The sequence below is a fragment of the Myodes glareolus genome, chromosome 1 (assembly GCF_982192425.1).
Source record: "Myodes glareolus chromosome 1, mMyoGla1.1, whole genome shotgun sequence".
NCBI lineage: Eukaryota > Metazoa > Chordata > Mammalia > Rodentia > Cricetidae > Myodes > Myodes glareolus.
In genome coordinates this window covers 50,297,643-50,439,671 of record NC_142026.1, presented here as the reverse complement: position 1 = coordinate 50,439,671, position 142,029 = coordinate 50,297,643, and the positions used below count along the sequence as shown (strand labels likewise).

The following is a 142,029-nucleotide window of genomic DNA, read 5'->3' as shown; positions in this document are numbered from 1 at the left end:
TGCTCAGTGTCCCCGCGGTCCCAGACTCCAGCACGGTAAAGGTGCGCGCGGGGAAGCCAGGGTCTGCGGAGCCGGTCGGGGACCGCATGGGGCACACTGCTGTTCATCTTCACTCAAAGGAACCGAGGCATGGACAGGCCTAAACTGCAGCGCCGAGGTTGGAGTCGGGGCCAGCTCCGAGCGCAGCCTGCATCAGCCCGGGTGTGCGGGAGTGCGCGTGCGTGCTGCGGCGGCTCCCACAGCCTACCCCAGGCTCCTTGCGGGAGGGGACATGGCACTGGCTTAGAGATGGTCAGGAAAGATGTCAGGGGCGCAGAAAGCCAGATTAGTTGGAGTTGTGGTTGAGAAGCGTTCTATGACTAAGTAAGTAGATAAGGTGCCCGTAGGCAGGGGTGAAGGCCCGGGAAGAGGGCATTGAGCCACGGAGTGCAAGAGTGCCGGATGTCAGCCCCTGGCCAGCCCAGTCTGCGAGCTGTGTAGTGAACCTACCACGGACACCTTCTGGTCTTTCAAGAGAAGTCAGGAAAATCTAAATTGTAAGATATTATTATTGCCCTTATTTTGAGACAGGATCTCACTATATAATCCAACCTGGTCTTGAACTGTCGGTCCTCCTACCATAGCCTCCCCAGGTCTGGGGTTACAGAGCTGTGCCAGCACGTCCTCGACATCCTCTTGTTTTTAAATACCAACAGCCAAGTAATTAAAAACCAACTTTGTGTGGTGGAAGAATGGGATGATGAACTTTATAGAGGCCAGATTTCAGCTTGGAGTTTGTAAATTCCGAAAAAGGGAGCAAGGGCCTGTTCTCCACACTCTTTCTGTTTTATTTCTCCACCAACACACACTTCCTCCTTCCACACTGGGGATTGGAATCCCAGCTTTGCCTAATATTGCTATAAAGGACATGGAGGTCCCGTTAGCTCTAAAGCCTCCTCCGTTGTCTCTCATAACTTGACTGAACTCAGTTGAGGCTGCTGTGCAAAGGCTTGACTTTTCCCCTGCTCTGTGTATGTTCCAGAATCCGGCCATCATCTTCCGACTAGTCTGGGTGACTGTAAACCATCAGGGCTCAGTTAGCATCTGCCTTCCCTGTGGCCCGCAGGTAGATTGATCAGGACCTGTTTTGAGGACAGCATTATTGAAATAGTTGTACTATTGTGGGAAAGCCCTGTCTGCTGTGACCTAAACTCTCACGGTCACTGACAGACACAGTGGCCCTGGGCTGGGAGGAGGAGAGACAGGGGATGTTTCTTTTAAATCTCATGAGCCTGAAGAAGGCAGGAAATGAAAGGCTTTCCAGGGACTCAGGAGCCGAGGTGCAAACCTTTACTTCCACAACAAAAGCCTGTTGCTGATGTAACTTCTGAAATTATTCTTCGAGAAATTTAAACCTGCCTTGCCTTGCCTTGCAGACTGCAGACGCCCGGCTGGAGTGGAGCTGCCCTTGCTCCCCTGCTCCCTGGCACCTGCTAAGGAGCCTGGCTTGTCCTCTTGCACTGACTTAGGTGGAGATTTAGGAATGGCATGGGCATGTTGGTGCCTTATCTGCTCCACTTAAAATTATCCAGAGCAGGTTTGGGGATAATCGAGGGTGAAGTGGGTAGGAACATTAGCCCGTTCCCTATTGTCCACAGTTTTACCTTCTGTAGTTTCAGCTAACTGCAGCCAAATAGTAAGTGAAATTTTTTTTTTTTAGAAATAAACAATTCATGAGTTTTAAAGACTTAGTAAGTTTTAAATCACGGGTTTTCTGAGTGTGATGCAGTCTCATGCCATCCCGCTCCATTCTGCTGGAGATCTGAATCTTCTCTTTGTCCAGTGTATCCACAGGGTTTACCCTACCCGCCTGCTAGTCACTCGGTAGCCCTTAGCTGTGGTGGGTGCCCAGTGCTTGTGCTAGTAACCTCGTTTTACACACTAAAGACTCCAAGGCTCGAGAGTTACAATGCAAAGGATCCAGGACATAAAAGCTGTCAGGACAGATTAATCAAGCTTTACAGGCATCTACTGGAGTCTCAGAATGCATTCTTTATGGATAGGGGGCAGCTACTGTATGCATCTCTGTCCTGCCTCTTCCATGTGCACTGTCTTGCTATGCAAAACCCATTCTGAGAATGCAGATCCATTATTCTGCAGAGATTTGATATGTGGAGTGGTATCTGTGTGCTGGTGCTTCAGGACCAGAAGGGCACAGGCCTCGTGCTTCTGAGTATTGGGGGGTATCCTGCCGTCTTCTGAGACCTGGGCTGAACCTGATTTTTTCCAGTGTAACCGACAGATGAAACAAAAAGCTGGATCTGCCCCAAAGCTAATCAGGATGGGAGTGGTGGGTATTCAAATGCCTTTTGAAAGGAAGGCATTCATCTAAAGTTTATCAAAATTGATGAAGAAAACAGAGACAATGGATAGTACAGACCAATAATACCGGGGCTTCGGAGCCAATGCAGAAGGCCGTCATGGAGTTTCAGACTAGCCTGGGCTACACAGCAAGTAAAGAAGTCTCAAAAGGATAAGGGTGCGCAGAAGGACCATTTCAAGGGGTTGGAACATAGCATACTTCCTCCTCCTGGGAGTGTCCAGAGTTTTTGAAAAAAGCCTTTGTGTCAATGTGGTGACTCCATGGGTTCCTTACAGAACTCAGAACTCCCAGAGCCAAGAGGAGATTTACATTGAGGGATTCTGATTCTACACAATCCTTGGGCACGGAGAGAAACCAGCTAACCAACCAAAGCCTGGTATAACCCAAGCTGTAGCCCTGGAACTCCCTCAGCAAAGTCCCTTAGCTTACTGACATGTCTGTCCCTCAGCCTCACAGGAGCAGGAAGTGTGGGAGTCATCAGGAAGTGTCAATCCTGCGGCGCTTTCTCCCCAGCCTTATGAAGTGGTCTGTCAGTGTGTGGGCTCTCCTTACCCACCAGTCCCTCTGTGGGGCACAGTGCATCTCATCTATGGCTCTGCCTCTGCCTGTCACTTCCCAGCAGCATGGCATTGTGCCCTGATCTCACAGATTGCCTACGGTCATTATTCTTAAGGGCTCTCTGTCTGTCATTTCATGTATCTTACAAGCCCCTGGAAGTCTCGTGTTTTGAGTGCAGGCAAGCCTCGATCTCACTGTGTAGCCCAGACTGGCCTCAGACTCGTCCTGATCTTTCTTTGACTTCCCAAGTGCTGGAATTGTAGCTATGAGCCACCATGCCTATCCATCACCAAGCCCCCAGAAATCGGATTTATTTTGTTTTGTGATGGTTTCATCTTGCTAATTCACCTTGTTCCTGGTTTTTTCTTTATCAATAATTAATTATAATATGATTATAATAATATTTAATGTATAATATAGATTTTAATAATAGTTAATTATTAATTAATCATTATTTTCTTTTTGGTAGAGAATCTAGCTATCTAATCCAGGCTGACCATGGGTTCGCAAACCCCTGCTTTAGCTTCCCAAGGTCCGAGAGGACAGTCTGTGCTGCCCTACCCAGGTCTTGTCTTGGCGCATGGTGTCCCAACAGGGTCGACAGTGCCCTTGGCTCTTCTCAGTCACTTTGCATCCCTTCTTTCTACCCCTTGAAAGGGTCCATCCTTGTTTTTGCACTGGGGCTCAGACTCAGTGCATTTTTTGTGTCTGCCGTAAAGATCTGCATTTTTAGCCCCATTTGCGCTCCATCTTAAAAGCCGAGTATCTGACTCCTGGCTCTGGGTTACGTAGCAGGCAAATGCCAGCACGGCCTCCGAGTCTTGTCCTTTTCCCCGTTTCTGACTTGGCTCAGATACCTTGTCACGCGCGAGGGGCCATATGGCTGGGAATTCTCTGTCCCTGCCAGACTTTCTATGTTGAAGGTTGCGGGAGCCACTTGATGAAAGGCTGCTGGTGTGAGAGAGGTCAGGCTTAGCTTGCTAGGGGACTGGTAAAGCCTGTGGTTGAGGCTGCTTCCTCATTTGTCAGGAGTCTAAAGCTAACCAGAGGGCACAACAGACCTTTCATCCACTTCGCTGCTCCCATTTGCTTGTTAGTGGATGCCCAGTTTCTTGGCGACAGAACCACACAGGGCTGTGTGCCCGTCTGACATGCACACGGCCAAGCAACTCTTCCTTCCGGAAGGTGGGCGCTCTTCCTGAGACGCTAGAAACTGATACATTTGAGTCAAAATACTCATAAGCTCATTAGAACTCTCCCTTTCCACCACAGGGTCCTGGGGTACTCTCCTGTTATTCCCCGAGCAAAAGAATTATGGCGAGGCCTGTGTAGCAAGACCTTATCTCAGAATAAATAATTAAACAAAACAGATTAGTCCAGAGTAAGTAGCTAGGAAGGCCTTATCTCAAAAATAAACAGAAGTAAAACGACGAACTGGAGAGAAGACTCAGAGGTTAAGAGCACTGGCTGTTCTTTCAGAGGACCCCGGTTGATTACCAGCACCCATATGGTATCTCACAGATGTCTGTCGCTTCAGTTCCAGGGGATCACTGGCCTCCAAGGGCACTGCACGCATGTGGTACACAGACATACATGCAGCAGAACACCTACATACTCTTTCTTTCTTTCTTTCTTTCCTTCCTTCCTTCCTTCCTTCCTTCCTTCTTTCTTTCTTTCTTTCTTTCTTTCGATTTTCGAGACAGGGTTTCTCAGTAATTTTGGAGCCTGTCCTGGAACTAGCTCTTGTAGACCAGGCTGGCCTCGAACTCACGGAGATCCACCTGCCTCTGCCTCCTGAGTGCTGGGATTAAAGGCGTGCGCCACCACTGCCCAGCTACACTTTCTTTTTAAGTACACATTTGGGCAAACATTGAAACCACCTATCTCCTTGAATCTTCCTTTAAGGTCTGCCGAGATGCCCATTGAGGTAGATGACGTCATGAAGCTTCTGTGTTCCATTTCCCGCGAGAGAAAAATGAAGGCAGCCGTCAAGCACTCTGGGAGGGGTGCCTTGGTTGCGGGGACAGTGGCCTTCGTCGGTGGTTTGGTTGGTGGCCCGCCAGGAATTGCTCTTGGTGAGTGTGTCTTCACAGGTACAACCAGCCTTGATTCAGGCCTGTCCCTGGGAAGGCAGGAACATGGAGAGTTCAAGGATAGCCTGGGCTACATAGTACATTCCAGACTTCTGGCATGCTTGAGGGTTTTGGAACTACATGGAAGAACGATCTGATCAGTAAGAATGGTACCTACCACATACACTGTGCAGGGATTCCATAAGGCCCAGGGGCTTCTGTGTGTAGTGTGTCCTCACAGCTTCCATGTGATACAGAATTCTCTTGGCCTTGGTGTTTGCATCTGTCAGGCCTGGGAGGCACCTCCAGGAACCCACTGGCTCTGCCCTTTCCCTAGAGATGTGTCCTTGAGTCTAAAGGTACTGAAGTGCCTGGGACCTCCAGATGTCCCCTGCATACATCATTGCTACTATGTTACTGTAAAAGGGAACCAAAGAAACTACATCTGCCACGTTCCTTCCATGATCAGTTGCTCATAGCCTGGCTGTGTCTTAGTTTGCTTTCTGTTGCTGTGAGAAAACACCATGACTGAAAGCAACTTGGTGAGGGGCAGGCTTATTACAGCTTCCAGTCCATTATGAAGAAAAGTCAGGGTGAAAACTCGAGGCGGAAACCGAAGCAAAAGCCATGGAACGCTGCTCGCTCTGCTTGCTTCCCCCTGAGATGGCCACCACGGACCGTTCAATACAGTTTAGGTGGCATCCCCACCGCAGGCTGGACGCCTGCCGTGTGCAGCTGGGTGGTTCTTTACTGGCTGCTGTTGTATGTACCGTGGTGGGGTCAGACACAGTCCTTCCTTGACCCCAGTCTTCTAGAAGCTATTGCTAGGTGATTTTCAGTCCTTACATCGTGACAGGCTATGCAGACGGAAGCTCTTTAGCGCTGGGGCTGGTTTCTAGTTTCTGTTTCCCAGCTTGCTGACAAGTGTGTCCATCTGTCTGTCTGTCGTCCCCACCCCTCCGTACAGGACATTGCATTGGATGAAAGCTACGTTTCATAGAAACAGATGGCTCAGACCTTTATCTTTTGTGATTTTAAATTCTGTGAATTCAGGAGTCCCAACTTCTGCTTCTTCCCACGTTTCTTGTTTCCCCAGTGACACCCTCACATTCCCACTCCTGTCTCAGTGCCGGGGAAGCCTGACTGGGGCTGTTTTATTGTAGAGCCGTGGGCTGTCTCTGTTGTGGGAGCCCATATTTTATTCCTGTTGAGTAAGGCTGGCAGAGAGTAGTGTCTCTAGGGACTCGCTGCTTCTGGTCCCTGGTCACGGGTGGGTGCTTCATTCCCCCTGAAAAACACAGGAATTGTCCTTTCTCCAGAGGCCTGCTAGTACTGTGTGCATGGATATCCTGATAACCGTCCGCATTAAGTGCTGCTGTAAATCAGATATTGATGTTCTGTGAAGAGTTAATGCTGTTGCATGTGGTACTGTCAGTTCTAGATGCTCACGGGTGTCAGGAGGAAGAGTTCAGACAAACTTGTGAATGAACTGGTTTTCCTTTCCTGGAATGCCTCTTTCCCTTAGAGACTGGCTGCCCCAGTATTGGGCACCAGAGGAGCTGTCTGCCTCCAGGACCACGCTGCTTGGATTCAGAAAATGTGGCTGTCACTCTCTGTCTTCTGAGCCCAGCCTACAAGTGGGTTCTCACCAAGCTGTGCTGTTTGTTTACTTAATTAGATATTTACAAAGTGTTTTATATAGTTTCATTTTATGTGTATGGATGTTTTGCTGGCCTGTTATGGCCATGAACTGTATGCATGCAATACCCATAGAGACCAGAAGAGGGCATCAGCATCTTTGAAACTGGAGTTAAGGATGGTTGTGAGCCACCCTGTGGATGTTGGAAATCAAACATCAGTCCTCAGCAACAGCAGCCAGTGCTCTGCTCTTAACCACTGAGCCAACTCTCCAGTCCCAAGCACTTTTTTTTAAAATTTTTTTTTAGCTATGATCTCTCTATGTACATCAGGCTGGTTTGAAATGATCAATGTATTCCAGATTTGACCTCAAACATGAGATCCTCATGCCTCAGCCTTCAGAGTGCTGGAATTGCAATCATGGTGTCCCCAGTATTAAACAAACGTCTCGTTTTGGAATAATATTATAAACGTGTAGAAGTTGCAAAGATTGTACAGAAAATTCCCGTGTGAGCGATCCCACTGAAATCAGGAACAAGACAAGGTTGTCCACTCTCTCCATATCTACTCAATATAGTTCTTGAGGTTCTAGCTAGGGCAGTGAGACACCAAAAGGAGATCAAGGGGATAAAAATCAGAAAAGAAGTCAAACGCTTACTCTTTGCTGATGATATGATAGTTTACATAAGCGACCCCAAAAATTCTACCAAGAAACTTCTACAACTCATAAACACTTTCAGTAATTAGCAGGATACAATATTAACTCAAAAAATAAGTACCCCTCCTATACACAGATGGTAAATTGGCTGAGAGAGAAATTAGAGAAACATCACCCTCCACAATAGCCATAAATAGCATAAAATATCTAAGTAACTCTAACCAAACAAGTGAAAGACTTGTATGACAAGAATTTTAAGTCTTTGAAGAAGACACGAGAAAGTGGAAAGATCTCCCATGCTCTTGGGTAGGTAGAATTAATATAGTAAAAATGACAATCTTACCAAAAGCAATCTACAGATTCAATGCAAGGCCCATCAAAATCCCAGCAAAATTCTTCATAGACCTCGAAAGAACAGCTTCTCTTCAGGTTCCTGCCTTAGGTTAATTCCTGCCCTGACTTCCCTCGGTGATGGAGTGTGATCTGAAGTTGTAAGATGAAATGAACCCTTTCCTTCCCAGTTGCGTATTGTCCTGGTGTTTTATCACAGCCACACTGTGGAAACCACGCAACCTCCCAGCCTCTCCAGGCAAGCGGTTTCCCAGAAGGTGCAGTTCCTTCTCAGCCCCTCCTTTATGGACACAGATTGTTCTGAAAGTCACAGGAGTGGGAAAGTTCATCCAGGAAGGGGATCTGACTTAGTTGGCACAGGTCAGAGGCGGGGAGGGTGCAAGTGGGGGACATTGGGAGGGCCTTCCTTCGATGCCAATTACCGGGGCCACAGGGACCGGAGACCGCATAAACCTTTGCCCTGCTGACTACCTGGCAGAAGCTGAGCTTGCTGTGACCCTGCTCATGAATGTGCCCACTTGTCATGACAGTGGCTACATTCTCGGCAAGCAATCAAGGCCATTGTTGGAGGATGAGACAAACTAATTGAGCCCTTTGTTGTTTTCCAGGGGGGACTGTTGGGGGCCTGTTGGGGGCCTGGATGACGAGTGGACAGTATAAGCCGGTTCCTCAGATCTTAATGGAGCTGCCCCCTGCCGAGCAGCAGAAACTCGTTAACGAAGCCACGGCCATCATCAGGAACTTGGACTGGACAGATGCTATCCAGCTCACTGCTCTGGTCATGAGCAACCAGGCCATGCAGCAGAAGCTCTTGGCCATGCTAGCCACCTATGTCACCAAGGAGCTGCAGGCCGAGATCCGCTATGATGATTAGGTCACTCCCCGTGGGGGATGGGCTTGCATTTGGATGATTCTATGACTCCCAGAAGGTGACCTGGGAATGGGGGGTGCCTGGCAGGTACCTTGAGAAACCTGCACGCCATCAGCATTGACTGTAAGCTGGAGTACATCCTGTTGGACTGTCCCCTGCTGGGAGTACATCCCGTTGGGCTGTCCTTCGCTGGAGAGGCTTCAGCCGTGCATTGTGGGCTCTGTGTACTATGGAAAGGTCTGGGCTGTTGACATCCACAGACAGCTTAGGAGTCCTCCTGATCCTGTGGGTCTAAAAGAAGTTCTCAGGTTGGCTGGCCAACTGTGCCGGGTGCTCCTCTTCCTGTGAAAGCACCTCTAGGTACCTGTGACAGGATCGGAGGGTCTTGCGGGGTTCAGAGCCAGCTCTTGCCAGGTTTGTGCTTACCTGCTGAGTGTTCCTCTTCTTTGCCCAGGGACTTCCCAGTGGTCTCACGATGACAGTGGTCCCTACTTTGAGTGAAGCCACAAATCCTAGACAGTCCCCACACTATGCACCAGGCTCTCTTGAGTAACTTTGGTTAAACTTCTAAAGTCTTTTGCCTTATTATGGAAAATCATGGCAGTTATTTATCTTTTATTTTATTTTATTTTGGTTTTTTGAGACAGGGTTTCTCTGTAGCTTTGGAGCCTGTCCTGGAACTAGCTCTTGTAGACCAGGCTGGCCTTGAACTCACAGAGATCCGCCTGCCTCTGCCTCCCGACTGCTGGGATTAAAGGTGTGCGCCATCCCTGTCTAGATCTTATTTATCTTTTTCTTTTATTGTCAATTCTGGACCCTCTTTACTGTCTATACTTGTAGTCTAAATTAATTTCACTCTCTTTCTTTTTCTTACTATGTTGCCTGGACTGGCCTTGAATTCCTGAGCTCAAGTGAGCTTGCTATATAGCTGGGACTGTAGGCTTGTGCCTCCGTACCCAGCTTTACCTCAAAGACTGTTCCTCATGCCACTGTGTCTAAGTTTCCTCTTCCATGTTCTCTATCCCAGCTCAGTTTCCTCCCCGCACTGGCTGCAGTTTACAATTCACTTGTGTGGAAAGACAAAATTAACAATGAGTCACGTTCAAAGATCCTAACTGAGCTGGGTGCTGTGATGCACACCCACAGTCCCAAATAAGGGAAGGGTCAAAGTGGGAGCATCCTTGAGCCCTGGAGTTCAAGACCAACCTGGACAACATAGAGGAGCTGGGAGATAGAAGGTGGGGACCTAGCTCCTTACTTAGCTTTTATTTACAGTCACAGAATCAAGACGCAGTGAGTGTTCTGATGTGCTGGAGAGAGGAGCTCAACAGGAGACCAAGGGCGAACAGAAACACCAGCACCGAGGTTAGCCCCTGGGCAGGCACCTTATCACCCTGGATGACACCAGGGATTTGGCCATCCTCTCCTTGATTTCCCTAAGTGACAGTGGCTCAAACCTGACAAGCAGCTTGTTTGGTGTCTGTTTTTCTTGTGATGCTGTGGATGGAGCACAGGGTCCTGCATAAGCTGGGTAAATACCACCCCTGAGCCCTGCTCCCAGCTCTCCCTTAGTAGATCCAAGGCGAGTGCTGTATGGCTAAGCCTACTCCCAGCCCTTGAGTGGCTTAGTTTTGGTTTGGCCCCAGTTGGTCCAAGTGCTGGAGCTCAACCGATGACATCATATACATTTGATTAAACATTTGATACTTCTCTTCATCCCGTTGGAGATGTGCACTCAGGGAGTGCAGGAGCTGTGTGCCTTGGTCACCCTACCTATCTCCAGCTTGCTCCTGCTTGGCACCATGGCTTTTATGTGGTGGACACTCAATAAATATTTATCTTTCAAGCTATGTGCTTTATGTCTTTCTGGGTTTTTGTGTGTTTGTTTATGTTTTGTCTGCATTTATGTAAGCACAGTATGTATGTGTGTGATTCCCACAGAGGCCAGGAGGGAGCACTGGACCTCCTAGAACTGGAGTTACCGACAGTGTAAACTGTCATGTGGGAGCTGGGAACCGAACCCAAGCCCTCTGCAAGATCATTAATGGCTAAACCGCCTCCCTACCTCTAGGTGTTATTTTTTCAAAACAGGGTTTCTCTGTGTGGTTCTGCTTGGTTTCAAACTTATGATTCTCCTGCCCCAGCCTTTTGAGCCATGAGATTACAAGCTAAGGTCTATAATATTTTGTTGTTGTTGAAGTCTTTAAATTCTCATTGTTTCTGTTTTATTATTTTTGGGGCAGGGTCCCATGTAGCCCAGGCTGGTCCCCAGTTCTCTGTAAAGCCAAAGATGACCTTGAACTCTTGACCCTCCTGCCTCCACCACCCACCAAGTGTTGGGATCACAGAGGTATGTGTTGCTATGCCAGGCTTCAGCAAATAGTTTTGGGAGTTGTTGTTTGGAAATCATTTCCTATGGAACCCCTCCGGGAAAAATACAAGCGACAGAGGAAACCTAGGATCAGATTTCAAGCTTCTTGAAGCAAGTGGGGTTACCAGCCATGGAAGCCAGACTTTGACCTGGTGACTCTAGAACCCAGAGCCCTCACTCAGACACCAGGTGGGAACTCCCCAGTTTTCACGAACAAGTTTGGGGAATGTTTTCCACATGAACTATTTTTTAGTAAGATGTATGCTGTCTCTGAAGTGATGGTGGTGGGGCCCAACCATGGACAACCAGGAAGACCTATCCCCAGGTCTTCCCTGATGCTATCTTCTCTTTGCTTTCAAGACTACACCCCGAATGGCATCAAATTACTAATAAATTACTTTCCTCTGAAAAAGTCATTTTCCGTATATTTTGTGTAAGCCACTTCTGAGATTTGAAGCCTTAAAAGAGGTTTTGACTAGTGCTTTTACAGGATGGGTAAAAAGCTGCCCAGCCCAGCTCCTGATGTCTGTCTCAAGCCAGTTTCGACTGTGTTGCTGTACGGCATGCTTAGCCTCCTTCAGCTGTCTATGGCCAAGTCCCGTGCGGGTAGTGCTGGGACCGAGATTCTTTTCATGGCTGCAGTCTGGGATTTCAACAGCCAGAGGTGGGTGCTGGATTGAGGACCAACTGGGAGAGCACAGCCTCTGAGTGGCAGAGAGCTCGTGTGTTCAGGAAGCCTTCTGTGGACTTCACCCCATGGACATGGGAGTGGGGATGGAGGGGGCGGAGCCTTCGCATCAGAGTACCTCAGCTGGCATTGGTCAGATGCTCTGTGACACCTGGAGCTCGTGAAGTCAGAGAAAGGGGATAGGGCAGGGCTGGGAGCAGGTGCCGTCTTTGGAGACTATGGTTCTTCTGGTTGAGCCGACACTTCCTATTCCTCCTGCTAATCAGTAAGTGACCCTGTAGGCCTCTTGAACTAGAAGTCTAAAGTCAAGACCACACCCCTGGTTGCTATAGCTTTGCTGGGCTCTAGAGTTGTCCTCTTAGTGGAGCGGTGAAGATATCGGTCTGCAAATGCTGGGCAATGAAACCACAGTTAGGATTTTTGTTCAGTGCGTCAGGTTAGGGGATACTTTCCTTTCTTACTTTGTTTTGTTAGTTTGAGTCAGGGTCTCACTGTCTTGCTACATGGTCCAGGCTGTGGGACTCAACAATCCTCCCGCCTCAGCCTCCCAAGTGCGTGTGCCCCATTTTGAATGGTATGTCCAGTTCTGCAACCGCTTACACTCACACATTTAGAAACGTCAGGGTTGTAATAGAATTCCATCAGTTAGGCAGTCGGACCCATCCTTCCATGCTGCTGCATGAGGTCCCACTGTGTGCCAGGCTTGGGGAACCAGGAGGCCCGGGGATTCGTGTCTGATGGAGCAGCACTCACGTGAGGACACCTGGACAGCCAGTCCTGCTGTGACTCAGTGACATTGGGCCCAGCAGGGCACCCACCTTCCACCGTCCTTTCTCTCAGGGGTGGAAAGTGTTTTCCTGGATTTCCTTGGTGGTGGCTTCTCTGTCCCTGGTGATGACTTCTCCATCCCTGGTTCTCCATCCCTCCATTCCTGTTCCGTAGCCCTGTATCTTTTTTGTTAAACTTTATTTTGAATAGCTAATAGCTGACCGGCACAAAACTACTGGAGAGCCAGAGGACACAAACTGTGACAGAAAGCTGCCTGGACTGACTCAGAAAGGCAGCCACTGTTAGCAGTTTTGGCTGTGCACAGCTCTGCTGGGTTTGCCTTGATTTGGTTTACTTTGGGGTTATTTTTGAGACAGGGCCTCATCGTGTAGTTCGGGGCTGTCCTCAAACTCATGATCCTCCTGCCTCAGCCACCTAAATACTAAGATCACAGGCATGTCCCGCCATGCCCATCTTTAACTCTGTATTTTGAAACAGTTCTTAGAAACCACTCATTTCCTTTTATTTGTCAATGATTTTTGCTGAAAACTTAGAAAAATCTAGAAAAGTGTATTACTTCTGCCTCAGTGGCATGCCTCACCTACTTCATATTCCTTTCAAAAATGTATATATTCATTTGTACGTGTATGGGTTTTTTCCCTACATGTATGACTGCATGCTACAGGCGTGCCCAATGTTGGCATATGCCAGAAGAGGGCATCAGATTTCCTGGTACCTGAATTATGGGCAGCTGTGAGCCACCATATGGGTGCCGGAAACTGAAGCTGGGTCCTTTGGAAGAGCACCGAGGGCTCTCACTATTGAGCCATTTCTCCCCAATTTCATATTTTTAAGGTAATTTCAGACTGCTTGGACACACTGGCAATGGTTATACGGTACCCTTTATATCATAGCATGGGGGGAGGCAGGCACGTTCTTATCTTCTTACATCAGAGCGCTGCAGTGAATATGCTTATATTACTATCTCTGTAATTTGCATTTTGATAGTCTTTGGATTATGACAGATTCCTCCAGAGCGAAATGACTGGATTTCAACGTATGTGTTGTTCAATCAAAATTTCTCATTAATTTATCCTCCCAGGGTTTGGCTTGCAGGTCTTGTTGCATCCTCTCCGGCAAACCGACTATCTGTTTAATCTGGGTCCAGGCCTCCCCGGGGAGAAGGGGCTCCCTGCAAGGCTGTGTCGCCACTGGTAGCTGGTGGCAGCAGGTGGCAGGGCACACGTGGGGGTGTGACACCCACCTGCTCCCGCTGGGGAGGAGGCAAAGGGGAGCAAGCCGAGGCAGGGACCCGGTAATTATAAAAAGCGGCCATCTGCTCGGAGGCTGGTTATTAACCTGCGTCGGGTGCTGACGTGACAGCGCCAGAGAGATTTTATTCACAGGCAGATGGTGTGTTTTCAGCTAGACTTGACTTTGATTCTGTGTTTGGAGATGCAGCCAGAGTCTGGAAGGAAGCGCGCGGGGAGCGATGCAGGGCGAAGGCACTATGGCTAAGGATGCAAGACAACGGTCCTATGGCCAGGGATGAAGGGCCAAGACCCCATGGTCAGGAAAGGAGGCAGGCAGGGAGGCTTGGAGCTGGCTGCTATTACACAGCCGAGATTATGAGGCACCATCTAGCGGTGAACCGCGCAGCTTGTGCAGTTCAGGTCGCGGCGCCCTCTCGTGGTCATCGTTCAAAACCCAGGATGCTACCACAGTGGAGTCTGGTTTATGAGCTGGGATGCAGAGGACTTGAGGACTTTCTGAGGTTTTAATAAACCTAGAGCAGAACACTCTCTGGGTCTCCTGCAGGCATTTTTTCCCCCTGCATAGAAAACCGGATGTTTCTCTATTCTAAGCAATCAACATATGGCGATTTAAAAAAAAAAGTCAGGATTCATCTTATCCTGGGTCTGTCTGGTGTCTCCAGTTTGCTGGGAGGAGGTAAGTGGCTTCATTAGCCAGGAGAGACTTCTGAGGCCGGCCTGATAAATGGTGGCTCAGAAGGCTGGGTTCTGGCTTGGCTAGGTGAATCACAGCCTGGAGGTTAGCCCTGGCTCCCCCACCCACCCCCACCCCCAGTCTTGGCAGATGACGTGGGGAAAAGGTGTTTTTCTCCTGTTGATGTGATACCATTCATCTTATTATTTTGGATTTAAAATTTTTTTTTTTTACTATTTTCTAAGACCTCACTTTTTATGTACATGAGTGTTTTCCTCCCATGTGTGTCTGTGCCTTGTGCATTCTGGAACTGGAGTTTTGGGTGTTGTGTTACGTGTGGACTGGTCATTGAACTTAGGTCCTCTGCAAAAACAAGTGCTTTTAACTTCTGAGCCATCTCTTCAGACCCCTTAATTTTTACTTAAAAAAGATAAAAGGTTTAGTTTTGTTGGGTGTGGTGGCACATGTCTTGAATCTCACTCAGCACTCTGGAAGCAGAGGCAGGCAGATCTCTGAATGAGGCCAGCTTAGTGTTCTTAGCAAGTTCCAGGCAAACCAGGGATATGTGATACGATGTTGTTTGAGCTGCCATTGGCGTGCTGAGAATTGAACCTGGGTCTTCTGGAAGATCAGCCAGTGCTCTTTAACCTCAGCACCATTTCTCCAGCCCTATGATTGACTGGTTGGTTGATTGACTGAGACAGGGTCTCATATAACCCTGTGCTGTGGGACAATGGTCTTATACCCTGTAAAGTTTTGTAAGTTGTATTGGTTTAATAAAACGCTGGTTGACCAGCAGCCAGGCAGGAAGTATAGGTGGGGTGATCAGAATAGGAAAATTCTGGGATGAGGAAAGACTCAGTCTGCAGTCGGCACAGAGGAAGCAAGATGAAAATACTTCGCTGATAAAAGGGACCAAGCCACGTGACTAACATAGGCAAGAATTATAGGCTAGTTTAAGATGTAAGAATTAGTTAATAAGAAGCCTGAGCTAGCCAGGCAGTGGTGATGCATACCCTTAATCCCAGGACTTGGGAGGCAGAGGCAGGAGCATCTCTATGAGTTCGAGGCCAGCCTGGCCTACCAGAGCTAGTTCCAGGACAGGCACCAAAGCTACACAGAGAAACCTTGTCTCGAAAAACAAAATAAAAAACAAAAAGAAAAACAAAAGTCTGAGCTAATAGGCCAACCAGTTTATAATTAATATAGGCCTCTGTGTGTTTCTTTGGGACATAATGGCTGTGGGACTGGGCGGGACAGAAACCTCTGTCAACAACCGTGGTTGGCTTGGAACTTACTTTGTAATCCAAGATGGCCTTGAACTCACAGAAATCCTCCTGCCTCTGTCTCCTATATGCTGGGATTAACAGTGTGGACCACCGTACCCAGCATAGCTGCACTTTTTTTTTTTAAGTAAGAATAGTGAGCCACTGAGATGCTCAGTGCCTAAAGGTGCTTGCTAAGCCTGGGGACCTGAGTTTTATCCCTAGAACTCACATGGTAGAAGAACTGGCTCCTGCAAATTGTCCTCTGACCTCTCCACACACTGTGATACATGAGTGCATGCACACCACACCACACCACACACACACACACACACACACACACACAATTATAAAAACATAAAAAACATCAAAATCAGGGACTCTGACCTCAGCAGGGGAGACAGATACTCACAACATGGTGTGGGTATCAGAGTCCATGTGGTAGCAGAGGGAGAAGTAGCTCTGAGGACGGGATTTCACAATAAAAGCCTACCACAAGCTCTGCGATTTCCAGGCAGGAGGTAGGAAAGAGTGCAGAGAGCAGTATATATTGCTTTGATATAAATTTTCTGCTCAGGTGAGAGATCCTGACCCTGGGGAGTCTGTTAGCTAGGAACTCACAGACCTTGTCTCTGCCTGTGGAAGGGGGGTAGGGAGGCTGCTGCAGACACAATGGCCTGAGACTGAGCAGAGACTGGGTTCTAGCACCACATTCTTTTTTAAAAAAAATATTTATTTATTTATTTATTTATTTGTTTGTTTGTTTGTTTATTTATTTATTATGTATACAGTGTTCTGCCTGCATGTACACCTTCAGGTCCAGTTGAGGGCACCAGATCTCATTACAGATGGTTTTGAGCCACCATGTGGTTGTTGGGAATTGAACTCTGGACCTTTGGAAGAGCAGCCAGTGCTCTTAACCACTGAGCCACCTCTCCATTCTAAATAAGTGAGCATCAAAATTGAAAACTTGCTGGGTGGTGGTGCACACCTTTAATTCCAGCACTTGGGAGGCAGAGGCAGATCTCCGAGTTAAAGGCCAGCCTGGTCTACAGAGTAGTTCCAGGGCAGCTAGGGCTACACAGAGAAACCCTGTCTCAAAACAACAACAACATCAACAACAACAACAAACCAAAATAAAAACAACTTTTGTGTTTCAAAGACCACCAATAAAGTGAATAAGTAAACCACAGGATTGGAAAGTGGATAGGGGGTGGGGTGAGGAGAAGGTTGGGGGAGCGGGAGGACAGGAGAGAGGGGGAACTGGAATTTGTATGTAAAATAAGAAAAAAAGCCATTTTTTAAGAGTGTTTGTTGCTTTCACAGAGGACATTCTGGCGGCTCACAACCTACTGTAACTCCAATTTCAGGAGAGCTAACGCCCTCCTCTGGCCTCTGTAGGCACTGCACTCACATGTACACACTACACACGTGCATACATGCAATTACAAAAATCTTCAAAACCATGAGAAGATTCGATTTCTGCCATACAAGAATGGGAAAAATAAAAATCGAACGAAACATCAATGAGATTGGAAAGAATTAGAACCTTCCTTCAGTGCTGGAGGGAATGCCAAATGGTTCAGCCCTTTGGAAAAGCAGTTTGACAGTTCCAAAACCTTAAACGCAGACTTGCCAAGTCATTCCACTTTTAGGCCTGTCCCCAAGATCATTGGAAACACATGTCCACACAGAAGTGTGCACAGAAATATTCATTAGCCCCCTCACTCATGCAGCCAAACAGACAGAGACAAAACAAAAACCCCTACAAGTTCAAAAGATGGATAGAAACAAAATGTTTTTTTCTTAAAACATTTTTACGATTACTATTTTTAAGTGTGTGCATGTGTGTGTGGTGGGGGGTGGTATGTGCGCATGAGCGATCCTAAGGACTAGGAGTCCCCAGAACTGGATTTACAGGCAGTTGTGAGCTGCTGTGTTGCTGCTGGGAATCGAAGGTTCCGACCTCCACGGGGACCACGTGATGAACAAACAGAAAAGTGACTAATACAAGGGGCCTGGAGAGCACTTTTTGGGCAAACTTCCATGGAGGGGAGGGTTGCTCGTGAGGCAGAGGACAGGGGGAATTCCAGTAAATGACTGTGGCCAGCGAGCTCACAACCTTGCAACCACAAGATAACCTGATGCTTTTACCTGCCTCCTTTAGCACATAGGCTAGGCCAGGCCAAGTCACACGATAGGGAAGTCCCCATCCTCCCTGAAAAACTGTAAGGGTAAGAACCGCTTTCATTTGGGGGACTTGACAAGGCCTTCAGCCTCCCTGTCTTGTTATATACGGAGGCTGGCTCTTTCCTGATGCATCTCCTCTTAGGCCCCATCATGAGGTCTCCGATGTGAAGCTGCATCTCTCCTGATGCCTTCCTCCTTCAGGACCCAGTCACGGTCCCTCAGGGGTAGGGGCTTTCTCCTACAGCGCCCTCTGAAGGAGTGGTCCAGGACAATTCCTTTTCTGGGACCCTGCCTATTTACCTCTGACAGCTCCTCCACCTGAAACCAACGATAGCTTCAGTATCTCCCTCCCTGTCTGGCAGCTTTCTCGTAGGAGTTAGCATCTGTCTACGTGGTACTGTGGTACTGTGCCTGCTGGCCCCAGTTAGCTTCCGATTGCCATGATAAACACCATGACCAGAGGCAACCTGAGAAAGATTATTGCTGTATAGAATTTATAGTCCATCGTGAAGAGAAGCTAGGTAGGAACTCACATAGCTGATGCAGGGGCTGTGCATGGATGATGCTTATGGGCTTGCCCCTCATGGCTCACTCAGCTTGTTTTCTCATCCAATCCAGAAACATCTGCCTAGGGATGATACTACCCACAGTGGGCTGGGTCCTCCCACATCAATCATAAATTAAGAGAATGTCCCCGCAGAGGTGCCCATAGGCCAATCTGATGGAGGCTGTTCCTCAGTCAAGCTTGGGTCAAGTCGACAAACACTAACTGCCCCTCCCCCAGATGAAAGGGTTTGTGTCCAGGGGAAGAATATTAAGATAATCTCTTTAAGGTAACAAACTATGAAGCACAGCAGCAGGGCTGAATTCATATGTTCGGGCATGCGCTTTACAGACGTCTCGGCCCCTCTTTGCAGGAATCTTCCTAACACTGGAGAAGATGCAGGAGATACGGGACTGTAGGGAAGGCGAGAGCAGATCACTTCTGCCCCTGACACGGGGCTTGCTGGAATGAACTGGAAAGAGATTGACACAATGAGGGGGGGGCAGTCACTGAAGTGTGGTTGGGTGACTAAAGTCAGTGTGGTGCAGATTCCTCTGTGTCTTTCTTCATGGAGGTTGGGAGATGGGAGTGAACTTGGGAAAAGAGAAATGAGAGCAAGCAACAGTTAGTGATCAACTCTCTGGAAACTGAACCTTGGGAGAAGAACCATAGCTGACAATTGGTCCAGGCTGTCTCTTCTTCTTATCTGTGCGCATGTGTGCGTGCGTGCGTGTGTGCGTGTGTGTGTGTGTGGTGTTTATTCATTGGAGCTCTGGGGGTGACCTAAAGTCCTTTATCCAGCTGAGGGAGCATCCTGGGGAGCCTCCCACAGTATCTCCTGCTCGCCAGGGGCCTTTACTTTATACTGATCCCCAGGGTACACACTAGTTTGGGGGTGAAATCCCCTGGATTCCTCAGGTAACAGGCTTCTAACTTGTTTGCTGTCTATCTGCCTGCACCAGCGAGCTCCAGGAGAGAGGTCTGTCTGTTTCATTCATAGCTGTACTTGAATTCTCAGAGGCACTCAGCACGTATTGAACGAATAAACAAAAGATGAAAAAGACAGAGGCGTCCTGCTCCCTTTTCCTGTGGCTTCAGTGCCTCCCGAACATTCACTGTCCCTTTGGAGGCAGGCCTCTGGCCCCAGCATGATCTTGGACTCGGATACCCATGGGGGAGTCAGTTCCTTCTAGGGAAGGAAGGAAGGCAGACCATCACAGCCCAAGGTCCGAGGCTAGAGTTCCAAATACAGCCAGAATGGTCACTGGGCAAAGGACTCCGATCCTGTGGTTGAATGATAAATGCCCACCATAGACTCAGCATCTTTACATGTCCCCAGGCGGTGGTGCTGTCTGGGGAGGTTTAGGAGGTGTGCAACCTTGCTGGAGGCAGTATGTCACTGGGGGGCAGTTTTGAGAGTAAGAAGCTTCACCCTGCTTCCGGTTTGCTCCCTCTGCTGCATGCTTGTGGTTAAGATGTGACCTCTCGGCTTCCTGTCCCTTGCTCCATGCCTGCTGCTTGCTACCTTGCCTCCCTCGCATGATAGACGCTCATATTTCCAGGTACATGGTATGCATGCTTTTAATTCTAGCATTCAGGAGGGGGAGGCAGGTGGATTTCTGTGAATTTGAGGCCAGCCTGGTCTACATAGTAAGTTCCAGACCAGCCAAGGCTATAGGATGAGACCCTGTCTCAAGAAACAAAGACAAAACAAAAAATTGTGTTTAGGGCTAGAAAGATGGCTCTGTAGCTAAGAGTGTATATTATAGCTAGGTGTGGTGTTTCATGCATTTAATCTCAACACTTGGGAGGTAGAGGCAAGAGGTTGTTTGTAAGTTCAAGGCTAGCCTAGTTTATATAGTGAGTTCCAGGTCAGCCAGACCCTTTTTCAGAAAGAGAGAGAAAGAGAGAAAGAGAGAGAGAGAGAGAGAGAGAGAGAGAGAGAGAGAGAGAGAGAGAAGGAGGAAGAGAGAGAGAGAGAGAGAGAGAGAGAGAGAGAGAGAGAGAGAGACATACTGCTCTAGAGGACCTGGGTTCAGTTCCCAGCACCCATGCCACGCAGCTCAGAACTGCCTATAACTCCAACTCAGGGGATCTGATGTCCTCATCTGGCTTCTGAAGCAACTTCACTCATGTGTATATGCTCCTTACCTCATAATTAAAAATAATACAAAACATTAAGACAATGTATGTGCCTCACTAGACAGAAGTTATACAGCAGTTACAAGAGAAAATGAGGGAGGGGGGGAAATTAAACGGAGTGGTTCAGACTTGGAATCTCAGTTCCTCGGGAGGCCAAGACAAGAGGACCACAAGTTTGAAGCTTGCCTGGACTACAGAGTGAGTTCATTCTATCCTGAGGACTTACTGAGTGCTGTCTTAAAATCAGGTAGAAAGAAGGCTGTGGTGTAGCTGAGTGGTACAGTGTTCACCTACCTTACACGTGTAAGATGCTGGGTTCTGTCTCCAGCACTGCAAATAGAATAGAAACAAAAAACAATTCCAAGCCCACCGAGGACTCTGAGGCAGGAAGATGAAAAATTCAGGACCTATACAGTGAGTCCCAGGCCAGCCTGGGCTGTTTAGTGTGACCCAGTCTCTCTCTCTCTCTCTCTCTCTCTCTCTCTCTCTCTCTCTCTCTCTCTCTCACACACACACACACACACACACAAATGAAGGAGGCTGGAGGCATGGCTCAGTGGTAATGAGCTGCTCTAGCATAGCCACAGGCCTAGGCTCAATGCCCAGAAACAGAAAAAATAAAGAAACAAACGTTTAGGGAAGAAGAAAAGGAAAGATGGGGGGTGGGAAAAGGGGAACAGCGGGATGGACTGACCATCTTCTGTCCTGTATCAGGCTCCCTGCTAGTTCTTCCCAGAACTTCTTTGGAGACACAGATTTCCCCCTCCTGCTCCACCTCTGTGGAATCAGTGTACACAAGTACAGGTGTGCCCAGACTGGCTGACAGGAGGCCTCAGACTGACTGACAGGAGGGCTCAGGCTCTGACTGACAGGAGGCCTCAGGCTCTGACTGACAGGAGGCCTCAGGCTCTGACTGACAGGAGGCCTCAGGCTCTGACTGACAGGAGGGCTCAGGCTCTGACTGACAGGAGGCCTCAGGCTCTGACTGACAGGAGGGCTCAGGCTCTGACTGACAGGAGGCCTCAGGCTCTGACTGACAGGAGGCCTCAGGCCCTGACTGACAGGAGGCCTCAGACTGACTGACAGGAGGGCTCAGGCTCTGACTGACAGGAGGCCTCAGGCTCTGACTGACAGGAGGGCTCAGGTTCTGACTGACAGGAGGCCTCAGGCTCTGACTGACAGGAGGGCTCAGGCTCTGACTGACAGGAGGCCTCAGGCTCTGACTGACAGGAGGCCTCAGACTGACTGACAGGAGGGCTCAGGCTCTGACTGACAGGAGGCCTCAGGCTCTGACTGACAGGAGGGCTCAGGCTCTGACTGACAGGAGGGCTCAGGCTCTGACTGACAGGAGGGCTCAGGCTCTGACTGACAGGAGGCCTCAGGCTCTGACTGACAGGAGGCCTCAGGCTCTGACTGACAGGAGGCCTCAGGCTCTGACTGACAGGAGGGCTCAGGCTCTGACTGACAGGAGGGCCCAGGCTGCTGGGGTCTGCCCAAAGGTCTTCCTGTATCAATATTTTTCTATGTTGAAGAGAGCTAGAAGGCCTTTGTACCCCCAAGTCAGTTTGTATCTGAATTGTGTTTCTTCCTGGGTTGTGACTCAATGGAAATTGGCTCAGGAGGCAAAAAGCCTGGCTTGTTTGTGACTAGTATAAAGGGCTCTCTGTGTCCATTGCGGTTTGGACACCCTGTTACCCGTCTTTCTGCCTTGAGCTGTTCATTGTTGATGATTTCTTTCTCAACGGTCTGCACAGGGCTGAAGAGATGGCTCAATGGTTAAGAGCACTAGATGATCTTCCAGAGGTCTCAGGTTCAAATCCCAGAAACCACATGGTAGCTCACAGTCAGCTGTCAATCCAGTGTCCAGGGATTCAGTGCCTGTTTCTGACTTCCATGGGAGCCAGGCAGGCAAATGGTACAAACACCCATAAGCAGGAGAAAGAGAGACAGAGAGACAGACAGAGACAGGGAGGTAAATCTAAACCCTGAGACCCCAACTCACTTGCTTTCCAAGACTCCCAAGAGTCACGGTGACACCTGCTGACATGATCTCAGGATCACAGCTCCCTGACGTAGGTAGGAGAGGTAAGGTTGGCTCTTGCAGAACAGACTTGAGGACTGTTCTGGTTGTCAAGACTTAAGTTAGAAGGCTATCTCTAGAGCCAGGATATGGGTGAGGTCATCCATGGCAAACCGAAAGGCGCACAGAAGAAGGAGTGATCTTCTGAAGAGGACTGATGTTCACGGGGGCCTCCACCCTGCTGCACACGCTCACTCCCAGCAGCTGGGCAGGGGCTGTGGGCAGGGAATGTTTCTAGTTAAGAGTGTAGAAATGAGGCTGCCTCCCCTGAGATCGCTCCTGCCATGAGGCTCTATTTCTCATTCTTTCACTGGACTGACTCCAGGAGACATCCAGGAGCTCCCTCAGGCCACCAAGAGGATGATTGGCTCAGAGTTGAGAAAGGTCAAAGGCTTTGCTCCTTGGGGGTTAGGAGTGGGACCCCCCCCCCCCAGAAGGCTTTGCCGCTATTTAGAACCCAGAAGCAGCCACTTGGGTGTGTTCAGGATTTTGATGATTTGCAAACTTCATGAAGTTTCCATGATATTACTGTGGGCAGCTGGGAGCTACGGTAAGCACGGCCATCCAGAGGGAATGTCACCCTTGGCAGACTCCTGCACGGTGGATGCCTGGTTCAGATGCCAGGTTCACTCCCTGCCAGCTTGAAGCCACTTTGTGCATGAAGGGCAGGCACTCTGGAAGACCTGCTCACTGGAATCAGACATCTTCCAGAATCTCCACGGAGCTCCAATGACTGAAATTTCCAGTTGTTTTTGCCCAGAACTGTCTGTCTCTGTGGCCTGCCCCTGCCATCCCCACCTCCATCCCCATGCTGCCTTTATGTTGGCCTGGGAGGCTGAACTGGGAGACAGCAGGAGAAAAGAGGGTCTTGGGAAGTCAGAAGGCAGCCCTGGTCTCAGTCTATCCTGTCTTGATCCTAAGTGTCAGGTGAGGGTTGAGCATCTGCTCCCTAGGCCTTGGTTTCCTAACCCTGAAGATGAAGAAGGGTGAGAGGAAGTCTGGAGGTCACAGGTGGTTTAATTCTTTTCCTGGGCAAGAGCCGCCTGGAGAGGTTTTGTGTGTGTGTATGTGTGTGTGTGTATGCATGCATGTGTGTGTGTATTGGTGGGGGCTCTGACAGAGGTCCTGCCTAGAATCTACCAGTGAGTGACTGAGGGTGTCATTCGGTGGAAGAACCTTACTGAGAGTTCAGCAGTGAAGCATTAGGCAGCATGACTCAGCAGTACAGCTTGCATTCAATCCACTCTCAAGGGACTGGAGACATGACTTGGTGACAGACCTTGCCTAGACTCTAACAGCGAGGAGCTGGGGGCATGGCTTAGCCATAGACCACTTGTCTAGAGTCCACTATTGATGGGTAGGGTCCATGTGTCTGTCAGTGGTAGAACACCGGCCTAGAATCCTCCAGCGAGGGCCCAGAGCTCAGTGAGAGAACACTTGACTAGCATGCCCGACACCCTAAGTTCAGCCTCCACAACTGAAGATCTCCTTGCACCCATCCATCCGGTCTTTATGCCCAAGATGAACCAAGGGAGTCATATGTTCTGAGACAGTTTGAGAGCAGGAGGGAAACAGACTGGTGAGTCCGGAGGGCAGAGCTGGAGGAGAGAGAGAATGTGAGAAGTGTCTGTGTACAGAATTTCCCTCCTCTAGGATCTGAACTGCACCTACACAGCCTGGGCCACGTTCACCCCTGTGTTCTTGCTGGAAGGACTCCCACTCAGCCCAAATGGAGCTCCTTGGGTACAGCACTGTACAACCCCACTCCTATGCATATTTCCTCACGCACTGGGGTAGCCACAGGGTCCTGGGCCCCCAGGGCATCCGCAGATAGGGTGTTGCTGGAAGGGGGAAGGAAGAGGCAGAAACAAGGGTGGAGCTGGGAGATTCAAGAGTGTCTGACTAGATTGCCCACTGCAGGTGCTGACAGAAGTAGGACAAGCAGGTGGGAATGAGGTCAGAGTTTGAGAGCTGTCTTGATTACTCTTCTGTTGCTGTGAGGAGACACCATGACGAAGGCAACTTATAAGAGAAAAACATTTAATTTTGGGGGCTTCCTTATAGTTTCAGAGTTCGGTGGTAGGAGGGTTGGGGTGAGAAAGGGTGAGAAAGGCTGGGTCTGGTGGCACACACGGGCTTTTGAAACCTCAAAGCCCACCCCCAGTGACACACCTTCTTTAACAAGGCCACACTTCCTAATCTTTCCCATACAAGTTCCATTCCCTGGTGACTAAGCATTCAGAATATATGAGCCCTGTGCTGTGAAGCGGTGGTGGCGCATGACACCTTCAATCCCAGCACTCCAGAGGCAGAGGTAGACAGGTCTCTGAGTTTAAGGCCAGCCTGGTCTACAGAGCGAGTTCCAGGACAGCCAAGGCTACACAGAGAAACCCTGTCTTTAAAAATAAAACAAAACAAATCAAATCAAATATGGGGACCATTCTCATTCAAAGCACCATATTTTCCCATAATGCCCCAGAAGCTAGGGGAGGTGCTGATGCCTTCAAAGGAATCATCTGTGATTGCTCAGCACTTCACGGGGTACCAAATGGGATACTCTGTGGAAAGGTGGGGAAGCCAGGGCAGGGGAACATAGACAGACATGCCCATCATTCAGGCTGCAGAGTGGAGGTGGTGTCTATGCTGGAAGGCTGAACATCCTGGCTTGAGCAGGGGAGTGATTGGCAGCCAGAAAGCAGCTCTGGGAAGCTGAGGCAGACTGGCAGTCTGGCACTGCTCTAACCCCCTTCTTTTGCCCTCTGAACACAGTTCCGAGCGAGACTGCCTGGATTGAGGCAGAGCATATACAAGGAGGATGTGGGCTTTCACAAGTGGGAGCCTCTGCAGACAGTGGCAAGGGCTGAGGCTTAAGCTTGGGGGTGACCAGAACTCGATGATCTACCTTGTGAACCGTTCCCCACACCCAGCGACAGTCCTGCCCCTCCCCACAGCCCCTGTCTGGGTAGGTCACATCCTGGAGGCCTCAGGAACAAGCAGGCCAAGAGGAAGTGGTTGGCCTTGTTTTGTACCTGTCCCAAGACTTCAGGTTCTGACCTGAGAACTGGGTCAGCCTTTGAATCACGCTTATAAGGTCCCAGTCCCAGCAGGTGATCCAAATTGCTCCAGCAGGGCTGAGAGCAAGGGAGAGGCCAGAGTGGCAGTCGGGTGTCCACTTAGATAGCAGAGCCTCAGCCAATCAGCGGGACAGATGCAATCTTTCCAGAAACTTCTACAGTATGGTGGGCACTTCTGCCCCAGCCTTGAGGGCACCTCACAGTGGGTGTCAGGAAGAACTTGCCCTGCATCTGGGACCCTGTGCATCAATTAGCTATTGGAACCTTGGGGTCAAGCCCATCCATGGTGTGTGGGCATCTTTCTGGTATCATTTTCTTCAAATGAGACCCTGAGGTGGGAGAGCTGGCTCAAGTGTTGGATCTTCCATTCAGCGGAGGACCTGATCACACTGTTATAGAATGGCTGGTCTTCTCCACTTGCCCTTCAGCAATGCGGGTGGGTCCTTTTACCCAGAGCTTTACAGCAGGGTTTTTTACTTTTTAAATAGTAAACATTCTAACTGGAGTGAAATGACAGGTCAGTGAAGTTTTGATTTATATATCTCTGATGGTTAATCATACTAAGTATTAATATATATTAATTATATATTATCAATATATGATTATACATAGTATTAATATATGAAAAATATATAATGTATATTTTTTCATTACTTCTTTTGAAAAGTGCCTATTTGCCCAATTTTACAACATAGCTTGAATTTTCTTGTTGTTTGTTTGTCTGAGGCAGAATCTCATTATGCAGCCCAGACTGGTCTTAAACTCACAAACTGGCAGTGCCACCCCATGACTCAGGGGGCAAAGGCAGGCGGGTCTCTGTGAGTTCGATGCCAGCCTGGTCTACGTAGTAAATCTCAAGCCAGCTAAGGCTAAAGTGAGATCCTGTCTCAACACACCTTTCTGTTTGTTTTTCCTTCCTGCTGCCAGTCTGTCCACTCGTTTGAGTTTTTTCAGTTGACTGTAGCCCTCCTGTCTACTTTTGCTTTTGGCGTCATGTGGAAAATCATCATCTATATAAGTCTCATGAAAGTCTGCTGGTGCCTACAAGGCAGAGAGAGAGAACTGACTCCTGCCAGCTGTCCTCTGACCTCCACATAGCACATGCCAACCCACGCCTACACAAATAAGTGTAATACTTCTTATCTTTTAAAATTCTCTTTGAGACAGGGTGCCTTATTTCGGGTTTCTATTGCTGCAATGGAACACCATGACCAAAAAAGCAAGTTGGGGAGGAAAGGGTTAATTTGGTTTACACTTCCACACTTTGCTGTTCTTCACTGAAGGAAGTCAGGACAGGAACTCAAACAGGGCAGGAGCCTGATGCAGAGGCCATGGAGGGGAGCTGCTTACTGGCTTGCTTCCCGTGGGTCACTCAGCCTGCTTTCTTATAGAACCCAGGACCAGTAGCCCAGGGATGGTACCACTCGCCATGGGCTGGGCCTACTGCACTGAGCACTAATTGAGAAAATGCCTTAGAGCAGGACCTCATGGAGGCATTTCCTCAGCTGAGGCTCCTTCCTCTCTGATGACTCTCACTTGTGTCAAGGTGACACACAAAACCACCCAGTACACAGGGTTTCTCAGAGTAGCCCTGGCTGACTGTCTTAGAACTTGTTCTATGGACCAGGCAAGCCTTGCACTCAGAGATCCACCTACCTCTGCTTTCCAAGTGCTGGGATTAAAGGTATGTACCACTATGCCCAACCACAAAAGAAAATTTAACAAAATAGCTAAGAATCGGTATCCCAGTCCTCAGGGATACCAAGGGAAAGCCTGTGGAGGCCCCTTATTCTGAGGTGCCAACAAATGCCTCCTTTCCCAGGAAGTCTTTTAGGCCATCCTTTTTGAGCCTCAAGAAGACTTTGTGTGACCTCTCTTTGTCTCGACATGGAGCACAGATAGACTTTAGTAAGTGGGCACCAGCATTCACCCTCATTATCACAGGGACAACATTCCTGGGGCCCCAGGATCCCCTGCCTTCCTCCCCACCTGGGCAGATTACATTTGGATGTCATTAGTTTTCTGTAAGTGGCAAAGTTCTCCTTTGAGAAAATGTGGCACCGAGAAGTCCCACGGCCAAGGCATAGGCTAGGACCCCTAACCATGTCCCTTGCACGGCCTCTCCTGGTATCTGAATCCTGTGCAAAGACTGGACCCCATTGACCTGCAAGAGCCACCTGTCCTGATGCACTGGGCCCCAGCTGCAACCTTACGCCTGCCTCAGACAGTCCTCAGCCTGGACTCTGCACAGCTGCCTCAGACAACGCTGAGGCGCAAGTTCCCACGCTGCACTGCAGGGTCCTGGCCTCAGAGCACCTCTCTCTCTCTCTCTCTCTCTCTCTCTCTCTCTCTCTCTCTCTCTCTCTCTCTTTCCAGGACAAGCAAGGCAGACCCCCTCCCAAGGACTAAATGCTGCCAGAGAATCACATGTTCCTGGCAGGGACAGTATTCACGCAGCTGGGAGGACGCATTCCAGGGAGACTCAGCTGGCAGGACAGTGGGTTCCTGAGCCCTTGCCAGGCCTTGTGAACAGAGCCACGGGCAAGAGTGTGAAGCCTGGCCCCCACCCATCAGACATAGCTCTCAGATCCTGTTGGCCTTCAGTTCATTACTGGGTAAATAAGTCACTGGCAAGGAGCTGAGATGCTTAAGTCCATTCTGAGAACCCCTAAGTTCCTGGGTAGGCTGGTGGCCAGGGGCAAAGGTCAGCAGTATAGCCTTGACGTAGCCCTCAGCACCTTAGCTGGAAGTCCCAAGTGTGACCGGCACATGTCTGGGTGGCTGGGCAACGGCATGAGGCTGCACCTACTCCCCAGGCAGGCCCGTCTCTGAGAACAGCTTCAATACCATGTTTGCAAGCCTGGATCCCAGCCTGGCTGACCACAGTACCTCAGTAAGGGACTGAGGATGATCTCCTCCGTGGTTCCTTCACTCCCCAGGCTCCGTTCTATGGGCACATGCTAGCTTTTTACTTTGTTTTGTTTTGTCTATACATCCTCATCAAACACTTTGATTATATTCACCCCATTTCTCTCTCTTGCCCCCTCCCTGGCTCCCTCTCTCTTCTTAAATAGTACCTTCTACATTCATATCTTTTCCTTAAAAAATTAAGACACTGCCTGTGAGAGAAAACATGCGATCTTTGAGTCTGGCTTGTTTGGTGTCACATGGCAATCTCCAGTTCTATCCATTTCTCCGCAAATGACACGATGTCCTTCTCCTTGGTGTCTGGATACATCTCCAGTGTACGGGACATTATCTTTATCTGTTCACGTGCTGACGGACACCCAGGCTAGCTCCATATCGGCTGTTGTGACTATCGCTAGGATAATCATGCCCAAGTGTATGCTGACCACCAGATTGAACAGGGTCACCCCCAGATGTTTTGTTTGCTGAGGAGCCTGTACAATGGCGGCTACAGTGACCAGGGCACAGGTCTCCTCTTCCACAAAGGCTCAGCATTTTGTTTTCTTACACATCTTATTTCAAGGCCTTCATCCCTGTAGTTTGTTCCCCTCTATGCTTCAGCAGTGGGGGATACTCTGAGAGTTTCCAGGAAAAGAAGGTTCCAAGGGAATGAGTGAGGTTTGTGAGTCACCAGCCATGGGTGGAAGCGATGTGGCTGCCCAGTCTGGACTTCTGAGAAGACACCAGACCTAGCTTCAGGAAGCTGCTCTTCACCTAGGAACCTGTCTGGCCCTGTGCCCAAACAGGAGAAGCAGCCTGAACCAGTCTGTGTGGCCGACAGAGGCCACAAAGGGAAAGGGCTGCAAACAAACACATCCCCAGTCCTTCCCAGCCTGTCAGTGCCAGGACAGGAGAGGTCATAGGCAGCTCCTGGGCGCTCCATAGTCTACCCCTCCAGCACTCTTTGAAGAGTGGCCACATGTCTGTCAACTGCAGACTTTGGAATCTGAACCTAACCTACAGAATCAGAACATGGACAAAGACAATATTGTATTGGGGGAATGGAGCCCACCAATAATAGGGATTCACTGTATGAGAGTCGGAGGAAGCTTTCTTAGCTCCAAAGTCCCACATACAGCTGACAGTGACCACACTCTATACACAGGGACTCCATTCAAGGATAGCCAGGTACCGAGTCGTAAATAGCTGGGGAAAGCATGGTTTCTCAAGACAGGGATTTTAGGTAGCTAGGGCTGGCCTCAGACTCACAATCCAGGCTCTTTGAGCCCTGGAATCACAGGCATGAATTGCCATGCAGAGCTTTAAAGATGGCTTCCGAAGGGCCCTGTGAAGCTCTCTAGTCTACACACAAAGCTAGCGGCTCGCTCTCCAAATCATAGGCACCGTCTGCCGGGGCTGAGCCAGAGACTACATAGGCAAGTCTTTTCATTCCAGAAGGATCAGGCTGAGACAGACAAATACCTTGTTTCCTTTACCACCCATTTAGATAGCTCACACCAATAAACCAGGTGTAGTGGTACACGCTGGTAAGCCCAGCACCAGGGAGGCTGAGGCCAGAGGATCTCAAGTTTAAATCAGCCCTATGTAGCAAGTCTCTGTCTCAAAAGAAAAGGCAGGCAGGCAGGAAGGCAGGCTGGCTATCAGAATAACAGAATGGGGCTTTGTTCTTGGGCAGCCAGACACAGTGTGGCATGAATGTCTTACTGGGTGGGAGGCATTTCCAGGGATGCCCAGTGTGGCAGTATCAGTGATGGTTGTCCCTAGTCCCTCGGTTGAGCAGTGTCTGAAGCTAGGGTACTCTTAGAATTAGCAATCAAGATTTGTTTTTTTTTTTTTATTGGTAAGTCAGTCTGGATAGGGTTTCTGTCCTTGAAACCAGAGTCCTAAGGGAAAACATCACTTCTACTGACTGCAGATAGAGATAGGGGCAGGACAAACAGGCACCAGATGAGACCTTGATGGGTGGCCCTGGGTTGGGGGAAGCTCAGGGTAAAGCTCACCTGGGCCCAGAGGGCACACACAGTGCATCTGGGGTCCAGCTTGGCAGGACCCGGTGGCCAGGTGGTGCTATTTGCATGGTGGAAAGTGTCCAGGCCTGGCATGGCTATGCCTGTTAAGGGGCAGAGGTGGGAACGGGGTCTGAAGCTCAAGCTTCAGAGTGGAGTGGACCCCAACTCTGGTTTGGTCTTCCCTTTGCTCTCTTCAACCTTGGTCTTTTAATGCTTGGGATACCTGGCCTGGTCTAACCCCAAGGGCTAGATCTGTAGCCTGGTCACCAAGGGCTACATGTTCTGGGCCTTGTGAAATGGAAAGACAATTCTCTGACCAGAAGTAGAAGACGGCAGGAGGTTGTTGTCTAGCAGAAAGGCACTGGTAATGGCTCTGGAACAGCCACTGTCACATGCCCACTACTACCATGGGCAGGGCAGCAAAAATCGGAGTTCAGGACCTGTACTCTTGGGGCCCTGGGCAATGGACTGGCTTGATGCAGACACTCTGAAGGTGAGGGTCAACTGTGGAAGGCTGACCAGGAGACACCAGAAGCGTAGAACTCCACCTGGCTGGGCCAGTCGCCATCCCCATTGCCTTCTCTGTCCTCATCGGAGTCATCGTCATCGCCACTGGACGCACCGCAGACGGCGCCGCCTAGGTGGGTTGGCTGCCCGAGAGAGTCCCCGCACCTCTCCTTGGCCTCCTCGCTCCGCTTCTGGGCAGCTAGCTCTCGGTAACAGAGGCTGCAGACACGGAGAGGTTTCGGGGAGAGACGCGGCAGCAGGAAACGCTCCTTGGAACACTCAGCACAGACCACAAAACCACATTTGCGGCAGTGGTGACGCCGGGTGAGCGCCGAGAAGCGTGTCTGTGTGCAGCGCATGCAGATGTCCGTGGCCTTGTCAGGGATCCAGGGCGCTGCGTGCTCAGTGGTGGGCTGGCGGCCCGTGGCCAACAGCTGCCTCCGTACACACTCTTCAATGTGGCTGATCCACTCCTGGCGCTCCGTGGTGGAGGCTGCCGACACCACAAAGGACTTTTTGGCTGTCTTGATCATCCAGCGGTTCTTGGCCTGCAGGGTCTCTGGCAGCGTCTCCAATGTTACCTCTTCCAGGGGGATAATATGTTGGCTGCGGTACTTGCGTTTGCTAAGCACAATACTGCCGTACACCAGGATGTCATTGAAGAGGAAGAAGATGCGTGGCTTGGCCTTCTTGCGGCACTCCTTGGTCAGCACCCCCTCACCCAGGAGCACACGGCCCGGCAGGGCCAGCGGCTGCCCTGATGCCCCGAAACAGCTCTCCACTGCTGCAATCCGCTGGCTGTTGATCTCTGTGTTTGCCAAGTGGTCCACCATCTTCTCAGTAGTTAGGCTGTAGGAGGCAGACAGGAAGCCATCAGCTTGTCCATGAAGTCAGAACTACACTGCTCACTGTCATCCCACGCCAGCTCACTCACCCACCAAACCAGACAAACCTATTATCCCACTGTGCCTCACAAGCTTACCCAGCCTCCTGAGCATGGAAGCTGAATGCTCCAGAGGCTGACCTGATACAAGGAGTGGAAGAAATGATTGGGGGTGGGGTGGGTGAAGGGGACTCTCCTGCAGGAGGCATGTGGAAGGTAGACGGTGGTGGGAAGACAGCCATGAGGAGTTGACTAACTGCAAGAAGTAAGAGACTCAGTGGTCCGAGGAGCCTTGGAAGTAGAGCACACCTCAGGCAAGCATCAGAAGCACGGAAGCTGGAATAGTGAGCCTCCAACTCCCATCTGCCGATCTGGGACAGTCGTATCAGAAGAATGGAGGTCCACGCGCTAAACACTGTGTGTTGGACAATATGAATGTCTGGAATACAAACCGTTCACAGACTCTGTGATCTCTCATTTGCCCCCAAAGTATCTAACTGTTCTGGGTGGCCTACGGTTGCCATGGTCATCTTAGGGGCCACATGGTGAGTACCTCTAAACCAAGGGCAACTTTATCTCTGCCTCTGCCTCCTAAGTGCTGGGATTAAAGCACCACCGCCACCAGGTGGCATTTTCTTAGTGACTGATGTGGGAGGGTCCAGCTCACTGTGGGTGGTGTCACCCCTGGGCTGGTGGTCCTGGGTTCTATAAGAAAGCAGACTGTGCAAGCCAGTCAAGCAAGCCAGTAAGCAGCTCCCCTCCATGGCCTCTGCATCAGCTCCTGCCTCCAGGTCCCTGCCCTGTTTGAGTTCCTGCCTTGGCTTCCCTCAATGATGAACAGCGCATTGGAAGTGAAAGGCAAATAAACCCTTTCCTCCTCAACTTTCTTTTTGGTCACAGTGTTTTGTCACAGCAATAGACACCCTAACTAAGATACCCACACCTATAAGTAAAGGTAAAATAAATCTTTAGAAGACCAAGGAGGACAGCACTTGAGGAGACACCAGTCAAAGACATCAATCTTCCTCCTTAAGACAGACACACACACACACATCCTCAAACCATCAAAAGCCCCGTTTTTTTCCTTTCTAGTTACTGCACACGACCTTCTGCTGTCTCTACTTCCTCCTTAGCTCCAGCAGAATGGTAGCCTTTTCTTGATAATGGCTCCATCAACAATTCTTACAACTGCCACATGTATGAACCTCCCTGGGAGACCCAGGTCTTACTTGTTGGGAGGAAGCAGGAGTGATTTGACCTCTTACCATAGGCAAACGTCTGTTGAGACATATACACAGCCAGTCACTGAGCTGCATGTCTCTTTCTCTCTCTCTCACACCCACATACACACACACCCACCCCCACCCCCACCCCCACAGCTGCCCACACCACCTGATGCAATAACTACTTTTAGTTTGATGATCTTGTCAACAAACGTTGCAACCCCAAGCCATTCTGCCACATGATCATCAGCTCCTGGCTGAGGGACAATCTGACAAACCTACACTGTGTCCCTTAATGTGCCTGCGTGCTACCTCCATGGCCACCAGGCACTGTGCTGAGGATCACCGCGGAGAGGCCAGAACGGCCCAGGGGCAGTAGATGCAACAGTGCAGTGGCTTCCGGGTAGCAGAGACAACTGGAACACTTCGGAGCAAAGGGAATAATAAGAAACAGGGTTTTGGGCTGGTTAAGAGCAGTTACTGCTCTTCTGCTCTTCCTGAGGACAGAATTTGGATCCTAGTAATCACAGTGGGTGCTTGGTTCACAACTGCCTGTAATGGCAGCTCCAGGGATCTGACACACGCTTCTGGCCTCCGAGGCATTCACATGCATTCAGTCACACACACACACGGATAAAAATAAAAATAAATCAAACTGTTCAAGAAACCCACCTGCAAGTAAAAACAGGAGACCTCATACCCATTGGAAGGCTCCCAGCGTGGGAGAAGAAGAGGTGTACACCCTGCTGCTGGAAATGGAAACGCTATAGCTATGGGCTGGGTGCTTCCCGATACTCCTGCAGGGACCCAGGTTCAGCTTTCAACACCTACATTAGGTGGCTCACAGCCACCTGGAACTTTAGTTCCAAGGGATCTGCATGCGTGTGGTGCACAAACATAGACACACACATAAAATACACAAATACATCTTGAGAAAAAATGACACAGCTACAATGGAAAGCAACCTGAAGTCCCCCCCCCCAATTAAAAACAGAATTATTATTCACCCACATTTCCCACTATGGTTCTATCTCCAAAGGGACTGGAAGAAATATCTACATTCTTGTGTGTGTTCATGAAAGCCAAGAGGCAGAAGCCAAGAGGCAGAAGCAACTCAGATGCCCATTACTGAGAAACAGCATTTCCAAGGAGGAAATGTGATCTATAACCAGGAGCTGAAAATTCAGATCCAATCTGGCCCACTGCCAGCCTTCCTAAATGCAACCTTAGTGAAATACATTCAAGCTAACACGATCTAAAATATATTTACACTCTGGCCCCTTGTAGAAAAGTTTTTTTGACCCTTGACCCGTGCATGATGCACAAGACACCTTACTCATGGATACTGACAACCACATCTGTCCCGACCATAGCCATCATGTCCTGTTGCTAAGAGAGGTCTGGGTCCTGGAAGGAGGGAGGCACAGGGAGGGGTAAGAGGTCAGGTAGGGTCACCTTGCAGGCCCACAAGCCAGTGTTATTGCAAGGGTAGTGAGTCACTGAGATTTTCTGGACTCCTCCCCCAGGAGAACAGAATAAGTAAAATGAACCCTTAGGTGCCACTTTCTCAGCACCTGCTGGGACAACGTTAATCACAGAGCATGGCTGATCTAACTCAGTCCCCACAAACACTCACCTGGAGGAAGCACCAAGCCCCTTCACAGCCACCTCTCACAGTCACCTCCCTAGTACCTCGGCTAGTGGCCAAGTTTCCAAATAAGCTCTGAGGCAAAGAAGAAAAACTTTGGCCTAGGGTGAACACCTGTAATTCAACACTTGAGAAGATGAGGCAGGAGGATAGCGTTCTAAGCCATTCTGGGCTATATAGAGAGATCTTATCTCAAAAAACAAAACGAAACCTAGCTGGACAAAACGGCTCAGAGGGTAAGGGTGTTTGTAGCCAAGACAGACTGAATTCCATCCCAGGACTCACATGGTGAAAAGGAGAGAATGGCTTCTGAATGAGAATGAGAGAATGCCCTCTTCCATATTAAACAAAATAAACAACCCCCTCCCAGCACACCCAGAATCAGAAGTTCTTAAACTCCAGAGGGTGCAGTCTTTTCTACTGCCCAACCTTCGTGTCTTCTCTCACTACAGACACACAGGGTGGCCTGTCCTACCCCGCAGGCCACCAAGTCAAACCCCTCCTCCCTTGGCGCGGCTGGGTTGGCCAGGTTCCAGCGCTCAGGCAACTGGCCTGGTCACTGTAGGCAGTTCTGAGGGCTGACGTGGGCAGGACGCACAGTAAGTGAGGCGCTTCAGCTTCCATAAACCACTGGGCTCTTGACCCCAGCACTGATCGTCCTTCCTCCGCGGGCTCTAGCCCTGTGGAATTTTCTATCAACTTTGTTCAAATTCCAAGGCCTGCGTCCTCTAGGCGTGCGCACCCGTTCCAGAGTGACTCGGAACTGCCTTTTTTTCCCTCCTACCTTGAGGCCTGGCGACGGGGCTTCTGCACTTCAGGGGTTCCCTAAGAAAGTCCTGGCCCTGTCCCACCGCAGTAACTTCCTGTATGAAGAGTCGCCAACTCAAACTCTTCAGGATGCCAAATCAGAGGCCAGTGAGAACCGTCCTTCCCACCCCAAGGCGTCTCGGGCCAAGTAATGACTCCGGTAGGACAAGGTGCGGGCAGAGATTCTGTGGACGACCCTCCCCCGGCTCAGGGCTCGCGCACAGCTCGGGGACTCCGTGGCCCTCGAGTCCCCGTTGTCAACCGCTTTCCAAGGAGCCCCCACAAGTCAGCAGGCAGCGAGCACCCTCTGCTCCAGTGGAGTCCCGGGACGTCGATCCCTGCGGCCACCTCGACCCGCCCCCCTGCGGGCGGGCGGGAGCGCTTCCCGGTGCTGTAGCACGCTTACCTCCCGCGGAGATCCGCGCACCCCGCACAACCGGCTCGTTTACGGTCACCGTTCCGGCCGGCCAATCTCTGCGCCGCCCACGTCTCGGGTTCCAACTCCTTGGTCACGCCCTCCCGAGGGCCGCCTGGCCAATCGGAGCCCTGGAACGCAGGCGGGGGCGGAGCCGGAGCGAGGTCGAGTTCCTCAGAAATGTGAGCGGGTGGGGTTGAACCGCTGGATGGCAAACTGGTCAGCTCGGGTTCGGGATGCGTGGGGTGGCGGGACTGGTCCCTGGTTGGAGTCCGGTTCCCAGCTTCTCTAGCCACCATGCTGAAGACTGAATCGGCGCAGGTTCGAGGCACGGTCCACGACTGTGGCACGCGCAACGGGATGGTGGGACCGTGGGCCCTCAGATGCTATCATGATGGCTATTTATTTTCGGCAATGGTGACACACCGTTTATTGAAGACCAGCAGAACTTTATAGAAATTTCCTAGTGGGAAATGTCAAAAATATAAGGGAAGAAACAGATGAGTTTAGTGGACCTCACGTTCTCGTCACGTAGCTACGCCGTAAGCAAGTTTAAGTACTTCTTGCTTGACCCCACCCAGGCTGGTGGTGACATTCGAAACTCAATTCCAAGCCTGCCTTCCTGTCTCACCTGCCCCCACGCACATCCTCTTCCACTGTCTTCTGGTTCCTCAAAACCACTGGACTGGTTCCACTCCCACCTTTGCACTCCCCTCCCTTTGTCACTTCAATGTCACCTCCTCGGAGAGATCTCCTTGGCCCCGTGGCAGCAATTCTCTACTTCGTCCGTTTTTGTTGTTGTTGGATTTTGTTTTTGTAAAGACAGGGTTTTACTATGTATCCCTGGCTGGCCAGAAACTCTACGTCGACCAGGTTGAACTCCCAGAGGCTTTGCCTCTGTCTCTGGAGTGCTGTAGTATAGTGTCAGTTGGTGTTGCCAAACCTGTTACATTGAAGAGGTCCGAGCTCTGCTTCTACCCTGGTGCCTGCTGGGCCAGAGTAAAGGCAAGAGGGAACTGGAGGGTTTTGAAAGAGCTAATGGAGCCCTCAGTGTTGATGTTAGGCGCAGACCCTTACCCAAGCTGGGTCTCCAGCCTTCCATCCTTTAATCCCCACCAAATTCCTCCTGTCACCCGTACCCTTACCCCTGTCAGCATTTATTGAGCCGCCATACTTTTAAGAACATTTCATTTTGGTTGAAATTGGTTTAAACATTTACAAAATGCACTGTGGTGAACATTTCAGATTGAAAGAATTCACATAAAATTGGAGACGTTTAGTCCCCTCTTATCCCTTCCTCACACAACCCGTATTGGGATTTGAACTCGGGGCCTCACAAACCAGATATACGCTACATCAATGAGCTGTATCACCATACCTGATTTTTAGCTTGACTTTAATCGGAGGATTTGGGGGCCTGGTGGCACGTGCCCATAAAGGTTGAGACTTTAAGTCCCATTCCTCTCTCCTCAACTTTGTTCTCTCTACCCCACCAGTACTGGGATTTGAACCCAGGGCCTCACATACTACACAAGTGCCAAATCAATGAGCTATATCCCCAGCCCAGATTTTTAGCTTATCTAAAATTTGGGGGCCTGGGTGGCACATGCCTGTGATCTCAGCACTCAGAAGGCTGAGGCAGGAGGATTGAGTTAGAGGTCAGCCTGAGCTACCGAATGAGACCTTGTCTCAGTCAGGCAGTCGTGGAAACACTGGTCTACTTCTCCACAGCACACTGTCCCCTTTAGTTGGGGTTCATGTTCTTTCATCCACCATGGTGCGCACCATTCTATGGTTTCATTCCGGGTCTCCACGACCCATGGATGTATCCCAGCTGGATCTTTGGTTGGTGGTGTAGCCAAACTCTTCACTGGCTAGAGGGCAAAGACAGGGTCTGAAGTCCCACAAGCTAGAAGCCTAACTGAGTCTCCCCCCATCTCCATTCTCCAGAGAGAATTCTCCAGTGATGGGTCAAAGGCAGAGAGGAGCCTGGAAGAACAGATTGTTAGATCTCAAAGCCCGGAGGAATGGTTACCTGAGGCACCTCTTTGACATAGCAAAGAAGACGCTGGCTGCCAGGTTCTCCAGCATCTCTTAGGATCCTTACAGAACCATCCTGGCTTACATACCTCACCTGCTACCTTAAGTTCTCCAGCTTAGTCACCGGGCTGGGCTTCCCTGCTGTCTCTCTTGGGCACTGCTCTTGGCCCCTGCTCTCCTGACGTTTTGACTTCTGGCTGTGGGATCCTCACCCCTTATTCTCAAAGTGGCAAGAAGAAATTTCCTAGCAGAATGTTTTCCCAGGAAGATAGTGGCCTTCCCTTCTCCCACCCAGGATATTCCGAGCACAAGGTCACTTAGCTCAGCCCAGCCAGCCACCTGGTACAGGCTGATAAAGATGGCCTAACTCAGGAACAGTGGCCTTGCTCTAAGAACAAGGAAAAAGCTGACTTCACAGAATGTGAGGGATCAAAAGTCCTTGTACCCATGCCAAAGCATCTTCAAGATTCTCTTTGTAGTTATGCCTTTAAAAGCTTACCCCACAGAGGAACTACAACTCCTCTCTACCTTGTTGTAACGGGGATGGAGATGAGTTCCAAACATGTTTGTAATATGCTGATCAAACCTTGCTTATTACAGTCTGGGCCTCTCTAGTGGTCTCTCTCTGGGGGTCGTGATCTGGGCACAACACTGGCTCTTATCTCTCCCCTGATCCTTCTTCCCACATGGCCCGGTTCAGTGTGCCAGCCATTTCACTGTGGACTTTCCAGATGACTCTGCCTTTGCTCTTCCTCGTAGCCACAGTAAACCTTCTCCTCCCTCATACCTAGGAGGATCATGCCCTCATTTCATTTCTTCATTCACAGATAAAAGGGTTCTATGACGTCCCAAGTCTATCTTCGGAGCATTGACACAAACTTCAGATTTAAATAGATGATGAGTTTGGGTAGTGTAATGGATTAAGTAAAATGCTGTGGCTAGATGGGCATGCCATGAGACCAGGCCGCAGGCCTCTGTGGTCCCGAGCAGGGAGCCATGAGGCGGGCGAGAGACAGAGATATGTATAGGCATGCTATGCAGAGGGAGGTTGGATATTTATTTAGTGGGTTATGGAAGGGAAGGGGAGAAGGGAGGAGAGAGAGAGAGAGAGAGAGAGAGAGAGAGAGAGAGAGAGAGAGAGAGAAAGGGGGAAGGTGGGAAGTGGGGAGAGACAGAAGCTGCCTCTTTGAGAGGGTCTAGAGGAAAAGGAAGAAACTCAGGCTGGAAGCTGAAGAGCAGCTTGCCTCTGCAGAGGGAGGGAGTAGGCGTGGTTTGTCTCTTAAAGGGACAGAGAAGACCATTACAGGTAAGGGGTGAGAGGATGGGCAGAGACCATTGTCTGAAGGTGACTGGGGTTGGGGTGGGGTGATCCTCCAGGAGGCTTTGCTAGTCCCAAAAGTCACGAATTTGGGACAGTGACTACAGAGCTCCCGTGTGTTTGGGGTTTTTGGAACAGGACGTTGTAAAAGCTGAAGGTAAGATGCTTCTTGTGTGAATGCCATGAAAGCGGTTAGATCCCCCTTGTCTTCAGACCTGCAGGCCTTTAGCGGGTGACATGCCTACTCATGGGGTAAGCAGGTGAACTGATGGCGCCATGCAGGCAGCCATGGTGGGCTCTCATCCTTTCTCATGTCCCCTGTGGGCGCAAGTGAGGAGTCTGCTTTACAAAGAGGCAGTATTCCAGTCCCCTCAAGCTCAGGAAGGGTACTGAGAATGTCATCCCAAGGGCACATACTGCTGTGTGGAGGGTTTTTTAAGCGGAGTCTTCAGGGTCATATTTCATGGCTGCCTCAATCCTCTGATCTCCCTCCCTCACCTCCTTAGCAAGGGTGGAGGGAGATATGGAGGTAGCTAGGATGAGAATCGTCCCCTCTGAGGGCTGAGCAGTCTTGTTGATTTATGATGGCATCTTGGCATCCAACAAAATATCTGGTGGAGAATGGCTGCCCAAAGAGGGGAGTCTAAAAGACCGGAGGAAGGAATGAATACCTGTTGATTCTGGAGACAGGCAATGCCTCCAGCTTCTTTCCACTGGTGATTCAGAGCCCACTGAGAACTCGGTCTCAGCTGTCTCCTTCTGTCCCAGCATCCCCTGCAGCTGAAGGGTGGGAAATCCCCTACAGCTACATAAACTGATCTTCCAGCCACCCACCCTTTCCCAGAGGGGCCTGGCTGTGGGTGGGGAGGCCTGAGGGCTCCTTCCCTCCTCCAAGGAAGAGGACAAACTCGTGACTCAAGGAAAGGCAGACGTTGAGTCAACCAAGCCACAAGCTATGGAAAAAATGAAGTTTCCTGGAGGCCTTTTCTGCTTCCTTGGCTAACAGTCCTTTCTGGGAAAAACTGGTTTCCAGACTCCAGGAACCAGGGAGTGAGGGAAGCCTTAGGGGTTTAAGCAGGCCCGAGCTAGTTTGTTTGATTGTTTGTTTGTTTTTTTCCCCCCAACCCTGTGTGGAAAAAATGCCTGGAATTTTCATTGCATGTTTGTTGAGTTCTGTTTACCCAACAAGCACAGCGCATCTAACACTTCATTATCTCGGCCCTCCCCTCTCTAAGCCTACTCATTTCCTGTGACTGGCTCAAGAAGCTGAGGGCTTGGGATGTTGCCCAGTGACAGAGGACCTGCCCTAAATGGTCCTGGGTTCCATCCCAGAAAAAAAAAGTTGTAAAGAAACCACTAACATACTTAGGGGTGGAAACAGCAGAAAATCTTAACCCTCGAAGAGCTGGAGAAAGTCTTGGCTCTGTAACGTTTCTCTGTAAGTCCCTGGGTCCCATCCGAGAACCACACAAAAGAGATTTAATAATCTGCAATTCTAAGTCAGGGGCTAGCAAACTTTTTGCAAAAAAGGTTCAAAGAATAAGTATTTGGGGCTTAGCGAAGGGGTCTCCGGGACCACCACTGCAGAGTGAAAGCAGCCGTGGGGAACATGGAAGCAAGTGGTAAGTGATACGGAGGCTAATATTTGAATTTGCCATCATTTTAAAGTGTTATGAAACATTCTTCCTTCTTTTGTATTTTCGTCCTAACCCTTTAAAAATGTGGAAACTAGAGGGTGGAGAAATGGCTCAGAGGTTGAGCGCACTTGCTTCTTTCAGAGGATCCTGTTTGGTTCCCAGGCCACAAGGTGACTCACACTAGCCTGTAACTTCAGCTAGACACTATTACACAGAAAATTAAAAATCTTTAAGGTGGGGTAGTGGTGCACACCTTTAATATCAGCACTGCAGAGTCTGTACCAAATCTTGGAACCCAATGCCTATCACAATGTGTCCACCATGATAAGACTCTTGAGTTAAAAACAGAGGGGCATGAGAAATGCATGGGCAGATTGTTATTCCTTTGGATCTGGTCCCTTTAAGGACTAACCACGCCCACTCCCCAGCCACTTCTGACCTCCCTCGTTGCCATCTTCCCTTCTCTCTCGTTTTTTTTTGTCTCTTGGTGTGTGTACATGTGTCTCTGTCTCTCTCTCTATGTCTGTCTCCATGTCTCTCTGTCTCCCTCTTTTTAAGTAATAAATGTCTCCCTCTTCTTTAAGTAATAAATGTTTAGCTTTATGTATAGCCTTATGTCCATTTATTCTGCCGTCCACCGCATCCAGCCGCCTGACTCTGCCGCTTGCCTGGGGAACCTGCACTGCTCTGGCAGCCTCTGCCTGGCTCACAGGCCGCTCGGGGCATCCCAACCTATTATCTTTTTAAAGAACAATACAGATGTCTCTACCCATGCAATCCCACCTCAGCGAGGACTACCTTGTCACTTGTGGGGTGAGGCATCTGGCATGGACCGTGACTTCCACAGACTCCCCCATAAACGACAAACATAAACATATGGTCTCGGGCCCTAGCAGCATGTACTTGAGAAAGGGGAACTCACCCAGACAAAGCTAGTCTTAGCATGGCAAAGAGCGTGGGTGAGAAGGGCGTTTTCCAACACGTAGCCCTGGGCCAGTGGGAAAAATAGTCCCCTCCCCCATGGGGTCTCCAAACGTTAAGTATTTTTCGACCGACAAACCTCTCCGCTGACGCAATAATGCCAACCAGACCAAATTAAAAGATGCCCAGGATTAATGGCTGCCAGCACTCTCAGGTGGCCCCCGGGAAAACACAGAGGCAGGGAAAGGAGGACCTGAATGACTACCGAAGAGGGAAAAGGGGAGACCACGTGTTTGTTCTCTGGCCAGCAGTTTAAACAGCCTGTGAGAGTGCTCTTGACCCTCCCTGGGGAGGGGTCACCGTTTGGTGGGCTTTCTCAGAGGTGGAGTTTGGACTGAGGCAACTTCCAGGGGAGGGAGCTTTGAAATGGAACTTTCCACCCAACATTTCAAGATGATTGTCAGGGGGCTGGGGTGAAGCTCCCCAACTAAACAATCCAAACTCTTTGTCTAAAGGGGTGCCAGGGAGCTGAGGTGACGCTTCCAGCCGAACAATACTGACTCTCAAAGCTGTGAGAATGTGGAACATTTTGGAAAGATTTCAGTTGCAGTGGTTGAGAGGACAGATTTTAGGATGTGAGTGTGGGACCCGGCCATGACAATCGAGGCCTGAGTCTCAGTAGTTTATCCTGGTTCCAAGAAAGACCACAAACTGAGACTAACCAGGCACCACCCCGGAGCAGACCACCCCAAGGAAATTCTTAACATTCCAACCATTGTAGATAGGATCACCCATCAGCTCACACACACTGCTTTTCATGGGGACATGACAAACATCAGACAATCAGGGGTCCTGAACCTTAGAAATTCTTAGGATACCAACCCACTGGTACTACTGATTTCTGCAAGATGTAGGACTCTCACCTACTTCTCCATCGTGTCTGCCTGCACGCCGCCATGTCCCACCTTGATGATAATTGACTGAACCTCTGAACTGTAAGTGCTCCACCCCGATGAAATGGTTTCCTTTATAAGAGTTGCTGTGGTCCTGGTGTCTCTTCACAGCAATAGAAATCCTAACAAAGACAGGGTCACATCATTAGGAAGGTTAAGAACCACCGGTATAGAAGAGGGAGGGCTGAGGGAAGAATGTACCAGGAGGGCTGGAGAGATGGCTCAGTGCTTCAAGAGCACTTGCTGTTTTTCCAGAGGACTAGAGTTCAGTTCCCAGCACACATACCAGGCAGCTCACAATCACATATAATTCCAGTTCCAGGACTTCCTGTACTCTCTTGGGCACCTGTGCGCACGTGCACACACACACACACACACACACACACACACACCCCTTTTTTTTCTTTTTTTAAAAAGTGGCTGGAGTAGCCTACAAAAACAACCAGACCATAAAGATAAATGATATTCCATTTTAAATTACTTAATGGCTTCCCAGACTGCCTAGCACATTACCTACTCTTTGCTGGGAGGGAGCATCAGTTGTTACAAGCAACATTTATGAAGGGCAACATGGCAACATGGATCACAGGGTAAAAAAAACCAAGCAGGTCCTCCTGCTAGCTGGTCCACTTCTTGGAATTTGTCTTTGATATTCTTATGCTTGTGTAAAAGGTTATAAACACTAGTTAATCCAGACAGCTAGACAGCTGGAAGCATTCCAGTCACCCCATGGGGAGGGTGAATTGACTTATGGCATGTGGACACAAATAGGAAGGGCCCTCTGCAGCAAAAGAAGGGTTCATTACTGCGATCTGAACTTGTTACTGAACAGTTACTTGGAAGACTTCCAAAACACGGAGTGCAAAGTTGTACTTATGGGTGAATGCAGTTGTGCGTGCGTGTCTAAGACATACTATTGGGAGCTTGCCAGATGACTCAGTGTGTAAAGGTGCTTGCGCCAAGCCTGAGGACCTTAGTCTGATCCTTGGAACTCACATGGTGGAAGGAGAGAATCAACTCTTGAAAGTTGTCCTCTGACCCCTACATGCATGCTGCAGCACGTTCACAACCCTGAAAAATAAAATCTATAAGTAAATGTTTTAAAAATTACTGCTGCTTTGTGATTGCCTCTGAAAGGGCAAATGGGTGTGGCTTGAACCTGTAAGAACAATTCCCACATTTTATTGTGTGCCCTATGGCCACCATCATATTGGATAGTCCCTTTTCACACTGAATGAGAGTCGCTCATTAATTTTTTTTTAATGTGTATGGCTGCTTTTGCTTGGATGTATGTCTGTCTATGCATCATGTGTATTCCTGGTGCCCTTAGAGTCCAGGAGAAGGTATCAGGTCTTCTGGAACTGGTTTACAGACAGTTTGGAGCAGCCCTGTAGTTTCCTGGCCTGGAAGACAGGAACTCTGCTGACACAAAAGACAAAAGGGTGTGGCTTTTAAGGTGAGGTCACAAAAGTCCCCTTGGCTCTCACCTTGCTCTCATGGCTCTGGGGTGAGATAATTTCTTTGCTGTGACAATTCCAAGGAGTTTTATAGAGAGGCCCATTTGGGAGAAAGAGGGGCCTCCTGCTAACAGCCAGCATCCCTTGCCAGCAATGTGAACTGACCACAGTTCTGTTAGCTTTCGTTATCCATTTGATACAACCTAGTTACCTGGGAAAGGGGAACTTCAGTTGAAAGATTGCCTCTGTCACACTGGTCTGTGACCGTGTCTGTGAGAAACTGTCATGACTGATGATTGATAAAGGAGAATCCAGCCCACTATGGGCAGCACCATCAACAGGCAGGTGGCCTTGAGTTACAAAAAAAGCTATCTGAGGGGGCTGGAGAGATGGCTCAGAGGTTAAGAGCACTGACTGCTCTTCCGGAGGTCCTGAGTTCAATTCCCAGCAACCACATGGTGGCTCACAACCATCTGTAACGAGATCAGGTGCCCTTTTCTGGCCTGCAGGCATACATACAAACAGAACACTGTATAGATAATAAATAAATAAAAATCTAAAAAAAAAGCTGGCTGAGTATGAGTCAGTGGGTATGCCAGAAAGCAGCACTTCCCTGTGGGCGTATGTTCCTGGCCTGACTTCCCTCAGTGGTAGGCTATAACCTGTGACTGTGAGCTGTAGCTTTTGGTCATGGTGCTCATCTCCGCAACAGAAAATCAAACTAGAACAGGCAGGCACTTTGGAGGAAGATGCTCCAACTCCAGAAAGTTTCGGATGACTGCAGCCCAAATCAACATCATAAAAGGGATCTTGTGAAAGAGATTTGTGACAAAACTAAGTCACTAAGTCCAGCTAAGCCTCTCCCCGTTTCCTGACACACAGAAACTGAGTGCTGCCGTAAACGCTCAGTGGTCCCTGCCACTCACTTGTATGGCAATTTGTTTTGTAGCAAATGTTAACTCCTATCCAGTCTATTCTTCGGATGTTGTACTATTTGCATTTGTCCATGCTCAAGTGCATCTGAGATTAATCCAACCTTAACCCAGTACATGCAGTGACTGTGTGAGACTGAAACTTAAGGCTACTACAGCTGAGGAGATGTGACATGCAGATGCGACTCATAGGAGCTCTGAGTTCTGTCTGAAGGAGAAGCTGTGCTCCTTAGACTCGGTGCTGACTCACACTTGTATGTGTGTGTTAGGTGAACATGTGCAGTGGAGAGATGCAAGTCTAAGATTATAACTAACTGCCTGAAGACCTCACATACTTTTTTTTCTTTTTCTTTTTTTGCTAGTGCATTAGATTTTAAAATTCTGAACTTGGCACTCACCAGAATCATTGCAATTATAATGTTGATGATTCCAAGCATCAAAGGCATATAGAGGAGGCGTGCCTGGAGATATTCCTTGAGGAAGTGTATGGGGCACAAATACATTGGAAAAGCCTTTTGGTAGCATCTACTTAAACTTGACTCAGAAACTCTGCTGCTTAGAGAAAAATTCGAAAGAAAGGAAAAATGCAACTGGAGAGAGAGTGCTCAGTGGTGAAGAGTATGGCTGCTTTTCTAGAGGACCAGGGTTCGGTTCCCAGCACCCACAAAGTGACTCACAACTGTTGGTAAATCCAGCTCCAGGGGCCATATGTCCTCTTCTGGCCTCCACAGGCACCACGTAAACAAGACATACTTGCATACAAAACACTTATACAAATCATGTAAAAATAAATCATATTCTATATGTCAGTAACAAAAGCTTGAGAATCAAAAATTCTAAAATAGTGCCATTTACAATACTACCATATGAAATAGTTAATAAGTCTAAATATGTATCTTAAAAACTATAAAATATTGATCAAAGAAATCAAAGAAGGACCAATTAGAATGAAGAACTGTCATACAGTATGGACTGAAAGACACGTCTTTGTTAAAATTTTTGTTCTTCTCTACTTGAATGGCACATCTGTCAAACATCAACTTTAGTCAAGTCCTCAGCAGAGCTTTTCTTTCATGGGAACACCAGTTGATTATAAAATATCTCAAAACAGAATCACCAAAAACAGTTCAAAACAAAAGAGGGGCCAGAGAGAGAGTTCAGCTAGTAAGAACACTTTCTGTTCTTACAGAAGATCCAGTTTCAATTTCCAACATTCACATGGAAGCTGCCTGTTACTTTAGTTCTAGGGGATCCAACACATGCAAATCATACATATACAACTTAAAAAAAACAATTTTTTAGTTGATTTTTTATTGAGACTACATTTTTCTCTGCTCTCCTCTCTGCCTCTCCCCTCCCATTCAACCCTCTTCCAAGGTCCCCATGCTCCCAATTTATGCAGGAGATCTTGTCTTAAAAAAAAAATTGTTTTAAAGAAAGAAAAAGGCTGAGTGGAAGATTCATATTGACTTTTCTTAAAAGCTGTAGTTATTAAGATAATGTGATCATTCTTCTCTCTCTCTCTCTCTCTCTCTCTCTCTTTCTCTCTCTCTTCTTCCTTCCTTCCTACCTTCCTTCCTTCCTTTCCTTTTTTCTTCCTTCTCTCATTTCTTCCTCCTCATTCTTCTTTTTTTGAGATAGTTTCCCTGGAACTATCTATGTGGGCCAGACTGAGTTCAAACTCACAGAGACCCACCTTTCTCTGCCTCCTGAGTGCTGAAATTGAAGACATAAACCATTACACCCAGCTGGTGTAGGAGGTCCTTCTGTCTATGAATTGCTTTTATTGGTTAATGAATAAAGAAACTGGTTTGGTCTGATAGGGCAGAGTAGAGCTATAAGGGGAAAACTAAACTGAATGCCGGGAGAAGGAAGGCGGAGTCAGAGAGAAGCCATGTAGCCCCACCAGAGACAGATGCCAGAATTTTGCCTGGTATGCCACAGCCACATAATGATATACATATTAATAGAAATGGATTAAATTGATATGTAAGAGTTAGCCAATAAGAAGCTAGAGCTAATAGGCCAAACAGTATTGCAAATAATATGGTTTCTGTGTGATTATTTTGGGGCTGAGCAGCTGGGAACAAAAAAGCAGCCTCCTACAACACCCAGCCTTGCTGTGATGCTTTGACAATATTGTCAACAGGCATGAACATGATCAATTATCTTCAACAAAACCATGACATATGTGTCATACTTTATATAAAAATTGTCTCTAAATGGATCAATGAGGTATCACTTGTAATTTGGTTTTTAAAATGTATTTTATTACTAGTTGATCTGAGTGTATGGCTGGATTTCTTAAAGGACGATGGTTGCAGGTTTATGATGTGGATAAAGATAGAAAACATGGCAGGTCCAGAAACTGATGTTTAACTCCTGTTCACTGGTATTAAAAACATTTCAGTCCTCATGAGCAGAATGAATTATGTACTAGCAGCTATGGAGGCATTGCCACAATTGGTCTTAGGCTTCAAGTTAAGGACAAAAATTCTTCAGCTCTGAAAACAACATGGATTCTGAAATGACTAACCACATCTGTCGAGGACGGTGTCTAGAGAAGCTGATGTCAACTCATCATGTAATACTTGGTTTGTACAATAAATTATGAACTTGAGAAAACATTTATTTATTTGTGTGTATGTCTGTGTGAATGCATGCGTGCATTTTCTTGGCTAGACTAGAAACCAGAAAGCCTCAGCTATTCCATCTCTTTTCTCAACTACCCTGCTGAGGTTGTAGACAAGAGAAGCATTCCAGGTGGTAGTTTGAATCGAATGCCCCCACCAACCATAGGCTCATATATATAAATACTTGATCACAGTTGGTGGAACTGTTTGGGAAGGACTAGGAGGTATAGCATTGTTGGAGAAGGTGTGACACTGTGGGTAGACTTTGAGGTTCACTCCATACCACTCCTGTTTACTTCTCTCTGCCTTGTCCTTGTAGATCAAGATGTAAGCTCTCAGTTATGCCTGCTGCCATGCTCCCTGCTATGATGATCATGGACTTTAACCTCTGATACTGTAGTTAAATACTTTCTTTTATAAGTTTCCTGGGTCGTGGTGTTTCACCACAGCAATAGAAAAGTAACTAAGGCATTGTTAGATGGGTGCAGGGATCCAAACTTTGTATCTCATGATGGTATGGCAAAGGCTTATAATTGCTGAGACATCTTTCCAGCTTCTTCTTGTCATCTATAACGTCTCAAATAGTCATTGATGTGAAGCAGTGAAGCACAGCTCTTGCTCAAAAGGGAAAGTGGCAGTTTGTCCTGGGCCAAATACTAGTGATCTTGGCCCCAAAACATAGATTCAAGTTGCCCGGGATGACATGCTCCCTTGTGGAAGTGTTGGTCTAACAAACCCATTTCATTCTGACTCAAAGGTAAAGATTCAGAGATAATTCAGCGTATTAAACCTGAGGTCTCTCTGAATTCTAGGGCCAGCAAGCCTCCACAAACCTGGACAACTATCCACAGTAGGGAGGCTGTACCCTGGAGCAGAAGTGATCACCTCCCAGGATCTAGAAGGATCCCCTGGAGGTCTGACAAGATGGTAGCGATCAGGAGATAAGGATTTCTTTGACTCTAGTAGAACCAGAACTGAGGCAAGGATCGACCAGACCAGACCTTCACTGGACCGATTAAGGTACAGATCTCTCATCCTCTGCCCCAGTTTTTCCTGTGTTTAAGCCTAAAGCTCACATCCATTCCTTAAAGAAATGCTGCATTACTGTACCCCTTTATCTGCTCTTCCCAGTGTAGCCATGCTGAATAAATCTCTTCTCTCTATTTTACAAAATTTTTTGTCTTTAACATTTTTCACATTTATATATTTGTTGTATGTGTGTTTTCACGTGTGTATGCGTGCGTGTGTGAGCCTGTGGAGATTAGCCGACAACTTGCAAGAGTCAATTTTCTCCTCCCACCACATGGGTTCCAAGGATTGGGTCCTTAGAGTTGGTGGTAAGTGCTTTGACTTGCTGTGGTGGTTTAAATGGTACCCCTGCCCCAGGCTCATGCATTTGAGCACTTGGTTCCCAGTTGGTCTCAGAGCCCTTGCTGCTCTAAACTAGCTGTAGCAAAACAGTGGCTAAATATGCATTTATTTTGCACTAAACGGTGTGTGTTCAGTGCTTTGTAGACAGCTCATGAGAGCCTAGCAATATTCTTATTAATTCAGGTCAATGATTCATCTCCTTTTGCCTGAGACAAGAGAGATGCAGGCTGAGTACATCTCCCTCACCCAGCTGTAGTGGATGCTCGGGGATACCCACGCAGGTCTGTGCTTTACTGCACTTGCCTTGCAGTCTGGTGTCTCTGTGGGTCCTGCTTCTCCTGGGCCCACTTCTGCTCCCTGGTGTTTAGTAGGAGACTGCTTGTTCATTTCCCCGCTGCCCAGACTCCCGAAGTTATCATAGAAACCATATTATTTGCAATACTGTTTGGCCAACTCATAGAGATTTGTTTGCCTTTGCCTCTTCCTCCTGAGTGTTGGGATTAAAGGTGTGCACCAACACCACTCGGCTTGGAGACAGTGTCTTGATGTGCAGTTCAGGCTGGCCTTGAACTGAAGATCTTCCTTTCTTCAGCTGCCAAAGTGCTAGGATCGACAAGTTTGCCACCATACCCAGCTCATCTCAGCTGTTCTGTGTGGTAGCACACACACACACACACACACACACACACACACACACACTTGATCTATTACCCAGATTCAGCATGATCAAGGATAGGAGAGCAACAGATCTAGAAAGCAAAGCTCTTTCCCCTGGAAAGCTAAAAGGAGAGGGTTCTTCTGAGAGACAATGGTGCAGGCCTGTAAACTCAGCTATCTAGGAAGTTGAGGCAGGAGGCTCAAAGTTCAAGGCCCAAGCAACAGAGCAGTTTAAGGGCAACTGGAGAATTTGACAAGCACTTGTCTCAAAATAAAGCATGCATGAAACTTTGAGTTTCATTCCCAACACTGTAAACAATCCCCAGGGAGGGAAGCCTCAGTCTCTGCAGCATTAATGAAATGGAGCTTCCCAGGGAGTAGGGACGACTTCAGGGCAGAAGAGGAGGAGAAAGCACGTTTAAGGGATTCCTACCTCTGTCTCCTTACTCTCACCTGTAATGTCTCATTTCTTTGTACATGGCCCTCTTCATTTGATGATATCAACCTCTGTTCATCTAGATGGCCGCCCGTGGGCTCCCATAGAGCAGGCATCTGAGGACAGGTGTATAGAGGACAGATCAGGCCTGGCATCACCCACTGGCATTTGTCACTTCTCTAGGCAGTGAGCGGCAGGCCCTTGGTGCCTGAGGATTTTCACTCCTGTGGTAGGACCATTCTGGGAATGCTCATCTTGCATTAGCTCCAGGGAGTAATCATCTAATTACATTCTGGACTGATTTGAGGCACTCGTGTGGACCAAATTCATTCCTACACCCCAGGAGTGGCTTTATGAGGCAGCAGCCAGGCCCTATCAAGTCTTACTGCTTAACTAAAAACAGATTCCCAAGTAATTAATTATTTATATATTTTTACTTTGCCACAAAACCAGTTACTCTCATATGAAGAGTCTAGGTTCAAAAGATAACAACAATAAGAAACGGATGTAGAAGAGGGACTCTATGAACAGGAAGGGGAATAGAGGGATGGATGTGAGGGACAAGTAGGAATAATGGGTTATATATAATCAAGAGACATGATATACATTTATGAAAATACTGTAATGGGACCCACTCTTTGTTGGGAGAGTCTCTTGATGAAATCTCACAACATACCTTTGTCCCCAGTAGGTCATAAAGCCCTCTCATTCCACAGCATCCTGTACCACCCCAAGGAGAGAGATGCTGCAGAGAGGCCAAGCAAGATGCTGAACTCCACAAAGCTTTCCATTCCTTTTTCCGGAGGAGTTCTGTGCAAGATTTCTGTCTGCTTCAATTTTCTTTTCTAGGCCTGGCATTGTTTCTATTTTTCATTTTAGCTATTTCTGTGGGTCCTAAGTAGTCTCTTGCTAATAAGGGTTTCCTCAGTGATTAATGCCATTGGTCTATCTATTTGGACCTTTTGTCCATTTTTCTATTGTCTGTTTTTTTCCTTATTGTGAAAATTTCAAAAGTACACCTGGATAAGAATTATCGATGCACATGTTACTAATATACATCCAATATCCATCTTATTATGTGAGGTCTTTTCTCTAATTCAGGGCAGTAAGAGTCTTTCCTGATTTTTGTTTTAATTAATATACACGTTTATAAAAATATACACGTTAAAAGATTTATTTATTTTATGTGTTTGAGTGTTTTGCCTGCATGCATGCACCACGTGTGTACTTGGCACACACAGAGACCAGGAAAGGGTATTGGGACCTCTGGAGTCACAGTTGACTGTGAGCTTCCCTGTGTGTACTGTTAACTGTGAACCATCTCTCCAGCCTTATGCTTTATTTTTATAAGAGGCAAAGGGCTCAATAAGTAACCCAGGCTGACCCTGAACCCATAATCCTCCTGCCACTGCCTTCCAGTGGATGGGGTTGCAGACCTGTACTACTGAGCCTAGCAAAGAAGTTTTTGTTGTTGTTTACCTACTCCTGTTTCTTATTTGGCCACCATTTAGCCCAGGCTCGCCTTGAACCTACGGTCCTCCTGTTTCAGTCTCCTGAGTGCTGGGGTTACAGAACTGTGTTACCATACCTGGATAACAAGGCAGTACTGGCTGAACAAAAGTTCTTAGTCTTAATGCTGGGGTCTGCATTTTTAAAGTCAAACTAAAAGCATACACACAAAGACTATTGGCTGCAATGGTACTTTTCTTTTATTTTTGTAAATTTCTGTTATGCCCAGTCTGTGGGGACCCCAGAAGACCACCAGGGAGACCAACTCATTGAAATGGAAAAGCAAGGTTTATTGTGTACATATTACAAGCTGGCAGGGATCTTGTCGGCACAGCATCATCATCATCATCATCATCATCATTAGCAGCAGCAGCACTCAAAGGGGGTACCCCACCCTTTTAGAGGGCATTATTTAAAGGAAAAGCCCAGAAAAGTTACATCAGCAGAGTGTGGGGTGACAGGTTCAATACTGCTTAGCTTGTGTCTAGGAACTTTTCAGAAATTTTATTTTTGAACCTTGCCTGTTGCTTGTCAAGTTTTCTTATCGGCTGACCTTTGGGTGAGGACATTCTGTGGTTATGTGTACTTTCCAGATGGCTACCCTGTTACTTTTGCCCCTATCCAAAAACTGGGATGTTTTATGGGAAATAGCTTACACAAGACACAAGATGGAGGCCGAGGACAAAATGAAGGAATTTTGGTTCTTCGATTTCCAAATTGTCTCATTCCTTGAAGACTCCTTAAAAATGACACACAAGGGACTGGAGAAATGGCTCAGTGTTAAGAGAACTGGCTGTTTTTGCAGAGCACTGGGGTTAAATTCACAGCATCCATATCATGGTAGCTTACAACCATCATTAAACTCTAGGGAATCTGATGCTTCCTTCTGGCATCTGCAAGCATCAGACATACACACAACTAAGGACAGACATGCAGACTGAGTGAAAAATGAAGTAAAAGGAGGAGAACATGACTACTAAAATCTAGAGCTTCTTTTTCTTCTTCTTCTTCTTCTTCTTCTTCTTCTTCTTCTTCTTCTTCTTCTTCCTCCTCCTCCTCCTCCTCCTCCTCTTCTTCTTCTTCTTCTTCTTCTTCTTCTTTTCAAGACAGGGGTTCTCTGTAGCTTTGGAGCCTGTCCTGGAACTGGCTCTTGTAGACCAGGCTGGCCTCGAACTCACAAAGATCCGCCTGCCTCTACCTCCCGAGTGCTGGGATTAAAGGCGTGTGCCACCACCGTCTGGCTGAGAAGCTTTTTAATTGTTGATATAAGGGAGAAAGCAGGCAGAGGGAAGAATCTAGGCTGAATACGGCTGGCAGACTAACCCGGACCAAGAGAGGAGAGAGGTTAAGTGAGGAGCGGTTGACCTGTTCAGAGTGCCTGCTCAGGAGGAAGCTTCACCCAGCCCCTGGCATCCATATACTCAAAGAGTCTGGGATGTTCTGGTGGAAGACTCACCCCAGTCCCTGGCATTCACATACCCAATGAGTCGAATGTTTGGGAGGAAGCTCCACCCCATGCCCCCTCCTTCATCTTTCTCTAAACCCTGCTGCATCTCAGAAAGCCTGACAAATGATGACCCCTCTCCCACAGAGATGCTCAAGACCACTCCCACAGGGTATTTAAACTGTCCCCCAGAAAACAGACATGGGGGGTTTTGTGGTCTTCCATGCCTGCCTCTTCTCTGGGGTGCTAGAAAATCATCCGGGAGTATTTTATCCATTAAATGTGGGTTTTTTCTAATTTGGTTTGATTTGGATCATTGCATCAGTGGAGAGGCTTATCGGAGTTCAGAAACTTTTCATCTGGAGGTTCCACCGAGGGATTGTTTTTTCCCCTCACTGGCTCAGGGTCACATGCTAGGGAAACACCGTTCTCCCCCGCACCTACTCTCCACCAGGCTAAGATTGGCTTTCAACTGGGTAAGTTGTCCTTTCTAAGTCACTGCCTTAGAGGCCCAAGACCTCCTGTGAATTTTGAAGTGTCCTGCTAAAGATGCAGCTTTGCAAGCTCCCTCCCCCCGACCTGTTACCGGGACAAGGACTTGCATTGTCCAGTGGGATCTTTTTTATCAGAAGACATTCCGTTCCGTTCAAGGGAATATCCCATATACCCTGTGTTTTTTTTTTTCTTTTTTTTTTTTTTTTTTGACCTAAAGCCTATCACAATGGATGCATTGTGCGAGGCTTCAGATCCCGGCATAGGCTTGCGAAATGGGTACCAGGAATTCAAAGCCAGATTCCTAAATGCTCTTGGACTGCCTTTTACAAAAATCTTTTTTACATTGGGGTTGTCTGACACAATATGTCCTGAACGCCTGGTTTCTCTGTGCACTAAGGCCTGGCCTCAGTATGCCCTTGACAAGGGGACCCGATTGTTATTCTTTTGCAGTCACTTTAAGAACTAATCACGCCCACCCCAGCTACTTCTGACCTCCCCCGCCGCCATCTTCTCTCTTTCTTGTGTGTTTGTCTCGTGTTGTATGTACGTGTGTCTTTGTTCTCTCTATGTTTCTCTTATGACTCTCTGTTTTTTTCTTCTTTAAGCAATAAATGTCTCCCTCTTCTTTAAATAATACTATGTCCTGTGAGCCTTTTATCCACCGTAACCGACCCCCTGACTCCCCCGGCCGCATGGCGCTGCCACCCTGGAGATCTTGCAGGGACCCACAGCCTTCCTTGTCAGACTAGAAGATGCTCCGCAAGCTGCCCGGGACATCCCATCATCATCATTATATTCTTTTTAAAGAACAATACCGATGACCACCAGAGGGAACTTTTGAATTTTTCATCATCTGTGACCTTAAAATTTTTGTTGGCATGGGGACAAGAGGACAGAACTCCCATATGCCCACAGTTTCTGGGTACTGTGCTCCTTCCCTTCCCTCAGTAGCCAGTGTCTCACAGCACAGGTCTTGTTGTCTAGGGTCACGGCGCCTCCAGATTCCTAACTGTGAACTGGGACCCTAAAAATTCTGCCCTGACCATTCTGCCAAAGATACTGGCCCCTCCCCCAGCCCCAACACTGCCTACCCAACTCCCTCCTATTGGGCCACAAGTTCCATTCAGTGGGCAACATTCCTCTCATTCCTTCCCCTATCTACCCCCCTACCCTCCATCCTGGGTCAAAGGTGGAGGGCCAACTTCCTCCTCCTTACCCACCTTTCATTCCTCACCTTCCTACTGCCCCTTCCTATCCGTCCAGTAGCAACCCACTTCCTTGTCATCCTCTACAACTTTGTATTCATGCCCCTCCCCCACCTTGTTTCGCTGTTAGTTGTTTGTCTGCATCTCTGTACTCCTGTCTCTCTCATTCCTGGCTTGTGATCTGGTCACACGGGGATTCTTCCTGCAATGGATCCATTCCCCCTGCCCTCCCACTCTGAGCTGCATAGGTGTTCCGTCCTTGTGTTTTCTGTTCTCCCTTACAGCATCTGCTGACGCGGCCCTCAGTGGGACACCTGTGTGCTCACCTGGCTCCGGCAGGATTTTTAAGTTGGTCAGCTGACATAGCTTCCTGGGAAAAGTTTTGTTCATCTGTCTGTTAAAATATCTGTGTGGCTAACGTGGCCACAGTATGCTTGTTTATGCCTGGGTTTCTGTGTGTGCTTGTTTTAAAATCTGTGAACCTTGTAATTAGAGCTGCTCTGGAAAAAATCACATGGTCTGCCAATCCCTTACAGCAGGTGGGCAGACACCGTTTTGGTTGAGGTCAGAGACAGAGAACATATAATCCCTGCCCTGTCCTAAAAACAAGGTTTATAAAGAATACGGTTTATGACAGTGCTGCACGTCTACACTCATGTACAGAATACATCTGCAGCAGCCAGATTTTGTAATTTAAGAGTAAACCCCTTGATACTGATTTAAAACACTGAATTGCTTACAATGTTAAAACATGGTTTTGCCTTGTACAGATTAATGTTACACTCTAGGTCTCAGGGCCACAGCTAAAAACTTGAGACTAAAATATTCCTTCCAATCTTCTTGCTTCTACTAATATTGGTAAGCTGTAACCGATTGGGTAAACTATATGTCCAAATTTAGCTTTATATGTTTCATTTAGATATATCTGATAGGTAATGGTACCCTGATTTCCAAATGCCTTTACAGATCTGAGAGTATGGCATTTAATATAAAAAAAAGTTTCCTATGATAGAGACATGCCAGCTTCTGCAGCATCCTGTATCTCCCACAAGACAGATGGCTGCAGAACTTCCTCCTGGAGGCTTGCTTTGGATGTGGCAAAGCCAGCCACACAGCAAAATACTGCCTTTCACCGTATCGGCTGCCGAGACCCTGCCTGGGCTGGCCAACAGGACACTGGAGGATTGACCATCTCTTTCTGCCAAGATAGGTAGACCAAAACCTACCCCCACAGGAAAATCTGGGAGGCCTCCTGGGCTTAGCAGCTAAAGGCAAGTACTACTTTGACACATATGCTTGCCAACGATCACGGAGAGACTTAGGATTGTCTGGGTAGCTGGACAAGCTGTCTCGCTTCTGCTCATTTACTTATCCTCTCAGATCTGTCTGATGGCGTTTGGTGACTATGGTACTAGAAGCTCATTACTTATATTAGGTAAGTTTCCTGCTAGAAATACAGACAGGTGTGCCTCTTTCACAGGTTTCATTGTCCAGGATTAACAGGTTTCAGATGTAATTTAAGGAGCTCCAAAGTTTTCAATTTCCTCCAACAGCCTTCTAAAATGTCCATGCCTTTAACCTAAAGCCTTATCCTTTTGCTATGATACCAAGATATAAATCTGTTTCAGTTGTTCTACAAATACCTGCAGGTTCCTACACAGGCCCACTCCTGCTAGACTTGTGCTGAGGACAATCTACAAAGGGTTCTCCAGATAATACCAGCGCCTGCACCAGCTCCTGGGGCTTCACCATTGGTACTGACTCTCTAGGATCATGTGGGCATCTATCCAGTAACTGAAATCTGGTTTTAAAGGGCATATCTGCTCTCATGTCTCGCTCATTCACCCCGCCTCTGGTGTGAGAGAATTGTCTGTATTCTGTCAATCATATTTTAATAAAACACTGATTGGCCAGGCGGGCAGGATAGGTGGGAAAGCCAGACAGGAAGTAGAGGTGGAGCAAAGAGACTGGGAGCATTCTGGGAAGCAGGAAGCTCCCTCCGCAGTTCTGCCCAGACCATCGGAGAGGAAAGATGTAAGCTGTTACTCTGAGAAAGGTACTGAGCCGTGTGGCTAACATAGATAACGATAATGGATTAATATAAGTTACAAGGACTAATAAGAAACCTGACCTAATGGGCCAATCAGCTTTATAACTTATAGAGTTCTCTGTGTGGTTGATTCTCTCTGGGACTTGCCGGTTGTGGGGTACGGGGGGGGGGGGAATCAGATACTGGTGCGGGAGAATTATCTGTATTCTGTCAATCATGTATTTTAATAAAACGCTGATTGGCCAGGCAGGAAGTATAGGCGGGTCAACCAGACAGGAAGTAGAGGCGGAGTAATGAGAATAGGATAAGGCTAGGGAGGAGAAAGGTTCCTCAGCCACTCCTGCGCAGACCACTGAAGAGGCAGCATGTAACTTGCCCAGCTGAGAAAGGTACGGAGCCATGTGCTAATGTAGATAAGGATAATGGGGTAACATAAGTTATAAGAGTTAACAAGAAGCCTGACCTAATGCACCAATCAGTTTATAACCTTATGGAGTCCTGTGTGTAATTTCTCTTTGGGATTTGCCAGCTGTTGGGGTACCGGGCGGGACGGAAACCCCAACAAGCCGGCCCCTCATGTTACAAGATACCCCAACAAGCCGGCCCTCATGCTACACGCCTCTTCTGTACAACCAGGGCACTTCTCTGGTCCTTCCATCCTGGCAGTTGTCACCCTTCCCATGGCTAGCCCCCTTCATAGGGCTGATGATAACAATCTATTTTTTTTTCTCCTAGCGACCTGCCTTCTCAGCTCTCTCAAGGAACAGATGTCTGAGGTCTCCAGGATGACACCCACACCTCCTACTGAGCCTGAGCCCACCAATTCCCAACTCCTCCCCTCCTTGCATCATCCCAAACCTGCAGGAAGCAGCCAGACATAAACTCAGAGTTCATATACTCACAGTCTGGGATGTTCGGGTAGAAGTTTCACCCCAGTCCCTGGCATCCATATACCCAAAGAGTCTGGGATGTTCTAGTGAAAGCTTCACTCCAGCCCCTGGCATGCATATCCCCAAAGAATATGAAATGTTTGGAGGGAAGCTCCATCCCAAGCCCCTATCGCTTTCCAAACCCTGTTGCATCTTAGCCTGCCAAATGATGACCCTTACCCCAGAGAAGCTCAAGACCATTTCCACAGGGTATTTATACTGCCCCCCCAGAAAACAGGCATGTGTTTTTCCAGTGTTTCTTTCCCATCTCCTCTCTGGGGAGCTAGGAAATCATCTGGGAGTATTTTATCCATTAAACGTGGGCTTTTTCTAATTTGGTTTAATTTGGTCTGATTTGGATTGTTGCATTGGTGGAGAGGGTTATCAGGGTGAAGAAATGTTTCACTGCCCAGGCCAAGAGACCAAGAGACTGATATAACCCAAACGACTGAGCTCTTCAGAGGAAGGGAAGCAGAAGCCCAGCCCTGGGGAGCGAGAGGTTTAGGGTCGGAATGGGGTGAGAAGTGCTGGCAGGAGTCACAGGTACTGAGTAAGGCTTGTCCTGGCTTTGTGACCTAACATTTTAGCCTTCTGTTGATGATAAGGGCTGATCTCTTTTATAACAATTTCCTGCTGGAAATTGGAGTATTGTTGCTAGGGCCCAGGAAGGCAGAATAATGGACAAAGGATGGGAAGAGAGAGGAGCACAAGCTACTTGGCTTTGCTGCCTGGGATCTGTGGGACCACCTGGGGCTAAGGATGCTTTGGAGCAGTCAGTGATGCAGAGGCTCAGGCTGGTCAGGAATTCAGCCAGAAGCACCTAGGGCTGGCACATTTGGAACAGTCTTAGTCTTCCGTTCACTGGAAATCTGTTGGGACAGATAAAGAGCAGGGACAACAAGTAAAATTAAGGTGTTTAGGGGAAATGTTTAATCTCGGGTGTACATTTGAAATTTCCAGGCCCGTGGTCTGGCAGTTGGGGGAAGGGAGTCACAAGACCAGGGAAGAATAAAATATATCTTAAAAAAAATCACACATAGTGTAACTTCTCCCACTCAAGTCACACTTTCCCAGTTTAAGAACTGGAGATGAGTGTTCTGGGAATTATTTCATTCAAATGAACTAAGGTCATGGGGAATATGTCATATCTTTATAGGACAAGACCCTGTTGCATGGGAGGGAGGGTGGCCTATGTGGGAGTTACCAGGGATAACTTGTTCATAGCACTGAAAAGAAAAGAGTTCTCTCCTCTCTTGTCCCAAGTCTTACCTCCTGGGATTGAAGTTTCTGTAGCAGGGTTGAGCCCAAATGCTTCCCTGCTTCACTGTGTTCTCTTCCCATTCTTATGAGCACAGCAGAAATAAGAGCCAAGTGGCCCAAATCAGCTCCTTAAGGAGTGCAATCAAGAAGGAGATCTGAAACTACTTCAGAGACTGAGCCCAGCTCAGGAAGTTGGAGGGTCATTCATTAGCATCTTAAGAAGACTCTGGGGAAGAGACTGCAGACCACTGTGATCAAACAAGTGAAGGCCTTGACTGCTGGCTGCTTTGGACACCCATGGGGCAGCAGGACAAGGTCCCAGAGTGTGGCCATCAGCATCAATGGCAGCTGATATAAAGTGACCACTTGTTTTTTTAAAATTTATTTTTATTATTTATTTATTTTTGGCCTAAAATCCCCTGCTAATATGTGACTTGTGGGGTTGTGGGGAAAGCAAGGGCTTCAGCACTAGAAACCTGAGTTCAAATCCCTGTGTTTCCATCTTGCCTGTGAAGGCAAGTCCCCGAGGCTCCTAGGCACACTCGGATGTTGGTAACTAATTAGGTTCAAAGGGGTCCTTGGTAAGTACCCAGTGCTAGTCCACTCCCTACAAATTGGAGTTCAACAACCATCTCTGCATCTGTTTATGTGGGAGCATCCTCCTGGACTCCAGGACATCTGTATCCACTTTTGTGGTGATCAAGGGATCCAGCAGGTTCTGGGACAACCACCAGCTGTCCATGGCAGATATACTGCCTGCTCCCTTCTGGTGAGATGTTCTGAGATATTTGTACACTGTGTGAAGGTCTATTGCTGTGATTGGTGTAATAAAAAGCAAACAGTCAATAGCTTCAGGAGGTTTAGGTAGGACTTCCTGAGACAAAGAGGACTCTGGGAAGAAGAAAGGCAGAGTGGCCAGCCAGACACAGAAAGGAGACCGATGGAAGAGAGGTCATACCACATAATAGGACATAGATTAATATAAAGGGGTTAATTTAAGTTATAAGAGCTAATTGAAACAAACCTATGCTATAGGCTGAGCTTTCATAATTAATAAGAAGTCTCTATGTCATTATTTGGGAGGTGACTGGCAGGCAGAGAAAGACTTGCTACAGTGAGATCACTGTAGAGGGGTCAGTTGGAGTGAACAGTGCTTTGAGGACAGCATATACCTTCCCAGAATACTTCTTGGGGTCCAGTTTCTGTGGCCTGCAGTTGTTGAGTCCAGGGGGGTTGTGCAGAAATGGGGATAGACCACCAAAGTTTAATAAATCAGAAGCAAACTTTATTCCAGAAACGAGAATCCAGGAAAAAAAATAAAAAATCTCCATGGGACACAAAAAGTTTATCAGCTAGCTGAGACCACAGCCAGAGGTGGATTTTGTAAGGCTGTGGCAGAGGCTGGTTTCTGAACCCACCTTTTTTTATAGTAGGGGCACCAAGCATTAGGCATGAACAGAGGAATTTTTGCAATCTCAAGGTAAAACTCAGATACAGATTGCCTTACTTTACAGTCTCCATTAACAGAGTTTTTCAGTTAGTGTTTGCACTTAATCTATTGTCTTCCTTGGTACTTCCAGGTGGTGTTTACTGAAGCCCTGTGCTCTCCCCTTTGATGCTGCCAGTTTCACATAGCAAGGATAATGCATAACCCAGAGGTCATGTGTCTATTTTCTAAATGTTGACTCAGCTCATATCCCTGGGCTAGCTCTCAATGTGCAGAGAGATGCTTTGGCCTTGTAAACAGAGCTATGGGTTGTAAAACGAAATAACCCACTGTTAATAGTTAATCCTCAGGCTAGTAAGAAAGCTGCTGACAGTCTGTTCTCGTTTTCCTAGAATTACAACTTTATAATTTTTTTTATTTTTACATTCCTATTTTAGAATCTACATTTTTACATTCTTATTCTTGGACCCTTCACTGTAACCCCCTGCTTGTCTCCCCTCCTTTCTATCAATTGATATGATAGAACACTCTGACCAAAAGTAACTTAAAAAGGAAAGGGTTTATTTGCCATACACTTCCACGTCACAGTCCACTACTGAGGGAGAGCAGGGCAGGAACTCAATCAAAGCTGAAGCAGAAACCATGGAGGGATGCTGCTTGCTGTATCACTCACAGGCTCATCCATAGCTAGCTTTCTTATACAACCCGGGGCCAGTCACTTAGGGATGGTGTTGCCCATAGTAGGCTGAGCCCTCCTGTATTCATTAATATTTAAGACAATCCCCTACAGATGTGACCACAGGCCAAAGAGATCTAGGCAATTTTTCAACTGAAGTATTCCTCTCAGGTGCCTTTATTCTGTTGTCAAATTGACAATTAAATTAAAGCTAACTAGGACCATGCCCCAGGCCCTTGTCTGGCACTATTAAAAAAGAGATACCAGGGGCTGGAGAGATGGCTCAGAGGGTAAGAGCACTGGCTGCTCTTCCAGAGGTTCCGAGTTCAATTCCCAGCAACCACATGATGGCTCATCACCAACTGTAATGAGACCTGGTGCCTTTCTTGCCAGCAGCACATTGTATGCTTAAAAAATAAAATAAATCTTGGAAAAAAGAAAACAAACAAACAAAAACAGGAAGGCTTGGTTGGTATGTCCCAGGCATACCAAGTCAGACCAAAAATAAAAAAAGAATTTAAAAAAGATAAAGAAAAAGTGATACCCTTTACCCTGGGAGGCTGAGCTGGTCAAAATGAAACCAAATGCTTCCCAGGGTCAATTGGCAAGAAATCCCAACTGAGAGCAAAGTTGACAGGGAAGAGAATGTAGTTGAACTGGGCATGGCAGTGCAGATCTGTGGCCCCAGCCGCGTCTGAGGCAGGAGGATCATGAGTTCTAGGCCAGGCTGGGATATAGAGAAAGCGCTTGTCTTAAAAAGCAAAGCAAAAATAAATGAAAGGACAAGAAAGGAAAATGTAGTTAAGAGAGAGAACGGCGGCAGATTCCCAAGTCTCCACTAACATTTCCTTAGAATTAGGCTGCTTCTGTCATTTCACTTCCATGAATGAACACCTGGACTCCTGTTTTGAAAGCATAGGTCAATCTTGAGTTTGTTTTCTGGATGATCCATCATTCAGTCTTGTTAGCATTCTCATCAGGAGGAGGGATGTGCTGTCCTGGCTGAGGCTGTGGACTTGGGTGCAGTTTCTTCTTAGGAAAGCTGGGAAACCATCACCTCTGACGGTTGCTTGGAGGGGAAACATGTTTACACCATTTCATTAGTTCAGATGTTTTCAGCCGCAGATCGCAGAAATTCTAAGTTAAACTGGCTTAAGTAAGAGGGAACTTTATTTTTTAATTGATACTTATTGAGTTCTACATTTTTCTCTGCTCCCCTCCCTGCCTTTCTCCTCCCCTTCAGTCCTCCCCCAAATGCTCCCAGTTTACTCAGGAGATCTTGTCTTTTTCTACTTTTTACTTCCCATGTAGATTAGATCTATGTAAGTCTCTCTTAGTGTCTGTATTGTTGTCTAAATTCTTTGGGATTGTGGTTTGTAGGTTGGCTTTGCTTTATGTTTAAAAACCACCCATGAGTGAGTACATGTGATAATTGTCTTTCTGGGTCTGGGTTACCTCACTCAAAATAGTGTTTCCTAGCTCCATTCATTTGCCTGCAGAATTTAAGATGTCATTATTTTTTCTGCTGTGTAATACTCCATTGTGTAAATGTACCACATTTTTCTTATCCATTCTTCGGTCTAGAGGCATTTAGGTTGTTTCCAGGTTCTGGCTATGACAAACAAAGTTGCTACGAACATAGTTGAGCACATGTCCTTGTGGCACAATTGTGCATCTTTTTGATATATATGCAAAAGTGGGATTATTGGGTCTTGAGAAAGGTTGTTTTCTAATTTTCTGAGAAATCACCACACTGATATCCAAAGGAGTTGTACCAGCTTTCATTCCCACCAGCAATACAGAAGTGTTCCCTTTTCCCCCACAACCTCTCCAGCATAAGTTGTCATCAGTGTTTTTGATTTTGGCCATTCTTATAGGTTTAAGATAGAATCTCAGAGTTGTTTTGATTTGCATTTCTCTGATGACTAAGGATATTGAACATTTCCTTAAGTGTCTTTCAGTCATTTTAGATTCAAGAGGGAACTTTTAAGTCCAGCTGTGGTGCCACAGGTTTATAATCCCACAGGGGATACAGGGGTGGGTTGTGGGATGGATCATGAGTTTGAGGCCAGTTTGAGCTGGATAGTGGGTGAAAAAGAGAAACAATTTACTTCACACAACAGAAAGTTGAGAAGTCAGAGAATTTCAGCATTGGTTAATTCAATGGTTTGGCTATACCGTGCAAAATTCCACTTTTCTTTTTATTTATCTTTGCTTTACGTGTGTGAGCATTTGTCTGTGTGTATGTAGGTGCACCACGAGTATGTGTGCGTTCAGGGAGGTCAGAAGACAGTGTCAGATCCCTTGGGACTTGAGTTAAGAATGGTGGGGCGATTCTGTGGGGATGCTGGGAGCTGAACCCAGGTCTTCTGCATGAACAAGTACTCTTAACTCTTGAGACATCTTACAGCCCCAAGATTCCACTTCTCTCAGTCTCTCTGCCATTTTCTGCCTCATGATTTCCTTTGGGTAGTGGCTTTCCTTCATCCTGGCTTCTGATTTTGAGGTAGGGGCTGAGTCTAGTGTTTTACCTACTTCTCTGTTGCTGTGAAGAGACAACATGACCAAAGCAAGCCATGAGAGAAAGCCTTTAATTAGAAGCTTGCTTACAGTATCAGAAGGTAAATCCATGGCCACCCCCTCACAGTAGCTGAGCGCTTACATCTTATCAAAAGCATGAGGTGGAGAGAGAGAGAGAGAGAGAGAGAGAGAGAGAGAGAGAGAGAGAGAGAGAGTTAACTGCGAATGATTGATGTTGGCTTTTGAATCCTTGAAGCCCACACCTAGTGGTACAACTACTCCAACAAGACCATATCTCCTAATCCTTCCCAAATAGTTCTGCCAACTGGGGACTAAACATTGAAATACATGTATCTATGGGGGTTATTTTTATGAAAAACAGCACCTCTGGGTTTCTCATCCTGACATGACACTCTTTAGAGGATGACAAGGGACTTATGTACAAGTTCTTGTTCTGCATCTTACTCTTAGAAACTACTGAACCATTCTATTGTCTATTGCTCTCCTGGTTTGTAATTAGTCAGGATAAACTATGTTATAGATCTGTAACAAAATGTCCTTAAGCCTTGGTGACTCCAGATAAGTCTGCTTTTCTCAGTTGCTTGTTCTGCTAGGTCAGTAAAGGGGCTGTCTTAGTCTCACTTCCTGCTGCTATGAGATAATGCTCTGAAAGAAGCTGTGTAAGATAAAAAGGTATATTTTGGCTCACAGATCAAGGGGGGCAATCCATCATGGTCTGATGTCACGGTAGCAGGATCTTGAGACAGTCACAAGCGAGAAACGGTGATGAATGCCTGTGCTCTGCCAGCGTTCTCATTTTTATACATCCTTACCCAAGGCCAGAGAATGGAGTTGCCCATGTAAGGGTGAGTCTTCCCACTTCAAGGAACCTAATCAATGTAATTCTTCACTGTCCATCCCGGGGATGAAATAATTCTTCCCAGGTATGATGGCAGGTTAATTTCCTAGGTGATTCTAGACCCTGTTGAGTTCACAGTGAATACTAGCAATCACAGGGGCTTACTCTCCCTCAGGTCACTCAGGGACCACACTGAAGAACCAGTGCTATCTAGAACCTTGTCGGTGGAAGAGCAAAGGGAACATAGCCCTGGTGAGTCTCTCACTGGCCTCCAAATGCTGTAGTTTTGAAATGACACACACGGCTTCTGCTCATGGCACCAGTTAGGGTGTTATGGCCCCACTCAAGCACAAAAGGACCAGGAAAATTTGGACACACAATGCTAAAAATTGCTACACCTGCTCTCATTTTCCAAGAGAGGGTCACATGATCATTTTAAAGCTAATCCCTGGCAGGCAGTCTAGGATAGCCAAGACTGGTTTACACCAGACATTTGGATGGTGGTGAGTGGTGACTGAGCTTGTACAGAGACCTCCACAGCCTGTAAATGTGGCTGTGATAGTGGGGGTGCACACTGAGAGGGTGCTCTGACATTCTTCTGCCTCTAGGTGGGTCTAAGTCAGGATGTCTTTTCCTTTCTTCCTTCCTTCCTTCCTTCCTTCCTTCCTTCCTTCCTTCCTTCCTTCCTTCCTTCCTTCCCTTCCTCCCTCCTTCCCTTCTTTCCTCTCTCCCTCCTTCTCTCCTTTTCTCTTCTTCTTTCCTTTCTTTGTTTTTTTTTTCTTTTTGAGACAGGGTTTTGTTCTGTGTAGCAGTTATGGTTCTCCTGGAACAGGTTGGCCTCAAACCTACAGATATTGGTCTAGCTCTGCCTCCTGAGTGCTGGGATTAAAGGTGTGTGCCACCACCGCCTGGCCCCACTCTGATATTTCATCACATTGTCTATCTCATTTCTTAAAAAAATTATTGCCCCTGCTATTTTTTTAAAGCTTTGTTTATTATTTGTGTGTTTCATTTATGCCTGTATGAATTTATGTGTGCCATGTGCATGCAAGAGTAAATAGAGGTAAGAAAAGTGTGCTGGATGCCCTGGAACTGGAATTACATATAGTTGTAACACACTCAGCATGGATGCTGAAAACTGAACTTGGGTCCTCTAGAAGAACAGCAGGTGCCCTTAACCATGGAGCCACCTCTCTGGTTCCCACCTCTGTTTTCTTAATGACAAGACATGGGGAAGCCATGATACTTAGTCTGGAGGCATTAGTCCATAGCACTCTCACTTCATGGCATGCTGAGACAGACAGATCCTGGTTGTGTGGTTACTGAAACGTCTGTGAAGAACTGATGGCCTTTGAAGTGACCTACTAGTGCCTGATGACACCAGCTTTGTAGACTTTCATCCAACACCTGCACAGAGGTCTTTGTGCTAATCCCTAAGAATGGTAGATATTTTTTTTTAGTTCAAAGTCTATAACATATCATGGCATGTCATGATGCATCTAAACCCTTGCAATCTTGCCTTTAGTTGGACGGGCCTCTGTGCCTGTCTATGCCCCCAGTGTGTGGTATGGCTGTAGTTATCTTGGGGACTTAGTGAACATACTTAGGATAGCAAGGCATGACTGTTCTCAAAACAAGAACCAAGACAGGGAAAATTTAATGAGTATCTGTGTGGGATGAACTCCATTTCTTTCCTCTTCCTCATAGTCTTCCTCTCCTCTTCCTTCTTCTGTGCTAGGGGTGGATCTCAGAATCTTGCCACATTCCCAGGCTTTAGTTTTAGAAACAGCATCTCACTATGTAGCCCAGGCTGGCCTTGAATGCATGTTCTTCCTGTCTCAGTCTGTTAAGCTTTGGGATTACAAGCATGTCCACACTGCAGGCTTGCAGAGGTGAATGATTTATGAGAGCATGTAGATTTTAGAGTTCACACCCCAAGGGTTCTGGTTTAATTTTGGAGATGCAGTAATGCCTGGAATTGGCATTGTTCTGGGCATTCCCGAGTGATTCTAAAATACAGGTTTGAGCAGGACATGTGTTCTTCTTGAGAGAGGCCAGCCCCACACTTTCCTGTGAGCACCATATGAGAATAGAGAAGGTTGAGTGGGCAGTTGCTGCAAGGCTCACCCTTCGCCCATGCATGAGAATAGATTGGCCATGGAATGTCAGTTTCCAAGAGCAGGGGACAGGCTAAGTGAGAGGGGATGGGAAGGACTCTCTAAAAGGTGACACCCAGCATCCATCCATTTGAGACACTGACAGAAGCTAGACAGACTGCTGAACACTGAATACTTGTGTTTCCTCAAAAGTCACATGCCGAAGCCAATCCCCAAATGTGACAATTGACTGGTTACATGATTGTAATAAGAATGCCTGACAGAAACACTTAAAGGGAGGGATGGATTGTCTTACTCACGAGTTGAAGTATTTCAGAGCAATGTAGTGGGGGCGATGAGGCAGTGTGGTCTGTGTGGTGGGAGCTTGTGGCTGTTTCTTCACATGGTGCAGATCTGGGTGCAGACAGCACAAGATGGAACCAAAGTCAGGTTATAAAGCTCAGATCTCAGATCTCCCAAAATGGCACCCTCCACCTGGGAACTGGGTAATCAAACACATGAGTCCATGGGGGAGACTTTTAAGACCCAGTCTAACAGATGGTGTTAAGAGACTTTGTTGTTTGTGGTAATTCATTGCCTGGAATCCCAGCTGATGCAGGAGGTTTGACAGGAGTTTGGGATCATCTTGGATTGCTTAGTAAGTTACAAGTCTAGTCAGAGTTCCATTGCAAAACCCTGTCTCAAAACCAAACAGTAAGAACAAAGGAGAGATGGGGTAGGGCCTTTAGGAGAGATTGGGTCACGATTGATAAGCACTGTGTCTTATTGAAAGATTGGTGAGCACATGATTAGAGAGTATTGTGTCTTTTTGAAAGAGTCCCTAGAGACCGCATTGACCACTGGCCAAGTGAGATCTCAGCCAGACAGCTGTCTTAAAGAATGGGGCCTTACTTAATATCAAATCTTTTGAAACTTTGACATTAGACATGCCAGCATCCAGAGTCATGCAAAAGTCTTTTGTTAGCTACGTGATGCTGTGGTCCTTTTGTGACTGCAGACCGAACAGATGAAGGCATAGGCCCATGGCAGGAAGACCTCGCAGACTCATGTCTGGAACCAAGATGAATCTAGTGTGGCTAAAGTAAGTCACCCTGGTTGGTTCAAGACTCTGGCAACCCTGATCACTTTGGCAGCTTCATCTGAGCCAAAAGACAAAAGGAAGGCTGGTATGAGGAAGGGAGAGAAGGCACAGAGCCAGATGTGCAGACCTAGTAGGATTTAGGGGATAAGCACTTCCTTTTTTTTGCCAGACAGGGAAGCCTTGGAACATGGCCACATGTGTTTTGAGGGGCAGCCGAGCCTCTGCAACAGAAAGGAAAGAGCCAGCATAGTACTGAGCTGACCCAGGATTCCAGGCTCGGCTCAAGTTGCCCTACTCCAGGCGCCCCTGAGCCCCTCTGTCTTCATTATTTAAGGCGATGCTTATGTCCGACTTAACCCAGCCAAGGAGGGGCTGCCTCCATAAAAAGCTCTGAAAATGGGGCCCAGGTGGCTTTCAGAGCTTCCGCAGACGAACATAAGCTTCAGTGAGCGGACTGTAACTATCTGTTATATTAATTAGGCTGCTGGATAATAGGGTGTTCGATGGTTATTGCAGTCTGTAAATCCTGTAGTAAACACGGGTAGGAGCCTGGAGCTGGCAGGGGTTCCTGCCTTACAGAAAAGAGTCTTGGTCCTTTCTTGTCAATGGGGTTTGAATTCAGGGTGAGTTTAAGTTCTGGAAACTCAGATGATTTGGGCGAGAGAGGTCCAGCCATGTGGTCCATCTGCTCTTGTATGGTTCTAGGTAGACACATCTGTGTCCTCAGCTAGTAAATGGGCTACCAGTGTGGCTAACTGGAGTTTGCTGTGGCGGGGACATCTTTGGAAAGTGCCTGGTCCCTGGTTTGGAAGCCAGTGCTGTAGACCCACAACTCTGACGTGGGAGGTGATGCATGCTGTGAATATGTTTTATTGCCATTGATTAATAAAGAAGCTGCTTTTGACCAATGGCTTAACAGAATACAGCAGAGGAGAAAACGCGAGCTGCCAGTCTGAACCTTTCTGATAAGCCACGAGCCTCGTGGTAAAATATAAAATAATAGAAATGGGTTAACCAAGGATATAAGAATTAGCTAACAATGCACTTAAGTGATTGGCCAAGCAGTGATTTAATAAATACAGTTTCTGTGTGGTTATTTCATTGTCTGGGCAGCCGAGAGTGAACAAGCGGCCTCCTACAACACAACTCTGGGGTGAAGCCACACACAAGAACTTGGTCCCTTATACAGTTTACTTATAGTTTTTATTTTAAAAATGATTCTGAGAAACCAGAAGGCCTATGGTGACCTGCCTAAGGTTACACAAACAAGACAGGCAAGGATCTACTTCTCTGGTACCAATCAGCTGTGCCCACCTTGATCCTGATTTTTGAGACCTAACATGCTTCTCCTGTCTCCCTTCCCACTCCCCTTCTCTCTGAGCCCTTGATTGCAGGCCTGTCCCCACATTTTCAGCCCTGCCGGCAGAAGGCCCCCACTTACAATCCACCACCAGCCTATATGCATGTCTCCCTAGTAAGTCTGTTCTCCTTTGGGCCACCTAGTTGTGGGTACATGGAGATTCAAAGAGGCAGAGATTGCTTCTGAACCCTTGCTCATGGATACTATTTTCATGCTTCAAAACTGTTTCTGAGATGGTTGTGAGGGAATATGCTTAAACTATGCCTATAATCCTAGCATTTGGGGGCCGAGGCAGGGAGACCTGGAGTTCTCCAGTCAGGCAGATCCAAGCAGTAAGTTTCAGGCCAACCTGGGCTATCAAGGGAGAGATCCTATTTAAAGAAAAAAAATCAAAGCCAATCAAACAAACAAAAAATCAAGAAAGACTGGGCGCATAGGTCATGTGTACAATGCTTACCTTGTAGGTTCAAGGCTGTGGGTTTGGTCCCCAGCATTGCAAACAAACAACAAAGAAAATCATGCTTCTGTGTGACTCTGTACTGGCTGGGTTTTGTATGTCAACTTGAGAAACGCTAAGAGTCATTGGAAAGGAAGGGGAAATGCCTCCATGAAACCCAGCTCTAAGGCACATTTTCTATTAGTGATCAATAGAGGAGGGACCAACCCATCGTGGGTGGTACCATCTCTGGACTAGTTATCCAGAGTTCTCTAAGAAAGCAGGCAGAGTAAGCCAAGGGAAGCAAGCCAGTAAGCAGCACCCACCCATGGCCTCTGCATCAGCTCCTGCTGCCAGGATCCTGCCCTGTTTGAGTTCCTGTCCTGACTTCCCTTAGTGATGAACAGTAAAGTGTAAGTGTAAGACAAACTAACCATTTCCTCCCCAACTTCCTTTTTGGTCATGATATTTTTTTTTTCCAGACAAGACCCTAACTAAAACTGCCTCCAATGCAAGCCCTGGTTTAGGCTACAGATATCCCTCACAGGCCATAGCCACCTCCTCACTGGTCTTATGTTCCATGTCCTGGTCTTTCTGGTCTATCCCTTCACTCTTACCCACTTTTCCCTGACTTGTTCCCAGCCCGTCCATAACCTGAAACTTCCAGCTGCACCTATAGTTACCTTCTAGGTCTTACCCCATGCCAGTTTTCCTGCCTGCCTTACCCAGTGAAGGTGTCTGGCCTCCCTCATCCTAACGTCAGTTCCCACAGGCGTGGCTCTTCCCTGTCCTGCTCTATAGTCACATGTCCGCTTCTCCACTAGTCACTGCCTCACCCACTAAATTCGGGATGACCTATGGGGTGGGGACCAGCAGATTCAAGACGACCACACCCTAGTGACTGAAACATGGTTGAATGCCTGGTCTCCAGAGGTCCAGGGTAGAGAAAGAGCCAATATTGTGAGAGGTGACAGGAGATATTAAATCATGTATTTGGTGACATACTGCATTCCTTAGGACTTGGTGTTTTCTTGCTTTAAACGTGCAATTCTTAGGCAAAGGCCCTTAGTAGCCTAAGCCCTATCATTGGAATAAGATTACCATGGCAATGCTTAAATTATTTCAGATACCTGCTAAGCCTGCACTTTGTAGGCTTATTCATGGTTCTTCTACAGATGAATCCCATTGCCCCCAGTGTCTCAGAACCTAGGATCTTGCACATACTAGGCAAGTGCTCTATCTGTAGACTATAAAGCTATAATCCTGTTGCAAAGGACTAACCTGTGAGCCAAAGTGCAGCCATCTTCAGGAGGTCAACTGGGTTTGCTCTCCAAAGATCATCACAACTGGCCTCTTGGCTGTTGATGTTTCCTCTTAGAAGGAGGGGCTAGGAAGGCACATGGAACCCTCATCTGACTATTCACATCTTTAGTTGTCTAATTCTGCCCTCCTTCATGTGGCCTCTGGGTCTCTAGAAAGGGTTAGAGGACCCAAGCCCTCTAAGATATCCCTATAGGTAAGGAAGGAGTCAGGAAAAAGACTGTCCTGGTTGGTTTTTGTCAACTCAACATAATGTATAATTATCTGGGAAGAGAAACCTCAGTTGAAAAAACATGCCTCCATTGGATTGTCTGTAGGGCATTCTCTTGCTTAAAGATTTATGCAGGAGGGTCCAGTTTACTGAGGGTCTTACCAGCCCTGGGCAGGAGGTCCAGGATGGTATAAGAAAGCAGAGTAGGCAACCCATGAGGAATAAGCCACTAAGGAACATTCTCTCTGCTTCCTGGCTTATGTTCCTGCCTTGAGTTCCTGCCCTGACTTCCCTTCATGATGGACCACAGCCCAATGTGGGCTGTCTTAGTTTTCTATTTCTGCAACAAAACACCATACCCAAAGCAAGTTGGGGAGAAAAGGGTTAACTGGCTCAACTTCCATAATTCTGTTCATCATTGAAGGAATTCAGGAGAGGAACTCAGGCACCTGGAGGCAGGAGCTGATACAGAGGCCATCGAGGAGTATTGCTTACTGGCTTCCTTCCCATGGTTTGCTCAGCCTGGTTTCTTATAGAATCCAGGAACACCAGCCCAGGGATGGCACTACCCACAATGGGTTGGGCTCTCTCTCATCAATTATTAATTAAAATGCCTTATACACTAGGGAAATTCCCAGGAATCCACAAGGATGACCTCAGGTAAGAATCTAAGCAATAGTGGGGAGAGTACCTAAACTGTCCTTCCCCTGTAATCAGATTGATGATTACCATAATTGCCATCATAGAACATTTATCCACTAACTGATGATAGGAGATGAAGAGATCCACAGCTAAGCACTAGGCCAAACTCCTAGATTACAATCATAGAGAGGGAGGAGCAATAATTATAAGCAAAGGGGCCAAGACCATTATGGGGAAACCCACAGAAATAGCTGACCCAAGCAAGTACGAGCTCATTGACTCCAGACTGACAGTTGGGGAACCTCCATAATGCCAAACTAGGCCCTCTGAATATGGGTGACAATTGTGTGGCTTGAGCAGTTTGTGGGGCCATTAGCAGTGGAACCAATATTTATCCCTAGTGCATAAACTGGCTCTTTAGAGCCCATTCCCTATGGAGTGATACCTTGCCCAGCCTAGATACAGGTATGAGGGTCTTGGTCCTGTCTCAAGTGATGCAATAGACTTTGTTGACTCCCCATGGGAAGCCTCACCCTCTTGGATGAGTGTATGGGGGTGGGGTGGGGAGAAGGTGGGGGAAGCTGGAGGATGGGAGGAAGAGGAAACTGGGACTGGTATGTAAAATAAGATTGTTTTAAAAATAAAAAGAATTAAACCGGGCGGTGGTGGCGCACCTTTAATCCCAGCACTCGGGAGGTAGAGGCAGGCGGATCTCTGTGAGTTCGAGGTCAGCCTGGTCTACAAGAACTAGGAGCCTGCCTAGTTCCAGGGCAGGCTCCAAAGCTACAGAGAAACCTTGTCTCGAAAAAAACAAAAAACAAAAAATAAAAAGAATTAAAAAATAATTTGACAGCTATGCAAAAAAAAAAAAAAAACCCAAAAAGCCTTACAGCGGAATCTCATGAAGGCATTTTCTCAATTGATGTTTCCTCCTTTCAAATGACTCTAGTTTGTGTTAAGTTGACATAAGACTAGCCAGAGTGAAATTAAACTCTTTCTTTCTCATGTTGCTTTTGGCCATGGTGCTTTATCACAGCAACCTACATAAGACATGGGGACTCCATGCACACAGCTATGGGGGAGGCATCATCCATATTGGATGCAGACCTTTTAGTGTGGCTGCTTTACAGTCTCCCATGGCTCTGTAAATTAAGTCTAACAACTCACTGGTTCCCCAGAGTAAGCTCTGGTTGAATCACATCTTGGTTTGTTGTTGGCACCTTAGGAGGAGAAGGACATAGACATTATTTACAACGCACATATAAATCTTGTGTGTGTGTGTGTGCATGTGTGTGTTTGTTTGAGAAAGGGTCTCATACTGTGTAGCCCAGGCTGGCCTGGAACTCACTATTGACTTTGAACTCATGGTCCTCCTTCTGCCTCAGTCTCCCAAGTGATTTGATTACTAGTATGAGCCACTATGACTAGATAAGCAACAAATACTTATGAACATGTTTTTTCCTGTGTTGAGATTGGGTGCTAGGGATTTGACCATGTTAGACAAGGCTCTCTACCACTGGACTACATTTTGAGGTCTTCCTTGTAGTTTTTGAGACAGGTTTTTCTTTCTTTCTTTCTTTCTTTCTTTCTTTCTTTCTTTCTTTCTTTCTTTCTTTCTTTCTTCCTTCCTTCCTTCCTTCCTTCCTTCCTTCCTTCCTTCCTTCCTTCCTTTCTTTTTTTTTGGTTTTTCGAGACAGGGTTTCTCTGTGGCTTTGGAGTCTGTCCTGGAACTAGCTCTTGTAGACCAGGCTGACCTCGAACTCACAGAGATCCACCTGCCTCTGCCTCCCGAGTGCTGGGATTAAAGGCATGTACCACCACCACATGGCGAGACAGGTTTTTCTATGTAGCTCAGGCTGACCTGGAACTTGTAATCCTTCTGCCTCAGAGGCTTCCTGAGCGCTGAGACTACAGGTGTGTGTCACCACACCCAGTGACTGCTAAACACATTCTATGCAAAGCAGTGTCAACACCATGTGGTGATGTTTGATGACTCTAATGACAAATAGACAAGGGTTGTAGTACACACAAGAAGCGACAGGTTGGTGGAGGAGAATCTGCTGAGCTAGGAAGGCGGGAATGACCTAGGAAGGCCATGAGAGAACCTTCCAGTAGAACAGAGACAAATGCAGAAGATAAGGCTGACATGGGTTGAGGGACAACAGAAAGAAAATCCCACAAAGAAAGAGCTCAAGAGCAAACACTGAGAGTGGAGCAGTGCACACCTGAGGGTTCCAGAGCAGACAGGACAGGTGCTGGGGAGGGGGAGCCTAGGGTCATCAGGGAGGGACTTGGGAATTCTGGCCAGGAGCATGACTTGACATCAAGTTAGGGGAAAGTTACTTGTGGGTTTTAAGTGGAAGGCTGGCACAGTCTGAGTCCTGTTCCAATGGCCACCTTGTTTATACGTGGCTGAGTATGGAGTCAGGGAAGCCATAGGAGAGCTGTGGCTGTGGCTGGGCAGTTGGTGTGGGAGGATGAGGTCAAGAGATAGGACTGTGAGCAGAGCTGGGAGGAGACTTCAGTTCTTACTAAGTTGACGTCCAGTAGGACTTCAAGAAAGGTGATTGTGGACAAAAGAGAAGCAAGGCATAACTGGATCTTGTACCTGAGTTTCAGAGGCAATGAGACAATTCCATGGGGTGGGTGTAGATGTACTTACATGGAGAGGTCAAAGGGCAGTGTTTTCACACCAGCACTCAATGAGACTCTACCATGGGTCAGGTTCCTTCTAGATAACTGGGGATCCAGAACGAACAAAACAGTCTTTACTGTTACCAAGCTTTTAATCTAAGTTGGGGAAGGAAGACAATGAACATACTTCCTCTCTGTTTGAAAATATGATTGTGAGAACTTAAGGTGTACCTGGGATTGTTGCCATGTGACCAGATAGGGAAGTTGGAGAGAAGTCCAACAATTGGACTGAGAGCAGCTCAGCATTTACAGTTCTGGAATATAAAGGTCATTGAAGGACTCTAAGAGGGAGTGGCCAGGATGGTGGTGAAAGTTAGGAGGGTGGGGATAAAGAGGAGTGCCCTCCTGCTAAGTGCTGACTGGAGGGAGGTCAAAGGAGATCAATACGGGGAGACAGCCTTAGGCTTTGCAAAGATGCATCACTTGGTCAGCTGGTGACTGGATGGTGGAGGCAAAAGCAATGTAGTGTTCTACACCTCATCCCATTCCACACTCCGTCCCAACCAACCTGCCTTATCCTAGTGAGTCCCACTGAGCCTGGTCTGTAGTCCAATGTCATGACCCTCCCCTCTCTTTAATACTTCTCTCTTTCTCCATTCGTTTCATGCTCCCCATCTTCTTCCACTCTTCCCTACCTGGAGCTCAGTCCAAGGGAGCAGACAGAGAATATTTTCTGTAAATGCATATGAAGGCTGAGGCTTTGCTCCTGAGTACCATCTTGGTGGCTGGGAAACATCTTTGCCGAAATCTCCTGGGGCACAGAATGGTGAACCCTCGAGGCCCTGTCCATTCTGGATGTCCTGCTGCTCTAACACTTTTTCTTTTGCAGTCATCTCTGTCTGCCTACTTAGCAATGCTTGTCCTTCACAGCTCATGAGAAATTACCAAGAATGTTATTGACTCTAATTCTAATTTGTCTAGCACTCTTGTTAATGATGTCTATTTAAGATATCCATTAAAGGCCTATGAGGTTAATTAAATGGACAATTCCAATACAGTTCTATTAGAACCTCTTCAATTAAATTAATATTATAGATATTTAACAGATGTCTTAATGAGGCATTATAGATAAGAAATGCAAACTAAATTAATACAAAAGCTATTGTCCAGAAAGTGAGCCTTTTATCATAATTGATGTATTTGGGGAAGAATCTTCATGTTTATTATTCAGAATCTGAGCCTGGTCATTGGATGATCCTTTTCACATCCAGAAAAGACTGGCTCAAGAATCTATAATCAAATCAGATGACAGGACTGGAAGAGACTTAGATGCCATTTGGAATGGACCATCTTCAAATACTGGTGACTGGAGGAAGCAGGTGGGGTTACATAAACACATAGACATGTGAGTTCCACTCCTGGGGCCTGACTCAGTATGGCTGAAGTGCAGCAGAGGACAGCTGCTGCAGACATGTGCCTGCTTATGCTGCTGAGGAATCCCAGCAGCCTGATCTAGGAGGCCTTCATGCAGTCAAGTTGTCTCATTTGACAGATGGTAGCTTAGAGACCCTGAAAGATTTCAGGTGCTGATGAACTGATCAGAATTTTGTAACCTGCCCCTTGGTTTACAAAGCTAGTTCCTGCCATGTCTTCCCCACCATTAGAGAGCTGGGTGCAACCTGAGGCATCGCCATTGAGACTAGTGGCCACATGTCCTCTTCCCAATTCTCCTCCCCTAGGGAGACCTTTCCAAGCCATGCTCTGATTTCCTGGGTTCTTTGTGTTTCTGAATCTGGGTGTGATTTAATTCTTCATATTCCACAGCTCCCCTCAGGGGCCAACTCTGCCCATCTCACATGTTGGACTTTTTGTCCCTGTTGTAACATGACGGCTGGCTTGTTGGGGGTATCTGTCCCGCCCAGTACCCCACAACCGGCAACTCCCAAGGAAAAAATCACACACAAGACTCTTTAAGATTATAAACTGATTGGCCCTTAGCTCTGGCTTCTTATTAGCCCTTGTAACTTATATTAACCCATTATTCTGATCTATGTTAGGCATATGGCTTGGTACCTTTTTCAGTTGGGCAGGTTACATGTTGCCTCTTCGGTGGTCTGCGCAGGAGTGGCAGAGGGAGCTTCCTAGAATACTCCCAGTCTCTTTGCTCCACCTCTACTTCCTGTCTGGCTTTCCTGCCTATATTGCCTGCCTGGCCAATCAGCGTTTTATTAAAATATGATTGACAGAATACAGATAATTCTTTCGCACCACCCTGTGATAAAATACCTGACACAAGTGACATGAGGAAGGCATTATTTTGCTCATAGCGTCAGCCATTATGGCAGGGAAGGCACAGTGGGACAGGACACACGACAGAGAAGTGGAGAGAGCAAGGATGCCTGTGTTTAGCAAGCTTCCTTCTATTGTATCCAGCTCCTGACCCTAGGGAATGAAACTTCCTATGTATAGGGTGGCTCTTCTACCTCAGTTAATCCTCTCTGGAAGCCCTCAGGAACACACCAAATGCCCTTTTTAAAGCATTTCACAATCCAGTTGTGTTGACATTAACCATCCCATCCCTCTACACATTTCCCTCCTGACTCTGCTGGCTCCAGTGGAACAAGGAGGGAGGAGTTAGGCTGCTGACAAACCCTACTGTGCATGCCGCCTTAAGTCAAAGCCCAAGAAAGTCAGGAAATGTGAGCTCGTAGCCTAGCAGTTAGGCTGAACTGCCTGTTGTCCCAAGCATAGCATATAGCAAAGAAACACCAGGGAAACCCACGCCATTGTCTGTGGATGGGGTCCAGACTGGACATTGCCACCGCCCTGGAAGGTAAAGCCAACTTTTCTAATTAGGAACATTTCACAGTTGTTACTAACTACCCTCAAATTCCTGTGTTGAAGCTCTAACCTCCAACACGACTGTTTGGAGATAGGATCTTTATGAGGTAACGAAGGATAAACAGGTCATAGATGAGATGCTATCATCTCATCTCACCATCGTAAAAGGCATACTAGAGCTTCCCTCTTGAGGACAGACCATACACAGAGAGGTGGCTGTTGACCAGCCAGGAGGAAGCCTTAGCAGAAACTAATTTCGACAGCAGTCTGAGCCCTTTCTTGAGGTGCCAACTGTTCTTCCCATTGGCTTCTATGGCACTCACCATGGGGCTCATGTTTCTGTAGTGCACGGTTTACATTCAACAGAGTTGGTTGTCATGTGACTCTACACCCCAAATCTCATCTCTTCCACAGTCCTATTCCTTGGAGGCAGTCACAAGTGCCAGTACCATACCCCTCTCCATGAAGTTGTGGGGACTTGGATAGTCATGCTGCCTGTAATACCAAGTGCAGTTTCCTCAGGACCAGTGTCTGGGAGGATGCTGGGGACCTTGGTCCCCTGGGGAGGTCAGGGAGACAACAGCAGCACATCCCAGATAAGGCAAAGAGCAGAGACTCTATGGCAGGTGAGCATTACATTGTCTCCCTTGAGAGAGAATGTCCTTAGCTAGTCAATGGACACTTGAGTTGGGGCCAGCAGTGACATGATTCACTTGGCAAGTGGCACCAGCAGCTTCTGTGGGAAGCAACTGTGTTTATGCAACATAGTGCACCCCTTACATCACAGAGGGTGGGGCTGAACAGGTCTGCTCTGAAGGTACAGCACCTGTGTACTCTGAACCAGCTACAACAGCAGTCACTCTACACAGAAGACAGTTCCTTGGTAGAGCGCTGGGTAAATAAGGAACATAGACACACTCTTAGCAGTCTCTCTCACCCCCCTGTGGCTGTCCTCCTGGGAAGAACATGACTCTGGAGCCAGGTCTTCTGGTTCAGATCTTAGCCTTTCTTTACCAGTCCGTAAGACCTCAGACAATGATCATTTTCAGGCTGAGGGGTCATGTGTGCCCTGAACCTGGGTGGCAAGGACTGTGTGATAACACGGGGGTCAGGTGGGAAGGGGCAGTGCCATGAGGAATGTCTAGATGATGTTGGCAGAACCAGAGCCTAGGATTCTGGGATTTGGGGGGTGCACTTTGGTTTCTGGGAGGGAGTAGGCTTTCTGTTTTTCTGTCATATAAAGATCATTAGGCTCACTCATTCCTCTTCCATCCAGTGTAGTCTGAGTGGGAGGCACCGAGGAACTGACCACCAGCACCACTGCTGACCTGGGGTGAGTGCTGGATGTGCTGTCACCTACTATTGCCAGGGCAGATTCTGAGCTGGCCAGCAGTCACACACTTCTTACAAACAAGGGGCAACTGGCCCCTCTGAATCAGGTGTCAATGACAAGGCCTCCTCAATACTGGCAGAGTAGCTGGACCCCAGCCATTTTTAATGCTGGTCCTGACCTGTAGTTCCAATGGCCATGTGCAGAAAGACCTCATCTGGTCTTACACAGTAGAAAGGTTACAAATATAGCAGCTAAAATAGAACTAAGATGTCCGAATATACCATTATTAACTGAATAACTCATTTAGCACAGAATATTTCAGAAACACAGGAAAGTATGAAACACAGAACCAAATGGCCACCTTCAAATCATCCAAGGTTAGTCCTGGTGTATTTTCTGCTAGTCTTTCCTCCCTGGAGAGACAAATCTCTACCCCTGACTTCCTCCTGTGTTGTTCAATGTTCTTCAGCCACTCTGCTTTCCCTGGAGTCGAGACGGCCACAGCCAGAAAGCGCTTCATGGAAAAGTGGGTATTTAAGGTGTTTCCAGTTCTCAGTTGCCAGAGACATCTGTTGCCAGTGGCAAAGAGTTCACAGGTCAATTGTTCCCTTTACTTTGAACTTCTTGGCAGATCTCTCACTTGACCGAAGCTGGAATTTGCTTCCATAAATGTAGGAAATGAAGCCATCAATTTCTATGGTGAACACACAATTTAGCTTGGGGATAACTGAATGGAAAAGAAGAAAGGAAAAAGGATGAGGAACAATATAGACAGTACGTTCATGTTCATGTAGAGCATGATTCACGCACGTTTACATTTAAATTGTATTAAAGTAGTGAGAGGTTGCTTGTTCATTTCCCGGCTGCCAAGACCCAAAATAATCACACAGAAACTAGATTAATTGCAACACTGCTTGGCTAATAGCTTAGGCTTCTTACTAAGTAACTCTTACATCTAAAATTAACCCATTTCTATTATCTATTAATTCTATTATTGCCATGAGACTTGTGATTTACCGGTAAGGCTCCAGCATCTGTCTCCTTCGGCAGCTACATGACATCTCTCTGACTCTGCCTTTTCTCCTCTATCTCTGCTTGCAATTCCTGCCTTGTTCTATTTTGCTCTGTCAAAGGCCCAGGTAGCTTCTTTATTCATCAACCAATAAAAGCAACACATATATAGAAGGGCTTCCCACACCATTATTAAGGTGATGCCACACCTTTATTGCTAGCACTTAGGAGACAAAGGCAGGCAGATCTGAGAGTTCAAGGCCAGCCTGGTCTACATAGCAAGCTCCAAGCTAGCCAGGACTGCATATAAGACTGTCTTTAAAAAAGTGTACAGCACTGAGGAGACCCATGCCAGAAGTACCCAAAAAAGCCCTGGGCTATTTGATTCACAGTCTAAATATAACTCACTGTCTAATTTCCAGATTCGGAGGTGATTAACTTAATTCCCAGAACTGAGGGCTCTCACAACACCAAAGCCAATTTCCCATAGAGTCTTGAACTGGTTCTTAGATTTGTGCAGAGTGGGGAAACTTCTACATTACTTCCTTAGACTTACAAAGTGAGCAGAAGAACATACAGGGAAATGGAAAAACAATGAAGCAGGGCTGTGGGGGTAGCTCAGGTGTAGAGCCCAGGATTAGCAGACAGAGGTCTTGGTCTTGATTTCCAGTATCAACAGAAATGAGTACAAACCCCTCAACTGTTGTTTGAACTTTGGATTTGTGGGCAAGGTCGGGTACTGGGGTATTGCAAGATTCAAAAGTACCTGCTGGAGCAGCAATAACCATGCTATGATGTGGGATTTCCCCCGTATACTGTGATTACCATTAATGAATAGAAAAACTGCTTTGGACCTATAGCAGGGCAGAACTTAGCTAGGTGGGGAAAACTAAACTGAAAGCTGGGAGAAAGAAGGGCTGAGTCAGAGAGAAGCATAAGGCTTCTGCCAGAGACAAACTCTGGGAACTTTACCTGGTAAGCCACAGCTTTGTGGCAATACACAGATTAAGAGAAATGGGTTAAATTAATATGTAAGAATTAGCCAATAAGAAGTTAGAGCTAATGGGTCAAGCAGTGATTTAAATATGTGTGATTATTTCAGGGCTAAGTGGCTAGGGATGAACAAGTGGCTCTCTCCTCCCAACAATGCTAAAACTCAAGAGTCTCTCCAGCAAGGGTGCAGTTTTCAGAACTCCAGTGGCAAGCTGTTTTGGTTCCTTCTGCCTGTCTTTTAGTTATTCATTTGAGAGGTTGTGACCTTAGCAATGAGGGCTGAAGACCCAGAGAAGCAGTTCTTCTGTCCTTTTTATGGAAAGGCTGCTGACTGTGTTCATAATGTCTCTTGGTAGCCACAGGGGCAGGGGCCTCTCTCTGCAGTTCATGATATAGCAAGAACCTACAGACTGTCTGACTCCATAGTCAAGTGGAACCTGAAAGCCTCAAGGAAAGGATAAGGATCTCTCTCTCTCTCTCTCTCTCTCTCTCTCTCTCTCTCTCTCTCTCTCTCTCTCTCTCTCTTATACCCTAGGGACACAACACACACCTTTCAGTCGGTCTTCTTTGGTGATGATCTTGAAGACATGCTTGGTCTCCTGCAGGAGGATTCCTGTGACCCCCACATAGGAGGGGCACTTGGATTTCGTCACTGCAAAGGAGAAAAGCAGATGAGGGTAAGGCCTGGGTGGTGCCAGCAGTCACAGCTTGGCCTCAGGGACTGGGAGCCTGGTCCTTTTAAGCTGAGGAAGAGAAGGCCAAGAGGATCGTGGTTCTGTAGCTGGGCAATGACCAAGCCAGCAAGAGCCCAGGATTCCCAACTCTTTGTCCTGGGCTTTGCAATTTCTGGGCTGTTCTCAGGTATCCTTTGGGTTTTATGCAGGGTTCTGGAGCCAAGAGGCCATACACAGAAAGAACTAAGCCCAGTCGTGTTGCTTTGATGGAGCAAGTGCCATGGGCAGGACATCCATCATTCACTTTTGACTCTCCTGAACTTTTCCTTGAATGCAGTCCTCCTACAGAGCTGCCCAGATGTGACAGGTGAGTCACCTCACTGGCAGGGCCCTGCCCCACTCCATGTAATCAGCATTTGGAGCTAACTATGTGCTTAGTGTGCTAAGTTAGTGCTGGGACAGGACACTGAATGTGATGGCCTGTATCCTGCTCCTGTGAGCTGAAGCTCTCATGGAGGACACTGTATAGACAACACGGGCCATTCTATTTCTTGATACTGATAATGGCCACGAGGAAAATAAGACAGCATAATGAGAGTGGAGGGGAAAACTCAGTGGTGGTAGACTCTCAGGAAGTGACATCAGGAGAGGGACCCGAGTTACAGCAGGAGTCAATGCATGAACCTCCAGAGCCCCCTCGTTGAGAGAAGGACCCAAGCAAAGGCACTGGGTGTACAAGTCACACAGAGGACAGCCAAAGGACACTGTATTTTTACTCTGACTGGATGGGAAGCTGCCAGAGGCTTAGGACAGACAAACGGCAGTCGGGAGTCTGATGTCCGATGACAGTCTCCATTCTGTGTGTTTAATCTGTTGTGCATGTGGGAATAAAACAGTATGTGAGGTGGGGGAGGGTGAGAGAAGCTTCCATAGCGCTTGAGGGAGTTAGAGGTGGGTCAGATTCAGGAACTAGGTGTGCTAACCGACTTGAGGTGCAGGATTAGGAAAGAGGTAATGTGTATGTACTTCTAGTCTGAACCAAGTGGATATAGAGATGTGTCATAATTAGAGAGCTGACCTCAGGGGAGACCAAGGGCTCTGTGTTAGGTACTTTGAGGCACCTACTGGCTGTCCAGGTAGCTGTTGGGTGCCATGGGGTGAATGAGCCTGGCAACCATGGGAAAGGTCTGCACTGGTGATGGCACCTGGAAACCATGAAGAGGGGGACTCTGTCCCCCAGAGTCTGCACTAGAGGGTAGGTGCCAACAATATGAGCTGTTGGCATGCAGACACCACTTAGTGTGTGTTTAACAAGTCCCAGCATGGGTCAGGTCACAACCACCTTAGAGCCTCACTGCTTGTAACTTAGAGAAACCTCAGGATGCCAGATGCCAGACGCCAGGCTGAACACTGCCACTGAGTAACAGTCTCCAAATGACCACATGCTCTCACAGAAATTACCTGAAATAATAGCACCATGAAGATCCGCCTTCAGGAGCTTTGCTTGAATCATCTGCGGCTGCCTAGGAGGTCAAGAGAGCCCACAAAGAAGAGCCGGTAACAAAGCAAACAGGATCACAAACGCCCACAGCCAGCTGGTTTCCCAGGCTGCGTGTCTAGTGCACGCAAGTCTTGGGATCTAATCCCATGGCAGGCGTCAGAAATAAAACTCACGTGTCTGGCTTGAGCCCGTTGCACAGGTCACGGATGTACTGCTTCCAGAGTTCATGCAGAGGGAGGAAGAGACTGTATCTGTCAGAGTCAGAAACACGAGCTTGGGATTTCCAGTGTTCGGCAATCCAGAGCTGGGCTCAAGGCCGAGAGTGAGCACGAGGGAGCACCCGAGACTGCGTGGAAGCCCTAGGTGCCCTGACGACAACATGACCAAGGCCAAGTGCACTCCCCTCCTTGAACCTCAATCTCTTCCCTGGCAGAACCTTTCCAGGGCTAAATTTCTGCTCTCGAGAAGGGACGATGGGCCCTTTGCCTTGATGCCCTTCCTCCTGGCCAGTTGTGGGCATGACGGAGGAGCCCCTGGCTCGGAGCAGGAGAGCATCTGAAGGTGGTGATGTAGCCTCAGCCATAACAACCCAGGTGCTGTTCACACAATCTCCTTTTCCCAAGAGAAATGCACAAATGAACAACAGTCTTGTTTAACCCACTGTTACAGGAGGTGCAGGGTGCCAGGCAGGCCCTTGTGTAAGGTGGCAGAATTGTCTGGAAGGGAGGGTAAAGGACCAAGAGCTTTTCTCTGGGGTTATCATTTGTCTTGGTGCCCATTCATACAAAGCCAGGATCAGAGTCAAGAACACCAGGCTCGAATCTGAAACAGGCACTTCCTGCAAGGACTCCAGGGAGGCAGCCCCAGTGCAAAGCGACACTCTCTTGTCTTCTGGGACAAGAAAGGCTGTGTGACTATGGAGTGTTACACAAAGCCTAAACACAGTGGCTGTAAACACAACTCAGAACCATCTCGAGGGAGACATCCTTCCACAAAACAGTGACACATTCCTTTCAGAAACGTCTGAAATGCGAAGGCAGGACTTCTCCCTGGCAGCAACCTTAGAGTGGGTGATTCTGTCTAGTGATGTTAAAGGGTATAGGAAAGTACATATTAAAGAATATCAGTTCCTCTTTTCTAGAAAGTCAAAAGAAAACAGCCTGTTGCTATGGGCAACGGAGACACTTATTAGTGAGGCTAGGAGAGAAGTTAAATGATGAAAAGTCCTCAGTCTGACCAATGCCTGCCTTTTAGAGGCCAAGCCAAGACAAAGGAAAATTGGTAGCGGGCCGCTGCCCCCTTGTGGCAGATGGCGGAGAAGCCCCTGAGACTAAAGGGGCAGAGCTGTCTAGGGAATCCCTGGAATCCCCAGTTCACAACCCTACCAGGAAGACTATGCAATAGTGAGTGGCAAGGCCATGGGAAAGACTGGCGTACCTCTGTTGCTCTGGGTTAATGTCAAAGAGCCTCATGTCTCTCCTCTGTTTGGAAGACAGGCCTTTGGATTTCTTCTTCTGCTTTGGCTTCTGGCGAGTGAAGTATTCCAAGACCACAGCCTTGCGCTGCAGATGGCTCTCACAGTCTTGCTGGCTCAAGTGTGGGATGGTCCGTTTCAGGAAGGCCCTCACAAAGGTCTCAGCCTGCTGGGTTCCCAGATCCTGCTCAGAGACAGGGTGGTGTGGTTCACTGTTCTGCTCTCAGACAACCAGGCACTCATCCCATTCCTGAGAGCCACCATCTTTGTTGAGCTAGGCTCACACATCTCCTGTCTGCCAAGTGTTTCCTACATACAACTACCTAGATGTAAAAGTCACACTCATGCTAACTGTGACACCGCCCCACAATGCAGCCAGGTCAAACGCTGACCAGTCCTGCTTCAAGAGTCCTTGAGGTTACTCTACTGAGCATTCAAAATCCTTTGTGATGCAAGCCTTCTCTAATCCTTGTGGGGAAGGAAGTTTGAGAAATGGACAACACAGGTTATTTAATAAGTCACGACCACAGACTAGCTTGAAGTGGAAGAGAGCTGGGGTTGTTAGGGAAACGAGCCATTTCAGCACAAGGAAAACTGCCTGGAGGTCCAGGTAGGTCGAGGAGGAAGAATTCTGACAGTGAGCAGCACAGTCCTCTTCCCTGCCTTTTCAGCCTTGTGGACCCCACGTGGCTGCTCTTGGAGAGGTCTGCTCCAGCCCCACTTTGAGGCACAAAGTGTGAAGGGCATCTCGGGCACACCCACTCTCAACCACAGGACATATATAGAGTTACATGGACTCCTGGGGAAGGCTGGGCAAACTGTTTCACAGCCGCATCAGTCCTGAAACACGCTAGTTTCCCACCTCTCAGACTGGGGCAGCAACAGTCTATTCTACACTGGCCGCAGGTACCTCACTCGGCCTTCATCTGCGGCAGCTCTGGGCAGTGCTCTTTCCTGAGCGCCTACCTCTGGGCTGGGCCATTTTTGCATCAACCAGACAATAAAAACAAGTCTGAAGCTAACTGCCAGCTTTAGGTTGACATATCAATAGTAAATGATACCCTCTTTGTGCTAATACAGGAGGTAAAAAGACAGAATACATAATCTTTGAGGTAGTTCAAGTCAGGGATGGCTAAACAATTCATCATCAATAGCAGGACAATTTGGTTCTTTTAAATACATACGTTGTCTCTCTTTCATGGGGAAGTTAACTGGCCTTTTAACATCTTGATTTAAAGGATATTCTCTCTCTCTCTCTCTCTCTCTTTGAGACAGAATTTCTCCGTGTAGCTCTGGCTATCCTTGAACTCAGAGAGCTGCCTGCCTCTCCCTCCAAGTTCTGGGATTAAAGGCGTGCCCCACACAACCTGGTGGGATATGGTCTCTTTAATGAGCCACAGGCGAAGCTTCTGCCCAATTGACAAAGCCTGTGAAGCATCCAGAGAGAATCTGTAACATCCACTTATGAAATCGGCTGAGCACTGCCTGGGGCACAGAAGCAAGATCAAGACAGGTTTTCGGTAGGCACAGGCTGTCTGTCATTCCCTACGGAGTGGGAGATGACATGAAATTAAGGAGTCCAAGTGCCTCAGAGCTGACTCTCTGGTACCCTAAGAAAGGAGCCTGGAACATGAAGACACCAACCAAAAAGACCTTGATTTGGGCTAAAATACGACCTGTGCGGATGAGTAATCCATGGGAAAGAACAGCTAGATCAGTCTAAGAAGACACTGAGCCTGCTCTGCTGTCAAGTCTACTGCTCCCAGCCCACCTTTGAATGACGGTACCTGCACATCGTGCTCTCTGGCTTCTTTGTGAGAAAATGCACGGTAAATCACAGCTGGGGGACAAACACAAAAATAGAAGATTACTTCTGTTAGGAATGAGTATAATATCCAAGGCTTTTCTAATTATGACAATAACTACACTTATTTAGAGAAGGAATATTGGGTTAGTATCAAAAGGCAAAGCTTTCTTGGATGTTCCTTCTGTTTACTCTGCATTGTTGGGGGGTTAAACTCAGTGGCGTTTAATGCATGCCAGGCAAGTGCTTCACCTTGGATCCATGCCCTGGCCCTTCTGAATGCTGCTTAATTACATATAGAATCTGGTTCTCCCTTAAACTGCAGATTGAGTTTGTTTACTGAGAAAAATGTGCAGGGTCTGGGACCCTAGGAATAACTTTGTTTTACCTACCTCAGATGCCTATCATCAGAATTGGAAGTCTTTCTGCATCAGTACACGTGTAACAGCTCTGGTATACTCATTGCTTGTCAAGCAGTTGATTTAAAAGGACACAAATACACTCAGAAGTGTGTGTACACATTTACTTTAGTCTCATTAATTCTTCTAAGCAATTTTATATTAGTCATCCCTAACTATGCCCATAATATTTTTAAAATTTATTTTTTTAAAAAACCATCTCTTCACATTTTACATACCAATCCCAGCTCCTACTCCCTCCTCTCCTCCCATTCGCTTCACCTTCTCCCCCACCCTACCCCCATCCACTCTTCAGAGAGGGAAAGACTTCCCATGGGAAGTCACCAAAGTCTAGCAAGACCAAGGCCCTCCCCAGTATATCTAGACTGAGCAAGGTATCCCTCCAAAGAGAATGGGTTCCAAAAAGCCAGTACAAGCAATAGGGATAAATCCTGGTCTCACTGCCAGTGGCCCCAGTCATACAACTGTCACTATAAACTAGAGGGCCTAGTTTGGTACTATGCTGGTACTCTGTCAGGCCAGAGTCGGTGAGTTCCCATTAGCTCAGGTAAGCTGTTTCAGTGGGTATCCCCACTATGGTCTTGACCCTTTTGCTCATATTTTCGCCGCTCCTTGACTGGACATTGGGAGCTCAGTCCAGTGCTTCACTGTGGATCTCTGCATCTGCTTCCATCAGTTGCTGGATGATGGTTTTATGATGACATTTAAAATAGTCATCAATTTGACTACATGGCAAGGCCAGTTCAGGCATCCTCTTCACTATTGCTTGGGGTCTTAGCTGGGGTCATCCTTGTGGATTCCTGGGAATTTCTCTATGCGCATAATAATATTGAAGTTGAGATATGCTAAGGCATGAGATCTCTGATAAAAGGACATGGCATGAGTGTGAATCATCTTGATCGTATCCACTCTCTCCTCTAATAGTGCTCCAATGCTTGCTTCCCCTTCCCGACACATCTGTGTTCTGTCAAATACCAATGCCTTAGGTTTGAGATACTGCGACTAGGAAGCTTTTTACACTACGAAGTGTGAAAAGCCAGGCTGTAGAGGGGAGCAGGCACTTGGCAACAGTTATCAGGGCAGGTAGGGCCTAGTTCTGGCCAAGGCCTTGGCTCCACCTCTTCTAGTTTCCTTGGGTGAACACACACTCGATCCCGACATCTATTCCTAGCTTAGAGACAGAGTCGGGCCGATTCACACTCTGGGCCTCGATTTCTTTTGTGTGCTGAATCAAGTCCCTGGACATTGTCCTGGGACTCTTTGCGACAGGTATCCGTGATTCAGCTTCCAGTCCCAGCCCTCTCTACACTGTGATCCGTGCCCAATTTCGTGTCTCTCATCCCGCTTACCCTTCATCGTAGGAACACTTTCGGAGCGCTCTGATGACGTCTCCTTCAGGCCTCACTCTTCTTTCTCTTTCTTCGTTTTGTTCTGCAGCTTTCAGTCACAAAGACTCTTTCTTGGCTAAATTTCCTCTAGAAAAATCCGTTATGCCCAATACACAAACAGACTTGGTCCAGAGGGCAACAGCGCGCTGCGACCAGATTTCAGAGATGGCGCCTTGCGTGACGTCATCGACGCGCGTCGGCGTCTGGCGGTACGTGCGCCTTAGGTTTAGCTCCGCCGCCAAGGGAGGGGCGAGCTAACCTCCCCTTCTCTGCCTGATGGAGTCTGTTTTCTGTGCCATCTTTCGTTTGAGTCTCTCACCAGTTGGAAGAGTCGGGTCACAGGTCAGAATTAATGAAGTATAGCGAGGCCAGCTGTCATGGAAGAGACGCAAGGGAGATTGGGGACAGGGAGGGCGGAAATGGGCCTGAAATAGTAGAGGTAATGGCTGTAGTGAGGTCTTAGGATTCTTTTAGCGTGTTTGAGACAGGGTTTCTCTGTGTAACAACCCGGGCCGCCCTGGGGAACTCACCGTAGACCAGGTGCCCTCAGACTTAGACATCTGCCTGCCTCTGCTCTCTGAGTGCCGGGATTAAAGGCCTGAACCACCACCGCCCCTGTTGTCTCTCTGTCTCTATGTCTCTGTCTCTGTCTCTCTCTCTTTCTCTCTCTATTATGGCGTGAACCACTGCCAACTGTTTATTTGTTTTTTTGTTTAGCAAGGGGCTCTTGTGACGCTGGCTGGTCTAGAATTCCCTCACAGATACTACTACCATTTTATAACGGTGTCCGGGAATTTCCTTCCGTCTCAGCTACGAAGTACTAAGTTTTATGATCCCGTTTAAGGGTCCCTTTTCTATGAATAAAAAAGGAGAGTAGCTTTATCTGCTTTTGCTCTCAGAACGCGTACTTTTTAAAATTAATTTTCCCCTATGAAGACGAAAGTCTCCCTGTGGAGCCCAGGCACTTGCTATGTAGCCCAGACTGAGGACGGAAGTGTCATAGTCCTGTCTCAGCTCCTGGAGCGTTAGAATCCCCCTGCCTCTCTGACTGCCTCTAACCCAGAAAGCGTTCTTGAGACTGGGAGCATTAGTTTCTGTCGGTATGATAAAAGACAAAAAGTAATTCTCATAACTAGAGATCTGGGACACGGAGGCCCAGCCCAACCTTCTCAGGTTGTCTGGGTTCTGTCCAGCACTGCCCTTAACTTCTCATGAGTGCTGCTTTGACTTAAATGGTGGGTGAGAGAAAGCAGAGTTATTGTCCCTGCCCTCTCTGTAGTCAGTGATTTTTAAAACTGAGTACTATGCAACCTTTTAAAGAAGGAAAAAGAAGTCTCAGAGAAACTTGGGCAAACACCACCACATCCTTGTTTAAGAAACATAGGCTTTATATCTCTTTGGGTGATAACTGTGTGCCTTTCTGATCGTAAGCAGTGGAGGACATACTAACACACATATGCTTTAGAGCTTGAGGCCAGCCTGACAGCAGCAGGATGGACACTAAATGTGTTGCAATTGCAAAGGCCTGCAACTAGTTTAGCATCTATAAGACTGTTTGAGAAAGTGCCCTTGGGGACTCAACATGTGAACTCAATATTGTACCACTTGATTTCTTTTTGTGACGGGGTCTTTGTAGGCCTGACTGTCCTGGCACTGGATATGTAGCTCAAACTGGCCACAAACTCTACCTGCTTCAGTCCCAAGAGTGCTGGGATTAAAACATTTTAAAAGATTACTTGACAAAAGTTGTATATATTTATGACATTTAAAATGACACTTTCAAATTATGCATTGTGAAGAATAGCTAAATCATACTAATTAACGCAATACCCTCATATAATTGTTTCTGTGGTGAGACATTTAAAATTGTAGTGATGTTTTTCAAGCAAATGATGTTGCTATAGTTACTATGACATAATTAGAATATTATATGTGAGCTTTTGTTTTACTTTTCTTTAAAAAGTTAACTATTGATGCTTAGGATCAACTCAGGACTAACTTATGCTGTGTACCACTAAGCTATTCCCCCTCTCAGTTATGAACTTAGAGAAGCACAAGACAGCAGCGGACTAGGTGTAGCTCTGTGGTAGAACACTTGCTTTGTACAGTGAGGCCCTGAGTTTGATTCCCAGAGCTGCAGGGGTGAGGCTGGGTTAGATAACAAAAACAGCAGTCATTTTGTAGGTCGTAGATGACTTCTGTGGATATAGTGACAGGCGAAGGCCAGTCTCTTTCAGGTTCTTAGGAGTTTCTATTTTTAAAAGAACTATTTTTATTTTGTGAGTGGTTTTTCTTTTTGGTTTTCCAAGACAGGGTTTCTCTGTGTAACAGCCCTAGCTGTCATGTAACTCACTTTGTAGACCAGGCTGGTCTGGAACTCGCAGAGATCACCCTTCCTGCCTCTCAAGTGCTGGGATTAAAGGCATGTACTACCATGCCTGGCTCTATTTTATAGTCTTTTGTCTTTATGTAGCTATGTGCACTGTGTGTGTGCAGTGCCTTTAGAGGCCAGAAGAGGGAGCCAGATTCTCTCTGGAGGTGGACTTAGCACAGATGGTTGTAATCCTTTGTGGGTTCCATGTACATTGACTCCTGAACCTTGGAAGAACAGCAGGTGCTCTTAGCTGCTGAGTCCTATCTCTAAGTTATTAGAAACCACTTAATGAACTCTTTTCAGATAGCCAGCATAACTTTGAGTATCTGCCAATGTTCCCTCTGATATTTAGATTACAGTAGATTAACAGTTCCCCAGAGCAACAGTGACTACAGTTGTCTGCTTACTAAATATTTGCTCTTTAAGAAGGAGATGCCTCTACTTTGTTGTCTTCAGAAAACAGTGCTTGACAAGAGATATCTATTAGAATTCTTGTGATTATTCTTTATGATAGCAAAGTCTCAGAACAATATTTGACAGTGATGGGCTGAGCAAATGAAATATATGCTGATTTATTTGGTAAATTAATTTATCACGTGGGCGATAGAGTGCACATCTATAATCCTAGCACACAGAATGCTGGGCTAGGAGGGTAGAGAGTTTGAGACTCTTAGCATACACAGTAGGACCCTGTTTAAAAAAGCAAACAAATGAAAGGCTTCAAAAACTCTGATTCCTAGGCATCTCTTAGAAGAGTTGCCTAGCAGATGAGTACCTAGAATCTGTTTTTAAAAAGGATTTTAAAAATTTGCCAGAGAAATTCTGTCTTGAAAACAAAACAAGTTTGCATGTTTGTGTGTGTGTGTGGTGTGCATGTGTGTGTGTGTGTGTGTTCATACACACATGTGCACATGTGTGCTCACTGTACCTGTGCCAGTTCTCATAGAGGCTAGAGAAGAGTTCCACTGGATCTGGAGTTACAAATGGTTTGGAGCCACCCACTGTGGGTGCTGGGACCTCTGAATGAGCAGCACCCCTGAGCAGCCCAGAATCTGTATTTTTAGAGGATGTTCTCAGGTGAGGTGTTCTTAAAGAACAGCTGAAGTAGGGTCACCTTACAGGTTAGATAGTCACAATGTTTATGATGGTTATGGAAAAATGGTAAATGACACCAAATCTATATAGAAAAATTACACTGAGAGATTTCATAATGGGTAAGGAAATGTTTTTGCTTATTTAAAAATTCATCTTATAGAAATGACACTTTAATTTTTCCCTTTTATAGCAATGAGCGATAGCCTTTGCATCATGGATATGCACGTATTTTTCCACAAGTGAATCTGTGAAAATTCTGTGAGAAGTTGCGGTTCAGTGACATGGCGGTGACTCCACCCACCTCCAACAACTTAGTATGGAAAACTTGAAGTAGGATTGGTGAAATGGCTCAGCAGGTAAAGTGTTTACCGTCTAAATCTGACCATTCAATTCCATTGACAAATTCCACCAGGACAGAAAAGATCTGACTCCAGAGAGTTGACCTCTGACCTCCACACATGCCATGACACGCGTGTACCAGCACTTACACTCACCCACTCCAGGCAGTAAATGCTTCTATAGCTTGCGTTTTGCTGCGCTTGCACAGACTATTTTGCTTGCTACTCTAAGGCTTGCCATATTGAAGACTGAAGAAAGTTTTCATATAGAAAATCAAGAATAAGTTTCAGTTATTAAACACTTCTGTATTTGAAAATTAGTGAATGACGGGTTACTTTCTTTTTTCTTTTTATTTTATTATTGTTTTTTATTTTTATTTATGTGCATTGACTTTTCCCCTGCATGTGTATCAATATAAGGGCATCAGGTACCCTGGAACTGGAGTTATAATTGTGAGCTGCTGTGTGGGTGCTTGGAATTGAACCCAGGTCCTCCAGAACAACGAGAGCTTTTGACCACGGAGCCATCTCTCCAGCCCCCTTTTCTTCTTTTACAGTTATTATGTGTGTCTGTGTGTATGTGGTATGTGCGTACCACAGCGCGTGTGTGAAGGTCTAGGACAGGTGTAGGAGTCAGTTCTCTCCGTTCACTCTGTGCCCCTGAAATGGAAGCCCTGCCATCAGGTTTGGCAGCAGCATATTTACCCACTGTGTTAGTTAGGATTCCTGTTGCTGTGATGAAAGACTATGACCTAAAGTAAGATGGAGAGGAAGGGTTTATATAAATTTATTCATGTCCTGAGTCACAGGCCATTGAGGCAAGCCAAGGCAGGAACTCAAAGGCGAATGAATCTGAAGGTAGGGGTGATGCAGAGGCCATGGAGGAGTGATGCTTACTGGCTTACCCCTCTGTGTTTGCTCAGTCTGTTTTCTTACAGAACCTCGGACCACCTGCCCAGGAGTGGTAGCAGCCACAATGAGGTGGGCCCTCCCACATCAATCACTAATTAAGAAAATGCCCTGCATGTTTACCAACAGCCGGATCTTCCGGAGGCATTTTCTCAACTGAAACCTCAGTTTCATCCTGCACTCAGGTGAACTCATATCAAGTTGTCACAAAACTAGCCAGCATACCCACAGTACCATCTTGCTAGCCCCTTAGTTTATTTCTTGTGACACCATACACACAGAAAATAGGGGGGGAAAGGTTTACTTTGGCTCAGGGTCTGTGATCTGCAGTCCGTCACAGCGGAGTGGGCATGCTGGAGTGGCTCAGTTCATGGCCGCGGAAGTGTGTGGCAGTGGTTGCTCATGCCATGGCTGACCATGACATAGGCTAGAACGGTGTCTGGGCTATAAACTCAAAGGCCACTCCTAATTGTACACGTCCTCCAGGAAGGCTGGGCTTCCTGAGGGTTCCATAGTCTTTCCAAATATTACCACCAGCTAGGGAACAAGTACTCAAAACATGAGCCTCTGGGGGACACTGCAGATTCAAACCACTTGTTCCATAAGTGCCGGAGATCCATTTATCCAATGACTTCTGGTGACAGTGGGAATTACTCTCTGTAGCCCCCTTCACATTCAAATTAAGGAAACACATTTCTACTGGAGTTTCCCAACACCACTTAAAAATTAGGGATTAGATGAATTACCTCCAAGGATGCAATTAGAGCCAGAAGGCCTGGTTAATCATCAGAGTTGTAATCTACCAAGTTTCATTACTCTTTTATTTCATTTGCTATATGAAATGTGTGTACACCCATGCATACATGTGTCTCAGCCTGCCTGGGGAAGGGACTGTAGATCACTACTGTGTCCAGTTCTGGTTCTTTGGAATGTGTGTGAGAGACAGGCCTTCTTGTGCTTTCACAGAAGAAACCCCTGTGTGTAACAGCAGAAGAGCAGCAGAGGTGAATATTTCCCATCTTATCCAAAATAAGATGTTCTGGGACCAGAAGTATCTCTTACTTTGGAGTTTTCTGAACCTGGGGAATATTGGCATGAATCTGCTGATTGAAGTATCTTAATCTGAAAACTCGAAGCTGGAAATTGTCCTAAAAATCTAATGTTTTTTCAAGATACTTTGGATTCTGGATTATTTCAGATTTTAATTGTGGATTCTCCTGTGCTTGCTTCATAGCTGGCTTGGAGTACTCTGTGATACAACACTGCCTGACAGAGGATACCAGCTTTATCCATGCCCTCAACAATTAAGACACAGATTATGAACTTCCTGGCCCTGCTTTGCACTTGATCCAAATACTGGCCTCAGTACAGAGGAATGGCATGCAGGGCTTGGAGGTTGTGGATAGAGGAGAACATGGGTACAGTGGCACCAGCACTCTTCAGGTTGGTTGATTACCTATTGTGTTTGGGAGTATACGTGTGAATATTCACCATGCCATGTATGTGGAGGTCAGAAGACAGCTTAGAAGAGTTGCTCCTTTCCTTCTATCTTGAGTTTAGGATATTGATCTCTGGTTATCAGGCTTGGCAGGTTGCTCTCTTACCCACTGACCCATTTTTTCTGGCCATGTTCTTCTAGTTTAATGATGTCTCCAGATGCCACTGAAGAATAAAAAGATTGACTTTTGTCCATTTATCTTGTTAGTCCCCACAATGTTGTGGATATACCCCTGTTTTCCCACTTGCTAGGCAACAGATCTACTATTGAACTCTAGCCTAGCTCCACATTGGGCATTTTTCCTGGGCAGACTGTTTCATGTATTGAATAAGTAGACACAGTGGGCATAGAAATCACAGGCCTGATGACGTGTACCCCCTGGTCAAGAGGTGGCACCATATTTTAATATTTGGAATTATCAACATTAGAGGCTTTGGTACATATCATGTATAGCCCAACATCAATTTGTCAAATTCAATTCCCTGGTCTTTCAACTTGTGAAAGTGACTTTTCAGGCTTTCTTGACCCCATGTTGTATACAATAGGGCTCCAGTAGATTTCTGTTCCAAGGCAGTGTCTCACTATGTTGTCCTGGCTGTCCTGGTCCTCACTGTGTGTTGATCAGAGTGGCCTTGAACTCAAAGAGATCCACTTGCCTCTACCTCCTGAGTGCTGGGATTATAGGTATGAACCACTACTTTATGTTTTCAGTAGATTGTTTAGGTTAGCTGAAGTGTCTTGCTGTGTGCTGACCCCACTGAGTAAAACTTGGTTTGGTTTTCTGTGAGGGGCTCACATAAACTTGAAGCTCTTTGGATTTGGGAGCTATTCCTGAGACACTGGAGGAGTTTGCAAGGGTCTCACTGTAGGCTGCAAGGGCATGCACTCAGTCCACACATGTACTTCCCTTTCTGACAACTTCAGTCTCAGAGAAGTCAACACTGGCTGCAGGCCTCAGAGTTCCCTGTGCATGCTGCCATGGTGGTCCCTAATACTGGCAAGTGAGAGATGGGGAAAGTAGTGGAAGCAGAGGCTGAAGTTCGACTGTGGTGATGTGTCCTAACACCTAGCTGGAAGGAAGAGACCTACTTCCCCTTCAGGTCACAGCAGACTTGGAGCTACTTTATCCTGGTTCTGTGAAGAAGAGAGCCCCTCAGCATCGCTGCTTGCAATGGTTTAAAAGCCCTGTGTCTGAGATGAGGAAATACCTTTAGCTTCCCCTGTCTCTTCTGTCCTGTAATGTGCAACATGCAGCTTAAAATATAAAAAGCAGTATAGAAGAATATATGCACAAGCAACAAAGGAGAAATCATGCAGATGCAGGGAATTGTAGGCTAGACCAGGAGAGGACAGTGCTATCAGATGCAGAAAAGTGTAGGTTAGACCAGGAGAGGACAGTGCTATCAGATGCTGGGGACTGTAGGTTAGACCAGGAGAGGACAGTGCTATCAGATGCTGGAAGCTGAAGGCTAGACCAGGAGAGGACAGTGCTATCAGATGCAGGGAACTGCAGGCTAGACCAGGATTAGGCAGTGCTGTGGACATCTGAGATGCCTGAACTGGAAGAAAGACCTATAAAATACTATGACAGACACATCAACAGCTTAGAGGAAAAGATGGGCTGAATAGGTGAACAAATGCTCCACAGAAATGCTAATGACCTTGCTCATTGTTCTCATTGGTGGCTGCATGGATAAAGTAAGCACATGGATAATTACTGAGCATAAATCCACCCTAAAGTCAGACACACTTCATGCTCAGTTGTTTGGTAAACAATTATATTTGTGATTGACCCTAGCAGCTGACATGTACTAGGCAAGTGTTCTGCCAGCTCAATCTCTACCCTCTTTATGCGTTTTATTTGGAGCCCAGGGTAGGTTCCCAGGCTAGTCTTGAAGTTGTGATTTCCCGGCCTCACCCTCTTAAGTAGGCTGGGTAACAGTTTTGCATCACCAGGCCTAGCAACAATTACCTTCTGCCAGCTCTGAGATCTTTCCCTGAACTTCTTGGACATGGAAGTGGAGACATACAAGCCTTCAAAATTGCAGGAGGGTCTTCAGAATGATACTTTAGTTGACCACTAGATGTCAGTGTAGCATCAGGAATGAAATAGAACCAGTTTTTTTTTGTTTGTTTGTTTTGTTTTTCTCCTGAGGAGAGAGTGATTTTCTTCTGTGCCTGTTAAAAGTCAGGATTACCCACCATTTCTGAGGATTGCAGCTGGTTCTTGTGAGAAGGAGCTGTGGACATTCAGGATCAGAATTATTTCTCTTCCCACACCCATGGTTGAATTTTGATTTAATACTTCAACAGCTAGGTGGCTTCAACGTAACAGATGTTAAAAGGAGAAGAGGCATGGTCGCAGAGGACATTCATGAATTAGTGGCTGCCCAAGGTGTTGGAAGAGCAGGAGGCCAACCATCCCAGGGGAGAGGATGCACAGGTAGATTTTAATGAGTCCAACACAGGGCTGCTCTGATGAACGCAAGGGGCTTGACTTGTCACTATGGCTTCATCTTATGTTTATTTTTAATTTATTTTTGATGGTATTCTTTTCTCTTTCCCCATGAAAAGCTTTTCTGGTGACTTTGTTATGGCCATGGAGGGGCACTCATTGGAGTGTCTCTGCACTGAACAGTATATATCTGTCCACTATTGTGTATTATATACGTCCACGAGCTCATGAATTTAAGGTACTGGTGTCATTTTCCTGTGGCTAGTAAAACTCAAGCAGTTACTTAGGGAAATTGTTCCCAATTGAGATTATCTATTTTCACACTTAGTGTGTATATGATGACATTTATTGGTGTCATCTCATTGGAATTTCAACAGCATGAGAGACAAATTTTTGTGAGAGGGGCTTAAGACAGGTGTGATGGCAGGACCCCTTAATGCTGAGGTGTGTGCGAGGTGCAGGCAGCATTTGTGAAGGAGTGTAGCAATGACGAGTGACTGGCGCATGCTCAGGTAGCTTTCTAAGTGGTGTGATTTCAGGGAGCACCACAGCATGTCAGATTCCCTGTTTCTATCAGTATAGTAAGAAGCAAGCTCTTGTTCCAGGGAACTGCAGGGCCCAAGTTCCCAACAGTAGAGAGGAGAGTCCTTCCATCAGCAGAGGTGGCCAGCTTTCTTCAAGGTCATATTCTGGAATGCACATGCCTCTTGAGAGGGTACGAAAAGAGCCCTGCTGTGTCCCAAGGTACATCTGTAGCCTGCATCACTGATAGAGTCAGGATGTGAGCCGTGTCCCAAGGTACATCTGTAGCCTGTATCACTGACAGAGTCAGGATGTGAGCCGTGTCCCAAGGTACATCTGTAGCCTGCATCACTGATAGAGTCAGGATGTGAGCCGTGTCCCAAGGTACATCTGTAGCCTGTATCACTGACAGAATCAGGATGTGAAGGGAGCAAATGAGTAGGTAAAGATCAAAATTGGGGGTGGGGTAGGTTGAGGATCCGACTAGCTACACACAGGGATTCCAGTTTCCCTCCTAAGGATAATAAGATTCCACCTGATTAGGACAGAGCCTCTGGGGCTTGGCTTATCTCTGGTGTGTGTAACTAGGGACAAGTAGCTTGTTTTCTTATCCACTGGGCCCCACCCACCAAGGATCCCCATAAAGGGTTACAGGAAGGCAGGATAGGAGGGGACACAGTGTGCGGAGCTCACCCCTGTTTGTCACCTCCCTGGACTGACCACTTTGCTTTGCCTGGCTGAGGCCTGCTGAGTTCTGTCTGTTCTAAGCTGAGTTCTGTCTGTCCCATGCTCTGTACTTTTCAAAGTGTCCCCCACTTCCTGGAAATGCACTCTCTTTTGGAGCCACAGAGCACACATGTTTCCCACTGTTCTTGCAAGGCGATCCCTGTTAATGCTGAATCCCCAGCAGAGAGCTAGCCCCAATGGATATGAGAACTGCCCATAAATGTACTCTGATGGGCAAAGAGGCTCTTCTTTCTCTTTAATTAGGAAATTGATCAGTAACATGGATCAAAAAACTCTGCCTGTTGACCATATTCCTGGATGAGTGGTAATCAATGATGCTAATTTTCAATACATGATTTCTGCACTAGGCACTGATTGGAAGGAGTAAAGTTGTGTGACAGAGCACGGTGTGAGATCTAGGAAAGACACACACTCAAAGGACATCCAGGAGATTTTCTTTTACCCATCTAGCTAACATAGAATGAAATGGGAAAACATTCCTTATAGCTGGTCCTGAAGATAGATGTTTAAAAGTTGTTCCCTGTGTCACATGAATGACCATTTGTGCTCTTGGGTTCCAGTGACAAGAAAATGACAGTGCAGAGCTGGCAGGAGCCTCTGCCCCTTCTGATCCAGATGGGGGTCACTACTGGTAGGCAATAGAATCTTTAGGATGTGGGGACATGGGAGAAGTTAGGTCATAAAGAGGAGTGTAAGATCCTGGCTCATTTCTGATTTTTTTATTTTAAATTTTTAATTTATTTTACATGCTAACCACACTTTCCCCACCCTCCTCTCCTGCCATTCCTCCACCACCACCTTTCTGCCCTCCATCCACTCTTCAGAAAGTGTAAGGGGAGTCAACAAAGTGTAGACTATCAAGTTGAGGCAGGATGAAGCTCCTCCCCCCCCCCACCCGCATCAAGTCTGAGCAAGGCATCCCACCATAGGGAGTGGGTTCCATGCACCAGGAACAGATCTTGGTTCCACTGGTAGGGGTCCCACAAGTAGACCAAGCTTCACAACTGTCACCCACATACAGAGAGCCTAAGTTGGTCCCATGCCTGCTTCCTAGCTGTTGGTCTTGAGTCCATGAATGTCTCACAGGCTTGGTTCAGCTGTCTCTGTGGGCTTTCCCATCATCTAATCCCTCCTCCGTCTCTTCGACTGGACTCCCAGAGCTCGGCCTTGTACTTGGCTATTCATCTCTGCATCTGCTTCCATCAGTTACTGGATGAAGGGTCTGTGGTGACAATTAGGGCAGTCACCAATCTGTTTACAGGAGAAGACCAGTTCAGGTACCCTCTCCACTATTGCTAAAAATCTCAGCTGAAGTCATCCTTGTGGATTCCTGGAAGTTTTCCTGGTACAGGTTTCTCTCTAACCCCAAAATGACCCCTCTATCAAGATGTCTCTTTCATTGCTCTTTCTTTCTGTCAGTCCCCCATATGGACAATCCGGATCATTCATATTCCCATCCCCGCCCTCTGTCTCCCTCAGCCCCAGTTTATCCACGAGATCTCATCTATTTCCCCTTCCCAGGGCAATCCATGTATCCCTCTTAGGGTTCTCCTTGTTACCCAGCTTCTCTGGGACTGTGGATTGCATCCTGGCTATTCTTTGATTTACATCCAATATCCACTTATGAGTTAGTACATACTATTTTTGTCTTTCTGGGTCTGGGTTACCTCACTTAGGATGACTCTTTTCTAGTTCCATCCTTTTGTCAGCAAATTTCATAATGTCTTTTTTTCCCTTTTTTCTTTTTTGCTGAGTAATATTCAATTGTGTAAATGTACCACATTGTGTAACTGTTCTTCAGTTGAGGGCATCTTGGTTGTTCCCAAGTTCAGGCTATTACATCTGGCTATAGACATTGCTGAGCAAGTGTCCCTGTGGTATGATTGAACACCTGAGAGTGGTATTGCTGGTTCTTGAGGTAGAGACTCCCAATTTTCTGAGAAACACCCATACTTATTTCCAAAGTGCCTGTACAAGTTTGCACTCCCACCAGCCGTGGAGGAGTGTTCCCCTTACTACAACACATCTGTAACAAAGCAGTCATCAGTACTTTTGATCTGAGCCATTCTGAGAGGTGTAAGATAGCATCTCAGAGTCATTTTGATTTGCATTTTCCTGATTACTAAGGATACTGAGCAGTTCCTTAAATGTCTTTCATCCAATTGAGATTCTTCTGTTTAGACTTCTGTTTAGATATGTTCCCTTTTTAAAATGGAATTATTTGGTATTTTGATGTCTTGTTTCTTGAATTCCTTATCTATTTTGGATAGCAGTCCCCTGACCTTAGCACAGCTGACACAACGTTGTAGGCACCATTCTGACCCTAGAACCCAGCAAGTAGGTCCCAACACCTGCTAAAATGGCAACAAAGACCTAATCCTTAAAGACATAGTCAATAGTTCCAGGATCCAGAATCTAAATGTACTAGTCTTGCCTTTGACTTCTATAGTTCTGCTTCTTGCTAACTAAATTATGTCAACTCAGGAGATAGTTTTTGTGCTTAGAAGATCAGAGGCAGTGAGTCTTGGGGCTGCATCATTTGTGCAAGTTTCCCATGCAGCTGCTGGCCAAAAATGAAGACTTTCTATTCAACTTTGAGTGTCCATGTGTGCTCTTTGTTAGAAATACCACAGAACAGAATCACAGTGGAGACTCTTCAAAAAATTAAAAATGAATCTACTACATGACCCAGTTATACCACTCATGGGTATATACACAAAGCATTTCAGTTCTTTATATTAGAGGCATATTTGCACATCAATATTGATTGCAGCATACTTAAACTAGTCAGGCTTCCTTAGAGGAACAGAACTGATAGAATCTGTTCATCTATGTATATATAGAAAGATGATTTATTAAAGTGGCTTATAGGCCATCATCTACCTATTCCAATAATGGCTGTCTACCATCAGAAATGTCAAGAGTAGAGTAATTGTTCACACCATGAGGATAGACATCTCAGCTGGTCTTCGGTATACTCTGGAATTCCGAAGAAGTAGGCTCTAATCCCAGTGAAGGAATGGACATGCTAGCAAGAGTAAGGGCCAGCCAGCAAAGAGCAAAGGGCTTCCTTCTTCCTTACCCTTTATATGGCTGCCACCTGAGGGTGTGGTCAAAGTTAAAGACAGAACTTCCCATTTCAAAAGAGCTGGATTAAATTGGGTATTTCTACTTCAAATGATTTAATTTTTTAATTAAGAAAGATCCCTTACAGGTGTACCCAATCAATTGGGTTTTAGTTAATTCCACATGTGTTCAGGTTGACGCCAACAGTAGCCATTGCAACAGTACACAGTAGCTACATTAGGAAAAATGCCTGGGTGTCAGCAACAGAGAAAGGTATAAAGAAAAGGTGATGTATCAGCATAATGGAAAATTACTGATTCATAAAAGAATGGAAATTATGTTTTTTTGCAGGAAAAAATTCAGTGGAGATAATCATATAAATTAGCCAGGTTCTGTAAACTATCCATGTTTTCTTTCATATGTGGTTCCAGATTATATTTGCATAAATGAAATCCTGTATGCATATGTTTCATGAAGTTAAAGACAAAGCTCTGTAGCAGAAAATGATGACTAAGCACTGTGGGGAGAGATGAGAAACGGGCACACTGTGGTAACAAGGAGTGCGCTCAGTGTTTAGTATGTGCTTCAAGACATACCATGTCCAGTGAATGACGTCACAAGGAGAAGGATTTTAATACCACTATAGCTTTTTATTAATTGATCTGAGATTAAATACATATTTTGTGAGCTTTATTTCATATAGAATATGATACTGCAATTAGAAAACATAAATGTTAAATTATCAGAGAGAAATATTTAACCATTCATTACTCACAAATAAAATAACAGACTTAAGATTTTTAGAGAATTTTACTAAGTACTCAAATATGTGAGAATAAAAATATTTTATATATCCATCTATATCTACATGTCATGTATACGCTTCTACTTGTACTAATGCATCAATATATTCACATGAGTCTTCAAAACCTATGTAAGCATGTGTTTTGGTACTTATATCTCTTCTTAGTCACATTGAACAGCACTTTATTCTGAAAACCTGGCTAGCTCTTACATTGCATAGCCATAATATTTTGAAATTTCCATATCCTTCTCCCTCTGAAGGAAAAACTGCAGTTTTCCCAGAGAGGTGTACTTGGCAGCATTCTCTCGCTCCTGCTGAGCCCGCCTCTTCATGGCTTCCCTCTCTGGCCTCTGCTCTTCAGTGATTGGCTGTGAGATTACTGGCCCTGGAATGTCCACTTTCCTCCATGGAATGGGTTGGCAACTGAAGTCTAGCAGCAGGTATTGGGTTTTAGCTTTGGGAGATGACAGGGCCTTGTTCCTGGCAGCAGAAAGAGGCTCCCTGTGGAGTGAAGTGTGAGATGATGCTCTGTAGGGTGCAGGCCTAGAGGCAGCCGGCTGAGGCTCAGTGAAAGACTGGATGGGCTTGGTCACGTTAGGTCGTGTGGCGTTTGGCAGAGCTGGCTTATCAGAGGCCATCAACGATGTGCTGGCAGGAGCTGGTTGGGATGACTTGAGTGTGGGAGGCTGAGCTGAACGGGAATGAGGTCTCACTGGGTAAGCACTGGGCCTGCGTGAAGCCAGGCAGAGAAGCTTTCTAGAAACAGGTTTGGTTTGAGGCTTGTCCAGGACTGGGAAAGGCAGAGGTACTAACTTGACCTTCCCAGGTGGGGGCAACTCATACTGAGATGGAGATGGATACTCCTTCTGAGCAATGCTCCCTGGTCTCTGAATCTTGCCCAGGCTTTTGTCAAGGGTTTGGCCCTCACGTGGCATATCCAGCAGTGATGTGGTATCTGGGCCTGTCCTGGGATCTTTGTTGCTGCTGAAGTTTAGCAGAGCCCGGGAGGAGGAGATGCCAGTTTTCTTCTCACTCTTCTTCCCCAGTGGGTGAAAGACCTGCACGGACTCCAGCATGTGCATGCCGAGGTGAGTGCGAGGCTTCTTAAAGCTGTCATGGCTGAGCTCAGGTGGATTCCTCTTCCTCTTGGTCTTTGGGATGGTGGACTTTTCTTCTGCCTTGACTCTGTGATTTGATGGCTTTAGCTCCTCTGTTTTCTTGGAGTTGTTTTCTCTAGTCTTCTTGGCCTTGTCTTGCCCATGTGCCCTAGCTCTGCTGCACTTGCTGGGTGTGACTTTCTGAGCTTTGCCCTCCATGTGGTTGGCCATGTTGTCGAAAGCCCCTTCACTGAACCCAGCACTGCCCACAGCCTCTTCTCCCTCTCCCAGTCTCTGGAGCTGGTTTCTGGCTTGAGGAGCTCCATCAGGCAACTCAAAGACTTTCTGGTCATTCTTTCTCACTTGGTCTGAGGGTACACTGATGACGCTGGAGCTCTCCAGGGCCTGATCTCTCCTGATGACTGTGGAGTCTTTGGATTGAGTTGCTCTGGGATCTTGGAATTGGTTTAGTTCTGTGAGGGAGTTGAAGAGTTGGGGAAGGTGAATATCTGCCACGAGTGCAGTCATCTCTGCAAAGTCCATGTTGGAGTCCACCACACTCTGAAGCACCCCAGGCTCTTCCTGCCCTAGGCTGCTGTTTCCCAAGGTGGCATTGTCAACAAGGTCCTGCTGTAGGCTTTCAGCATCAGTGTATTTCAGGGTCTGCTGCATGTCGGGGTGCGCTAAAGGTAGGAGTGCTGGGTCTTGGTTTTCTTTTGTGCCCTCATAGGTATCCAGAGGCGTTGATAGATCGGCTCTCTTGAAATCCAAGTTGTTATTTTCTGTTTGTTCCGGGCTTGGAGCTGGAGGCAAGGGCAGGAATTCTGAAGGACTGTGGATGGGGGCAGTTAATGACCTGTCCTCACTGACAGGTGGTGTCCTCATTCGGGTATCATGGGTGCAGGCATTGCTAAGGTCAGGACTCTGCAGCAAACAGAATGTCTGACCTGAAGGTGTCAATTCTAGGGGCGTCTCCATTTCCACCTCTGAAAAAGAGTCAAGTAAGAAGTCAGTGCCTGGTAAGTGAGATGCTCCCCTCCTGTTCCCCTCCTTTCAGTGCTCCTCAGTACTCAGCCCCTTCAGCAGTGGGAAGGCATTCCTATGAGCTCTGCTTGAATAGCAAGGGGCAGCACCTCTACTGGGAGACTCGTGGTGACTGCTCTGTTCTTTTTGGTGATAACTCAATGTCATGTTTTCACAGATGATTGTGTGTTCCTTTGTGTTTGTGTGGTGTGTGCATGTGTCTTCACCATGGGGAGGTTACAGAATTCCCTTAGTGTGTGCTCCTCTCTTGCTTTACCTTCTGTCTTTGGAAGTATACCCCTCATTTTCTTGAAAGTTTGTTATTAGGCAGGTTGTCTGGTCCATCATTTTTAAGAACTTATCCATCTCTTCCAACTTCTTTCAGTTTTTGGCATTATTTAAATACCCCCAGAATCTTGGCTTTTTATGTGGCTTTAGGTATCCAAACCAAGTTCCTCACTCCTGTAAGGCAAGCAGTTCAAGAGCCCAGAATGTTCTCCAGTCCAAAATTTCACAGTCTTGTTATTAGTGACATAAAAATTGGTTTAAGAAAGTAAAATCAGCCAGGGAGTGGTGGCACACATCTTTCATCTCAGCACTTGGGAGGCAGAGGTAGTCAGATCTCTGCATTCGAGGCCAGCCTGGTCTACAAAGCAAGCTCCAGGACAGTCAGGGTGGAATAGAGAAACCCTGTCTCAAAAAACAAAGCAAAAGAGAAAAAACAAACAAAATGGTAAAATCTTTGGGCTTGTGTGTGACTGTGTTGTAGAAAACATGTCCTAGTGATCATGGTCTTTGCTCCTGAGAGAGAAAGAGAGAGAGGGAACAGGGAGGGGAGAGAGAGAGAGAGAGAGAGAGAGAGAGAGAGAGAGAGAGAGAGAGAGAGAGAGAGAAGTTTTGCCCAACTTAGCAATTGTACACGGGTTATACTGGATTCTGGGTGCACGTATATTTGTAAGAGAATTGCAGGGCCAGTACTTGGAATCTGGGAGTAATAGTTCCTCCAGGATTGGTTTGGAGTTGCATTGCTCTGGAGTCAGGGAAAATCAAGTGTTATGAAAACAGAAAGGCCTCTGGGTCCTCTAGAGCCCTGAGCAATAGATTAGGAAGGAGGTGATTGCTGTGTGTTGATGGATGGGACTAATTAGCTTGCACGGTGACATGTGTGTCTGTGGGGGTGCTCCTAGGACATGACTTAATGAGGGATGGATGCCACTCATTGCCCTGCATTCTCTCTCATTATAGAGACTGAAGACTGGGATGACGAGCCCGAGGCAAACCTAACCTATCAGAACTCACATTCTCCCTTTGTATGGACTGTCCACTACTGAAAGGTAGAGTTGTGCCTTCTTTGTTTGAGGGTTGATCTCGCTCCTTCCCCTCCAGGCTCTGTACTCACCTTGAAGGCTGGTGTCTGTCATGGCTTGAGCAGATGTGGGATAGTAGAAGGCAGAGGTGGAAAAGGGTGTTTGGATGTTCATTGGCTGAAACTCCTTTAGCATCATCACCATCTCTGGTTGCAGGGAGGAGGCCTGAGTTCCAGAGTAGGACACAAGGCCATAGGCCTGCAGGCACTGCTCGAGTTCTCCCGCCATCAGAGGGCCCAGGCTGTTGAGGCTGTAGTAATAGAGCTGGCTGCCATCCTGGTAGGAAGGTGCCAGGTTGTATCCTTGATTTGGCACCTCTGATGGTGTGGCCTGGACAAGGCTGGCAGAGAGTGTCGGATAAAGAGGGACTAAGGCATTGGGATCTAGAATATTATCACACTGGGCTGTCATAGCCAGGGAGGAGAGTGTGGTATTCTGGTCAATGATAGTTACAGTGAAGTCCTGGAATGCAGTTTCCCTCCTATCAGTGCTTCCGGTGAGATCACACTGGAGAACGCCTGCATAGGGGAGTGCCAGGGTGGAGATCTGGCTTTGGTCCATTAATGCAGTCAACATGGTAGTGCCAGCTCGTTGGTAAAGACAGGCATTGTCCATGAGCTGCTGGCAACAAGTGCTGGAGTCTGATGGCAGGAGCCATGCTGAGCTCGTGGCTGGTGTGGAGACCCCGTAGAAGTTGCATATACTTTCTGCTGAGGGTGTGGCATTCCTCAGCACAGGCACAGAGGGTTGCAGAACACATTCTGCCCCAAAGAACGGTGCACTTTGGCAATTTTCTGTAGGAAACAGGAGGACAGTGGGAAAATGGTGAGATGGAAGCTTTCTCGCTTCCTGTGAGGAGCTGTGCTATCTCCAGGTTGTACTGTCTGGGAGAGTCTAACACCTGTGTTCCCTCACATATCCCAAACAAATGGGTTCAGAATGATTCCTGTTACTATATAGAATGATACTCATTTAAAAGGCTGTCTGTTCTTCCCGTGTGGAACTGTACTCCCTAGTTGATCTGCTTTAACCCTCACTGTGATCTAGACACCACTGTTCTTTCCCCTGCTTTGTCTTGCTCTAATATCTGCTGTGACACTGCCTTACAACTGTGTCCTAGAACAGAAGGTTTGGAGTAGGAGAACCTTAGACAGCTTCTTGTGGCCATGTCTTTACCCTATTCTGTGCAGATTTTACTCTGTGTAGACACAGGGTCTCATTCTGGTCTTGAAATCACACAGGTAGGCCTGCTTCTCCCTCCAGAGTTCTGGCCCCATAGACATTTGCCATGACCACCGGGCTTGTCTCTACTTTGAGCTTTTTAAGTAAATGATGTATCAGGAATTTCATATATAAGTACTATGTTTAGGTAATTATATGTTCTTCCTCTAACTCCTCCTGTTTCCCTCTACTTCTTGTATAAGTCATGACATCTTATTTTTGTATAACCATTAAGTACGTATGCATATATGACTATAAGAATAAAACCTGATGATAAAATTTCACGGTGCTTGCCTATGTTTCATGTGACATCTTGGGAATACTGATGTAGTATGGGGTTCCTCTCTGAACAAGATTGTTTCTTAATTTAATAATTGGTTAACTTGTTCTTAAATGATCAGTTCCTCAGTAACTGTTAATTTCTTGTAATTCTTCTAGTGGGCATCCTTGTGAGAAGTCGCCCACATGTGTCAGTTCTTGTCCTGAGAACAACTGACTGTGGAGTACCCAGCCCCCGTTGATAGCATCCAACACCACCAGTGCACATAAGATGTTGGGAAGGCTCTAGAAGATGGGCTGGGTAGATGTTAAGAGCCAGAGACCAGTGTGGGATTTTGTTTTCTATAATTGATAGGGAACCTTTCCTAGACTAATCTCAGCAGTGTGGTTGCCTAAAAATGGCTTGGAATATGATGATATCTTGTGCCTTTAGATTTAAAATCTCTGGCTGTCTGTAACATTCAGTTCTCAACTCCCTTCATGTCCCTCTCCAGTCATGTGTGCAGTTTATCTTCTGTTATTTCTGTTTTCTAACCCCTGGTAAGAACCAAAGCCAACTATGACACTCAACCGGAGATATCTATATCAACATGAATAGTGTGCCCATTAAACAAAGATTTAAAAGCATAGTGAAAGGAAGCGGAGAAGTGATCGAAAGAAACATTTTAAAGTTTCTTTCCTTACCTGACATGGTCAGAGGGAGATTATCAGCAATCCACAGTACAATGGAACAAGGTAATTGGTCATCCTTGTCTGATCATCTGACCTCAGTGGCAAGTGTGTCCAGTATCAGACAGCACTTACTGGTCACTGGTCACAGGTGACTGTGATGATCCGAATTTGTTTACAGGCATCACCATGGAAACATCAAGATTCTACCAGATGCTGGTAGGGTAGGAGGGAGAATGATGTCATAAATAGGCAGCAGCCAATGGGGATGTCTGATTCCTAGCTAAATGATGGGATTGGATAGAGCAGATGCCAGAAGACCAACAGCAGCCATGAAGGCTGAAATTGGGCTAATGAAAGGAGGAAATTATGGTATAGGAATCCTGCTTCCCATGGCGTTTAGCCTAGGCTATCATGGCAGTGCTTCTTCTAAGGTTCACTGATGAAGCTGTGCATGATGTGCACATGATATATCACATTCTAACAGAATGTGTCCCATCAGCCTACCCTGTCCATACAGTCTAGTCTTGGGCAGGAAGCAGAGGAACACCTAGGCTGAGGGAGCTCATGTGGGAAACCATTTCAGCTGATCTGCTTTATGAACTGTTTATTAGGGTCTGAGAGAAATTCTGTAAAGGACCATCAGTCACGTATGCAGTCAGCAAGAACATTTATTAAAAAAGCTGCCAACATGTTGGGGTGACAAATGGCAGTCCCCAGAGAAGCTCACACACATCTTTTATACAGGGTTAGGGCATTCTAGAGAGGAGAGGCTATTCTGGGGACTGATTGGTGGGTATAAACCAAACTTTCATAGGATTGGCAGGTGGTTCTAGGAACTTTGCAATAGCAGGGTATGGAAAACTATCTTTAACTAGCAGGAGGCTGTGGGGCATCTGCTGAACTAGCAGGAGGCTTTGGGGTCCCTGGTAACTGATTGCTCCTGAGTTGTGGTTTTTCCAAGAACTGCTTGCTCAACTGCCAGTTCCAGTAAACCAAACTAAGGCCTAGTCCCTGACAGGGGTTGTTAGAAACCTGTCATGCTTGTGGTCTTGCTCTGTGTCCCTCTCATTCCTCCTTGAGTAGAATTTCAAATCCTTGAGATGTTTTTCTTCTAAATTTATAGGCTTGCATTGTTGTTTAGAACCACTAGTTGGACCATAGAGATCTGCTCCTTTATAAATTTGACTAGGGCGTTAATGATGCAAGGTCCATAGGTTAAGACCAACAGAAAGTGGATCAAGGGCCCAGCCAATGCTGACAGGAGAGTAATTAACCAGGGTGACCAAGTGAATAGAGATTCATATCATAGCTTTTTATTTTTTATACAGTTTTTATTGATATTTATTGAGCTCTTCATTTTTCTCTGCTCCCCTCCCTGCTTCTGCTCTAACCCCCTTCAACCCTCCCCCAAGGTCCCCATGCTCCCAATTTACTCAGGAGATCTTTTCTTTTTCTACCTTCTACTTCCCATGTAGATTAGATCTATGTAAGTCTCTCTTAGTGTCTGCATTGTTGTCTAAGTTATCTGGGATTGTGGTTTGTAGGCTGGCTTTCTTTGCATTATTTTTAAAAAACCACCTATGAGTGAGTACATATGATAATTGTCTTCCTGTGTCTGGGTTAGCTCACTCAAAATAATGTTTTCTAGCTCTATCCATTTTCCTGCGAAATTCAAGCTGCCATCATTTTTTTCTGCTGTGTAGTACTCCATTGTGTAAATGTACCACATTTTCCCTATCTATTCTTTGATCGAGGAGCATTTAGGTTGTTTTCAGGTTCTTGCCATGACAAACAAAGTTGCTACGAACATAGTTGAGCATATGTCCTTGTGATATGATTGAGTATCCTTTGGATATATACCCAAAAGTGGTATTACTGGGTCTTGAGGAAGGTTGTTTCCTAATTTTCTGAGAAATCACCACACTGACATCCAAAGGGACTGTACCAGTTTGCATTCCCACTAGCAATGCAGAAGTGTTTTTTCCCCCCTCACAACCTCTTCAGCATAAGTTGTCATCAGTGTGTTTGATCTTGGCCATTCTTACAGTTGGAAGATGGAATCTCAGAGTTGTTTTGATTTGCATTTCTCTGATGACTAAGGACATTGAACATTTCCTTAAGTGTCTTTCAGCCATTTTAGATTCCTCTGTTGAGATTTTTCTGTTTAGGTCTGTACTCCATTTTTTTTAATTGGATTATGTGATCTTTTGGTGTCCAATTTCTTGAGTTCTTTATATAATTTGGAGATCAGACCTCTGTCTGATGTGGGGTTAGTGAAGATCTTTTCCCATTCTGTAGGCTGTTGTTTTGTCTTGTTGACCATGTCCTTTGCTTTACAGAAGCTTTTCAGTTTCAGGAGGTCCCATTTATTAATTGTTTCTCTCAGTGTCTGTGCTGCTGGGGTTCTATTTAGGAAGTGTTTCCCTGTGCCAATGCATTCAAGTGTACTTCCCACTTTCTCTTCTCTAAGGTTCAGTGTGGCTGGCTTTATGTTGAAGTCTTTGATCCATTTGGACTTGAGTTTTGTGCATGCTGATAGATATGGATCTATTTTCATTCTTCTACATGTTGATATCCAGTTATGTCAGTACCACTTGTTAAATATGCTTTCTTTTTTCCTTTTGATATTTTTTGCTTCTTTGTCAAAAATCAGGTGTTTTAAGGGGGTGTGGATTAATATTCAAGTCTTCTATTTCTTTTCATTGTTCCTCCTATCTTTTCTTATGCCAATACCAGGCTGTTTTCAGTACTGTCGCTCTATAGTAGAGTTTGAAGTCAAGGATTGTGATGCTTCCTGATGTTCTTTTATTATACAGGATTGTTTTGGCTAACTTGGGCTTTTTGCTTTTCCTATTGAGGTTGAGTACTGTTTTTTCATGGTCTTTGAAGAATTTTGCTGGTATTTTGATGGGCATTGCATTGAATCTGTAGATTGCTTTTGGTAAAAATGCCATTTTTTACTATGTTAATTCTGCCTACCCAAGAGCATGGGAGCTCTTTCTACTTTCTGGTGTCTTCTTCAGTTTCTTTCTTTAAAGATTTAAAGTTCATGTCATATAAGTTTTCTACTTGTTTGGTTCGAGTTACAGTGTATAAGTATCTTAATCAGGGGGAGAAATATATAATGCAATATGATAAATATACATCTTAAAATTGTATCAATATACAAAATATCTTAAATAGAGGTAGAGACATGCATGCGTGCAATATGACAAAATAACTTTATATAGGTGTACAAATATTGTAAAGTGGAATAACGAATATAATTTGATCTTTTATCAGTATATAAGAAAGTATACAAGTGTAAATTTTCCATAAATAATAGCTCACTAGTATTCACTCTATTACTCACTATTATTACTATTATTAGTGTGAATAAGTTGAAATTAAATTACCTATTATCTCATTCAATCTTCCTTTTTTTTATCTCTAGGCCTACATAATTTCCACCCAAACTCCCAATCCTATGTGAGTAATAATCAAACCCTAAATGGTGTCTCTAACCATGAGTACAAACTTTGTGGGGAGAGAGAACGTTGCTTTCTTCAGTTGCTTCCTGTTATCATGGGGCATTGCCTTTCCTATGGGATCTTGTAAAATTAAAATGATGATTAAGTTTCAAGATTACTGTTTTGTACATATGGTCTCTGAGTAGTCAATAGGGTCTTTTTGTTTGTTTGTTTGTTTGTTTGTTTGTTTTGAAGTTCTTATTTGGAGTTCTGGCCAGAATGTTGTAAGAAGGTACACCATTTCCACTGCTGGTACCCCAAAACCAGTCTCATAGTAGTGCCATCAGCATCATGACGTCATATCAATCAGGTGGAGTCATTGTTGTGGTGCTCCATCTTCTTCCTGGAAGCTTCAAAGGTTATTGCAGGAAAATCTACTGTTCATTGCAGAAAACTGAAGCATTATTCATATAGACATATATCCAATGAAAGATATGATGTAAACAAAATGGTCATGGAGAAAGTAAAATATTTCCTTATACTATATCTTCTTTCTGTCCCATACCAGATGGTTCTTGACATGAGACAGAAATTCTGAATTTTTTTTAACTGCTTGTTTGGATTTAGAGAAGGATAGCCATTGTCTAGCTCCAAAGCCAGCTCTTATTTTTAAGTAGAAATATATATATATATATATATATATATATATATATATATATATATATATATATGTCTAAACAATCAAATTTTACCATGCAGATAATACAGCATCATAAAGCAGATTTCTTTTTGCTTGTTGATTCTTTATGGATAGCTACCTTTTTATCTTTAGGTATCTAGATGTCCAAGGTTTCTCTACTCTTTGAAGATGAATATTTTCCTGCAAGGACAAGGACAGAACCCTGCCCCAACACTTATGAGATTTTTCTTACCACCTGCATAACTGTCACCTCTGTGGATGAGCCATCATTTCTCTTTCTCAAGAGGTTTCTCCTTTTCAAACCGAATCTCTATCAATTTTGATGGTATCTATAGCTTTTTTTTTCCATGTGTAAACAAGTTCAAAACCCCTTCCCCAATGTAAGCACATCTCTTGGTTTCCATTGTGAGGTCAGCACATCCTTGAAATATACTAGCTGATGATGGAAGTCACAAAATAATCATACACCAGTTCAGAATGATGAATAATAAAAAGGTTATTTATTTAAGAAGAAAACTTACAGATCACTGTCCTAGATAACAGTCTTCTGTGCGAACAGGAACAGAGTCAACCAGCCAGAATTGGGAGCCAGAAGCAAGAGACCAGGCACATGCTTTACAACTGCTTTTAGAGTATCAGAGACCATACCCAAGTGGACTGGTATCTTAAAGGCTATTGACTGAAGAAGTGAAATGTGCTCACATAGCACCTCTCCCTTTTGTTTAAATAAGAGAGTTCCAAACCCAATACAAAACTATATACACTAGCAACAGATATCAAGTATAATTAGAATTACAACCAGCATAAACAATATTAAACAAGGAACACATGCTAAATGCAATATGAAAATATATTCTAAAAGTTGTATCAATATGCAAAATGTCCTAAAAAGAGGTAGAAAATTGCATATATACAATCTGACAGAATAACTTTGCATAGTTATACAAATAATGTAAACAAAAATAACAAATATAATTTGAAATTGTATCAATATACAAAAACTATACCAATGTAAATTTATCCATAAATAATAGCTCACAATTATTCACTCTATTACCAACTATTATTATCCCTTTATTTTGAACAAACATAGTTTTCACCCTAACCCTCTATGTAGTACAAGCAATAATCAACAATCCCTAAACTGTTCTCAACCCTACGGACAAACTTTTTTTGGGGGATAGGGGGAGTTATCTCCTAGGATTGCTTTCCACTGTTATGGGGGCAATGTTATTCTAATGGGATCCTGCAAAAGTAAAGTGATGGTTAACTAGATGTATAGATGCAAATGATTTCCGAGCAGGTGTTTTTTTTTTATTTTCCTAAAGTTCTTATTTGGAGTTCTGGCCAGAACATCTTGAGAAGGTGCACCATTTCAGCAGCTGGTACCCATAAATACCAGTCTTATAGTAGTGTTATCAGCGTCATGATATCATCTCAGTCAGGCAGAGTTCTTGCTGTTGGGCCCCATCTTCTTCCTGGAAATTTCAAAGATTACTTCAGGAAAAGGATCTGTAGGAAAATCTATTGTTCATTGTGGAAAACTTAAGCATCATTCATACAAACATACATTCAATGAAGAATATAATATAGACAAAATAGAGATGGAGAAAGTAAAATTTTTCCTAAAGTCTTCCTTCTGTTCCATACCAGATGGCTCCCGATACAAGACAAAAACTCTGAATGTATGTTTTAACAACAAGCGTGGATATAGAGAAGTACAGAGACATTGTTCAACTCGAAAACCAGATGAATACACACACACACACACACACACACACATACACACATTATACATACAAACGTGTGTGTGTGTGTGTGTGTGTGTAAATGTATGTGTAACCAGTACCTGGCCTCATTCATATTTTATTTTCTAGATGATCCATAGTGGATAGTTATTTTTCCTTCTGTCAGCATTCAAACATCCAGGGTCTCTTGAATTTTTGATGATGTGTATTGTCCTGTAAAGATAAGAGCAGAACCCTGCCCCAACCCTTATGAAGTTTTTTACCACTTGTGTGATTGCCACCACTATTGATGAGCTGTCATTTCTCTTTTCCAAGAGGTTTCTCCTTTTTAAAATGAATATTAATCTTGATATAATTTTTCTTCTCCTGTGGAAACAAGAGCAAAACCACTGTAGCATGTCTCCTAGTTTCCATTGTGAGGTCGACACTGGTTGATTCAATTCAGAAGTTTTTTTCCGTTATCCAGTGCTTCTCTGCTGCTGCTGTTCCTTTCTCATGAGTATTAAGAAAATTGAAGGTTAATAAAGCATTATGGAATCTATTTCTGGCAGTATTTTCCATCTCTTTCTGTTTATTCAGCATATCCTTTATAGTATGATTTGACCTTTCTATAACTGCCTTACCTGTAGAATTATTTGGTATACTGGTAATGTGCTTTATATTATAATAAGCCAAAACCCATTTCATTTTCTTAGATACATATGCTGGATCATTGTCTGTCTATTTGTCCAGGAATGCTCATGATAGTCATAACTTCCAATAAATGCAGGATTACTGAATCAGTCTTTTATGAGTTCAAGGCAGTGCCCATTGAAAACCTGAATATGTATGTATCTATGGTGTGGTGTACATATTTTAATTTACCAAATTCCATAAAGTGGAACACATCTATCTGCCATATTTTATTCCTTTGAGTACCCGTTGGGTTACTCCCTGAAGCCTATGGTGTTTGACTATAGAAAGAACAAGTAGCACATCTCTTTATAATCTCCTTAGCTTGTTGCCATGTAATAGAAAACTTTCTTTAAGCCTTGGCTATTGACATGATGTTTTTAAAATGAAATTCAGAAGCCTGAAACACACTTCCAATCAATCTGCATCACCTTGTGCTAGAGGACCTGGCAGACCCGTATGGAATCGGATGTCGGTTATGTATATAGAATAAAGTCTATTCCTGATTATATCTGAACCTATATGAATAATAAACTCAATCCTGCATCATCTGGTATAAATTCAGTGGTTTCAATATGCAAGACAACTCTTTCTGCGTATTGCAAACCAGTAACTATTTTGAGAGGTTCTTTAAAATCCCTTAGTACCGTGAGAATAGTACAGAAGTATAAGGGCTTTGTTCTACCTTAATTCTTCTGATTTGTAACCTGCCTTTCCTGGTTTATTTGCATCTGTATAAAATGTGCAGGCCCCAGTTATTTGTGTGCCATGTACAATTCAGAGAAGAATCCAAGTAGTTCTCTTTATAAGGTTAAGTCTATCGCTTTTGGAATAATTGCTGTTAATTTCTCCCAAAAACTTAGCATAAGCTCTTTGCCAAGTTTCTTTGTCTTCTCATATTTTTTTTTATTTCATCAGTAGTAAAAGGAACTGTATTCTATGCTGGGTCTATACCTGCTAATTGACATAGTCTCAATTTACCTTTTTTAATTAATTCAGAGACTTTTTCCACATAAGTTTTTAATTTTTTTACTTGGCTTATGTGGTAAAATTGTCTATTCTAAGATAATATCTTCCCTCTGCATTAAGATTCCTGTATGGGAAATTCTGAAAGGCAAAATGACTAGAATAAAATTAAGATTTGGATTCACTCTATCTACATGTGCCTCCTGTAATTTCTCTTCAACGACTATCAATTCTTTTTCAGCTTAAGCTGTTAATTCTCTGGGACTACTTAAGTCTTTGTCACCATTTAAGGTTTTGTTTAAGTGAACTATTAAGTCAGGTGTTATCCCAACAGCCGGCCATAGACTGGAAATATCATCTAAAAATCTCTGAAAGTCATTAAGAGTCCACAACCATTCTCTCCTAATCTGTGCCTTTTGTGTTCTAATTTTCTGTAAACCTATTTTGCAACCTAGGTAATTGACAGAATCTCCTCTTTGTATTTTTTTCAGGAGCAATTTTTAATCCTCATTTAGGCTAAACATTTTTACTTCTAACATTTTTTTCTAAAGTATCTGCATTTGAGTCAGATAACAAAATGTTGTCCATGTAATGGTAAATTATAGACTTAGGAAATTGCTTGCGTATTATTTCCAATGGCTGATTTATGAAGTATTGTCACAGGGTGGGACTACTGAGCATTCCCTGTGGGAGGATAGTTCACTGGTATCTTCTAGTAGGCTGAGAATTATTATAAGTAGGCACTGTGATAGCAATTTTTTCTTGATTCTTTTCTTGTAAAGGTATAGTGAAGAATCAATCCTTTAAATCAATAACTATATGAGGCCATTCTTTTCGTAATAGAAAAGGCAGAGGAATTCCAGATTGTAGAGGACCCATAGGTTGGATAACCTTGTTGAGAGCTCTTAGATCTTTAACCTTCTTCATTTTCCAGATTTCTTTTTAACAACAAATACAGGAGAATTCCAAGGGCTGGTTGATTCTTCAATATGGTGAACATCTAATTGCTCCTGTACCAGCTTTTCTAAAGCCTACAGTTTGTCTTCCATTAAATACTACTTTTTTAAAATCCATATAGGTTCCTCAGTTAACCATTTTAAAGGCAAGGATGTTAGTACCTCTGAAGGTTTGCTGGTTGCTTTGTGTTCTTGTACAGCCTGAATCGCTGGTGACCTTCCTTTATAATATCTTATAATATCCTTCCCAGAAACATGAGGTTTTGGAACTGCAGGAATGTCAACCTGTGTATTCCATTGCTGCAATTGGTCAAAGCCTTATAAATTCACTGCAATATTAGCTACATATGGCCTTAGCCTTCCTTTCTGTCTTCCTGATCCTATGCGTTCAACCAACCTCATGCTTTGTTTTACTTGAGATAGGGTTCAGATTCTTTGGAATTGAATACCTGCCTCTTGAATAGGCCAATTTGGATGCTAAGATTCTGGAATAATAATAGTCACATGCACACCTGTGTCTAGTAATTCCTCAATAACAATGTCATTTATATGCACTCTTTGCTTTGGTCTATGATCATTTATAGAAGTCTGCCAAAATATACGTTTCCTATTTCCTACTGGAGTTTTTGACTAGTCCTCCAGGTCTATTCCATCATCCAGAACTATGGTATTTTTTTTATAGTGGGCACTGGATTGTTTAATATTCCTGGTGAGACATGTTCTCCACAGTTCTTGGGAATGACGGCCTTGTTTGACATAGCGGCCTGTGAGAGATGCCCCATGGAGTTCCTGGTGGTATCAATTTGCCTTGTCTGTCTCTTATTGATCGATATTCAGTAGTCCAATGTTGATCTTTGCCATACCTCCTACATATACTAGAAAGGTGAGTCCTCCTATTCTTGCCATTCCTAGAGGAGACATTATTCCTAGGAATTTCTTGTCTATAGTCCCTTCTTAGATGTCTCATTCTTCCACAATTAAAATATTTGGCATTTTGGTGGCTTCTCATTCCATTGGCAATCACTTCTCCTACCCAAGCTTCAGTACTACAGTCAAATGTTTCACATTAATTTTATGCAAGATCCACTTATCTATGGGTGCTGATCTAACCTTTAGAGGCCCAAGGATCTTCTTACATTCTACGCTGGAATTTTCAAAAGCCAAGAATTCAATTACTACATGTCTAGCTTCAGGGTCTGTCATAACCTTAGTTAATCTTTGTAAGAAGTCAGTGAGGGATTCTCTCTGGCCCCGTTTAACCCTAATATATGACTCAGTACTCTTTTCTAGTTCCTGACCTGTCCCAGGCATTTAAAGCTGCTGTACTACATAGGGACAAAGTGTGTTCATCGTAGCGAGCCTGTTCCTGAGGATCAGAGTAATGACCCTTGCCAAGAATTTTATCTTTGGAAGTCTCAAATTCTTTTGCTTTCCCCAGTTGCTCTAAAATTTTTGCCTTTTCTCTCCAATAACACTTCCAAAGCAGCTAAGGTCCATTTTCTAGGACTGCTGATTAATTGAAGCCGATCTTGTGGGGTTGCTTTAGTGCTTAAAGACCAAGTTTTCATCATTTCCCTGACAAATGGTGAATGTAGCCCATAAGAAACTATTGCTTGTTTTACTTCTTTTGGTTCACTCATACATATTGGTCCCATGCATATTCTTTGGCTACCTTAGGGTACTTTGCGCCAGATGGTTTTTCTGAGGAAATTACCGGATATGTAGTTGAAACTCTGTTTAAGTCATCCATGGGTCTGGCATGTACTGATGAGGCTAAATCCTGTCCTTGTACTTCTGTCCCTGCTCACCAATTTTAATAAATTCCTCAATCTTTTCAAATCTTTTACTACTGCCTTTTTAAAAGTCTGAATCTCCTTTCCAGTGTTCTGTTCTAATATCCTCATTGAGGATTCCAACTTGTTCAGTAAGGATAATGTCTCATCCTTGAACATATAACTTTTCAACAGATTCCGACAGTTAGATTTAACAGCACAAATTCTTTCAGAAAATTTTGTCAATCTGATGTTATCCCTTTCCATAGTATTGAACCATTTTTAATGAGATAATATTGAAAACAAAGCAAATTCCTAGAATCAAATAATTGGAAGGAAAATAGCCTAAGTCTTGCACAATATCTTCCATAATATAAGCAAAATAGTTATTGAAATCCTAGATGTTATCAGTCATTTTTTGTAGTTTTTTCAGATCTTACAATGAATTGGAGTAGATGTAATAATCGTTATCATCCAGCAGGTGTCACAGTTGCAGCCATGTGATTGAAAGACGTTAGCAGCAACAAACAACATGTATTACTTACTTAGTTACTGAAAATATGCTTTGTTTAACAGATTAAGAACAGTTATTAAGACAATCAAATGATTCTGAGAGTTAGGGCCCAGGATAAAGAGATGACTCAAAGTTTTCCATCAGTGCAAGTTGCAGGCTGTGTACACTTCAAGGATTGCAGGCAGCAATGTGTGGGCTGGTGTATGGGTCACGAGCTGGGATCTCTGAGCTACAGCCTGCTGAGACTGAGGGCTGGCTAAAGCCCTGAGCAGGAGAGTCAGTCCCTAATGCACTACATGGTTGGTGGAGTGATCCCAAAAAGTGTGGGCTGCTCCCCACATTTGGGTGCCAGATGATGGAGGAAGATACAAAATAATCCCACACTAGTTCAGAATTATGTATAATAAAGGATTATTTATTTAGGGAAGACTTACAGATCATTCTCCTAAATTTTCTTCACAAATGTGGAACAGGAACAGAGTCTGGCAGCCGGAAGTGAGAGCTGGAAGCAAGAAAGTGAGCTCATGCTTTACAGCTGCATTTATAGTATAAGAGACCATGCCTAAGTTGGCAGGTATCTTAAAGACTATTGGCTGAAGGAGCAGAAGGAGCTCCCACAGCATATATCTTAAAGGCTATTAGCTGAAGGAGCAGAAGGAGCTCCCATAACATCTCAATAGGTTAAAGTGACCTGGGTTGAAGAGCAGGCTTGTGAGGTCAGTCCTTGTCAAAGACAATGTTTTAGTTTTGTTAGGCCTAGTTTTTTAGGCTTTTGGGTACCCATTACCTTATTGTGGCTCAGGGGTTTTCATGGCTGTAGGGGTTGAAATTCTAATCACAGGGTGAATAATGCCTCTAGGTCTTTCCCTATTGATCCTTTGACTTGGCGATATAACCTTAGGCCCCAGGTTTTTTCCTGACTCCAACCATATGTCTTCTTACAAGAATCAGTGAATTGAATTAGGGTTACATGCCCCTTCTCCAGAAAATAAGGACCATCAAGCTCCCATATTGTTTCATTCACCCTCTTTAGTTTGATAAAGTCTCTATCTCTTGGGAGCCTTCCACCAGGTGTATTCAGGAAATACAGTTCCATGAAGCACAGAACTAGTTGCTCACCCCCCACTATTCCCTATTTGGGCCTATCTATATCATGTCCAGGGCAAACATAAAAATGGTTGACTTTTTGTAACTTAGCATCAGATACCTTAGTCCAACCATAAAGCACCCCAAGATAAACTACAAATCAGGAGAACCGATCCCTAAAGAGGCTGCTTGGGAAGCATGGCTCAGGATCTTTCCTGAGTCAGTATTTATGACCTTCCATGTGAGAACAAAAGTAGGTGGTGGTTGTCATCCCCCTTGGTGACCTGACTGGAAAGCCCCAGCAGATATGTACTAAGGAAGCACAGGGACAAGTTCATCACTTAGCTGGGTCAGTGACTTTCTGCATTCTCAGTTTAGAGGGTCCTATAGGCATTCAGTGGCTCCCCAAAGTCCAAGGTTGACTCCCTCTGGAGTGTAGTAGACCTCCAAATCAGCCCATAGGTTCATATGTGGGAATGGTGAATCCAAGTGGGGACTGTGGGTGTGTCATGATGATTGTAAGGTCCCTTCCAGCCAGGCTCCAAGGTCTCTTTTGCAGTGATATTTTGTTTGTCATCTAACAAATAAAGCTTGTCTGAATATCAGAGTGCAGAGCTAAGCCAGTAGTTAGCCATAGTGACCAGGCTTCGGTGTACACACCTTTTATTCCCAGTAGTCGGGAAACAGAGACAGATGAATCTCTGTGAGTTCAACACCACCCTGGGCTACATGAGATTGAATTCAGCACTTGGGATCACATGCCTTTAATCCGTGCACTAGGAAGGTGGAGACAGAGAGATGTGGCTGGGCAAAGAGAGGAGTGAACATAAGGTGAAGAAGATAGGAACTTATATGTAGTCTGAGTATTCACTGAGCCAGATCCAGTCTGAGGTTTAATAGAGACTGCAGCAGTCTGAGGATTTGTAGAGACAGGATTGTGCCTTTGGTCTGAGCATTGGAAGAGATAAGAACTCTCCAGTGTTTGACTGTTCTGCTTCTCTGATCTTTTTGTATTAGTCCCTATATCTGACTCCAGGTTTTTATTATTATTTTAAATTTTTTTAAAAAAAATTTATCTTTTCTAATTATACATGCCAAATCCATTTCCATTCCTTTCCCTCTTCCTGCTCCCTCCACCTGCCCCCTCCCACACACCATCCCATACCTATCCACTTCTCAGAGAGTATGGCTTCCAATGGGGAGTCAATAAAGTCTAGCACATTGCTTTAAGGCAGGACAAAGGCCCTCAAGGTATCTAGGTTGAGCAAGGTATCCATTCAGAGAGAATTAATTTCTAAAAGCCAGAACAAGCAGTAGGGATAAATCCTTGTTTTACTGCCAGTAGCCCTAAGTCTATCCCAGCCATATAATTGTCACCCACATTCAGAGGGCCCAATTTGGTCCTATGCTGGTTTTCTCACTGTCAGGTCAAAGTTGGAAGGCTCATTAGCTCAGGTAAACTGTTTTAGTTGGTATTCCCATCATGGTCTTGGTCTCTTTGCTCATATTCTCATTCCTCCCTCTCTTCAACTGGACATTGGGTGCTCAGCCTAATCTCCACTGTGGTTCTCTGCATCTGCTTCCATCAGTTGCTGGATGTAGGTTCTTTGATGGTATTTAAGACAGTAATCAGTGTGACTCAGAGCAAGGCTAGTTTAGGCACACTGTCCTCTATTGCTTAGGGTTTTAGGTGGTGTCATCCTTGTGGATCCCTGGAAATTTCTCTAGTGCTAGGTTTCTTGCTAGCCCCATAATGGCTCCCTCAATCAAGATATCTCATCCTTTGCACTCATCTCTGTCCTCCCCACATCTCAAATTTCTGTTCCCTCTAGTTCTCCTCTCCCTCCAATTCTCCCCTCTACCTTCCCTTCTCTATCACCCCCATGCTCCCAATTTTCTCAGGAAATCTTATCTATTTCCCCTTCCAAGGGAATCTATGCATGCTTTTCATAGAGTTCTTCTGGTTACTTAGCTTCTCTGGGGTCATGGATTATAGACTCCTTATTATTTGCTTTAGAGCTAGTATTCAAGTATGAGTGGGTTCATACCATGCTCATCTTTCTGGGTCTGGCTACCTCACTCAGGATGGTTTCTTCTAGTTCCATCCATTTGCATGCAAATTTTAAGATGTTGTATTTTTAATCACCGAGTAGTACTCCATTGTGCGAATGTACCACATTTTCTTGTTCCATTCTTCATATGAGGGGCATCTACATTGTTTCCAGGTTCTGACTATTACAAATAATGTTGCTATAAACATAGTTGAACAAATGTCCTTGAGTATGGCTGAGCATCATTTGGGCATATGCCTAAGAGTGATATTGTTTGGCCTTGCCGTAAGTTGATTCCCAATTTTCTGAAAAACCGCCATACTGATTTCCACAGTGGTTGTACAAGTTTGCATTCCCACTAGCAGTGGAGGAGTGTTTCCCTTATTCTGCATCCTTTCCAGCACAAGCTATTATTGGTGTTTTTGATCTTAGCCATTCTGACAGGTGTAAGATGGTATCTCAGAGTCATTTTGATTTGTGTTTTCCTGATGGCTAAGGATGTGAACATTTCCATAAGTGTCTTTCAGCCACTTGAAATTCTTCTGTTGAGAATTCTCTGTTTAGATCTGTGCCCCATTTTTTATTTGGATTATTTGATATTTTGATGTCTGTTTTCTTGAAATCCTTATATATTTTGGAGATCAGTCCTCTGTCTGATGTGGGGTTGTGAAGATCTTTTCCCATTCAGTAGGCTGTCTTTTTGTCTTATTGACCATGTCCCTTGTTTTACAGAAGCTTCTCAATTTAAGGAGGTCCAATTTAAATTATTGTTGTTCTCAGTGTCTGTGCTACTGATGTTAAATTTAGGAAGTGAACTCCTGTGCCCATGCATTGAAGATTACTTTTCACTTTCTCTTCTATCAGGTTCAGTGTGGTCGGATTTATATTGAGGTCTTTAATCAATTTGAACTTGAGTTTTGTGAATGGGGATAGATATGGATCTATTTTCATTCTTCTATATGTTTACATCATATTACATTATGCCAGCACCATTTGTTGAAGATGCTTTCTCTTTTCCATTGTATAATTTTAGCTTCTTTGTTGAAAAACAGGTATTCCTAGGTGTGTGGATTAATATCCAGGTCTTCATTTCAATTCCATTGGTCTACCTCTCTGTTTTTATGCCAATATCAAGCTGTTTTCATTACCATAGCTTTTATGATTTTTGTCCGCAGCGGGTCCCGGGCAGCTGTAGACAGGCAGTGGGCTCTGGGAGCAGCCAGTCCCAAGGCAGAGACAGCGGGTCCCTGCAAGGTCCCCAGTGGGCCATGTGATGGCAGGCAGGAGACAGAGACATGTATAGACACAACATGTAGAGTGAGGTTGAATATTTATTCAGGGAGTTATGTAGGGGGAAGGGAGAAGGGGGGAAGGGAGAAGGGGGCAGAGAGAGAGAGAAGAGGAAAGAGATAGAGAAGGGGGGAAGCAGGGAGACACATGCGCATGCCCAGAGGGGACAGTGAGAGATTTAAGATGGTGGGGGAGTGGGCGTGGCTTGCCTCTTAAAGAGTCGAAAACCATAACATTCCCAGCTCTTTTTTATAATAAAAAGCAGGAGATTAGACACCACAGTTTGACGGAATTGGGGCGGCGAATTCTCAAGACTGCTTCCAGCTTATTTGTGGGCATCATCTTGGGGGGGGGACCCTGAGAAGGCTGGGTGCTGGCCACATCCTGGCATAGTTGGTCTCTTTGCTCCCAACAGGTGTCTGTGGCATGGAAATGTCTGGTGTCTCTTATCCTGTTTAAGGTATTTGCAGAACAAAGAACAAAGTTAAATTAAGGAAAGAAAATTTTTTTAGGACCAGGGAATTGAGAGGGTATCTGACCTGTTAGGACCAGGGAATTGAGGGTGCTGTATCTGACCTGTTTAAGGTGGATTCTTTAATTTGGCTCCCTGGAACTCACAAGAACAACTTGGGTTTGTGAAAATAGAAGTTTTAGACACATAATGACTGTGGCATAGTTTTTTGTACAATGAAAAGTATGTTTTTAAGACTATGGAAGGCAGCATAAGAGAGAAATTTGATTTGAAATTTATTTGGTGAGGTAGCCTGGCAAAACCTCTCAGCTATCAGACTGTATCAGAGATCTTTGAGAAGGATAAGATTTTACTTGAGTTACTGATTAAAAAATGACAGGGAACTTACTTGGTTGGCACCCAGAGCTACTCTTTGGGTCCTTCTTGGTTGCTGAAGGTTGTACTTGACCTTTGCTGTTTAGCACCAGGCCTGACAGGCTCCAGAAGACCCTGTGGGCTAAGAAATCTTTAGGAAGACAGGCCTACCTTGACCTGAGCAGCTAGGCTGTCGATTCCAGCGATTCTATCCATGTCTGGAGGTCTTTAGTTTAGATGAAAGGCAGTTTTGCCCAATGGTCAGCACTTGGCAGTTGAAGTGAACTGCAGAAGGACGTTCTGTGCCTATTTGTCTTCTGTCTTTTTTGGAGGAAACAGAGCACTGCTGCTGGGAGCCAACCTGTCTCTTTTTGTTATGAAAAGTTTTTTTTAATAATTAAATATTTAAATATCACATTCCCCAGATCTCTGAGCAGTTGAGGGCTGTTTATTAGGTATAACTGCAGTATAAAATCTGTTTGGAAGGTTGGGTCTGAGCTTGACTGTACTGGCTCTTAACAGGTAAGATTTACACTCATAAAAAGGCAGAAAGAGGAAAAAAACTGCTTGTAATACAAGGTTAATGACAGACCTGACAATAGTGGAGAACAGCTTAATCTATTTTAAGAGACTTAAAGGTACATACCAGTTTAAAACATGAGACTTACGATTTTGTAGTCTGAAATGAGATGTAATGAACAATTATTGTACACAGAAAGAGTGAACAGGAATTGGGCAACGTGGCTGATTTTGATGGGCCCTATCAAAGGCATGCCACTGCGCAAAACACATATAACAGAGTTAACAAGAGGATTTTAGTGAAAACCAGGGGACAAGGCAAGGTATACTTAAGTAAAAATGGGAGAGCTTGGTCATCTGACCTGGTTCTCAACCAAGATGGCGGTAAGGTCACCCATGTAATAAAGTTAACACTGGGGAACCAGGCAGGTAACACCTCAGTGAAGATGGCGGACTTTGGTCACCTGATCTGGCCCTCAGTCAAGATGGTGATAAAGTCACCTGACCCCAGTCAAAATGGCGGCAGCCACATATTGTTTGAAAAAGTCACAATTTTTGAGCTGTAAGGATTTTAAGCTTAATGAGAGGGACCTAAAGACATGATCTGCCCTGTTGCTGAGCTGCCATGCCACACCACAAGCCACGGGGCGGGGTGCAAAAGGCTGTAACTGAAAAAAAAAAACTGCACCATGCCATGGCTGGAATTGAAAAGCCAGCTGGAATTGAAAAAATCGGGGAGCTGCCATGGGCAGTTGCTATCCAGAGCCAGAATCGTGAAAACCCGCGAAGCAGCAGCATCCAAGGCCTATATCGGAATGTCTTCCGGAAAAATATAGGCGGGATGCAAATCAGCGTCAACACTCAGGACTTGTGGATGAGGACCGTGAATGGGGTTCTGAGCGGCAGTTACGACGAGAGGAGGAGAAAAAGAAAAGAGAAGAAATGGAAAAAAAGAGATAAAGAAACTGAGAGACCCTGGGTCCCCAGTCAAATGCATTGTACGGGGAATATGCAGTGTTAACGTGCAGGCGGACTGACCCCCGGGGTCAGTCCAAACACGATTCCAGTACAGGAAAGCAACCGTAGCAGAATGGGGAGACTCACCGATTGAAGCCAACCCAGTTCAGGATCCTAACCCTGGGAGGAGTTTTGGGCAGGAGCGCCTATCTGAGTCGCATGGCCCCAATTTTATGATTTTTGTCCCTGGCAGGTTCTGAGCAGCTGGTAGCGGGCTCTGGGAGATGCGCGGGTCCCTGCAAGATCCCCTGAGTGGTTGCTGGTTCCAGTGAGGTGCAGTTTCCCAGCATCAAGCAGCTGAGCTGACTGGTCCCGCCATGCAGGTGAGTGTGAGCGGGCGGCAGGTAAAAGGAAGGCACATGGGCAGACACATCGTACAGAATAGAATTGGATATTTATTACTTAGAAGAGAGAGAGAGTGGGGAAACAGGAGAAGAGAAGAAGAGGAAAGAGACAGAGAAGGGGGGAAGTGGGGAGACACGCCCTCACCCCAAGAGAGGACAGACAGAGATCTAAGATGGCAGTGGGAGGGAGGGACCACCGGGAATGGGTGTGGCTTTCCTCTTAAAGAGACAAAAACCACCATTACAATAGCTCTATAGAAGAGCTTGATGTCAGGGATGGTGATGCCTCCAGAAGTTCATTTATTGTACAAAATTGTTTTTTTTTTCCATATGAAGTTGAGTATTGTTCTTTTGAGGTCTGTGATGAATTGTTTTGGGATTTTGATGGAGACTGCATTGAATCCGTGATTGATTTTGGTAGGACTGCCATTTTTACTATGTTGGTCCTACCTATCCAAGAGCATGGGAGATCTTTCCATTTTCTGATATCTCTTTCATTTTCTTTCTTCAAAGACTTTAAGTGCTTGTCAAACGGGTCTTTTACTTCTTTGGTTAGTGTTACCCTGAGATAATTTGTGTTATTTGTTGTTATTGTGAATGGTGATGTTTCTCTAATTTCTTTCTCAGCTTCTTTGTCATTTGTATGTAGGAGGGCTACTGATTTGTTTTTTGAGTTGATCTTGTATTATGCCACATTACTAAAAATGTCTTTCATCTGTTGAAGTTCCCTGGTAGAATTCTCACTTATAAATAGATATGGAGAGAGTGAATAGCCTTGTCTTATTCCTGTTTTAGTGCAATTACTTCGAATTTCTTTCTGTTTATTTCAGTGTTGGCTGTCGACTTATTGTATACTGCTTTTATTATGTTTAGATATGTTTCTTGTTGAACAGGTCTTTCATTTCTTTGACTAATGTTACCCAAAGATATTTTGTGTTATTTGTGGCTGTTGTGAAGGACGATACTTCTCTGAGATGCTTCCTCAGCTTCTTTATCATTTGTATATAGCAGGGCTACTGATTCTTTGAGTCGTTCTTGTATTCTGCCACATTTTTGAAGGTATTTATCATCTGTAGAAGTTCCCTAGTGAGCCTTTGGTGTCAGTTACGTTTACTATCATATCGTCTGCAAATAACAAAAATTTGACTTCTCACTTTTCAATCTGAATCCCCTCTTGATCCCCTTTTGCTGTCTTATTGCTCCAGCCAGAATTTCAAGAACTTTGTTGAGTAGGTATTGAGAGAGTGGACAGCCTCATCTTGTTCCTGATTTTAGTGGGATTGCTTTGGGTTTCTCTCCATTTAATATGATGTTGGTTGTTGGCTTGCTGTATATTGACTTTATTATGTTTAGGTATATTCCTTGTATCCTTGATCTCCCCAAGACCTTTATAATGAAGAGCTATTGGATTTTGTTGAATCCCCTTTCAGCAGCTAATGAGATCATCATATGTTTTTTCTTTCAATTAATTTGTATAGTGGATTTTTATAGAAAATTTCTATAGTATAGAAATAAAATTTCTGTAGTATAGAAAATTTATAGATTTTCATATGTTGAACCATACCTGCTTCTTTGAAATAAGGTCAACTTGATCTTGGTGGAAGATTTTTTTGATGTATTCTTGGATTCAGTTTGTCAGCATTTTATTGGGTATTTTTGCATCTATATTCATGCATGAGATTGGTCTGTAATTCTCTTTCTTGGTTGAGTCTTTGTGTGGTTTTGGTATTAGGATAACTGTAGCCTCATCGAAAGAGTTTAGCAGTGTTCTTTCTGTTTCTATTTTGTGGAATGCTTTAAAGTATATAAGTATTAGCTCTTCTCTGAAGTTCTGGTAGAATTCTGCACTGAAACCCTCTGTCCCTGGGCTTTTTTTTCCTTTTTTTGGTTGGGAGGCTTTTGATGACAGCTTCTATTTCTTTGTAGGTTATAGATCTATTGTTCACCTGATCCTGATTTAATTTTAATTTTGGTATGTTGTTGGTACCCAGGTTTCTTCCCCTTTGTTCGTGGCGCTATGCAGGGCCATTTTACCTCTGGCTTTCTGGCTTCTCTGCTCTTGCACCGGCCTGAGGGTTTAGCTTAGAAAGAACTTGGCCCTCTTTTGTTATGGTGATTCCACCTGCAAGCAAGGATCCCGCCGGTGGCTATATGTCTGCCACTGCAGCTGCTGTCTGGCCTTGGGTGCCAGACACCTGACATCCTCTTCCCCTGTTCCAGATGGAAGGGGCTATTTTCCCTTTGCCCCCTAGTATATATACCTGACTTGTGTTTAATAAAGTTGCCATTTACTCCTTGGTGAATGGGCATGTTCTCTTTGTGTGTGTCTGTTTAACCCTTAGGATATTCATCCATTCTCGTGGACTTGATTTGGGATAGCGTGCACCTGAATCGGGTGTAGGTATTCACAGAAAAGTGCAGACAACAGATGGAGGCACCACTGGGATACTGAAGGACAACTGTGTTCTGCTGTCTGTGGACCCACCATGAGAACCCCGGGAGGTAAGGGTCACCCCACGAAAAAACTGGCCAGTTTCGTAGTGTGCAATTGTGCAAGTGTGATAAGGGGGTGAATAAGTTTAATGTTTAGAAGAATGGATGCCAAAAGGTCTGATCCGGAGCTAAAGGCCAGTGGACAGATCAGCTGCTGGATTTCGTAAAGAGACTAGGCACCAGGTTTTAAATGACACGGCATAGGAGACCGTTTAGACTATTTTAGAACTCAGTCCCTGGCTCTCACATGCAGGGAACTTTAACTTTTACCAAAGAGAACAGACTGGGCACATCTAGCTCCTGGCGGGAATCCGTTCCCAAGGCAACAGGGCCCAGTGTAGCTGGCGACTAGCAAATAAAATAGCTGAGGGCCCATAAAAGTGTGGGCCTCGGGCTGAGAGAAGATTCAAAAAATGTATTTATAAGTTCTATTAAGAGTTTTTGAGTAACAAAAAAAACAGCTTCACAGAGCCTGTCTTTCAGGGAGATTAGAAAGCTCCCATGCATGTTTAAATGTGGGTCACAGGGCCGCACACGGCCCCTCACCACGGCTGAGGTTCTACTAGGTACACTTAGAAACAGAGAGACAGGCTGCTGGATGGCGCAGGGAGGAGCACAGGCGGCCGCCGGGCCCTGCCTAATGAGCGGCGGGGCCATGACAGACAGGCCAAGGAGGGTAGAAAGGCAGCGGTGCCGCCGGTACACACAGACGCAGATGCAAACTTGTCCGGGAGGCGCGGCCGCACTGACCAGATACAGGGAGGGAGCAGAGCCCATGAGCCAAACGTCAGCGACGCAAAAGGGGGCCGTGCATGTGCTGGCTCCCACGCCCAAGGCGGCCAGTGAGCGGCGGGCAGCAGGGACCACCCGCGGTGCCCCTAAAACAGGGCGCAATGCCAGTTGTGGTGGCACACGCCAGTAGGATTTGCTAAAGGAGGCAGAGGCGTCTGCAAAAAGCCATGTCTCCACAGTACGTGAGCGGGCCTATGTCCCGCCCCCCCGCTGTGCAGCGCAGCCTCAGCAGTTTAAAGTTAGGGACTGTAATAGATTCAAAGGTTCCATAATTATACAGACCCAATAGAGACTTAGCTAAATCTTGGAATGGTTTGTTGCCTAATTTTCTAAAAATCCAAACTGTGCCAGTTTACATTTCCACCAGTGGTGGAGGAGTTTCTCTTATACATAGGTTATAAACAGTATTTGATCTTGATCATGTTATAGGGATAAGATAGAGTCTCAAGAGTTATTTTGATTCACATTTCTCCAATGATTAAAGATGTTATATTTCAGGATTTTTTAAATGTCTTTCAGTCATTTTAAGTTCATCTATTAAAAATTTTCAGTTTAGGTTTGTTGCATAATTGTTCTTTGGGGGACTAATTTATAGAGTCCTTATGTTTTTTAAATGGATTAATGACTGATAAAGATTTTCCAAGTCTGTAACAGATATGTCTTGTTGACTGTTCTGTGCTATATGAAAGCTTCTCAGTTCTAAAGATCCTGTTAATTATTTCTCTAATGTTGGCGGGAAGCAATGTGTCCCCATAAAGGTAACAATTTTAATAATTCTATCCAGTTGTGTAAGTGCTCACGTACTGGATCAGATAATTATTTTCTGCCCCTAAAAGAGTTCCAGGCGGAGCTGATTCTAAAACATGTTTTGAGGTTGGCTATTCAGGCCAATTCAAAGGCCTGCTGCAGTGGCACAGGCCAATAGGATTTGCTCTTTGGAGCAGAGACCTGCAGGTCTCTAAGTTCAAGACCAGCCAACATCAATACTGGCTAAACTAAGTTTTGTTCTAAGTACTTTTTACTCCCAATATGTAACACATGTCACCTGTTAAAATTGTTATATCTTATCCATCAGCCATGCTGCGTGTTATTCAGAAAGGATATAAACTATGTTTACAAACCTTTGGTGTGTTACCTGATAAAGTTATTACACCATATACCCAGTCAAAAATAACTTGGCTGCAAAATTTTGCTGAGGATTAAACCTTATTTCTATGCACCAATCCCTGTAAGTTTGATAATCATTACTCTTCTAATAAGCTCGTCACCTTTTTCAAGAATCATCTGGTGTGTTTCCCTAAAGTTATTTCCTTAAAGCATTTGGCTGGGGCTAAAAATGTATTTACTGACGGCTCCTCCTCTGGGAGAGCTGTGGTGTTCTCCCCGCCTGTTATTTGCACTCAGACCATTGATACTAACTCAGCTCAGGTAACTAAATTAACCACAGTACAATTGGCCCTGGAGAAATATGCTGACATTCCATTTAACCTTTATACTGACAGTCAGTATATTAGCAAAATTCTCACGCCTTTGAAAACTGCAGCTTATATTGCTTCTGTATCTCGAGTCCAGATGCAGCTTCTGGCTATTCAGGCATTGCTTTCGGCCAGGTCTGTTCCCATATACGTGGGACATTTGTGAGCACATAGTGATCTTCCTGGCCCCTTGAGTGAAGGCAATGCCTTGACTGATGAACTCACTCGCCAGGTTTATACAGTTAGTCAAGAGTCTTAAAAAGCTGCTAAGAAGGCTCATAATTGCTTTCATCTCAATGCTGGGTCTTTGAGATTTCATTATAAGATATCTCGGGAGCAAGCCACTGAAATTGTTAAGAAGTGCCCTTTATGTGTAGAACTTTTAACTACTCCCCATTTGGAAATTAACCCTCATGGGCTGGCTCCCAACCATCTGTGACAGATAGATGTTACCCACGTTCCTTCTTTTGGACGTTTATAGTATGTTCACATAACTGTAGACACATATTCACACCTTATCTTTGCCTCAGCTCATACAAAAATAAATTACAAGATGTTAAAAGCCACTGTCTACAGACTTTTGCCTACATGGGGGGTCCCTAAATCTCTCAAAACAGACAATGGACCAGCCTATACCAGTGCTGGTTTTGCTAAGTTCTACCATAAGTTTCATATTTCTCACAAAACCGGTATACCCCACAACCCCCAGGGACAGGCGGTCATAAAAAGGACACACCACACACTTAAGGCTTATCTGCACAAAACTAAAAAGGGGGATTACAGTTCTACCTCCAGAGAGCATCTTTCATTCATTTTATACATTTTAAACTTTCTGACCGTGGATGCTAGCTCCCGTACGGCCGCCGAAAATCACTGTCAGCCTAGCTCCCCCGGGAGGCCCCTAGTTAAGTGGAAAAATCTGGCAGGCGGCACTTGGTGTGGTCCGGACCGGGTTTTAATTTGGGGTAGAGGAGCGGTTTGTGTGTTTCCACAGGATGCAGATCATTCTGTCTGGGTCCCCGAGCAACTGGTGCGGACCGTGGATTCCTCTATTCAGAGACCTGAGGACGAGACAAGATCTAGAGATCCCGTGGACACGGCGGCGGCGGAGATGGCAGATTCCTGAGAGATTATCCAGCGCCTGCTTTTGCCCTTTTCCCAGCTTCTTGTCCTTGCTCTGTCTTGACTGTTTTAGCCAAGGCTGCTTGACCCCCTGAGGGGAGACAGCTGCTTCCCCTACCCTGATTGCAGCGTTGGGTACCCGCGGCGGGAACCTTGCCAGAAAGACAAAATTACCATAGCTATTCAAATTAATCTAAATTCACAATTGGACGCTGTAGCTAATCTTTACAAACTGGGTGTGGATTTTGACCTCTGCTGGTTGCAGGAAAAGATTTTGCTGCTTTTTCTTGGACCCTGGTTACAAAATTTGCTAATTGGCTCTCATTTAGTTGACTAGTCAATCCAGGGGCTCCATTCACTGGTGCTGTAGCCCTACTCAAGGGGCTCTATTCTGAGCAAACGTTTCAGATATTGTGCAAGCACAGTCTCTTCCAGGAATGCTTTTGTGTATGCTGGAGCATCTTCACTTGGCCAGTGGCTTTCAGGTCCGCCATGGCCTGGCCCTAGTAGGAGTATCTTTCAGCATAAAACCGGCTGAACGTGTTTGAGTATGACTTTAGCCAAAGATGGGTCTAGACCGCTTGGGCAGGCATTTCCAACCTAAGACATGGGATACATCTGGACCTGAGGCGTCATCCTGACAACGGGTCAGGATTTGGCCTGGATCCCGGTGGCACCTAAGGCAGATTACTGTCATCATATTTTATATATTTACGGGGAGACTTGTTGGTACCCAGGTTTCTTCCCCTTTGTTCGTGGCGCTATGCAGGGCCATTTTACCTCTGGCTTCCTGGCTTCCCTGCTCTTGCACCGGCCTGAGGGTTTAGCTTAGAAAGAACTTGGCCCTCTTTTGTTATGGTAATTCCACCTGCAAGCAAGGATCCCGCCGGTGGCTATATGTCTGCCACTGCAGCTGCTGTCTGGCCTTGGGTGCCAGACACCTGACATCCTCTTCCCCTGTTCCGGATGGAAGGGGCTATTTTCCCTTTGCCCCCTAGTATATGTACCCGACTTGTGTTTAATAAAGTTGCCATTTACTCCCTGGTGAATGAGCATGATCTCTTTGTGTGTGTCTGTTCAACCCTTAGGATATTCATCCATTCTCGTGGACTTGATTCGGGAAAGTGCGCACCCGAATCGGGTGTGGGTATTCGCAGAAAAGTGCAGGCAGCAGTATGTGGTACCTATCCAGAAAATTGTCAATTTCTTTTACATTTTCCAATTTTGTGGAGTATAGGTTTTTGTAGTATGACCTAATGATTCTCTGCATTTCCTCAGTGTCTGTTGTATTGTCCTCCTTTTCAATTCATATTTTGTTAATTTTGTTTTTTCAGTGTCTGTTATTTATATTTTTTACTTTAAAAATAATATCAATCTAATTCTAAACTTTCTTTAGAAAAAATTCCCACTTCCTCCATTCCTCCTGCTTCCCTCCCGCTCCCCCCACTCTTCTCCTCACCCTCATCCAGTCCCAAGAGAGGACAAGGTACCCTGCCCTATGGGAAGTCCAAGGCCCTCCCCACTACATCTAGACTGAGCAAAGTATGCATCTAAAGAGAGTAGGATCCCAAAAAGCCAGTACATGCAGTAGAGACAAATCTTAGTGCCATTATCATTGCTTCCTCAGTCTGCCCCAACTGTCAACCACATTCAGAGTAACCAGTTTGATTCCATGCTCATTTATTTCCAGTGTAACCAGATTTGGTGAGGAACCATTAGCTCAGGCAGACTATTTCAGTTTGGGAACCCCTCATGGTCCTAACTTCCTTGCTCATATTCTCCCTCCTTCTGCTCTTCAACTGGACCTTGGGAGCTCAGTCCAGTGCTCTGATGTGGGTCTCTGTCTGTCTCCATCCATCACCAAAAGATGATGAAAATTTTATGGTGATATTCAAGATAGTCATCAGTCTGATTATAAGACAAGGCCAGTTCAGGCACCCTCTCCTCTACTGCCCAGTGTCCTAGCTGGGGTCATCCACATGGACTCTTGGGAACCCCTCCAGAGCCAAACCTCTTGCCAACCCCAAAGTGGCTCCCTCAATTAAGATATCTTCTTCCCTGATCCCATATCCATCCTTCCTCCATCTCAACCATTCCACTCCACCAAGCTATCTCCAACCCCCCTTTCTCTCCCTTCTCCCCTTCCCCCACCCCACCTCCATCCCCATGCTCCCAACTTTTGCTCGGCGATCTTGTCTGCTTCCAATTTCCAGGAGGATCTTTATATTTTTTCTTTTTTTTGTTTTTTTTCTTTTCCTCTGTGTAGTACTCTAATATGTATATGTGCCACATTTTCTTTATTCATTCTTCCACTGTTGGGCATCTAGGTTGTTTCTAAGTTCTGGCTATTACAAATAATGCTGCTATGAACATAGTTGAACAAATGCCTTTATAGTATGATTGGGTGTCTTTTGGGTATATTCCCAAGAGTGATATTGCTGGATCCTGAGGTGGGTTGATTCCCAATTTTCTGAGAAACCACCATACTGATTTCCAATGTGATTGCATGAGTTTGCATTCCTACAAGCAATGGATGAGTGTTCCCATTACTCCTTATCCTCTCCAGCATAAGCTATCATTAGTGTTTTTGATTTTAGTCATTCTGACAGGTGTAAGATGGTATCTCAAAGTTGTTTTGACTTGCATTTCTCTGATAGGTAAGGAAGTTGAACATTTCCTTAAGTAACTTTTGGCCCTTTGAATTTCTTCTGTTGAGAATTCTCTGTTTAGTTCAGTATCCCATTTTTTAATTGGGTTATTTAGAATTTTAATGTCTGGTTTCTTGAGTTCTTTATATATTTTGAAGATCAGTCTTTTGTCTGATTTGGGATTTGTGAAGATCTTATCCTATTCAGTAGGTTACCTTTTTTTCTTATTGACTGTGTCCTTTGCTTTACAGAAGCTTCTCAGTTTCAGAAGGTCCCATTTATTCATTTTTTTTCTCTTATTGTCTGTGCTACTGGGGTTATATGTAGGAAGTGTTCTCCTGTGTACATGCATTGAAGGCTACTTCCCACTTTCTCTTGGATTCATATTGAGGTCTTCAATCCACTTGAACTTGAGCTTTATATGTGGTGATAGATATGGATCTATTTTCATTCTTCTACAGCTTGACATCCAGTTATGCCAGCACCATTTGTTGAAGATGCTTTCTTTCTTCCATTGTATAGTTTTAGCTTCTTTGTCAAAAAACGGGTGTTCATAGGTGTGTGGATTAATATCCAGGTCTTCGATTCGATTCCATTGGTCAACATCTCTGTTTTTATGCCAACACAAAGCTGTTTTCATTACTGTATCTCTGTAATGAAGTTTGATGTCAGGGATGGTAATGCCTCCAGAAGTTTATTGTATAGAATTGTTATGGCTATCCTGGGTTTTTGTTTTTCCATATAAGGTTGATGATTGTTCTCTCAAGGTCTGTGAAAAATTTTGTTGGGATTTTGATGGGGATTGCATTGAATCTAGAGATTGTCTCTGTTGGTCCTGTTTGTTTACCCAGATTTTTCATATCCAGAGTTCTCTTGGTTTGTGTTTTCTTTATTACCTACATTTCGGTTTTCAAGTCTTGAACTGTTTCCTTTACCTGTTTTATTGCTTTTTCTTGATTTTCTTGAGGGATGTATTAATTTCTTCTAACTTTTTATTTGTCTTCTCTTCCATTTCTTTAGGAGAATTTTTCACTTCCTGTTTAAAGGTCTTCATCTCTTTCATAAGATTACGTTTAAAGTCATTTTCTTCTACTCTTCTGGGTTAGGATGTTCAAATCTTCCTGTTGCTTGTTCGCTGGATTCTGGTGTTACTACGTTGCTTTTCAGGATGTTGGAGGAATTCTTACATTGTCACCTACCCTTTTGTTCCTTCAAATGAGGCCAGCTGAGTCTTGGTGTCTTGGTCCAATCTTTGCTGTGGCTTACTGTGTACTTGGGAGTTTTTCTTGGTCTGCCCTCTCTTAGGTCCCATCAACACTGGAGCAGTCTGTGTTGCAGGATTCCAAAGACCTCACAGGCAGGGTGAAATGGGGTGGGTTGGGGTGGGGGGGTGGGGGAAACAGCGGGCGTGGGGGCAGGGTGTGTTAGGGGGGAAAGCCTAGCAGCAGGGTCATTCCCAGCTGGCTGGCAAGAAAAACTAGGGAGTTGTGGAGGGGCCCCTATGTTCTGGCCCACTGGTAAGGTCCTGGAGAGTGGGGCATCCGGCTGTCCGGCTTGTGGACACTGACTCATCTCTCAAATTACCTCGGTACTGAAGCAGGCTGTGTTGCAGGGTTCCAAGGACTTCGTAGGCACAGGCGAAAAAGCGGGTTGGGGGGCAGGTTCGAATGGTGTAAAGAAAGCCAGCAGCAGGATCACACCCCGCTGGATGTCGAGAAAAGCTTCGGGAATTGGGGGGAGCTGGATTTTGTTCCCCTGGGAAAGTGCCATAGTGTGGTGCTTCAGGCCGTCAGGCCCTGTGGCCACTGACTGACCTCTCCAGTCTCTACAGCACTGGAGCATGGTCTGTTGCAGGGTTCTAAGGACCTTTCAGATGAAAACACGGGCTTTGGGGGCAGGGTGGGATTAGGTAAGAAAGCTCAGCAGCAGGAACACTCCCCGCTGGCTCTTGGGTCCCCTCAGCCCTGAAGCAAACTGTGTTGCAGGGTTCTAAGTACCTCACAAGTGAAAAGACGGGCTTGTGGGCAGAGGAGGATGGGGTAAAGAAAGCCCAGCAGCAGGAACACACCACACTGGATGGCCAGAAAGGCTCAGAGAATTGGGGGAGCTAGGATTGTGTCCCCCAGGAAGGTCCCAGAAAGTCGCTATGACCTTTCCTCTTAGCATTGCTTTAATAGTGTCCCATAGGTTTGGGTACATTGTGCCTTTATTTTCATTGAATTCTAGGAAGTTTTTAATTTCTTTCTTTATTTCTTCTTTGACCTAAGGGTGATTCAGCTGAACATTGTTCAATTTCCATGAATTTGTAGGCTTTCTCCAGTTAGTGTTGGTGAATTCTAACTTTAATCCATGGTGATCTGAGAAGTTACAGGGGGTTTCTCCAATTTTATTGTCTGTTGAGGTTTGCTTTGTTACTGAGTATGTGGTCAGTTTTAGAAAAGGTTCCATGATATTCTGAGAAGAAGGTATATTCTTTTGTGTTTGGGTGGAATGTTCTGTAGATGTCTGTTAATTCCATTTGAGTCATGATACATGTTCTCTTATTTCTCTGTTAAGTGTCTGTCTAGTTGACTTGTCCGTTGGGGAGAGTGGAGTGTTGAAGTCTTCTACTATTAGTGTGTGGGGCTTAATGTGTGTTTTAAACTTTAGTAATGTTTCTTTTACACATGTGGGTACTTTTGTATTTGGGACATAGAGGTTCAGGATTGAGACTTCATCTTGATGGATTTCTGCTATGGTGGGTATGATATGTCCTTTTCCATTTGTTTTGATTTATTTTAGTTTGAAGTCTATTTTGTTTGATATTAGGATAGCTACACCCCCTTGTTTCTTAGGTCCATTTGATTGGAAAACCTTTTCCCAACACTTTCCTCTGAGGTAATGTCTGTATTTGAGGTTGAGGTTTCTTGTACACAGCAGAAGAATTGATCCTGCTTTTGTATCCATTCTCTTAGCCTGTGTTTTATAGGTGGATGGAATCCATTGATATTATGAGATACTAATGACCAATGATTGTTAATTCATTCTATTTTTTGATGGTAGTGTGTGTGTTCCCTTCTTTGGGTTTTGTTGTAGTGAGGTTATCTGTTGCCTGTGTTTTTGTGGGTGCAGTTAGTTTTCCTTCTAGTACTTTCTGTAGGGCTGGGTTTGTGCATAGGTATTGTCTAAAACTGGCTTTGTCATGACTATCTTGTTTTCTCCATTGATGGTAATTGAAAGCTTTGCTGCATATGGTAGTCTGGACTTGCATCTGTGGTCTCTTAGTGTCTGAAGCACATCTATTCAGAACCTTCTGGCTTTCATGGTTTCCATTGAAAAGTTGGGTATAATTCTGATAGGTATGCCTTTATATGTTACTTGACCTTTTTTCTTTGCAGCTCTTAATATTATTTCTTTATTCTGTATATTGTGCATTTTTATTATTATATGGCTAGGGGACTTATTTTTTTTAAATCTATTTAGTGATCTGTAAGGTAAGCTTTTTGTACCTTCATAGGCATTTTCTTCTTTAGGTTGGGAAAGGTTTCATCTATGATTTTGTAGAATATATTTTCTGTGCCTTTGAGCTGGAGTTCTTCTCCCTCTTTTACTCCTATTATTCTTAGGTTTTGTTTTTTTTTCTTGGTGTCCATGATTTCCTGGATGTTTCATGTTAAGAATTTGTTGGATTTAATGTTTTCTTTTACCAATAAATACTATTTCCTTAATAGTATCTTCAATATTTGAGATTATCTCTTCTATCTCTTGTATTCTGTTTGTTATGCTTGCCTCTGTTGTTCCTGCTCATTTGCCTAGATTTTCCATATCTAGAATTCCCTCAGTTTATATTTTCTTTATTGCCTCTATGTCAGACATTAAGTGTTGTACTAATGTGTTCACTTTTTAAATTTTTTCTTGCTTTTCATGGATTTCTTTGAGAGATTTATGAATTTCTTCCAATTTTTGTTTATCTTTTTCTCCATTTTTAAAGGGAGTTTTTTCATTTCCTCTTTCAAAGTCTCCATCATCTTCATAAAGTTACATTTAAAATAGTTTTTTTCTCTTTCTTCTGGTTTAGGATTTTCAAATTTTCCTGTTGTATGACCTCTGGGTTCTGATGTTACTTCCTGCCTGGCTACTGGCCAATCAGCATTTATTTAAAATATAATGGACAAGATACAGATCATTGTCCCACAGCACACCCTTCTCTTTTTTTAAAAAACAAGAACTCTGAATCTAATATCCTTTGTTTAGTTGTTCTCTCGACCATTAGCCATAACAAGTTGTAACCATTATTCTAAACAAAAAGAAAATGTCCATAGTCCATTTTTTTGGGAATGTAGGCATAGTTTTCCAGGCTACTTCCTGCTGATTGGGGGTGCTGATAATCTTATGAGGACCTAAAGAAAATTTAGAATTATGTTCAAGTCCTGACTGGAGTATCCTGTGATTCTTGATCATCTCAGGTAGCAGTCTTGAACCTGTTCTGGATGTAGAACTCAGTCATCCAGGCCATCTGTTCCTACTGGAGATTTCTCGGGTGGTCTTCCATGATCAAACCTTACTTTTCTTAACTCAAAATAAATCCATAGCCTCTCATTTTCTGTGGAAACAGTAGCAAAATCTCTTCTCCAAAGTAACATATCTTTTGACTTCAATTTTGAAGTCAAGGTATTTTCAGAATACCTATCTTGGATTAATTCAGCAGCATTTATAAGCAAATATCATTTAGCAGCTGTTGCTCCTTCCTCAGCATTTAAACAATTCAGAGAGAGCATAATAGCATATAGTATCCAGATTCTCTGTGTATTTTTCATCTTTATGTGGCTTTATTTTAACCTCTATTTCTTTTATTTTTACTTTTAATTTTTGGCATTTTGAGACAGGTTCTCTGTGTATTTTTGGCTGTCCTGGAACTCCGTCTGTAGACCAGGCTGTCCTTGAACTCACAGAAATTTGCCTGTCTCTGCCTCCCAAGTGCTGGGATTAAAGGCGTATGCCACCACACCTTGAATTCACAGAGGTCTGCCCGCCTCTGTCTCCCATGTGTTGGGATTAAAAGCGTATGCCACCACACCTTGAACTCACAAAGGTCTGTTTACCTCTGCCTCACAAGTGTTGGGATTAAAGGTGTGTGCCACCACATCCAACTACGCTCTCTCTCTCTCTCTTTTAAGGACTTTAACCTTTTTCTTTTCTCTCCCAAGTCTGCATATATTTTTAACACACTGTAAAACATTTAAAGGTTTTCTTCGTCTTTGAATCTCTTTTTACTGTATATTTCTCTTTTTCTGACCACATGAATCTTTAATTTGCTAAGCATTATGGAGAGGATTAAAACTGTGGCTTTGATGGTTGGAGCCAGCTCATTTTTTAGCTTTCTGATTCTAGCCTCATGGCAGAGGTACTGGCAGGAGCCATGTTTATTGCCACAACTACAATTGGTAGTAAAACTACCAAGTTTTACTTTTTCATGGGCCCAGAACATGCCTCCCCCTGGTTCAATTACATCTTCATCAGCTTTCTGTTCTTGATTTTCCCCTTTTTACCAAAGCCTGGGTGTCCTGGAACTTGCACTGTAGACCAGCCTGGCCTCTGCCTCCCTTGTTCTGGGATTAAAGGCAAATTTCACCCACCAGGCTCTGAAGTTTTTTTTTTAATTCCTTTTCAAAAATTAGAAGCTTAGCTAAGTGAGACATTACCACTTCTTTTAAGCCATTTAACATCAGGACTTTTTCAGTCATTTAATCCTCTGGAGCTTGCTTCCTGGTGCCCCCTTTCCACTTAAGCTGTGTATTTTGTATTTTTCCTTGCTTAGTTTGTTCCTTATCATTCTAAATCTGCATAGTAGTCAACACTAATAACTACAACAGAGTCAATACTAGGCTGTTTTAAGATTTTTTTTAAGATTCAAAGATTTCCTCTATCCAAGTTATTAATCCCAAACTCTTCAATTTGGCCTCAGGTAGACTTTTTTGACAAGGGCAGAAATCAGTTCCATTCTTTATCAAAATATCAGGAGAACCATCTTTCACTTCAACTCTGGTACCTCTAGAGCCAGGCCATCATTGTTCAAATCACACCAAGCAACACGGCCCTCTATTTCCTTCTAGGATGTCCTATTTAAGCCTCACTTAACGTGTTCAACTACTTTTCTAACCCAAAGTCCCAAAGACCACATTCTTCCAAATACATGAATGATTAGGCCTATCACAGCATTACCACAGTCTCTGGTAATAGCTTCTGTCTTAGGGTTTTAATGCTATTAAGAGATACCATGACCATGAAAATTCATATAAAGGAAAACATTTGGTAGTGGCTGGCTGCTGGGACCCATCTTTGACCATGGACATTTCTTAGCAGAAGATGCTAGATGTTGGCAAAGGAGGAAGTGAGTCAGGCCATGATGGTTAGGGGGAGAACCATGCAGCATGACTGACTGGCAACTAGAGTGCTTCTTTATTTGTGAAGAATTTAGTAAGTAGGGTTTTATCCATGTTGTTCCAAACTATAGATCATTTTAATTTTGTTTTTGGACATTTTTTTTTTGCTTATTTTTAGGTATCGTTAAAAGTATGACAACACAGAGTTATCATTTCCAATCATTTTCTCTCAAGTTTTGACATCATTGATAAACAGTTATCTCTCATAACAGTTTTTACTCATCAATTCCATAATCCAATTTTTAAGAATCTAGACATATATAACAAGCTGTTCATTGACTTCTTTTGTGGCTACAAGGACATTAGACCAGAAAAATCTTCAAGCTCTCTCAGGTATATTGTCTTGTCCCAAGCTGTGTAACTTTTAATGGTCAGAGTGCCCAAGAAATACCCTCAGGCCAAAACTGCTGCAATTATTATTCAAATTCTGGAATAATACATTACATGTTTGTGTTTTATATATTTATTGAATACTTTTATCATCTTTCTCCATCATTCTTTGCCCATAATTTTAAGTCTCTGTGTAGGATGGAGGTAACTACAGCTTAACTAACTTTGTTGCTGTATAGGCAACGTAATTGCCCTAGTGTGTAGTAGGAAGAGCTTTGTAATCTGAACTGTGGCCAAATCTTGTTGACATTTTAAAGTTTACTTTGTATTGATTATCTTGTTCCTGAGTAAGTACAGGGACAGCCATTTAAAAAATGTCTCATAACCTCATAAAGAGACCTTTATCTTCTTTATGTGTGTCATAACCTCCAAGGCATAAGGAAAACCTCTGAGTAGATAAGGCTATCTCCCTAAAGCAGGGGGAATAGTATTCTCAGGATTGTTCTGGGGGAAACAGAAATAGCATTTGTTGGAGAGGCCATAAATGATTCCTAAGAATTTTTTTGGTCAATCCAATATTATCAAACTCTACAAATATTGAAAGTCTCCCAAGAATGCAACAGGTGGAAATGAAAACCAAAGGTGGCAACGCAGCCATCATGTGGCTCAAGTTTGTTGTATCTTTGTCAAAGAGCTGTGCTGATTTTATGACTTCTGTCATTCCCATCAGATATGACTGTGCCAGCTGGCATACAATTTCAGATGTTCAGTCCATTATTGTCATGATGGGAAGCATGAATGTATGCAGGCAGACCTGGTTTTAGAAAAGTAGCTGAGAGTTCTGTACCTGGAACCTTAAGCAGCAGGAAGAGGACTGACTTAAGCTACTCAGAACTCAGTGCCTACCCCCTCATGACTCTCGTCCTCCAACAAAGCCATATTTACTCCAACAAGGTCACAACACTTAATAGTGCTACTGATTATGGACTTATGGGAGCCATCCATTTTTATTCAAAGCAACCCAGTGAGCATATAGTATCCTCTATCTTTTTTCATTATATTTTGAAGTCTATTTTGTTAGATACTAAAGTGTCTACACCAGGTTGCTCCATATGTCCCTTTGTTTAGAATATCTTTTGCCAACCCTTTACCCTAGGTGATGTATATCTTTGATGTTGAGATGTGTGTGTTTGTTCCAGCAGAAGAGTGGATCCTGTTTAAATATCCATTCTGTTAGTCTGTGTCCTTATGTTTGGCAATTTAGACAAATGATATTGAGATATATCTGTGACCAATGATTTTGAGTTATTTTGTTTTGTTGTTGCTCTCCCACTTGCTGAAATTGTGTGTGTGTGTGTGTGTGTGTGTGTGTATGCGAGTGT

General features: G+C 45.4%; 5 protein-coding genes and 1 long non-coding RNA gene across 16 annotated transcripts in view; 3 read left to right on the top strand and 3 right to left on the bottom strand.

Moving 5' to 3' along the window:
• Positions 1 to 10,360, top strand: part of C1H19orf12 (chromosome 1 C19orf12 homolog) — a 10,723-nt gene extending 363 nt beyond the window's left edge. The window contains exons 1-3 of one of the 4 annotated variants that reach the window (XM_048448814.3): positions 1 to 41; positions 4,826 to 4,995; positions 8,248 to 10,360. The exon at positions 1 to 41 is cut by the window's left edge and continues 108 nt beyond it. In XM_048448814.3, coding sequence (XP_048304771.1) covers positions 4,836 to 4,995; positions 8,248 to 8,513 — 426 coding nt within the window. In that variant the 5' untranslated portion in view covers positions 1 to 41; positions 4,826 to 4,835 and the 3' untranslated portion in view covers positions 8,514 to 10,360. Of the gene's footprint in view, positions 42 to 306; positions 537 to 4,825; positions 4,996 to 8,247 lie in introns of those variants that run through there. The other 3 variants (XM_048448816.3, XM_048448817.3, XM_048448818.3) reach the window with 3 other exon arrangements.
• A 19,966-nt stretch (positions 10,361 to 30,326) lies between these two features.
• On the bottom strand, positions 30,327 to 34,106 carry Plekhf1 (pleckstrin homology and FYVE domain containing 1). Its single transcript, XM_085695684.2, has 2 exons — positions 33,802 to 34,106; positions 30,327 to 31,872 (listed from the first exon to the last, which is right to left on the bottom strand). Exons 1-2 carry the CDS (start codon positions 33,831 to 33,833, stop codon positions 31,017 to 31,019), a joined length of 888 nt encoding a protein of 295 aa, XP_085551810.1. The 5' UTR covers positions 33,834 to 34,106; the 3' UTR covers positions 30,327 to 31,016.
• Positions 34,107 to 56,885: 22,779 nt separating this feature from the next.
• On the top strand, positions 56,886 to 58,330 carry LOC148123335 (uncharacterized). The gene is made up of 2 exons (XR_015737736.1): positions 56,886 to 57,063; positions 57,793 to 58,330. It is a non-coding gene; the product is annotated as an uncharacterized LOC148123335 (long non-coding RNA).
• A 20,523-nt stretch (positions 58,331 to 78,853) lies between these two features.
• On the bottom strand, positions 78,854 to 88,176 carry Pop4 (POP4 ribonuclease P/MRP subunit). Its single transcript, XM_087906189.1, has 7 exons — positions 87,949 to 88,176; positions 86,164 to 86,216; positions 84,340 to 84,560; positions 83,076 to 83,153; positions 82,863 to 82,924; positions 81,278 to 81,379; positions 78,854 to 79,450 (listed from the first exon to the last, which is right to left on the bottom strand). Exons 1-7 carry the CDS (start codon positions 87,953 to 87,955, stop codon positions 79,314 to 79,316), a joined length of 660 nt encoding a protein of 219 aa, XP_087762315.1. The 5' UTR covers positions 87,956 to 88,176; the 3' UTR covers positions 78,854 to 79,313.
• An 18-nt stretch (positions 88,177 to 88,194) lies between these two features.
• LOC125409678 (uncharacterized) lies at positions 88,195 to 132,296 on the top strand. Of its 8 annotated transcripts, XM_087906196.1 has the most exons (9): positions 88,195 to 88,329; positions 91,647 to 91,812; positions 93,938 to 94,146; positions 96,515 to 96,644; positions 102,843 to 102,884; positions 105,162 to 105,250; positions 110,889 to 110,923; positions 125,215 to 125,344; positions 127,708 to 132,296. In XM_087906196.1, exons 3-6 carry the CDS (start codon positions 94,084 to 94,086, stop codon positions 105,245 to 105,247), a joined length of 321 nt encoding a protein of 106 aa, XP_087762322.1. In that variant the 5' UTR covers positions 88,195 to 88,329; positions 91,647 to 91,812; positions 93,938 to 94,083; the 3' UTR covers positions 105,248 to 105,250; positions 110,889 to 110,923; positions 125,215 to 125,344; positions 127,708 to 132,296. The 8 variants fall into 8 exon arrangements, 2 of the variants coding, with proteins under 2 accessions (XP_087762322.1, XP_087762321.1); XR_015737861.1 differs by lacking the exon at positions 102,843 to 102,884; XM_087906195.1 differs by lacking the exon at positions 110,889 to 110,923.
• Positions 101,635 to 107,631, bottom strand: LOC148123334 (uncharacterized protein C2orf78 homolog). The gene is made up of 3 exons (XM_087906188.1): positions 107,468 to 107,631; positions 105,316 to 106,077; positions 101,635 to 103,879 (listed from the first exon to the last, which is right to left on the bottom strand). Exons 1-3 carry the CDS (start codon positions 107,472 to 107,474, stop codon positions 102,003 to 102,005), a joined length of 2,646 nt encoding a protein of 881 aa, XP_087762314.1. The 5' UTR covers positions 107,475 to 107,631; the 3' UTR covers positions 101,635 to 102,002.
• Positions 132,297 to 142,029: the final 9,733 nt, after the last annotated feature.

Excerpts from the sequence above, each read along its gene's own strand:
- Plekhf1 (XM_085695684.2), bottom strand. The coding sequence starts at position 33,833 with ATGGGTATGAGGTCTCCTGTTTTTACTTGCAG. Across the intron at positions 31,873-33,801 it reads TCTCCTGTTTTTACTTGCAG|CCTAACTACTGAGAAGATGG; the intron begins GTGGGTTTCTTG and ends TGCCTCCTACAG.
- Pop4 (XM_087906189.1), bottom strand. Across the intron at positions 81,380-82,862 it reads TCATGGTGCTATTATTTCAG|TGACGAAATCCAAGTGCCCC; the intron begins GTAATTTCTGTG and ends TCTCCTTTGCAG. Across the intron at positions 79,451-81,277 it reads CAAAGAAGACCGACTGAAAG|TTATCCCCAAGCTAAATTGT; the intron begins GTGTGTGTTGTG and ends TTTTCCATTCAG.
- LOC125409678 (XM_087906195.1), top strand. The coding sequence starts at position 94,084 with ATGCAGGGCTTGGAGGTTGTGGATAGAGGAGAACATGGGTACAGTGGC. Across the intron at positions 96,645-102,842 it reads CCAGGGGAGAGGATGCACAG|TGGGTGAAAGACCTGCACGG; the intron begins GTAGATTTTAAT and ends CTTCTTCCCCAG. Across the intron at positions 102,885-105,161 it reads TCCAGCATGTGCATGCCGAG|AGACTGAAGACTGGGATGAC; the intron begins GTGAGTGCGAGG and ends CTCTCATTATAG.
- LOC148123334 (XM_087906188.1), bottom strand. Across the intron at positions 103,880-105,315 it reads GACAGACACCAGCCTTCAAG|AGGTGGAAATGGAGACGCCC; the intron begins GTGAGTACAGAG and ends ACTCTTTTTCAG.